Source organism: Microtus oregoni, unplaced genomic scaffold (genome assembly GCF_018167655.1).
Source record: "Microtus oregoni isolate MIOR12 unplaced genomic scaffold, Mior012 000021F_ref0000039, whole genome shotgun sequence".
In the NCBI taxonomy this organism is placed as follows: domain Eukaryota; kingdom Metazoa; phylum Chordata; class Mammalia; order Rodentia; family Cricetidae; genus Microtus; species Microtus oregoni.
This window is the reverse complement of record NW_024543080.1, coordinates 22646856-22768751: the sequence shown is the minus strand read 5'-3', so window position 1 is coordinate 22768751 and position 121896 is coordinate 22646856. Positions and strand designations below refer to the sequence as shown.

The 121896-nt window shown below is 44.6% G+C and overlaps 1 protein-coding gene across 3 annotated transcripts; it reads right to left on the bottom strand.

Annotated features, from left to right (window-relative positions):
* Positions 1–1617: 1617 nt before the first annotated feature.
* Positions 1618–107658, bottom strand: Tec (tec protein tyrosine kinase). 3 transcript variants are annotated; one of them, XM_041671293.1, is made up of 19 exons: positions 107593–107658; positions 68742–68820; positions 66551–66736; positions 34651–34755; positions 31756–31837; positions 31052–31180; positions 29068–29108; positions 27942–28114; positions 25281–25346; positions 19336–19390; positions 16969–17048; positions 14572–14705; positions 11023–11097; positions 9757–9928; positions 9150–9366; positions 6322–6386; positions 3564–3682; positions 3324–3481; positions 1618–2275 (listed from the first exon to the last, which is right to left on the bottom strand). In XM_041671293.1, exons 3-19 carry the CDS (start codon positions 66686–66688, stop codon positions 2192–2194), a joined length of 1893 nt encoding a protein of 630 aa, XP_041527227.1. In that variant the 5' UTR covers positions 66689–66736; positions 68742–68820; positions 107593–107658; the 3' UTR covers positions 1618–2191. The 3 variants fall into 3 exon arrangements, with proteins under 3 accessions (XP_041527227.1, XP_041527226.1, XP_041527225.1); XM_041671292.1 differs by lacking the exon at positions 107593–107658 and adding an exon at positions 107416–107442; XM_041671291.1 differs by lacking the exon at positions 107593–107658 and adding an exon at positions 107007–107031.
* Between the last annotated feature and the right edge of the window lie 14238 nt (positions 107659–121896).

The window sequence follows — 121896 nt, the reverse complement described above, 5'->3', positions numbered from 1 at the left end:
CCAAGTGAGCCAGCTCCGAGTTCAGCTGAGAGGTTCTGTCTGACTACATAAGGGAAAAAACAATCAAAGAAGACATGTCACATCGGCCTCTCCCCTCTGTGCTCGCACACACACACACAGTGTGTGCGCACACACGCACACATGGGCCCCACCCCGAGACATACACATGGTAAAAAGCAGAAAAAGCATTTGAGACTGTTCACACGGGAGCTCCACCTTCTTTACACTCTCCTCTGCTCCAGCGATTTCCCCTCACAGCTCATCCAGGTGAAGGGAGAACATGGCAGCATGTGTGTATGCGTGTGCGCGCGTGCGTGTTCATGTGTGTGTTCATGTGTGTGTTCATGTGTGTGTTCATGTGTGTGCGTGTTCATGTGTGTGCATGTTCATGTGTGTGTTCATGTGTGTGCGCGTGTTCATGTGTGTGCGTGAGTGTTCATGTGTGTGTGCGTGCACGCGTGTGCGTGTTCATGTGCGTGCATGTTCATGCGTGTGTGTGTGTGCGTGTTCATGTGCGTGTGTGTGTGGTGGGCAGCAGTAGAAAGGTGGACCCCACATGACCAGCTCCTTGAAGGAGGTACAAACCAGTTAAAAGGTGTATATGGCGTTCTGATGTGGAGAGGTAGAAGGAACGCGGCAGATTATGACAAGAATATTTTGCTTTCCTTCATTATTAACGGCACAAGAAAGAACCCTGAACAGAGAGGTGCCCCTCTGAAGTCAGAGGGAAGAGGGTTCTCGGGGAAACCAGTTCCTGCCTGTGTGTTCACCAAATGCTCTACCCTGGGAGACGTCACAGTAGCTCCCAGGGGACATTGACTAGTGAAGGAACAGCCCTTACCTTCCTCAGCTTTGGGCACTCACAAATCCCCAGAACAGTGTGCTCAGTAGTAAATGGGTCCTAATGATGGCAGCTTGGTTGGTTTATTTTCCCTGAAGCTCATGGGGGAAAAAGGAAACTGTGAGTGAGAAACCCACTCACAAAAGCTGGACAGTGGGGTGCAATGCAAGGCTGGGATGACAGTCTCACTAATCCAGGGACCCAAGTCCAACCAGGCTTCTTGAAAACCCTACGACAGCTCAGAACATCTCCCTAGTTCCCTTGGCAGCATGCTGGATCACCACAGGCGAGCCACTCTGGGGAGTGATGGGTACCACTTTGTTATAACACCTCTGGTCCAGAGCCCAGCACCTCAATCAGAGCATTCACAATGCCCTAGGAACATTCTTAAGACTTTCGAGGTAACTAATTCTGTTATTAAAAGTTCCACCTAACTCTAACCTGCTCTGGCCACCACCATCAGGGTCAAATAGCTCATCAAAGGCTGTGGTTCAAGCGGGGCCGACATGTGTACTTGTATGTGAGTCTACCTGTGAATCAAGCATCTAACAACCGAAGGACCCAGGCGCTTTCTTCTCTTCAGAAAGCAATATTCGAACCCTCGGGGAGACAGAATTGACAGTTGTTAGAATTAGGACTAGACATTCTCAAATCCTAAGAACTTCAATTATAGGCCGATCTCTGTAAGTTTTATGATCGCCTAGTCTACATAGTGAGACCCTGTCCTACAAATCAACAACAAAAATTTCAATTAAAGAGGCAAACTCATGTTTCTTATAAATATATAACTTTATATATTATGCGTATTTACAATATGTACAGTATACAGATTTTTAAACGTAATAATAAGAACAGGTTCAGAAAGAGATGTTTTCAAAACAGAGGATTGCTACTTATTCAGGTGGGTTCCTGTTTGGCCCAGGTTTATGTAGAAGCCAAAGGGCATGGAAGAGTTGCTGGGACGTGGCTTTCCCCTCTGGAACACCTTGGCTTTCTACTAGCACCAGCTAACACAGCCCTATGTTCATCTCTAAGATGGGCAAACCCTGAGCCCGGGGCTCAGTGCCTGGTTCACTGTTGGCATGGCAAACCCTAAGGCCAGGGCTCAGTGCCTGGTGCATGGTTGGCACTCAAGCTCTTGGAGTAATGAAGTGAGATCTTCAAGTCACCAGCTCTAAGACACCATCTCCGCAGCCTACAAAGCAGCCACAGAGCTCGGGCTGGACCAGAAGCAAAGGCTTTGGAGTCCCCACATTGTAAGCAGAACCGTCAATGCTCCCAGGTGCCAACTGAATTACGTTCCCACCGCATGCTATTTCTTCCTCTTGCCTTGGAAATCGAAGCCACCGTTTATCTTCCAAAAGTTTCTTCACATTCAACTAGTTCATCTATCGTACGTAGCAAATCTTCAAACGAAGGCCTTCCCTCTGGCTTCTACAAAAAGTCCAGGAGAAGCTGTGAGCCTCAGAATCCATTCCCAAGAAAACTCTCCCTGCTCAAATCCCATGGAACACCACATAGGCAAGACTCAGGGATTGGGGAAATACAGGCTGGCCCTTCTATGCCCCAACTATCCCCATGGCTGCTAGATCCCTGCTGTCATTGTACCTGCTCAGGGACCTACTAAGGCTCCACAGTGCCTAAGAAATCAAGTCTTACTCATCTGGAAAGCCCTCTGCGACCTGCCCCTCCGCCATCACCTTGCCACCTAACCTCATTTCCCACAGAGAGCCTCATTCTGGCTCTTTGTTAAATCAGACTAAGCTCCACCCTCGGGTACACACACCATGTTTACAGCCAAATCCTCGCCTTTGTTCCTGTTGCTCTCTCTGGTACCGCTTCCTGCCCAACCAGCCTCTGCCCACCCCAAACAGTGCATGTGGGAGGCATCACAACAAGTGACAGGGAGCCTCAGCTCTGGTGCCCCATGGAGTTCTGATGCTCTGTGGGCAACTGGTCCTGGACAAGAATCACGGTCCCCTATCAAATGGTCACAGTCCACGTGTCTATCTCTCAAAGGGTTACTCTGAAAAACTCCATACACAATATATGTGAACGCCTGTCTGCCAAGGGTCTCTCTGGTGTTTAATCTCTTTATGGAGGTGACATTTCAATGCTTCCAGAGATTGGGTAAGATAACTGGAGACACTGAGATCAAAGAAGAACCCTTCTCTTCAAATCCACGGCTGTTGCACGGGAGAGCGACTTCTCCAGGCTTTCCCAAGCCCCTGTCTGTGGAGGGGCTCCCATCTGGGAGTGAGGCATCAGCCTGAGTATACTAAGCTAACTTTTAGCCTTCTCCATTTCTTCAGATTCTTTTCAATACTTAGAATGGAGACAAAGATTTGACTTCCTGTTGGAGTCTGAACTCCCTGTGCAGGAGGCGTGGCCTCACTAGGCTGTGAGGACTGGACCTTCCCCCACCACTGGACCAACTGCTGGATGCTTTACAGATCACAAGACAACACAAAGAAGTAGATACCTCCTGCCAACACCTCAGCATCACCTCATACAAATATTTGGATGCCAACTTTGGCCGGTGGAGTCGGTGGCCTCGAGTAACCATGGTTACCACTTCGTAATTGGTGTTCTTCTCGAAGGGCATCCTGCCTTCTGTGAATACTTCCCACATTAGGACACCTACAGAATGATAAGGTTACTCAATGATGTGTCTGCTTCCTCCTCAGAGGGGAGGAGAGGAAGAACACATTATGGACCTTACCAAACGACCAGACGTCTGACTTGCTGCTAAATCGGCTGTAATTAAACACTTCCGGGGGACACCACTTGACAGGGAACTTGGCACCGGAGGAACTTGTGTACTGGTCGTCCAGAACATACCTAGGGTGGGACACACTGTGGGTTACACCTCTGCATGTCAGACACAACAAAACAAGCCGGCAACTGAAGTCTACCGCGCGCCTGGCTGAAGCCAAACACTCAGCTCGTGGCTGTGCCCCGCGGTGTCTACCTCCTGAGCCTACGCAAGGACCCGAGAGGAGAACCTCACAACCCTAGTGTGCACTCCTTTGTTGTTCTGCTCTTCATCTTTCTTTTTTTATGAGGCAACAGAGGCAGGATATCAGACAACTGTTGCAAACTTTTGGGTCTGTGATCTTGTTCTCTGAACAAACTTTCACCCAGAGGCCCTGTGAGCAAAAGATCTAAAACAGAGTTGCTAAAAGGAAGTGGTAATGAGAGACTAGAGACCCCCCTCCCTTCCCCCGCCCTGAGCCCCGCAGCTCCAGAGTGCGATCTAAAACTACAGCATGTGAAAACAAGCGAGCAAAAAACAGCAGAGGCAAAAAGAATAAAAAGATGGTAAATCTATTTATAAACCATAGCACCATCCATCCACACACATCCTCAATGTCTTATTCCTTTTCTGTGGGAACATACATAGGTCCATCTAGAAGGAAACACGGAAACTGTAACACTGACCACTCCCTGGGACAATCCTTGATAGTGGATGACTGTGAGGACCTCAGCACAGATTTATCAGAGGGATTGGGAGCACATTATATATTTATATAAAGTCAGTTCTAAAGCTGCCGTGTGAGAAGGTTCAATGGAGTACACAAACTTCCTCTTTTGGGTGGTACAGATAAAGATGGTATCAGGCAGACAACATCACCTTGGGCTGGATCAAATACATGTCAGTCGGGTGAGTGTGAATTTAGTGCATAAAGAGTAATTTTACAAGGACTGTTATAAAAGTACCAACTTTCTGAAAGTCAAATATAGGAAGAGTGGCTATAAGAAAGCGGAGGGCCGTCTGTCAGGAGCTAATTGTCTTTACATACGGCAGGTAGAGAGGACTGGGTGATAGGCCTTCGAGACTCAGAAGCTGCCAGGGACAGCGTTCTGGCCTCCCTAGGCCACATTTTCTTGGGAGCAGGTCTTGGGAGCAGAGGACCCAAGGGTTCGCTGCCTTCGTAACTGTTCTCAGATCTGCCTCTGGACCACTGCCTGGGCCCTCTTCTGGCTCCCTAGGCAGGTGAGAGTAGTCCCAGACTTCAGGCGCTACCGGTCTCGCTTCTTCTATTTTGTGTCCATTTCCTGTGGTGTCCGCTCAATGTCCCCATGGGAGAAAAGTCTTTCTGGTCGGTCACCAGATCGCCAGTGGCTATGGCCACTCCCCAATCCCAAGTTATCAATTTCAGAGAAGATAGCAGGCTTTTGCTGAGAAAGATCAGATGATACAGAGAGGATTTCAGATTCTACAGGACTCACAGTCACTGTGACAGCTTAAGGTTTTGCTTCTGCAATATAAAAGTGGCCAGAGACGGCCATCAACAATTGGTCAAGTCAGTGTGTCTTGATAACGCTACTTGTTTTAGTGGACAATGACTCAAACATCAGATAATTTTCAGGTGTCCTGATATACTTTCAGCTTCCTTTTCACTATTTTTTTTTTTTAAAGAAAAGCCCACCATTGACTCACAGGATAGACAGAAAGACACAGACTGGACGGACAGGCCACCATTTGCTGGCCAACCCCTGGCTCTGTTACAGTCATGCACTCCAGGTCTGTGTATCTCCTTCCTCTGGCCTTTAAGCTGCATGTGGGCAGGCCCTCCAGCCTAGTCTCCACTGCAGTCCACAGGGTTAGACTTCTCGCACGGTATGCACCTGCCCTTATATATCCATGACTCAATGAACAGAGGACACACAAAACGCTTCTTACGTAGCAATATTAAAGTTACAAAAATCAAGAGATTAAAAAAATACAAACGTGGCTATACTGAGTACTGGATCACCAAACACATTCCAGAAGATTCTAAGAATCTAATTAGCGAGCGAGTGAGCGAGCAAGAGAGAGAGAGAGAGAGAGAGAGATTGAATAGGCTCTAGTACCATCTAGTGGAGAGAATGACTAGCAGCACAATATAGAGTTAGTATCATTAACCTCAGGACAGTTGAAGAGATTTCCCTTTTGTTTTATTGCTGCAAGTTATTCCCATGTTCATTTTTAATAGCATGGACTCATGTAGCCCAGGCTAGCCTCAAATCTGCTATATAGCCCAGAGTGACTTTGCAATCTTGATTCTCCGGCCTCTGCCTCCAAGCACTGGATTATAAGCAAGGACCACTACAGCCAGAGTCCCAGCTTTTGCTGCAGTTCTAGAGTAGGGGAAGCTTGTAGGGGTATGGGTGCTTACGGAGAACAGAGGACAACCTTGGGGAGCATGGCCAGGAACACGGTCCACCTACTTTCAGACAGGTTCTCTCAATGGCTTGGAGTTCAGCAATTAATCTAGTGTGGCTAGGCAGAGATCCCTGTAATCCTCCCAGTTCTGGGATTACAAGCATGAGCTACCACTCCCAGGATTTTTTTTCTTGGGTTCTGGTCAGACTCAGGTTCTCATGTTTAGGGTGCAAGCAGTTTACCCACCAAGCTATCTCCCAAGACCTTCCCATGTTTATCAGTTATTCAAAATAATGCGACCAGCACTGAAGCACACAGCACTCAACCATACCTGGCCATTCCAAAGTCAGAGACTTTCACAACTCCAGCTTCATTCACCAGACAATTTCTGGCAGCCTGGAAAACAACATTATGACATGACATTTATTAGAAAGCCCTGCCATAAAGGGGAAACAGAAGTCCGTTTTCTAGTAAATATAACAAAGTCAACATCAGAGAAGCTGTAAATGTGTTGTGGAATATTAGTTTAAGGTGTGTTACATCTGTTTATGCTGTGGGTTATTTGTTAAATGATGGAAAGATGCATTGCATTCTCTTCTGTTGCATTTGTTTAACTCTGTGAAGCTGTGTTACTTTGCCTGTCTAAAACACCTGACTGGTCTAACAAACAGGTGAATGGCCAATAGCTAGGCAGGAGAGATAAATAGGAGGGGAAATCTAGGGAACAGAGAAAAGAGCAAGAAAAGGAGGATGCCAGGGGCCAGCCACCCACTCACACAGCCAACTACAGAGTAAGAAGGAAATAAAGATATATAGAATAAAGAAAGGTAAAAAGCCCAGGGGCAAAACATTGTTAAAGAGAAACAGGACAAGTTAAGTTAGAAAAGCTGGCGAGAAACAAGCCAGCTAGGGCCAGACATGAGTAAGAATAAGTTCTCATGCATTTATTCCAGAGCTGGGTGGCAGAAAAGAGAGAGAGAACCGACTACAACCAACGCCATAAATGTGTCCAGATAAATTGTTTACATCCCAATGACGGTACCTCCAACGTGAATCTGAAACAACCTGGAGAAATAAAGATCAGAGATGCCACAAGGTATCACAATGCATAATTAACATCACCCTTAATGAGGACCAGTGGACCTGCTAACCTTCCTCCCTGACCAGGCATATTCTTAATAGGCTGTGTGATTTCTCTCACCAACAGCGACAGCACGCCTAGTCTGTAATCTAGATTAACGGTGAATTATCTCCAGGTGACAGCAGAAACACACAATCATCAAAGTGACAGGCCATCGGAGAGCCTTCACCTCGACAGTCAACAGAAAGGCTCCTGTGCACACAGGGTTTGCTTTATCATGTATTAGGTTTCTAATGTATGACGATGTAATGTACTCAGCTGGTAAAACACAAACAAGTGTTTTTTTTTTTTTTTGGTTTTTGCTCTATTATTCAAAGTTCTGTGATTCAGTAAACTAATTTGGTGGAATGGCACAGTACTCCTCAGAAGCAAGTGTGATATTTTTTTTGGGGGGGGTTAACGCCACAACCCAAGGGATGAGGTGTAGTTTTCTCCCTGCTTCTTGAGCCGCTTATTCTTTTCTGTGTGGCAGCTCCCCTTACACCAGCTTCCTCCTTCTGAGCACATTTATGAGCCTCTGCCTGAATTATCTGCACCGTCCCACGAGGACAGCCACAGCGCTGTCAGTCGCAACCCATGAAATTACTTTCCCCAGGGGACAGGCACAGCAGACTTTTCCTTTAAAGTGTGGTAAAAACCTGCCAGAGTTTAATATCAGTATCACAGGCCCGAAAGACATCAAAATTCGTTTTCAAGAAAACAAATTGTACATAGACAAGTGCAAGAGTCATGAAGGTGTTCATGCTGTATCCGTTTTGTAAGAACAAAAACAAGGACGATGCTTCATTCGTGAGTTTCAATATGACAATTAGCCTTTGTCACAGCTACACACACTCATCAAAACTAACGACATATGTCACGTCTGCTTTACAAAACCCTTTGACTCAATTATAGGTTATATTAGTGTAATGACAAAACAATGATGTGTAAATTGCAAATCCAATTCACAGAATGCATATGGTACTAGCCTCTAACACACCTAGGAGACCAAGTCTTCTGTTGCCAAATCCTTAATTCTTTATTCTGTTTTTAAGTCTAGAGGATAACATAGCCGTTAGAGCACTGATCCTGGAGACAAACTCTCTGGGTTCAAATCCTGCCTCCACCATTTCCCTGACTGCTGAATATAGTTTAACCAGTTTCACTCATTCCCTTTGTCTGTAAGATGGAAATAGGAATAGCATTACAATGATCGTACGAGTTTGTGTCTGTATGGTACGAAAACTATGCCTGTGTGAGGTGATGTTAAAACACAACACCTTGCTCTTGCTCTGAAAAAATGGACCCAGACTCCATCACAAGGAAGCTAAAACTAAAGCGGGGAGGGGGCGATGCAAACGCTCTCAGTTCTGATGGAAGAACTCAAGGACGAGGGGCTGCGCTACTTCATTCTGAAAATGGTGGGAAAGAAAACAGAGGGAGAGAAGAAAGGAGGGGAAAGGAGGGAACTGAGAAGTGTGTCCACCACAGTCACGTAGAACAGGGGTTTTGTTTTCTTAGTATTTTCAGAAACAATGAAAAGTCCCGGAATTCCCTCGCAGTTCACAGATAAAGGACGTGAGCTCGGGATTTCTCCGGTAGTTTCTGTTCACAGTGTGTGTGGTGGGACAGAGCCTGAGAGCTGGTCAGAAGGTCAGCGCTAAGCCTAACTTCCCCATTTCTCACAATGGGCAAGCCACGTTCACTTCTCCAAAGGTACCATCCTTATCTGTAACACAATGACACGAATAAATCTGCTATGACTACCTATCTCCTGGGAATCTTCCCCCGAGCTCAAATAATTAATTCACAGAAACTTGCCTGAAGATATTAGTCTGTAAGTTATTGGATTTAATAGAGGTCTTTTCCTTGAAAACTATCAAGCGATTGAAATTTACCATGTTTTAAATGGTTGAAATTTTGCTAAGGACAAAAGCAGGGGACTAATGCAACACAGCTCACTGGCTAAGGCAGTGTGACAAAGAATTCAGCCAGTGAGTGGGACTCCGCGGGGAGTGGGAGGCAGGGGGCGTGGTTACCAGGTCTCTGTGGATGAAGCTGTTTCTCTCCAGGTACTCCATCCCTTCGCACACGTCCTGGCACATGCTCAGCAGCACATCTCTGCTGAAATGGCCTTGTCTCTGCCTGAGGAAGTTCAGAAGGCAGCCCCGTTCCATGAACTCGGTGACAATGTAGATGGGTTTCTGCTGGGTGCATACACCATAGAGCTGTACCAGCTTGGGGTGCGTTAGCTTCCTGGGAACGAGGACAGACATATAGAGAGTTACCACAGGAAAAGAAACCAGCAGGCGTATGTGCTGGGTGGGGCCAATTGTTCATACAAAAGGGGAGACCTGGTAGAAGCTAGAAACTTACACCATGGGGACTAGAGAGATGGTTCGGTGGCTAAGAGCACTGGTTACTCTTCCAGAGGACCTGAGTTCAAGTCCCAGCACCCACATGATGGCTAATAATCATCTATAACACCAGGTGGATCTGATGCCCACTCTGGCCTCTGCAGACACTGCATACATACAATACACAGGCACACATGCAGGCAAAACGCTCATACACATAAAAGTAATAATAATAATAATATGATATTAATAATAATAAGAGTGGTGATAATAGTAGAAAGAAAGTTACATCATGACTTTAGCTTCTTCTATAAAATCCTCCTCGCACATGGCACCTTCCCGAATAGCTTTGATGGCTACTTTGTACTGGGCTCGCCACTTGCCAAGCCGCACCACTCCAAACAGTCCACTCCCCAGCTCTCTCATAAAGGTCAGCTCGGATGGGTTGATCTCCCACTTCTCTGTAAGACAGATGAGAGAAGGAGATCTTTAAGAAGAAGAGCAGTGTAAGTCTGTGGGGAAAAGAGATGTTCTAAGCAAGACCAACGCCACAGTCCTGGACAATACAGTAGTAATGACCAGAAGACAGAGCGGCCAGGGAGAACCATGGCAGCAACGGTCTTAGCAGTGACATACTTAGCTTTTACCCATGGAAAGATTAAAAAATCTAGTTTTACTATAAAGTATCTAAAAGCCCATTCTATCAAGGCAATACAAACAATTATATAACTTGCACCCAGAGAATCCTTGGTTAAAACCACAGGTTCCTCGCGTGGGCCTACAGGGTGACTCAAGCAGGGATAAAGCCTGGTGTCTCTGCCTTTGTCTGTGTCTGTCTCATTTATACACACATGTGTGAGGAGCACCTGTCTAAAGCCTGGAGACTGCAAATGTACTTTCTCCCCTTCATGGATGGGGATGCAAAGGCAAGAGGAACAGAAGCATCTTACAGATTTTACAACATCCTATCTGGATGCCCAAAAGACACTCAAGGTCTCCAGGAGTTGTCTGAAACCTACAGTTATTCCAGGAATAGCAGGGCCTCTCAGGGCAGACTGCCTATCCAGTCCAGGTACAGTCAGTTGTTCCCGATGGCAAGGTTGCACCCTGGAGCAGGAGCAACCAGCCAGCTCCTGAGAACCAGCTTCAAGCAATAAAGACTTCTTCAGACTACGTTGTGGGACCAGATTTGAGATAATTATCAACCAGACCACACTTGACTGCTCTCTACCCTGACCCGGTTCTTTCTCTGTTACAGCCTTGAATGTGAGTATCCAGAAGACACCTTCAGTTCCTCTTCCCAGTACACGGTGTCAAACCTCCTCTCTGCTTTTCACCACCCCTCATCTTTGGCTAACATTGTGAGACAGGTTGTCAAGCCCAGGCTGTTGGGGCCGCCAGGGCCTGGGCATTCGCTCTAGAATTGTGGTTATAGCCACCACTTCCCCGGATGGTAGTGGTGGGGTTTTGATTCTGCACATCTACAGAATTATAATTGTAAAGATGGATTCTTTCCAAGGGAAACTTGCCAACGCAACTACAAAATGATAGTTACCATAGCTGAAGCCTGCCGTGGTTGGTGCGTTCTTCCCCTTCGTACTAACTGGGTACCGCAGCCTGGTGACAAGCCCTGAAACGTGAAGAAACTATTGCAGGTGAACTTTATCTCACCCAAGCGACTTAGTCCAACGCTAAACAAGACGCACGTAGGAAAAACTCATTCTCCTGTTATTGAAACCCCGTCTTCACGTACACACGGCACCACAGAGCATGCGTTCAGTCATGCCAACATATTTCCTTTCAAATGCAGGCCAGCTCTCTCTCTCCTCTAACACTGCAAAGGATATTAAAAGATTGCCAGCGTTTATTATCAGGGACATCATGATCTTTTCTAATATGAGAGCTGAACTATGGAAGATTATTTTATTAGTCCCCTGCTATACCTCAGTGTTTGTGACAGCAGCATGGAAATCACGAGCTGGAGTGCTAGCAGTGAGGACTGTCAACCACTGGAAACCCACCCTTTCTGCCATTTAGAGCCCCAGAGGAGAAACCGGAGGCCCTCTTCCAGGAACGCCCACATAGGTCTGCAGTTCCCATACATGGCACACCTCATCATAATTTAAAACCATATGTGCATCTTCATTGATGACTGTCGCATGTCTGCCATGCTCTCCTCAAAGGCTGGGTTGCTTTCTTTCATGAAGTAGGCACTAAACCCATGCCAGTTAAGTAAATTACGGCAGTGGTAAAAACAAAACAAAACATATAAGAGCACAAAAGTAGAAAAAGAAATATAATAAAAACAAGAGAATAACAGAACAAAGTTATAAAAAAAATTTGGAAGGAGAAAACAGATAAGAATTAGTTCCTCAGCCGGGCATTGGTGGCACACGCCTTTAATCCCAGCACTCGGGAGGCAGAGGCAGGCGAATCTCTGTGAGTTCGAGGCCAGCCTGGTCTACAAGAGCTAGTTCCAGGACAGGAACCAAAAGCTACGGAGAAACCCTGTCTCGAAAAATCAAAAAAAAAAAAAAAAAAAAAAAAAGAATTAGTTCCTCAAGTTGGTTCTTTTGGTTTGTTTGTTCATTAGTCTGTTTTGTTTTATTTTGTTGGTTTTTCAAGACAGGGTTCTCTGTGTAGCCGTGGCTTTCCTGGAACTTAATCTATAGACCAGTTGCCTCCAATTTAGAGATTCTTTCAGCCTCTGCCTGCCAAGTGCTGGGATTAAAGGCATATGCCACCACGCCTGTCTTAATTGCTCAATTATTGGACATGGAATTACAGAACAACCTAACACCCACTTGTTGACAAGCACCTCAAAGAAACAGAACTCTGTTTCCATGCAAACACATAAATCCAACTATCAAGTCATTGTTAGTCATGAAATTCAAGATGTGGAAACAACCCAAATGTCCACACAATGGACTGTAATATGTCAATAAAAGGGAGTAGACACCTTCTCTGGCAGACTGACTGTTTTGGGATTTCAACTTCCTTGGGATTTCCTTCCTGGGACAGGTCAGACTTGAGCAGAACCCACAAAGCAATCTCTAAGAATATGTTCGGTCAATGCATCATAGAAGAAAACAAAACACACAAAGAAAAATAAAGAACCCTGGGGATTCACAGTGTCCAGAATCCCCATTAGCCCCCTTTTCCCTAGTCATCACGCCTGGCTGCGTCTTCGTTTCCACAAGCAGACAAAGCAGAAATTTTGTCAAGGTAGATGTGTTAAGATAGTTTTCAAGACTGGGAGTTAGAGGGATTGTCTACCTTGCCATTTAGCAATATTACCCTCACATTGGAAGTAATTTAAGAATTAAACACAGACTTATAACTGCACTGGGAACCTAACAATTGTGCAAATATTATGCAAGGTTCTGCATAATAATTCATCCAGCATACTGGACAATTCCCATATGTCAGGCCTTGATCATTTTTTTGCCTGTTTTGATTATTTCAAAAAGGAATACACAAAACAACATGGACACATGTAAAAATGTTACAACGCACCAAAACAAAACCAAAAATACCTGTCACAGTATAAATGTATGAGTCTATTTCTATGAACTCTTCAAAACAGGCGAATCTACTAAGACAGAAAGTGGATTAGTGGTTGCTTGGGGCTGGGCTGGAGAGGGCTGGGCATGAGTAGCTGCTAACGGGTACAAGATCTCTCTGGGAGATGATGACAGTGTTCAAAACATTAGATTACAGTGATGTGATTGATGGCACACTGTAAATATTCTAAAAGCCATTGAACCCTGTATTTTAAATGTATGGATGCCGTGGTGTGTAAATTATTTACTTCTCAGTAATTCTTTCTGTCATCTTATGAATAGTAAATCACCTCACAAAACAGCAACACACTTTGTGAAGAGGGCCTCTGATTAACTCGCAAGTCAAATTACACAGGTGGAATTCAGCAGCTGGCTACTGGACACCCTACTTATTTGTCCCTTTAAAGTAAAAACTGCTGGAAACCCAATGTGGGCACCTTATTTTCCGCTGTTTGTTTGGTGTTGGGTGTAACACAGACTCAAGCTGTTGAAACAAACCTGTGTGCCATGATCCCGGATCTTCTGCAGCCTTCAGTGGTTCAGTTTACAGTTTCTCAGTGTTAGCAAGGTGCCAAAGCAACATGTGTTCTGAGAAAAGCATCCTTTTGGAATCTAGACTTTTTCTGAGGACAGTGAATTTTCTTTGCTCCTGGACTAGTATTGGAAGACAGCATGCCTTGCAGCTGTGTAGCTGTAATGAACTTCACTCCCAGCTAAACATGTGACCATGATGTACTCTATGGAATGCCACTTAGGATGTTCAGTAGATTAGCTGTACTAAATAGACTTTCTACTTAGGGTATTTTCAACTTCTGAAGGCTTTATCACACATAATCCCACTATATGTTGAGGGGACTACACTCTGATCCTTGGAAAGTTTCCATGTGAACAGAAACCCTGGCTCATCTGAAGGCTTCTATGACCACGCTACACACATCGTATTTGTTTGTTGAGGTGAGGAACTTCCTTATGTAAGCCAGACTGGCCTTGAACTCTCTGACTCAAGTGATCCTCCAACCTCAGCCTCCTAGGTTGCTCTTTCTTGTTTGTTTGTTTGTTTGTTTGTTGTTTTGTTTTTCGAGACAGGGTTGCTTGGTAGCTTTGGAGCCTGTCCTGGAACTAGCTCTTGTAGACCAGGCTGGGCTTGAACTCACAGAGATCTGCCTGCCTCTGCCTCCCAAGTGCTGCGCCACCACCGCCTGGCTCCTAGGTTGCTCTTAAAGTAGGCACATCTCTGAATTTTCATTTAGTGCCAAGGCTATGAGGTGTGAATATCCACATACATTAGAGACACTCACTCCTGTGATGGAAAAAAAGTATTTCTATGAAAACTGATACAATTTCTGATTTTTCTTTAGATCTAGAATAATCTTAATATGCAATATTTTTACACCAATCATACTTGACACCTATCTTCTGAAGAATTCATCACCGTACCTGACAGTGTAGTCACTAATGCTCGTGGGTCTTCACCACTCACTCACCTAAGAATTCATCACAGTGTCTGATCACATGATCGCCAATGCTCATAGCTCACTCACCTGCTGCGTTGTGCTTATGATACTCAATGATCTCAGGGATTGACCCAAACGCATGTTTTTCCGCAAGGTAATACTTCTTTGGAGATGTTGCTGTTTCCTTTATGTGATAATGTCTGAAACCTGATGAACCTTCCCTATTAAAAAGACAAAACAAAATGCTGTATTGTACCAGATTGCGATTCTGGAACGTCACTCGCCGACACTCTCTGCAGGGCAACCTCACTAGGATCTCTTCCTACTTGTTCCTTCTCTTCCCGACACAAATATGAGTTTTCCCATGCTCTTAGCTTGTCGAAGTCTTGAAAGTGATAATAATAAAAAATAATAAAGTCAGCCGCTTGCATGGGAACGAAACAAGAACATATACCATCTCCAGCCAGCAGCAGTAGAATTTTAATTTACTGTTAGCTTCTGCCCACAGAAACACAGACCTGCAATGCCTAGAACAGCCTCCCTTGCAAAGGGAATGGACCAGATTTAAGAATGTCTACATTCTACTGTAGATATCGCTCTAGAATATAGATCATCTCTAGTCATCTCATGCTTTAAATTCGGGATGATTCATAATTGCTCTTGGGGTAAAGCCTGGGTTCCTTGGCCCTTATGTGATCCGGAGTCTGCTTCCACATCTCGGGTGCCTCTCCCTCCCTTGTTTCGGCTATCTCTGTCATTCCACATCCACTACAGACATTCCCTATGCTTCCCTGACCTCACCATGGCTTCTCTTGCTGCTCAGTTAGCAACTCTCTGTCCCTTCTCCCAGGTTTTTCCTGTCTTGCTGTAAGGTCTCAACTTAGATGTCACTTAAGAATAATTGAAATGCAGGATGAGTGGGATAAAGGAAGGCTGGATAGGGGAGCATGGAAGCACAATTTTTAGTTAAGGGAGCCACCTTAGGGCTGGCAAGAGACTTCAACCTAGAGTGGCTCCCAGGAGCCCAAGGCGATGTCCCCAGTTAGTTCCTTGGGCAGATGAGGATAGGGAACCTGAAACGACCCTATCCTACAGCAATACTGACGAATATCTTGCATATCACCATAGAACCTTCATCTGGTGATGGATGGAGATAGAGACAGAGACCCACACTGGAGCACTGGACTGAGTTCCCAAGGTCCCAAATGAGGAGCGGAAGGAGGGAGAAGATGAGCAAGGAAGTCAGGACCACGAGGGGTGCACCCACCCACTGAGACAGTGGGGCTGATCTATTGGGAGCTCACCAAGGCCAGCTGGACTGTGACTGAAAAAGCATGGGATAAAACCGGACTCTCTGAACATGGCGACCAATGAGGGCTGATGAGAAGCCAAGGACAATGGCACGGGGTTTTGATCCTACTTCATGTTCTGGCTTTGTGGGAGCCTAGCCAGTTTGGATGTTCACCTTCCTAGACATGGACGGAGGGGGGAGGACCTTGGACTTTCCACAGGGCAGGGAACCCTGACTGCTCTTTGGACAGGAGAGGGAGGGGGAGAGGAGTGGGGGAGGGGGAGAAGGGTGGGAGGAGGGGGAGGGAAATGGGAGGCTGGGAGGAGGGGGAAACGTTTTTTTTTTTTTCCTTTTCTCAATAAAAAAAAAAGAATAATTGAAATGTGTCTCGGCAATATAACATTCTAACTGTTCCCTTCCTTATTTTCATGGTACCATGGCTGCCTATAGGCCTGTCTGCGGCCCTCAATAAACTACTTAAGCCTACTCTACTCAATGTAGATTCTTTTGTGCATAGCTCAGAGCGTAGTAGTTATCCAATGAATGTTACTAAATCTCCCAAAGTTATTCTCAACAAGCATGTATGTGTGCACACACAAACATAGATATGAGAAAATACAGGGAAATTTTCTGAAAAAAAAAACATAAGTACAAAATATAGCCAGGTTTTAGAAATGAAGATTAGATTTTTTTTTCCTCCTAATGCTGACATGGAGCATCTTACTTTGAAACTTAGAAACACATTCAAGCAACATAGGGAGTTCATAAAAAACTCTGAATTAAAAGAAAAATATGGGGCTTAAGTAGATAGCTCAGCAGATAAAATGCCTGCTATGAAAGTATAAGGTCATGAGTTCGGATCCCCAGCACACCTATAAAAGCTAGATGTGCTGGCATATGCTTGTAACTGCAGTGTTGGCACAGAATTGAGGGGTGGGGAGAGACTGACTGATCCCAAGAGCTCGCTAGCCAGCTAATCTAGCCAGTTGGTGAGCTAGTCAGAAAATACAATAAAATAGATGGGTAGAGACAGCAGTGAGGGAAATGCCTGCAAGTCCATTTCTAGTCTCCACGTGTACAACAGACACCGGTGCACCCACACATTCATAACACGCACATGCCACACACCCACATACTCCACACATAAAACGAATAAGACAGCAACCGCTTAAAACTAGAGCATAACAACTTACCCCCCAAACTTTGTGTACAGCGACACCGTGTACAAGCCTGGTTGACTGGAGTCTCTCACCATAAAGCCACCCTCTTTATCCTAAAATCCAAATTAAAACAGTCCTTTTTAAAATTCCAGTTAGTAAGGATGTGGCAAAGATTCAAGAGCTCAATCTTATCGTTTTATTATCATCCTCTGTGTACCAAATCTGTGCTGTCAACAAGAGCAACCTAACAATAGAGCCTCTTGAGTCTGTCCACCCACATGACTTTCTGCCTCACACTCCGGGGTTCGGAGATGACAGGGGCACACTCACTTTGTCCCAACTACAGTTTCTCAGGCAGACTGAAGTGGGCCTGAAGCTAGCATGCCTTAGGGCCTTGGCAGAGCCACCAGGCCGGTACCACTATGCTGTAAGCCCTGGGCTTGTGAAAACCAATCATTGAGACTCTCTTTCTGGATTCCCAGTTCATAGCATTCTGCTGTGTGGTAGGAGTTTTCAGCTCCTCTCAGTATCAGTTCCTAGCCACATAGCCTTTCTCCTGCAAATACCTCATGCTTTACAAGAATGTGTTAACCCTGGAGTCCCCGGCAGCTCAGTGTCAAGTATCACAATATAGAAAAGACGAGTAACTTCAGCAGAGATTCAAACATGCCAGCAATGTTGAGTGAGTAATGGTTAAATTCTCATCTGATTCCCAGTTGAAGGGCAAGAAATGGAAGATACACATTTTAAAGACTTCCCTGCCAATGGCATCATATCTTATCTTTAGTTTTTACATTGTTTTAAGATGAACAATGAGTTTCATAGTTGAAAAGTAACTTTTGTTCTTATTCATAAGAAAGACAGTGGAATTAAGTAAGGCCCCACAAGCCTATCTGATAACAATTAAAAACAGCAATCATGATCACTTCATTGGTTAAAAAAATTAACAAGAGCCACCATTTTGAAACCCGATTCTTTTTTTAAAAAAAAAATAATTTTATTTAACTTTATTTCATGTGAGTTGGTGTAAAGGTGTCAGATTCCCTGGGACTGGAGTTACAGACAGTTGTGAGCTGCCTTGTGGGTGCTGGGAATTGAACCCGGATCCTCTGAAAGAGGAGCCAGTGCTCTTAACCTCTGAGCCATCTCTCCAGCCCCAAAACCGATTCTTTTTAAATGTGTCCTCATATACAAATGTATTTAATACTCAGACAGTCATCTGAATAACAGTCTTGTTTTTCTTCTTTTATCTTAAGATAAGGAAAGGGGACACAAAAAGATGAGACAACTTTCCCTAGGTCACCTGGTAATCAGTAGCAAACAGGAATTTGAAGGCCAGGCTGCCAAGGTACTCGGCACCCCCTCTAGCTATCTCAGGGTGTGTGGTCTCTGGGAAGCCAGTCAGGATCCTGGGGAGTGAGGATGAGCCCTGTCACATAAACTATACTCAGTACTCAGCCAAGCCTTGGTGTTGGCACCCAGAAGAGGCCTTGAGCTATCACTAAGTAAAACAACTAGACCGCAAATGTGGGAGCTGTGAACCTTGGCTTCTTTCCTACTTTACAGACTGAAAACAACGACTAAAACCATCCCAGAGTCAGCACTCTCTCAGCTCAGTGTAACTTCCTCTTTGCATGCATTGTCTTCTCCTCTAATTTCACTGTAAGGTGGGAGAAATCATTGTGACTATTACAATAGGTGGTTACAGGTTATTAATTTACAAAATACGTCACAAAATATTAATGAAAGCTATTCTAAAACAAATGATTTCAAGCAAAAGAAAATACACTGAAGTATAAAATAAAAGCAGCAAATGATAAATCAGCAAGGAACTGTGCTCTTTCACAGTGCAGATCTCAGGGTACCCCGCTGCACCCTGATGCACTCCAGAGAGCCGAGTCCTAAGCTTCAGAATGTGAGCGCACTCTGGCATAAGGGTTCACACAGGACATTAGATTAAAGTGAAGTCATCAAGGCGGCCCTAGGTCAGTATGACTGGTACCATTACCTAAAGAGAAGATGCAGACAAAGACAGAAGTACGTGCATGGAGGAAGACAAAAATATGGGGGAGAAGAGCCATCTCCAAGGCAAGGAGAGGGACCTAGGCCCTCCCCCACAGCTCCCGGAAGCAAGCTATCCTACTGACTATGACTTTGGATTACAAGTCTCCAAAACTATGAAGTGATGAACTTCTGATGTTTGAGCCACTCAGTTTGTGGCTCTTCGTTACAGCACACTAACGCTCCAATCCCCTCTTTTAAGGGATGCAAAAAATACAGCTTGCATTTAGATCACAGCCCCTTCAGGCTTTAGGAATAAGTATATGGAGCCACTCACGAAGGATTCAGTAAAATCAATCGATGCTGAAGTACAACGTGAAAAATGAAGGAAGCACTTACTTCCGTCCTGAGGAGCTGCTCGGCTTTGCTTCTGTTGGTATTTCTGCAATACCACCTGATCAGAAAGAGATCTTCATCAGATTTCAAAAATTATATTTTATTCTTGGTCTTATTAACAAGCTAATACAGCTTATCAATAACAAATGTAATAAACACAACCACGGTAAGACAGCATTCACATTCTCAACAGCAATAACATGTTTTCATGCATATGTCTCCAGACTTTTCCTACCCACATTCTCAGGAAGACATCCCACATGGGTTAAATGGAATCAAAGGCTACTTGTTTGGCATAACCTGGATTTGTCACAGGACAGCTTTGAAAATCAACACTATGCATAGAGGCATGGAGGTACCAGATTTCATCAGCTCTTGTCATTCAACATAACAAATCATTCCCAATGACTAGATGCATAGCAGGAAGGAATTTTACTCCAATGATTAATACATGCAGAAAATGCCACTTTACATTACTGTCTTTAATTCAAACTAAATCATATTCCAGCCCCCATCTCATCAGCTTGGCAGATCATCAGGTCACTGTGGTATCTGTTCACTGAATTTCATAGAGATCTCAAGTGTCACGAAGGACCAACACTACAGAACAGCCACCGAGGTGTTCCAGACTTTCTGATGTTCAGCACACCTAGACCCTTGTGGTCACCTAGTCACTTTGGTTCTGTGCTTTGTCTGAGCACCCACCCTACCTCCCCACCTGGTCCATACCCAGAGGCCCTGCAGATCTGCCCCTTCTGGGCCTTTGGGAAGACTCCCTCTGTGTATTGCTGGTTCCTTCTTCACCCCAGAGACAGTCTTGCCTTTGAGTTCCCCAGGATCATCCCTCCATTGACTATAAGCAAATGGGCCCCAAAGAGTTTGAATAAGAGTCTTCTCTGGACTTCAATTTTAAATTTGTTTTGTTGGACTGTCAAATACCTACAACTTAAAAGTCCCCAGGGCCTCTTTGGGCATCTGAATTCCCCACTGTAGTCTCAGCCTATTCATATAAGGCCCTAGTGTGTAGCACTTTTTTCTGAGATTAAAACGTTCCATCCTGCAGGAAGCTCCTTTACACAGAAGGTAAACAAGTATAAATAGCTTCAGGAAGTTCCTGAAATGGAGCAGTTTCACTAGCCCCGGCCTCCCCAAGAATAAACAGTAAAGATTGCTGAGAGTCCTCCTCAGACAAAACAAGCTGCAAAGAAGACTGTCAGGTAAGTTGCCCAATTGCCTGGAAAAAGCTGAAAACAACCAGGCTGACTGGAAGAGATCAACAGAGGCACCTGGAACGGACACTTTTCAACCTGCTGAGAGGTCTGCACACTGTACAGTGTGCTCCAGGTTCCCAGCTCTTGTGAGCTGCCACCAGTGCTGGGGTGGGCCTTGGTGATGCAGCTGTCTTTGAGTCATTCCTGTTCCTGTAAGCAACCCCTCACCCATACTCCTGCAAGTAACAGCAGTAAAACTCACTGATTCACCAAGCTGGACTTTGGTCTGTTGTTAACTGAGATGTGCGTGCGTGTGTATGTGTGTTGCTTCTCCCCAGGAAAAGTCTGTCACTCAACAGGCCTCTGGTCCCTGACACGCTGGACAAGAAAATACAAAGGCTCATTCTAATTGAGAAAAGCAAAATCACAATAAGTAAAACAAGACAAGAAGATGTTTATCATCATCTGAATGTTTTAGAAAGCAGCTGTATGCCCAGTGAAGTTGCCATACACTGCATTGATGTCAGAGCCTGCAATGATGAACCAGGCCTGGGGATGAACAGTGTGTCCATCACACTTCATGAAATGAGGCATGTTCAACCAAACTGCCATTGTGATCAATCCATTCCATCATGATCCATCCATTTCTTTTTTTTTTAAGATTTATTTATTTATTATGTATACAACATTCCTTCCATGTATGCTTGCATGCCAGAAGAGGACACCAGATCTCATTACAGATGGTTGTGAGCCATCATGTGGCTGCTGGAAATTGAACTCAGGACCTCTGGAAGAGCAGTCAGTGATCTTAACCTCTGAGCCATCTCTCCAGCCCCCAATCCATCCATTTCTGAATGCAATTGAAATACAGTGATAAATTAGAAGAGATTCTTTCTGTCTCTAAAGCTTTTCTATTAGTATAAGAAATATTTATCAGAACCCAAAACTCTCATAAAAGTTACTCAAGAAACTATGAACTAGCACATTGCTCGAGGTTTAAAATTTTGATTTGTCAACAAAACAGAAGATCCAATTTCACATCTTCCAAGTGAGGGCAAGAGAAGGAGGGTTCAGGTGCAGAAAACAGGGAGAGCTGCCCTGTGGCTTTAAAATGATAATAAGATACCCTGAAAACCAAAGAGGCCCGTTCCTCACAGTATGAATTCCAGACCCTGGGAAAGGATGCAGGAAACCAGAGAGTTAAGGACTCTACTACAAGAAGCAGCTCCTTGAAGGCCGGGCAGTGGTGGTGCACGCCTTTAATCCCAGCACTTGGGAGGCAGAGGCAGGCGGATCTCTGGGAGTTCGAGGCCAGCCTGGTCTACAAGAGCTAGTTCTGGGACGGGCACCAAAGCTACAGAGAAACCCTGTCTCGAAAAACCAAAAAAAAAAGAAAGAAAGAAGCAGCTCCTTGAAACCGGTTCTAATGAGTTGTTCTCTCAGCGTCTGCAGTTTCCAGCAGAGATCTTTCCACCCTGGGGACATGCCACAGCTTCTTCCCACAGTGTGGGCCGAGGCCTGTGTGTTAGCAGCTTGGAGACCAGAGTGGCACTCCTGGGCGGCTGTGAAACCTTTCGTCATTAGGGCCTTACAGGAAGGTGTGTCACCAGAACACACCTCTGAAGGGGAGCAGAGCATCCCTGAGCCTTCCTCTCAGCTTTCCGGTTATGATGAAAGCAGGTTTGTTCTAGGGTATGCTCCCATCGTGACTTCTTTTCTCACAACAGTGCTAAGACAATTGCATCAATATATCATGGAGCAGAAACTCCAAAATTGCGAGCCAAATAAACATGTTCTTGTTAGGAGCTATTTTCTTACAGTGATATGATGCAAAATAAGATAAGATACAAACCCAGACCCTGCAGGGCCTAGTGAGTAGTAAACAAATAGATGAATTAACTGTTGATAGCTATTTTGTAGCAGCTCTTCTGAGTCTTTCTCCATCTGTCTCATTTCCCTGTCCCCAGGCAGAGGGAAAAGAACCACTGACGAATTCATTCTGTCAAGAGGAGCACACATGTGAAGAATGTGAAGGAGCCTGCAGGGCATAAGGAGACAGAGATGCCAGGGCACAAACCTCCCCATAAGGTGTGGCGATGCCTCGTTAGAGTTTAATACCTTTTGCTGAAGGAAAGCTACATTTAGAAACAACGCCCAAGATTTATGGGCAATTTGTCATCCTTTTCTCAGGCATCAAATACTCCAGAATGAGTTAGATTTTCACATTGGCTAGCTACCCCACAACCTTCCAGAGGAATGGAACCTTATCGGCAGTGTCTGAAGGAGAGGGAAGAGGCGGGGTTTGAGAACACCCTGTCTTCTGCAACCGATGTAGTTCTGTCAAACTACGACCAAGTTTCTTGGGGAGGATGAGTAAGAGTAATGTAAGTAAAAAAGGCATGAAGGGAAAACACAAGCAAGCAACCATGTGTACGTCTTTGGCTTCTCTCTATTCCGTTCCTGCCTCCTCCACCCATTCAGAGCCGTTCCTACAAATTCTGTTCCTGCCATTTCATTTTGGCTACCTTATTCTTTTAATATTGTTCATCAAGAACACCTCCCTCTGAACATCCTAATGAGATTCTCCCCTTTTTTCCTTATGGGAACCTTTAGACGGTTCTGAGCCTTTAAAATCCAAACTGTTGGCAGAGTCTAAGGTCAAACTAGGTTACTGACAGTGCTGGTAGTCCTTGGGTCTGACCAGGGACAGCAGTGGCCTGGAATTCCTGGTTAGCCCCAAAAACCAGAAAAACAGTTGATTCAATGTCTATGAGGCCATGGAAGATACGTTAGTAATGAGCTGTGCTAACACCCCCCAACTTTACACCCCCCCCCCAAAAAAAACCTGAACAGAACATAGGGAGGAGAGAAGCAGAAGAAGACCCTGCCTGCCTACTTTGAGGACAATCTTTAGCCTCACCACCTTGTCCCTGGCACAGAATGCTGAGGGGGCTCCCACACCGAAGTCATGGAGAGGAGAAAGATTCTTCAGAGAGATTAAATTTCCAAGTGACAAAACAACCAAAACACTCGCGTCCTAGTTACAAAACCACGGGGCTGAAAACCCTTCTGTGAAATCCCGTGAGTCACGAGGAAGCTTCATAGTTACACCAGGATTATCTGGTTTCCATGAACGGAATTATCAGTTCATTCTTGGTCCCATCATTTCTAATCAGTGTAAGTTTGAGCCTTTGGCCATCTTCCCTGTTTCTAAGGATTTTATTATATTTTCCTAAGATATATTTAAGAGCCAAACCATTGTACTTTACACAATTATCTATCACAATAAGGAGCTCTCAGAGGAATACACAGTCAGGCAACTGTCTCTGAGGAACCCTCACAGAGCACACTTAAGAGACCTAACCCACTCTGACCCTGGTAGCAAATATAATCTACATCCCAGCCCAACCCCCAGACCACAAGAAGCAGGCAACCGTTCTAGAGCACTATGCTATAAACCTGTACCGCATGTCACTGCACAAACGGTATGGACACCACAGCACAATGGTAAGCATTTATGTATCCACATGCACAGAAAAATATTAGACAATAGGAGTGCTCCAGCTCAATCACGGTCCCAGGGGGAGATTGTCAGGCACACAGTATGTTTTGGTAAAAGTGCTATATGGTACATAATTGTACACCATCTATATTTCCACTTCTACTGTCACTTTAAGGGATGATGCCACCGATGCTGGGACCTTTAGACTCTGTTGGTCTTCTTTCAGATTTTGAGGTATGCTCATGCAGTCACAGTGAGATGGTAGAGCAACAGCTTGTTGCTTTAAGGAAGTGAATGTCTATTCACATCCTACCTCAGGAGGACCACAAAGGGATTGACACCCATGGGTCATGCATTAAAATCCGGCCACACACTGCCCGTGGGCACAGAAAGTACAGCTTTTCTGTAAAGGGGTCAGACAGCATGCATCGGGAGACTCAACAAAGTTCACACATGCATACTTTTGAGAGATGATTGAAGACAGCAAGGAGAGGCTACCACAGTTACTTTACTATTGCATGGATACCTGAAATAACCCAATAATTCCCAAATAATAAAACAATCATGTTAATTATTATGACCCCATATACTGGTTGTAGCCTTTGGGCCTCACCCAACACTAGGACAATGCTAAGAACTCAGCAAATGTTTTATACATTTATGATTGAATGAGCTATACTGCAGCTATGAAAATATTTTCAAAGACCATTTAATGGCAGGAAGAAAAATGAACACATAATGCACTCATTGGTTGGTGGAAAAAGAAAAGAAAAATATCACTAATGTTGACAGAGGTCAACTCTTGTTCATAATATTTTCTTAATAATATTATTTCCTATTTTCAAAGTTTTAAAAAGCTATAATCATAATAGACTGTTGTTTTCATCTGAAAAAAAGAAACAATGAAACATTTTTAAAGGCTCCTCTGGGAAATGTTGTTCCGTTACCTTGAATGAATGGACAATGATATTTATTTCAAATTCAGCTGAGCTGTGATTGTTCAAATCCAGTTCAGCTGTGTTTGCTTATATAATGGCATTCACACACAATATATTCAAGGAAAAGGCCATGTTGCGATGAGTCTCGAGTTTTCACTAAGTCAGACAGCAGAATTAAGGCTATGCTGGCACCTTCTAAAGACATTAATGCTATTCTGTAATCATCAAAACGTCTTACATAATTAGAAAAACAATAGTTTCTGGCCATGCGCACTTACAAAGCAAATGACTACTTACTCATATTGATCTAAGTTGTTTGATTTCTTTCCTGTGACATAATTACTTGGGATATATCCTTCACTCCTAGAATTAAGATGAGAAAACAGAAATTACTTTAATTTTTGTATAAGGAAAGGTAACTGATTTTCTAAAGTACATTACCTAAATTTATATAAAAACCCAGCTATCCCAACAAGTCAATATATCTATATTGTACGATTCCTTATAATGTAAGTCCATATTTGATTATCACAAAGATTATAGCTGTACAGACATCGTTATACCCATTTTCTCGTGGGGGGAAACCAAAACCTAGATTAAGATGCTCTCTCATGGCCTGCAAACTCAGTCAGCATCAGGTGTGAATTTGAACTCTAGGTCTTTCGAATATTCGATGATGCTGATCAAGACTTTATCATTTCTGGGGATGTCTTAAAGAAACTCCTGCATCACAAAAGCCTGTGTTGGATGAGTCACCCGCTGCTCTACTACCTCAGCAAGCTCTGCAGTACACCATCACAAGGGGTGGTCCACGCCCTCTGCATTGGCACCATGAGGAACTTGTTAAAAGGAAAATTCTTCAGCGATCCTGAGTTGAGATACAAAGTTGTGGTACAAAGGAACCACAACTTTTTCTCCCCGGTGACTCCTATGCACACTACACTATGGTTTAAGAAACATCTCTATGTTGGTAGGAGCCACAATGCCCATGTAGAATTTTCTTTAAAAAAAACAAACTAGATACTTTATAATCTTTTATTTGGTACCAAACCTTTAGTAAAAGCTCATCATACACATGTGTGCAACCATTCTCGCCCACCTACTCACATACACACATCATACACACGCATGCATGCATGCCCACACCCGTGTGCTTTCCTCAGCAATGACAATACACCAACAAATAGAATCCCAGAAATCCACCTGTTATCTGTAAAACACTACTCACATACACACATCATACACATGCATGCATGCCCACACCTGTGTGCTTTCCTCAGCAATGACAATACACCAACAAATAGAATCCCAGAATTCCACCTGTTATCTGTAAAACACTGTTTCTGACAGAAAAGAGGCAGAATTCCTTAGACAAAATGTCAAGATGCAAGTCTGATGAGGAAAAATACAAGGTGAACTTGGATTATCTTACTGAACCAGAAAGCAAAGAAGCATCACTCGGGTCCTCAACTCAAGCAAACAGAATGATGTCTCCTTTGGATTGAAACCTAACACAAAAGCATTCACAACACTAAGGAAAACCACCGGTTACCACTGTAACCATCACAGGAAGTTCAGTCAGCAACTCATTCTGAAAAATGGCGAGCGTTTAGGATTAGTTGTAGCAGCCTTTCATGGAAGAACTACATGCACTCAATTAGGAGGCGGTTCCTTAGAGAATTAACAGCTGTGTGTGATGGCAAAGTTAGAAAAGGCACCGCTTTGTAATTGCTAAGGCAAGAATGGGTCTAAGTAGCAACCACTCGCGGATGCTAATGTCAAGATGGGACACAACATGGGAACTTTATGATGTGTCAGTAAGGACAGCTCCTGAACCCCGAGTATCCTTGGCACCATTTACAACATGGCAGCTGGAGATCCTCTTTCCCGTGATCAAGTGTCTAGCTCCAACCACTAGATTACAAAAAATAAGATGACACGGAGGTATGCCAGACATTCCAAGATGGGAAGAGTATACTTAATATAGATGATGGTTCACTTTATAAGGAAAATAAGGTGATCTCGTCAGATCAAAAATGAAGAGGAAAGGACTGTTGTAAAACAAAACAAAGAAGACCCAGGAGACATATCCAAGTCAGGTGTGGAGGCACACACCAAGGTCGCTTCCCTTAAGCCCTAAATTATCTGTACAAATAATGCTTGCTATATATATATATGTGTGTGTGTGTGTGTGTGTGTGTGTGTGTGTGTTTTATACACTTATGTACACATTTACAAAGAGAATGAAAAATTCAAATAAGAAGTTGCTCCATTATACTGTGAGTAAACAGAGAAAGAGAGAGAGAGAGAGAGAGAGAGAGAGAGAGAGAGAGAGAGAGAGAGAGAGAGAGATCTTGGAAGGAGAAGAGAGGAAGAAGGAAGAAAAGAAGGGAGAAAAGGAAAGGAAGGGAGGAAAGGAAGAGAAGGAGGGAAAAACAGAAGATGGAATGGATTTTTACTGCAGACAAAATATAAAAAGTCATTTCTGCCAAAGTTAAATGATCAGCATATGAGAACTAAGTATAATGTATTCTAACCCCTGGAAGGAAGTAACTGATTAATTCACACTTCTTGAATGGTCAGTGAGGATACACTTCAGGGTTGGGGAGATGGTTCTGTGGGGAAAGGCAAAAGCCACACAAACAACCTGACCTTGATCCCCAAAACCCATGTAAAGGTTGACGGAGAGAACTGGCTCCACAGTTACTCTCCGACCCCATCTCGGCAGACAGGAGTGCACACACACGGGCACACACGCACGCGCTCACGCACATGTACGCCACCAATAACAAAAATAAATTCAAACACTTTAAAATATGTCACACGGTGCTTCATTCCCAGTTTACTTGAATTTGTGGCCGACTGGGCTAGTCCGCCTTAGTCCGTGACAGTGCACACACGCATCACTCAGACCGCCACTCACATCCACCGAGAGTCACGCACAACGGAAACACTCACCCATACTTATCTCTTGCTCTCCACCAATGGGGGTCATTCTTTTCCAGTATGATATACTCTTGGCCTCTCTCTAGCCTGAGGTCATGTGCTTCGGTTGCTTGGAAATCATACATCGCTACAACAATTTCTTCGGCATTTTCTTCTTCTGGGGGAATTGGTGGAGGAGGCCTTCTCTGTGCAGAGAAGATAACATTGGCAAGTTCAGTTTCTATTTGACATTGGCCACGAGGCACAGCAGTAAAATCCTAAGGGACTCCCACGTCACCGTAGAGTAAAGCTTCACATCTAGTCTAACCACCTAGTGAAACCTGGGAGCCCTCCCATGACAATGTTCGTGGTGCTGGATGTTTTTTTAAGAGTTTGAGAGTCAAGGGAGGGGCAAGGCCTGCCTTGAGTGTTACAAGGGTTTTGTTTGAGAATTGCTTGTGTGTTGTCAGGTCAGGGACAGTTTTCCAGAGGAGGAGGCAATGACAGCCCGTGAGTAGGTACTCGGTAGACTAAAGGACTACGGGTGTTGGAGAACAGTGCATCATGGAGCCTTCAATGGTCTCCCACTCAGAGCCATGTCCACTGCTTTATGCCTTCAGTGCAGAAAGCACACGCTTAGGACCTAACATGCTTCCTCATTTATTCTTAACAACGCTACCACGAAGTATAGTATTTACTATATAGTAAGTCCTAAACTACCGCTGAACTAACCCACCCAAAGCTCAGTAACCTACCCACAGGTCTTACTGGCTAAGATGCTGAAGGGGTCTGAATTACATGTTATTCCACAGTAGTCCACTCCACGGGTATATCACTAAATCACTAAATCCACTGCATCACTGTGCCATGTTCTTAAGACAGAAACAGTCCTTTAAAAGGTCACACCTCTCAAATGACTCCTGAAGCTAAATATCAGACGGTAACAGGGCCTCAACTAGAAAAGCTAAAGAAGTAAACGGATAGTCTGACATCAAGAACTACTCAGATGAGCTCTAACACATCTGCTTCTAAGGCGGGAGCAGGAGGAAGCAGGATTGCACGGCTGCACAATCAACCAACCACAAACCCTCCTAAAGCCCACAGGCTTGAAAGAGCAGGGAACTTAGAGACTTGACCTATGAAGGCGGAGACCACTCACCTTCTTTGTTTCTGGTGCTGGGGGCAGGGCTTTTCTTATACCTGAAAACCAATAAATGTCGATCACTACAGTATCCCACAACAATTGATGGAGAAGATACTGGTGGTGGAGAATGAGCACCGGGCCGGGGACCACTGCGCCCAACTCCCAACATACACTAACATCATAATCTCATCATAACACACTGCATCGTCCTGGCTCTTCCTTGTTCTTAGGATCAAAATCTAAACTGGAGCCGGGGTCTGGTGAGTGCTTAACAGTGGGAGGCCCTGGGTTCCATCTTTACCATCACAGAAAGACAGAACAAACACATACATTAGGTAACAGTAGCGCGCTCCCTTCTCTACGGCTTCACTTCCCACAATCTGAGCTGTACCCGTGAACCACAGTGTGAAAATATCAAATGGAGCAATTCACCAGCTGTCATTTGTATACACTTCCGGGAACTGATAAAAATCTCTGGTTGTCTGCCTTACACCCTCCCAGGAGGAGTCATCCCTTTGTGCAGCATGTCCAAACTGCACCCACTATCCCAGCCAGTCACTTTACGATCTCAGCTCTCACATCAATTCTGGTAGTTATCACAGCACATCAACCGTTTTTAACTGAGTGGCGACCCCACTGCAAGAATAGCAATGCCGTCACTCGGATGCACCAAAGAGAAGCTGAAAAGTGGACACTTGATCTGAAAAGCTGATAGGTCTCAACTTAATAAGGAAAGAAAAAAAACAACAAGAATACGCTGATGTTGTTAAAATCTGCAACACAATAAGAAACTGTGCATACTCACTCTTACATGTTATTAGAGTCATTTTATTTCATTGGTAGGTGTTACAGCCAATCTCTTACTGTGTCAAATTATAAATTATATTTTATGGTGGTACATCTGTATATATGTATCGGGAAACAGTATATACAAGGTGCAGAATGGCCTATATCCTGGGGGTCTTGGACAGATCCTCTGAGGATAAGGTGAGCACTGAGAAATACATCAGTCTGTCAGTCTTTCCCCCTACAGATGTTGAGTTTGGTGCGATACATGGTCACCCAGCTGGTGGACACGGATGATGTCCTAATCAAAGGAGTGGGCCATTTTTAGACCCTGACCCTATTTAAAAAACAAACAAACAAACAAACAAAACCCCCCAAACTTTCTGTGGGCAGTCTGGATCCTTCCCCCACTCGATTGCTAAAGGAGCAAGAGTGGCGGCAGAGCTAGAATCCGAGCCTCTACAGCCACCTGCAGCGCCATTGCGGAGCCCCGCCTGCCATCTCTTGCCTCCGTCTGACTACATGAGATACAAACAAATTACTAGCTTTAACTAACTGTAACTTCTCAGCCATTTCTCCAGCAAGTCAGGGTGGGCTTTACGCAGGTAAGCTCTAACAGCAGCCTGGAAGCTGGGGTCTTGCTTGCTAAGGGCTAAGTTAAAGTCAGGATGACTACCCCGGAAGGTTCAGAGTGGAGGAACTCAGAATCAGAACTGACCCTGCCCACGGCAACAGCCCTGACAGATGGCCATTCTCCCTGCCCCCAGAAGTTGCACTGATGCTGATTCACATGGTAGTCACAATGCAGGGTGACAGCATGGGAGGTCCTATCCTCCTCAGCACTCATAGCTTTTGGTGTCTGGTTTTCACTCATGACTAGGGTTTATAAGGGTCCTGGGTAAGGGATTAACCTCCTGCCCTGAATCTGAGTCTGGGATTACAGGCGTGCACTGCTACCTGTGGCCCATACTTTCAACAGATTCATTTTAACAGGCCTCCCTGTTGTGATCAGAGCTCCCCAGAGAGACCTCGCCTACATAAGGCCCCCTGCTAAGAAACACCCTTACTCTAAGATGCTGCACTTACCTTGCATTTGCACTTTTCTAGGCAGTGTGCTCTACTTGGTCAGAATCCACACCCCATCACTTCTCCCAACACCAGAAGGATGCTCATTCTGAGTACACCACAACTAAAGAACCAGACAAATACTTACTGCTCTCAAAAAGATTGTATTTTTCACATCCGGGTGCTAGTTTTTCTGTTTGTCTGCAACACTGGTAACTTCCGTCTGCCCAAAATTTAGGATGATATTTAATCATAATATTGTTGTTGTTCTTTATTTCTGTAATGCACAGACACATGAACGGTTAGTGAAGTAACAAACTAAAGGCCTCTGAGTAACTAACTGTCCGTCTTACTTCTTCCTTGACCAACACGTATGTTATGAGAATGCCATTGTGATCTTACATATTCAGCATTCAGAAAAGCGAGGTGGCTTTCTCTCTCTGTCCCTTTTTACTGGTGAAACACTCATGTGAGGAGAAGTCAATCACTACTACTCCACGGTGGACCAAAGCTACTACCACTGTGTCCCATCAAAGAAAAGGGCATTGGGCGGAACAAACCGTCCATTTAAGTCTTCACCATGAAACCTCAATTATTATAAAAGCCCATGCTCTATCACCTTCAACCACACTGTGTGACAAATGGAAGTATGCTTTTACTAGAGAAAAAGCATTCAACTAGAAGGAAATATGATCTTAAAAAGGGAAACTGTCTTCAATGTGTTACCACTTAGCATGCCTGACTGTCCTTGGAGAGACACTCATTATCATTAATTACAATACAAGAGCTAGATTAACAATATGTCTGATTTTTGTAATTTCCTCAAATTATATAGAATGCATGGGTTTTTACCTTCTTTTAACTTCTTCACCCATCGGTCCCTGCTTTGTGGACTAGGTGCAAAAATATAAAGTGTGTTAGCATCATGAACAACCTGGAATAAAAGAAAAATATAAAGTGTGTTAGCATCATGAACAACCTAGAATAAAAGAAAAATATAAAGTGTGTTAGCATCATGAACAACCTGGAATAAAAGAAAAATATAAAGTGTGTTAGCATCATGAACAACCTAGAATAAAAGAAAAATATAAAGTGTGTTAGCATCATGAACAACCTAGAATAAAAGAAAAATATAAAGTGTGTTAGCATCATGAACAACCTGGAATAAAAGAGAAGATGAGACCAGTGACAATACTTAGACACAGCACTGTTGCAGTTTCTTCTGAGTTCTGCATCCAGAACAGCTTTAAGGCTGCTGGCTGAGATGATCCGGCCTCACAGAACACTCCAGTCAGGACTTGACCATAATCCTAAATTTCACTCCCAATCAGCAGAAAGTAGCCTAGAAAACTACACCCACATTCCCAAAAAAATGGGTTATGGATGTTTGTCTTCAGTGTGTTGGTTACAGGTTGTTATGGATAATGGTCAGGAAAAAAGCTAAACAAAGGAGATTAGATTCAGGGTCTTGTTTTGAAAAGAAAAAAGGGAAATGCTGTAGGATAATGAACACTGTAAAGATTTGTTATTCGTATTGGTTTAATAAAATGCTGATTGGCCAGTAGCCAGGCAGGAAGTATAGAAAGGGCAACCAGACTAGGAGAATTCTGGGAAAAGGAAAGGTGGAGACACAGTCACCAGGCGGAAACAGAGGAAGCAAGATAAGAATGCCTTACTAAGAAAAGGTACCAAAAGCCACATGGCTAAACACATTTAAGGATTATGGGTTGATTTAACTTATAAAAGCTAGTTAATAACAAGCCTGAACTAACAGGCCAAATAGTTTATAATTAATATAAGCCTCTGTGTGTTTCCTTGGGACTGAACGGCTGCGAGCCCAGGCGGGACAGAAACTTCCATCTACACAGCACTTCCGTCTAGCAGAGCCTTGATACTGTAGGCATCAATACATAACTCCTGAATGGCTGAAAACAAACCCATTCCTTCAGAAATCTAGTTTCCTTACTTACAAAAGCATGTATAATTCTTAATTTCAACATCAAGTGGGGTGTGTGTTTTACAAAGGATTGTGGGATTTGTGTGTGTGTGTGTGTGTGTGTGTTTTATGTCTAAAAGCCACTTATGAGTGAATACATATTAAATTTGTCTTTCTGGGTCTGGGTTACCTTATTCAATTTGTTTTTTTTTCTAGATCAATCCATTTGCCTGCAAATTTCCAGATGTCCTTATTTTGTATTTTTATATTAATAATGAGCCTTGGAAATTAACCTAGGACTCCTGCCACTGCTCTCAGACATTATCCTTAACGGTCAGTCACAAGGCAGAAGCACCCTGACTAAAACATAATGTCTCCTATCGTAAACCTCCCTTTACCAGGCTAGTACCCATTGGGCTGAAAAAGTAAACCTCTACCTTATTGGTCACAGCTGTCCCTGGCCAAGTTTAATAGGTAAACCCTTCCCAATTCATTTCAACACCTACATTTTGGTGCAACTATCCAGGACACAAAATGCATTAAACATGAGCCTACTTCGAAGATGCAGGTAGAGATGTATTATAAGACAGGACGTGAGAGGCCGTACCAAAGATACGTGCTAACAGAGACGTGAAGAGATGTTTTCTCATTCGCTCCATGGTTTTCACACCTCCACCAGCTGTGTCTGCTTCCCGCTCTGAACTAAATAATGAATTTTAGCACACCAGGAAAGTTATCCTGAATTAGCAGACATATCTGCAAAGAAAAGCTTCGGCCTGACCACCTCAAAATCTACACTGTTGTTATAATAATAATTTGTTTAATGTATTAATTTATTGACTCCCTAATTTGCTTTAAACACTTTACAGATGCCTTCTGGCTTAATATGTATTGTACAGATTAACTTTATTTTGTATTTGTACAAAGAATTCTAAACATACTGCCCTTAATCTGAATAATAAACATCTAATTTTGACATGTCAGGCAGTTTGGGTGTCTGGGGGAGATTCTAGGGTACCAGTCTCCTTCCGCCTATAAACCACAATTCACACCATGCCTGCCCCATGAAAACCTTTAAGAGTCAGATATCCACTTTGTTATGTAGAACTGCAAAGTCTCTCTTTCTCTCTCCCTTCAGGGCACCATCACCAAGGCCTACAGCGCCCATCCTCGCTCTCCCATCAAGCCCCAACCATGTTCTCCTGTTTTTCCACATAAGAGCTGTAGCCTGTACCTCTCCTAGTTTATCTGAGACTCATTTCCTGTCCACTTCTTTCCACGAACTCCTTTTTTTTCTTCCTAAAAAGCACACATCCTTGGATGTTTTCTCACTTACAAATGTGGTCCTGAAGGAGCCACTGATGATCAGTGGGCGCCACTTTCCTTGGTCATAAGTGAGCAGAGTAGTACACGGGATTGCCGTGTAGTTTTAGTAACATACACTGCTGCTACTACCTTTTTCCTCAAAAGAAGCCCTTTCGTCGCTTTTCTGTTTGAAAGTAAATCGTTCTTGCTACCTTCCAACTGCTCAAGTTCACAGGACTTTGTTGAGCTGCAGAGTTCACTCCTCGATGCTCTGCAGTTCAAATGACCCACAGGAAAGAGCTGGGGTTTGGTGACTCAGGACGGATGACAGCCAGCAGCAGCCAAAACAAAAACAAAGACTCAAGCGGTTAACGAAGAGAGGCAACGACTACGAAGATGACAAAGGAGACCAAAAATCAGCCGCCAAACCCAGGACAGGAACCTGTAGTGTCAAATGGGAACAGGACAGAGGCGGACACCAAGCGGCTATAAGAATTCCAACTCACCTGGAATGGGTATTTATTTGGACAAGGAATGACACCATCGTCGTTCTTCACTATTTCCACACACTTGATTTTTGAAACATCAACGGATCCCTTCCTGTATTTTTTCTGTGAAAAGAGAAAAAGAGATGTGTCACAACCACAGGACATAAGAGAGCTATTTAATAATTCTATCTGATGATGAGATTACTGATTCAGAAGACTTACAGCTTCAGAGCAGGCATGATTACACAAAGACAGCCCGGCTGGTAAAGTGCTTGCCTTACAAGCACAAGGACTTGAGCTCGATGCCCCAGAAACTATGTGGAAATAGCCAGCCACAGGCAGATGCTGGTAGACCCAACACTAAGGAGGCAGATCCCCGAGGTGCAGGGGGCAGACAGCCTACCCTGACTGCCAATGGGAAGAAAAAAAAAAGGTGGACAGTTACTGAGAAACGAGGCTATCGTCAGACCCCCCCCACACACACACGCACACACACCCCTGCACGCAACACAATTCCCTTAACAATTATATAAATCACATTTTCCTTACCTGTTAAAAATTATTCAAAATATTAACACTGTGACAGCCATAATAAACACCATTAGAGCCTTTCATTTCTAATGATGAACTTGTTCTGTCCTTGCTTAAAAAAAAATCGAAACCAAAAACCTCTGAGGCAGAGACCTAGACTCCCTTTCATTGCTGCCTTCCCCACTAGATATAGCTTTTGTTCATCCTCTTGACGATAGTGCTCATTTAAAAAAAAAAAAAAAAAAAAAAAAGAACAGGCAAAATTAACAGCCAAACCATAGAACTCCGTTTACTGAGTCACTAACACACATTCTAACCAACTGCACTTCCTCCTGTGTTCATCCTGGATGGAGCCCGCCCCCCTCCTTGGGAGCAGCACAGAGTTCAGGCTCATCGATGGGAAGTGAACTACCACACACACATAAAAACTCAGCCTAGACCCTAGTGTGGGAAGCTGGGCTTCCTTATCAACTTCCCAGTCTCCCTGCTCACGGCAGGCCGGCCAGTAGTCTGTCAGGACCCACCCACTCCCTGGAGCACATTAACCTCATCCCTGGAAATTCATTCCAGGGAAGAATTTTAAAAAAAAATGTGTCAAGATCCAGGAATGTGGTGCATGAAAAACTAACAATAAACACAGTATCCAGATAAAAAACATCTCCCAAACATACAACTGAAGCACAGTACACAAGAAGTCTTCTGAAGACTAAGGTTACTTTTTCTGGATAAAGAGAAAGAAAGAACACAACTGGATACCCCTGGATTCAGCCACTGAAAATTATTTTCTTTAATATGGACATAATGGCGCAGGCCTGTATTCTAGCTACTCAGATCGCTGAGGCAGGAGGATCAAAAGTTCAAGGACCTGCTGGGGCTATACAGAAAGTTAATGGCTAGTCCGAGCAACTAAGAGTAACCTATCTTCAAAAACGCGAAAGGAAAAGGCAGGGAGAGGGCCAGGGTAGCCCAGCAGAGCCCTTGCCCGGCCTGTGCTAGGCCCGAGGTTCAATCCACAGTACATAAGTGAAAACTAAAAAGTCAGAGAGAAAAATATTTCATCCGACACTCTGCAGTCTCTCCTCTGGCCACAGCTGTGTTCTGTCCTCTCTACACTGTGCCCAAGAACCTACACAACATACTCAATGATAAGACTTCACAATCCGGACACAGTGGCCCTGGCCTTTAATCCCAGCACTTGGGAAGTTCAAGGCCAGCCTGGTCTACAGGGTGAGTTCCAGGACAGCTAGGGCTACATAGTGTGTGTGGGGGGGAGAGGGTCCACAGCTGCCTAACCCTTTTTTTAAAAAATATTTTTTATGGTTTATTTAATTTTATTTTATGTGCATTGGTGTGAAGGTGTCAGATCCCCTGCAACTGGATCTTCAGACAGTTGTGAGCTGCCATGTGGGTACTGGGAATTGAACCCAGGTCCCCTGGAAGAGCAGTCAGTACTCTTAACCACTGAGCCATCTCTCCAGCCCCCTGCTTAGCCCTTTTATTATTCATAATTCTGAACTGGTGTGGAACTATTTTGTGACTTCCGTCGTCACACTAGAACATATTTTCTGTCAGTGGTTCACTATTTACCCCAACTTCCCTTCTTAGCTCTTTTTTCCTCTCTCTCCCTCCCCCATCCTTCCCTCTCTCCCTCACCTCCAGACACTCTAACCAGTCTTCGGTTCGATCCCTGTTTCCTTGAAATTGGGCTGCAGCTCGCCTGCCCTCTCCACACCTAGCTGGGCCCTCAGTGCCGCTCTCGGGTCCTGTGCATCTATTCCAGAGGCCACCAGCCCTACCAGGAGGGCCTTCCCCCTGCCTTGCCTTTCCCTGTGGGGACAAGCTTTCATGAGAGGTGCACAGCCACTCAGGGCAGGCCCTCAGCCCCTCCGTCCTGCATCTCAGTGCCCACTATCTCTCCTAACCCTGTTTCACGGCTGCCGAAAGACTGAAGCTGGCATTTCACAGATGCACTTCAGCCCTGTCTCATGGCATCCCATGGGGTAGGTAGGTCTAGTCTCCTCACCCGACGGGTGATGGGGCCATAGCTCACTCAAGCTGAACACAGTCCCTTTGGACCTCTACAGCTGCCAAAGCCCTCTGGCCCCAGGATGCCCCAGCTGCAAGGGGTGGAAGGTTCGTGGAGTCAAGTCCCAGAGTGGACAGTGGGGATGTTGAGCAGGGAGTTCCCTAAGGGTTCAAGTTCAAAGTCAGCCTACTCTACACAGCTAGTTTCAGGACAGCCAGGGCTACCCGGAGAACAAGCTGCCGGGCTGTTCTCCTCCAGGCACTTGCTTCTGCCTCTGGACAGCTAAAACAGCACCTGCCTTGGCCAGCCTATCACTTCATTCTTCCCCTTCCTTCTTGCAGAACTACTGAATGCTCAACCTACGCTTCCTTCCCACCCACTCCCCTGACCACTTGCAACCTGCAACCCCTACAGTTGCCTAGGGGCAACCACAAGAAATGTCAGTGATGACCAAAGCTTAGCGGACTTGCTAGTCTTCCTCTATTCTCTGACCATGGGAGCGTCAACATTCTCTTCTTCTTTGGTTGGCTCTGTCTTTGGGCCATCCTGGTTTTCCTTCCCTCTTTTCCCCTTGGTTTCTCAATCCACATCTGCCCTGTGTCAATAATGGTGTCAAGAACAACGACAAACCAACAAACAAAAATCACAAACTAAGAAAGGCTCGCCAGGAGTCTTCAAGCCTCACAGTTGCCCTGCATGGTAAGACCCATTTTACAGATAACAAAACTAAGTAGCACACTCCAGCTTCCCTGTGGGAGAGACTGGCACACAAGTCACCGTACAATGCACTAAGGGCTACATATAAAAAAAGATGCTTAAAGGCCAGGTAAGGTGGCTCATGTCTTTAATCCCAGCACTTGGGAAACAGAGGCAGGCGGATCTCCATGAGTTCAAGGCCAGCTGGTCTGTAGAGTGAGTTTTGAGACAGCCAGGGCTACACAGATTAACCCTGTCTCAGAACAATAGAAAGATGCTCTTTTAAAACACTGTGACACCTAGGTCAGACATGGGATAGCAGGAAGAGAAAGCAGAATGAACAAGTAATGCAAAGAAGATCACATCCTGCATGGCGCTCCCATCTGTAAAAAGGGAATAACAGCAGTGCTGATTCCCATAGGCTCGGTGTGAGAGTTCAATGAGCTAATGTTGCAGATGTACTTAAGAGAATATCTGGCTCAAAGCAACATACTCAGGATTATTTGCTAAATAAAAAAGCAAAAGCAAACCAGAGTGACTGAGGACAGCATAAGGCAGGACGGAAAGGTGACTAGGGACCTTGTAAATAATCTGCTACACGTTGTCTTGTCAGGCAGGGTTACCCATCCTGCTCCTAGGTACTCTATTCACTAACAGGTAGAAGTTGCAAGAGCATCATCCTGCTAACTTAGAAATATCAGAAAGTTCCATGATCCCTCATCCCTAACCCCTGGAGGCAACACCACTGTCCTCGGGAGACCGGGAGACTGAGACCATTCAGCCAGCTCACAAGCCTTGCAGGAGGGTGTGTTCTGCCTCCAAAATGCCTATCTCCAACCACATCATCAACCTTGGGCTACTGCCAGCCAGTGTCAGAGGTAGGTCACTATCAACAGAAAACTGGGGATGACTTTGATAGTGAACTAATTTTTACACACATGGTCTATGAAGATCTCCTAACATGCTAATTAATATTTGGGCTTTTGGATCTAAAGATCTTCCAGTAACTGTCTGGTAGTGGAGAGACACCGATCAACACAGACACTGGGAGCCCGAGGACCTGTATTCAGGTAAAATCAGCTCTCTGATTCCATCTCAGAAAAGAATTTTAGATGAGCAAGGATGAATCAAAGGTAACAAGTTCAAAAAGCGGAAATAAATGGTACCCCAACTTTAAGAGATGATATGCGTGTATGCTTTAACCATGAAGAGTCAGGGAGGAAGAGGAGGGAGAACACGAAAGCATGTGTCTGCTTAGGAAGGTTCCACTCTGGTTTCTAGCAGGGATACAGACTCTTCCATAGCCTTGCCGAAGAATTGCTCTCTTCTGATCTGTCCCTTCCCCATGGCATGCAGCTACTGAGGAGCTGGAGGCAAACGAAGGGTCGGGGAGGCAGGAGACAGCCAGATACGGCTGGCAAGAAGAACAGCCTCACATCAGGCTTTGTGGCTCACTCACACTGCTCAAAGGAGATGACTTACAGGGTTCAAAGACAAAATGAAGTTAAAAGCCAGGCAGTGGTGGCACAGGCCTTTGATCCCAGCACTCCTGAGGCAGATGCAGGTTGAGTTTGAGGCCAGCCTGGTCTACAGAGTGAGTTCCAGGACAGCCAGGGTTATACAGAGAAATCCTGTCTTGAAAAAAGTTTTAAATTAAAAGGTTTTTTTTTTCCTTTAAAAAGCAAAAGTCATATGAGCTCATGATCTGCTCTATTCAGTCCTCCTAATGAGTTTCCTTTTATCAATGAAGCGGTTTTATGGGAAATGCACTACTTATATCTTAGGGATGAGAGAGGAGTGCTAATGAGGTCAGCTCAAGGTCAAAGACATTCTCACCCTAAGTGAATGAAGTTCATCCTTGTTTTGAACATCCCTGCACGAATGGCCGTTAGGAGGACATTATCTTGGCAGACAATCTTGACCTTACCCCCTTGTGCTGAAATTTCTTGAACTCTCAGTTAGCAGGAAATTATCATAAAATAAGGGGCTTAATTCTCTTTTCAGGACCCCCATTTCCCCCATTTTTCTATTCTGTCTCCCCACTGGAAGTCTGAGGGGCTGTAGCAATGGCTCAAGAAGGCATTGTTCTAGAAGGGGGCAGTGCTCTGCTTCAGAGCATCCCAGCCTAGGAGTCATTAAAGCCTTCTAATGAAGATCAGAAAATAGGTATAGAAATTATTAAAAGAACACTCAAAATTCCCACGATGACTATTGCTAAGAATGCAGGTGTTGAGGGTCTTTGATAGAAAATTCTGTAGAGTTTCTCAGAAGTTGGTTATGATGCTATGCTCGGAGAATTTCTGAACATGGTGGAAAACGGAATCATTGATACAGCAAAGGTCGAAAGAACTGCTTTACTGGATACTGCTGGGGTGGCCTCCTTGCTAACAACAGCAGAAGCTGTAGTGACTGAAATTCCTAAAGAAGAGAAGGACCCTGGAATGGGCATGATGGGGGGAATGGGAGGCAGAATGGGAGTGGCACGTTCTAATTCCTAGAATAGCGCTTTTCCCTTGTCAATGAACTGTGACAGGAAGCTCAAAGCAGGCTCCTCACAGGGAACTTCAGAGAAGTCCCCTGAAGAGAATGAAGAGAAGGCTGGCTGGTCACTATAACCTTGAGTTACTGGTTTCCACTGACAATATATAATGGTTTACTCTCGTCATTGTCCATGCCTACAGATAATTTATTCTGTATTTTTGAATAAAGACATTTGCACATTCCTGATACTGGGTGCAAGAGCCATGTATACCAGTGTCCTGCTTTCAGCTTGAGTGACCGAGGGCAGTCCTGTTCTGTCACAGTCAGGACTGTGGCCCTCGTGCCACCAGACGAGAGGTCAGAGGCAGCCTTTCCGTGGAGCGAGAGTAACTGTACAAAGGAAAGAAGTATCCAACTATGTGACAACCTTTGTGTAATAAAATTTTGTTTAAAGTTAAAAAAAAAAAAAAAAAAGACTGCTTGCTGATCTTCCAGAGTATCCAAGTGTGGTTCCCAGCACCTTCAGTGGGCAGCTCCCAACAGTCTGTCACTCCAGCTTCAGGAGGACGTGGTGTTCTCTTCTGGCCTCTAGGGAAAACTGCACTCACATGGACATACTTTAGAGTTGTTCCTTCATTGCCTCATTCTGCCAGCTCCGGGGCTGTGTGCTGAAGTCTCAGAGGTAGGGTAGAGAGCAGAGGGTTTCTACAAGACTTCACCGAACACCATTGGTGAAAGAGGGGATGATTCCTAATCTGAGAATGAGAAAGCCTGGAGGTGGGTGGGGGTGAGGCTAGAGAAGTTGGGGTTTTTAAGGAAGTGGCATTCAGACCTGGTTTTCAAAGGATAAAGAGCAGCTTCTCGGCAGAGAAAACAAAGAAGGTTTCAGGTTGCAAAAAAAAAAAAAACACAAAAGAACTCTGAGTGTCTGGGGAACTGAAAGATATGCACAATGGCTGAATCAGAAGTGTAGGAAATGACCCAAAAAAAGGCTATTTGAGACCAAATTAGGCAATGCTCACATACAAGGCTGAGGATTTGGGGTCTATCCTGCTTGAGTCTCAACTGGTAACAAGGAGTGCTAGATAACCAGGCATATTCTCAAAAAAGTAATTATTGTTGGGGACATACCATACTCAAAGCCATTGACCACTCGCTCACCATATTCTCAGTGCTCACAAGCTCGGAGGACTCTTGCTCCGAAGCTCTCTCGGGCTAATAATTAGCTGTTCTTGCCACACTGGGGATTCAATACAGAATTCAACAGTGCATGAACAGTGGGAAGCACAGCTTGGAATTTGAGTTGATACAATGAGCCATGACAGAGAAAAGCAAAGGACAATCAGGTTGGAGAGTGGAACACTGGGAAGGACTTGAGTAACTATTAAATAAGCTGCTGCAGATGTTTGGAAGCAGCTGGAAATGCTTATGGCCACCCTCAGTGTAGATAAATGTTTCCGCTCTTCACAGCACTTCTGCGGTAGGCACAGCAGGGTCTGGTGTCGCCACATCTCAAGGTACTCCTGGCAGGTCAGGCAGCTCAGAGGGTAAGAAGGCCTGCCATGCTAAGCTACTCACAGGGCACCCAGAGTTACCATCAAGAGTCATGTGTTCGTTGTACGTCTGGTTCCATGTAACTCTTGGAACTCTTGTCCCCCCTTGTAACTCTTGGTGTGTCAGCTTTTCAAAACCACCCAGGAACCTTGGAGAAGCCAGGGGCCTTGGAAAAGTACTATCAGAAACAAGAAGGGTTTTCTCTCTGTGTAGATAGACAGATAGATCGATGATAGACAGATAGATGATAGATAGATAGATAGATAGATAGATAGATAGATAGATGATAGATAGATGATGATAGATGATAGATAGATGATAGACAGACAGACAGACAGATAGATAGATAGCTCTTTAACATTTCTTCCAGTAAGACAATTAATTCATTATTGCTATACTCTACTCCATGTTTTTGTGAACACTGGGGCCTGGGGAGACATAACCAACATCACTACCTTTTTTCATGTAAATTTTACTTATGCAGCCTTTTTTTTACCCCTGCCCACAAAACTTAAAATGAAGGGGAAGTGAGACTGCCTCACACTCATTTTAGAATATGCCAAGCTAAAAAGGCTGCCTCAGACTTAGATGTTGACTCAACAGCTAATACACAAAGAACCGTGGCAGTAATGTTTTCCTACGCTGGGGCATAGTGTTCTCTCATGCACAGCCTCTGAGCTTTTCAAAGCTTTAAGTCCCCTGTACACCATCCCAAAGCACTGCCAGCTTCAGCGAGGAAGGTAGATGCCGAGATAAAACAGACCTTGCCTAAAGCCACACGTTACTGAGTGGCAGAAGGAGCTGGAAGCAGGGCGCTGTATCTGAGATAGGCTCACTGGCTGTTATGGTTTGAAAGGTCAAGGTGACAGCACTCCAGGGAAAATATGGAACCTTTGGGAGGTGGAGTCCAATGAGAAGAAGCGGAGGGGCAGAACTTGGGTAGCCTGGCTCCTCTTTCTGTCGCATTAGTTTGGGAAGAGTCGAGAAAGTAGACTCACGTTCTTGCTCCCACAGACCCGAGCCCTTCTAGCTGTCGGGACTTCCCCGTGATAGACTATATCCTTAACACATGAGCCACGAAACATCTTCCCTTCTTTAGGTCACTTCCTGCCCAGTGTTTGGTCAAAACCTACGAGCATATCTGTGAAGGGTTATCTGGATTAGCTAACTGAAGCACAAAGACACTGCCTAAATGTAGGAGACACCATTCTATGGGCTCGGATCCCAGACCGAATGAAAAAAGCAAAGGGGGCTAAGTACTGGATTCCATCACTTTCTGCAATGTGACCAGCTGCCTCAACCTCCTGACACCATGATGGATGCATGCGAGCTATAAGCCAAATAAGCCTTTGCTTCCTTCAGTTGCTTTTGTTAGGTATTTTCATAAGAAAGAGAAAAGTAACCAGCCAGTGTACTCTGCTCTTAAGTGGGAAACCCATCTGTTGTAACCCCAAACATCAGTTGGCTAATGGCTAATGTCACACCCTCCTCCCCATCTTTAGGTCTCAATCTTCTGGCTACGGATTGAAAAGTTCCACCACTGGTTCTTATGAGTCTCAAACTTTGTGATTTGTCCCAAACTATCACTGGCTTTGGAATCTCTAGACTGCACATGGCAGACTGTGGCACTTCTCAATTCCATGGTCACAGAAGCTTGTTTTTATAATCAATCTTATATATAAGCTGTCAGCAGCTTCTTTGGCATTGTCTGAGATATATATATATATATATATATATATATATATATATATATATCTTAACAAATTCCCTACCTATATGTGCATATACACATATGCATAACACACACACACACACACACACACACACACACACACTTTACCTTACTGGTTCTGTTGCTCTGGAGAGCCCTCACTAACATAAATTATAGTTTACAAATACTCTGGGAAGCCGCCAGGAAACAATGTCTGAGGGGTTATGAGGCTGACTGAATATCACAAGACGCTGAGCAAAACCATTTTTACCTAAAACACTTGTTAAAGAAGCCACCGGGTCTCTCGAGCTTGAGCACTTACGGACTCTTACGGAAGAGTAATCACAGTGCGCTCATCACTCACGTTCAGTCGCTGTGGGCCAGCTACCACGTCAGCCCTGCACACAGAGGACTTCAGGAAGTCCTCACATTTTACAGACAGAGAAACCAAGCCATGGAGAATGCAATTCATTAACCCAAAGTCACAATCTTCCCTGAATCCGAGCTCAGTCCTAAATTCTTCAGTGCTATATGAATTTAATTCATTTGCTATCACTTGGTTATGTGTGGACAGAGCACAGAATAGAAGTGTCTTGTGCTTATATCACTGTGCAGTTATGAGGCCAAAACAAGTTAACAAGCTAAATATGAACAAAAGGTGAACAAAGGGGGCGGGGAAAAGCTGACTATGTATTTGGGTGTGATAAAAATGGTGCTTGTTGGAGCCGAATCCCTCTCTGTAAGAATTCTCCGGGTGTGCACACGCTCGCTTGACTCTGCGCCGTGTACGCTCTCCCACCCTTTCTCCCAGCTCCAGCTGTGAGGAACCTGTCGGTACACTCACCACTGTCCTACCAGGGGGTCCCTCAGTGCCACCGCACAATTTCAGATCCCGTCAGCCTCGTTCCTAGTCAGTGTGCTAAAACAGACAATGCCAAAGAAGCTGCTGACACAGCAGGTCCACGACAGACGCATCCAGAGAATGCCGACCAAAGAAACTAAAAACATATAATAATGTATGTGAAATATAATCACAAAAGAGTAAGATATGGATCGCCAACAAAAAAGACGAAATTTACAACTCCTAGAACCTGCGGTCCTCAACCCGCATAAAGCCCCAAAGCTTGTGCTGGCATCCACTGCGCTTCATCTGTGTCTACTTCAATCCGCAAGCTTGCCTTGATCCCGCCTTCACTTAGTCGCGTTCAGACTACTGACTTCTGCAAAATCACGGACACAAAGTATCGCGACAGAGGTCAAAGCAGAGACGATTCATTGACCTTGGAAATCTTACAAGCACATGCTTGCTCAGGTTAAGAAGAAAAGTGTTTGTTATGAAAGTTCAAGTTCAATACGGGAAGGGATACAGAGGTCCCACCTGCTTGTTCACAGAAAAGGGGGCACATCCTACTGAAAGTCTCAAATAAGCCCCAAAGGCCTATCTATTCAGAAGATAACTCTTTCCTCTTCCACTGGGTGCAGAATTCAAAGAACAAGTCCCAAGCAGGTGCCATTAATCAGGGAGAGTCAGGGAAGTGCGGGGGGGGGGGGGGGGGGGGGGGGGCAATGGCAGTTTCTTGTGTCCAGTGAAAATAAGTTGAGACAGACCCTTCCAGGATCAGAAAAAGCAGAAGAAATAAAACCTAAAGGCTTTTCTAATTTCGTGGTTGATTAATTGTCTTCTTTTAATAAGGATGAGATCTAGTGGAGAGCAAAAACACCACAACCTACCATAGAAGCGGGGGGGGGGGGAAGGTTTTACATTAACAAGCTAGTGGTTACACAGAAGAGAGGCTTAATTGTGAAGATTAAGCCTTTAAAAGTAATATTCCTATTGCTGTCCAGGCTCTTGCCTAAAACCAAGGACTATAAGTAATATACAGAATAAAAACAGGACGTGAAAAACTCAAGGCAAAACTTTCATTTCCATTCCTTAAATCGAGAATAATATTCAAATATTCATGTAAGACTGTACCAATGCAGGCAATAACAATTCCTAGGGACACATTTCGCTGTACCTACCTGCTGTGGAACAATCCTTTTCTACACTACGAACATGTATTACTCTCATTGGCTAATAAAAGCTGACAGGCAGGTAGCTACTAACACTCTCAAAACCACAGGAGGCCTAGCAAGTGTGAAAGCATAAGACACGAGACTTTAAGGAAAGTCTCTTATACCTACCTTCAGGACCCCAATAAGGCACATGGGAGGACTGGTGCCAAAGCTTGGCAAATAAAATACCAAATAAAATGGGATGAGAACCTGGTTTGGGATGTGATGAAGTAGGAAGATCGCTAAGGTTTTAAGAGAACAACAGAAATGACCACTGCCCGCCACATTTATTCTTTTCTTTTCTTTTCTGACACAGGATCTTGCTCTGAAGTCCTGACTGCCCCGTTAATATGCAGAGGGACTGGACTTGAACTTGCGGCCATCCTCCTACATTCGCTTCCCAAGTTCTGGGATGACAGGCTCAGGCCACCATGGCTGGCTTTAACATCTGTTGCTCTCTGTAAAGCAGCTTACCTTGACTTCCTCAGGTTTTGCAAATCTTGTCAAAAAGGATGACTGGCGCCTCATGTGACTGGGCTATTTTTACCCTTCGAGGCTATTTCAGCTCTGTCACACTGACAGCACGGAACCAAAACCAGGACTGATTCATCCAGTGAAGTGAGCACTTCCCGGCCTTTAGTGCACAAGAGCTGGGGACACGTTGGCCAAATGCTTCTCTTCCTTAAGTTAAGCAGTTCAAAGGCAAGTGGATACCAGTCAGGCAAGCGTTAGCGACGGTCTCAGATGCTGGCAAATAGCAACATTAATCCATGTTGGACTCCTATGTAAATACATAGTTTGGCCAGTCAAAAGCGATCAGAGACTTATATAGGGGTGGCATGGTGTCGTGGCTCTGAGTTTTGGGATCACCCTGCCTGTGCTCGGTTCTTGACTCTGCAACACATTCTGGGACTCTGGGCAGGTTCTTTGACTTCTCTGTTCCTCAGTTTCCTCTTCTGTTAAAGGAATGAGTGTACTTGCCTCACAGTCATGAGAATAAAGTCAGTACTGACTTACAGAGCACATTGCCACGGTGAGCACTTCGGAAAGGAGGCACTACCCCCAGTAGACGACCAAGGGATGTGACTATTTTCCATTAAAAGTACCGTGAAAATAGTGGGTACAGGGAAAGTGCACCAGCCAGCCTTCTTCCTGAAGTCCCCTGGTGGGGAGGGAGCAGGGCTCTCCACAGCTTGGACAAGGAGCTGACAGAGATCCATGCGTGTGGTTTGAGTGGGAAATGTCCTCTAAGGTGTATGTTTAGATATTGGGCTGGGCTGTGTTGAAAGGCTGTAGAGCACTGGTTCTCCACCTTCTTAACGCTACAACCCTTTAATACAGATCCTCAGGTTGTGGTGACTCCCAGCCATACCATTATTTTCATATGAAGTACTGTTATGAATCATAATATAAACATCCAAAATGCGACCCCTACCCCTCTTCATGGGGCTCACGACCCACAAGTTGAGAACACTACTGCAGATAAACAGTCGGGTCCTGTTGGTGATGGGAGGTCACAGGAGCCAGGTCTTGGGTCACAGCCTGGCCCTGCTTCAGGTACTGCTCTGTTTCCAGGTCTGTCTCCCACACACTCCCACTGCCACGATGGACTGAAACTATGGGCCAAAGCAAATCCTTCCTCTCGTCAGCTTCTGTGTCGGGAATTCTGCACAACACAAAAACAGTTGCCACACTGTCTGAGCCCTGTGCAGGCCACCTGTGCCTTCTTTGATTTTTGTGCTAGCCGAGGCTGTCAGCCAGGAACACGAGTTTTCAGCTCTGCGCCATCTCTTTGCATCTTCCTTCTCCACGTGAAGGTGCCCACGCACTTGGAAGAAGTACTGGATTTCTCCTGTTTATCTTCTGATAGTCTAATTTTTAGGGCCTCTGCCAGAAAAACTAAAATCAGCAGAGAAGAAGAGGGGTTTCCCCCTCCTCTCCATGCTGTATAAGTATTTGTTTAAAAAAAAAAAAACTAAAAAAAGGCTTCAAAGCCCTTCTGTTCCTAAGCCAGGAGCCAATCTTGCTTTTCCACTGTGCAAAGTATCTATCATCGAGGAAGTGATGAGGGAATTGTACTCCATCTCTGCTCCTGCCATCTCCCTGTCTTCTAAGCCACATTGACAGAGAAGTCTGGAATATTCCGCCAGGCGAGGACGTACATACAGTCTTGTGGAGAGGGTGTTTGCTCCGCTGACATGTGAGGGAACCGAGACTCTGAGTTTGCTCCAATGTCCACTGTCACAGCTGGAGAGTGAGAGCAGCTGCTGGCTCCAAAGCCCACAGAGTGTGCACCTGGGAAGCCAGCTCCCTTTAGGATGAGCAGCATCGTGTGAGCTTGGTGGGATGGCTCCAGACGCCACTCCGAGCCCTGCTCTGTACTCTGGCTGCCTGGCAAGACAGCTCTCTCCCGTTCTCCTTTCCTGAGATGGAACACAAAAGCAGTCTGCCACAGGCCCCCTCAGTCCTGGATCCTACATTCACCAGAGAAAGAGGGTAATACAATTTTGCTGATAATAAACTAAAATCAACTCACGTTAAAGCAGAGACAAATAATTAAAAAGTAAATGTGGAAAATGCCATTGCATAGAGAAGTACATAGATTGGGTGTTGAGTTGCTATCTGGGGTGGTGCCTAAGGATTGACCCTAGGGGCCACAGCATGCTGGGCACTTCCACTGCACTGAGCAGTGTCCCGTGTCCACACGGGGAAATCTATCCTAATCAGGAACAGTGCAGTGGAACTAGGGGAAGATGTGATTACTGAGCTGGGGCTGAAAAGGACAGGACTGAGTCAGTCAATGGAGGGAGACGTGCTATAGAAAGAGAACACAGCCAATGCTTAGAGTCCATGTCGGGATGTCTTCAAGGACCAGAACTCAGGAGAGCAGAGGGAAGTGAAGAGGAGAAGGGATGCAGATACTTGAGAGCCGGCAGGCAGTGGCTACCCATCTGGGGTGTGTGGAGGGATAATGTGACATTCCTAACAAGTCGCAGGGAAGCACATGGTTATGTTTGTCTCGTTATCACTGTGTACAGCAGACTGGAGGAGAAGGGAAACAGGAGTCCTTCTGTCTATCTGTTGCTTTTATTAGTTAATGAATAAAGAACTGCTTTGAGCCTATGGCAGGGAAGAACAAAACTAGGCAGAGAAAGCTAGGCTGTATGCTGGGAGAAAGAAGGGGAGAGTCAGAGAGAAGCCATGGAGCTGCTGCCAGAGTCAGACATGGTGAAACTTTGCCGGTAAGCCACTGCCACATGGCGATACACAGATTAATAGAAATGGGTTAGATTAATGTCTAAGAGTTAGCCAATAAGAAGCTAGAGCCAAGCAGTGATTTAATTAATACAGTTTCTGTGTAATTATTTTGGGTCTGAGCAGCCGGAAATGAACAAGGGGCCTCCTCTAACAATGCACAGGGATTGCTAGCTGTCTACCACAATACCCATTCTCTATTAATGACACCTACTCTGAGGTTGGTATGCTGTTGTCCAGAACAAAGGAGTCTGTACCTAGATCTGACCATGTGGCTAAGTTCTGACCAGTAAGAATGATGGAAAGTCTTTGTGAGAAGCACAAGGGAAGATTGCTAAAGGCGGTTCTGGTGGGAGAGGTACCCTCCTGCCTCTGCGTCTCTTGCCTCTTTCAGCTTCCATTCAGATAAGATGGCATAGAGTGTCAGTGGCCATCATGGGCCACAGTAAAAGACCTAAGCTAGGCAAGAAAGGCAAGAATCAAGATTTCTAGTTTGTATCCAGCCCTATGAGTTCTGAACAGTTGCCTCCAGGCTTTACTTCCAACATCCACATTGAGAGAGGAAAAACAGTTTCTACATTTGAAGCCAGTATGGCACCAGGTAACTGAGCTCTCATACAGACTGGTGTTACTATATTCACCTAAGAAGCAGCGCTGGCTTGGATTAAGGTGGTGGTGGAAATAAAGGGAAAATGGCAGGGTTGAGCTATATATAGGTAGAATTATAGAACCAAGTGAGTCCAGATTTCAGTATACATGTGGTTGAAGAACAGGGAAAATTGTCAAGAAAAGACACTAACAGAAGCCATGGAAAGACAGTGTCTCCTAAGGCAAATGCCAACTGGGAAGAAACAGTGAGTAATGACCACATCTGGGAAGCCGGCCAGGAAAGGACAGCCTTTGAGGGGTACAAGAAGCCACCAGAACAAGAGCCATGGAACTGACATAGGCAGACACTGCCAATCACTCACTGAACAAAGAGCCAGGACCATCGAGAAGGCCCAGGAATATTTCTTCCAATTGTGCTCAAAGTGGCAGAGGTAACAGGACCCAACAGAGCCTCGCAGCAGCTGAAAAAGGTGAATGAAGGGATGGCGGTCGTGCGTGGTGACACGTGGCTTTAATAGCAGCACTTGGGAAGCAGCAGCAGGTAGAGTCTGAGGTAAGCCTGGCCTACATACAGGGTTCCAGGCCAGCCAGGGATACACAGTAAGACCCTGTCCACCCACTGTCCCCCAAAAGGGGATGAGGGGAGTAGGAAGTTCAATTCTCTGATTCGAGGGACGGTTTTGGGGGTGTTGTGTATATGTTTTCTATGGGTTTGAGAGTTATTAAGTAAAGAATTAGCAGACAATATGCAAAGATACAGTTCTTAGGAGCAAAGGTTTTGAGTCAGGCATGGTGACACACACTTACATTCCTAGCCCTCTGAAGGCTGAGGCAAGAGAATCACAGGTTTGAGGCCAGCCTAGGCACAAACAAGAGTGAAAATTTGACTCAAACAACAACAACAACAAAAATTAAGGCTTTTGTATACCACATGACAGGAAGACCTACTACATTTTTCTAAGTATCAAGAAGGTAACAGAATTGAAGCCTGTGGCTAAAATTTCCATTTCTACAACATAAACTCGAGCTGAGTAAGTATAAATAAGAAGCAGGCCCACAGTGATGACACAGAAATCTTTTTAGAGGACCCAGGAATGCATCTGATATAGGTGAGCCTTCTGTCTATGTGTTATTTTCATTGGTTAATAAAGAGACTGCCTTGGCCTTTTAATAGGGCAGAAAATTAGGTGGGTGGAGTAGACAGAACAGAATGCTGGGAAGAAGGGAAGTGAGTCAGTCGCCATGAAGCTCCATTCCAAGATGGACGTAGGTTAGAATCTTCCCGGTAAGCCTCGTGGTGCTATACACATTAATAGAAACCAAGATGTGAGAATTAGCCAGTAAGAGGCTAGAGCTAATGGGCCAAGCAGTGTTTAAATGAATACAATTTGTGTGTTATTTTGGCTGTAAAGCTAACCATGCGGGAGTCAGGTGGGATGAAAAGCAGGCCTGCTCGCCTCTTCACTACGTGCATCCACATTCAGGTTCATAATTACGGCTCTACCTGCAGAGACAAGCTGGGGGCAGACTGTGGATGGTCCCCCTTCCCCCCAACAGGAGAAGCAGGGAAGTTATTCATGTGTATCTGACCCCTGGAGCCAAGCCAGCAGGAACTATGAACAGAGCCCCAGAACACACTAGCTCACTGAAGGTAGACAAACTGCCCCTCCCCACCCCCCACAACACACACCCTGGAAGTTCCCTCAAATGATAATCTTAAAATGTCCATTACTGGTTAAAAGAGCTACACAATGGCTGGGCGGCAGTGGCTCACGCCTTTAATCCCAGCACTGGGGAGGCAGAGACAGCAGATCTTTGTGAGTTCAAGGCCAGCCTGGTCTACAGAGCAAGCTCCAGGACAAGCCCCAAAACTACAAAGAAACCCTGTCTCGAAACCAATTTCAGTTAGGCATCCTTTAAGTTTTAAAGAAATGTAAGGTAGAGGGCAAGGCATTTTGTCCTCTCAAATCTAAACAAGTGCTCAAAACTAGAATAGGTCCAGGTACCCTGAGCGTTCACAACAGCAACATCACTGACTTCCCTCCGAGGCTCACTCGAGCCAGGCTTTGCTCCAAACTTATTTAGTGTCCCTTTGAGAGGCATTGCTTACCTGAGGGCATGCTACCCCTATAAGGCTGTAATTGTCATCATCTCTGTTTCACAGCTGAGGACACTGATGCTCGGTGTCACGGGAACTAGTGAGTGGGAGGGAGGACCACAGGATGTCAAGACCAGGGCTTTGTAAGTCAGTCAAAAACCCTGTTCTGGCTGGAGAGATGGCTCAGCGGTTAAGAGCACTGGCTGCTCTTCCAAAGGTCCGGAGTTCAATTCCCAGCAATCATATGGTGGCTCACAACCATCTGTAACAAGATCTGGCGCCCTCTTCTGGCTTGCGGGCATACATGGAGGCAGAATGTTGTATACATAATAAATAAATCTTAAAAAAAAAAAAAAAAAAAAAAAACCCTGTTCTGACCAACTCTCCCAGCCTTCTCGTCTTCACACCAGAGGAGCGGAAACAATAAAAGACAGCAGGAGAAGAAGTCTTCCCTGGACCTGAGAGCTGAGAGGCAAGTGAGCTGCCCATACCTCCTTACTCTGTGCTGGAAACTCAGAAGTGGGAGGGGCCTCTCAGGACAATGGCTGGCTCCTCCCCAGAACAGCTCCCCCCACAGAAGAGTCCCAGGAATGTGCCCAGACAACTGGACACCCACAATGAACTCGGTCACCTCCACATGTGACCCAGACACAAAGGAAGCCAGGCGGAGGAAAAGACTTCACCAGTGTAGAAAGTAAATCCGAGGAGAAAGCGTGTCTGGGGTTCTGGAACACAAACTGCAGAGCTCAGCTGTTCTGGAGAAAGCCTTGCATGGGGAAAAAGTCACCAAGAATTCAGTCAGGCTTGGGAAGTCACTCAGGGACATCTGCTTAGGCAGTCGGAATTCATCCCCCTTGGGAGGAACACCACAGAAACTTCCAAGCCCTGGGGGGGGGGGGGGGGGGGGCAGTCACATACAAGACAAAGGCGCTAAACATGTGTGCACATCTGTTCAACTAGGCAGGCAAGCTTAGGAAGCCATGCTCCATCCAGTTCCCTACAGATCATAACAGACAGGCTGGCTCCCTCCTCCTGCCACTTCTCCCCTTCTGCCTCTGGTCCCTGCGCAGAAAACAGCACACCGAGGTGGACAACTAGTCTTCGGAAGGCTTGGGGACGCTGTCACTGTTCCCAGCTCTGAGTGACTCACTGGCCTGAAACAGTTTATAAAAACAAACAGTTTCTCTGAGCGAGTGCTTTCACTCTGGAAGTCTGGAGTCAGGGGCACACAAGAAAGAAGGCATTGAGTGAGTTTCAGTCCCTGCTGGGTTTAATTGAGCATGTCTGAGGTCACTGCCCGGAAGTGGACTTTTGGAAGCTCACACCAGGGTCCCTTGCAGACTTTACTAATTGAGCCTTCCCCACTTCTTCATCTGGCTCTGCATAGTCTCACCTAACAAATGACAGACCTGAACACAGCAATGTACTAAATCTTGAATCTGCAAAGCACCAAGCCTGGGGTAGGTTAGGGAAACTCTAACCCATAATACTTAATGAGCAGAAGAGCGCTCTGCTATAACGAAGACCCAGGCTACATCAATCCTCACTTTGACTCTAATTAGCTGGGAGCCAGCAGCTGATTATTTAAGTCTCCTCAGCTTAGGATTTCTTTAAGACAGTACAGCCTGCCTCAAAGACAGTGTTTAAAGAGCCAGGGGTGGATAATAATTACTCAATCCTTTTCTCCCCAGACTAACACGTGAATGGCACAGTGGCTTTGCAGGGCCCTGCATGCAGTGTCAGGCAGCCTCAATGGAGCTCCCTTCACGCTCTCCTCCCCTCTGTTGTGCTGGAGCCACTGAGAGCATCCTTACCTAGTTCTGTCCTCAACATCATGCTGGACATCAGATGGCAGACACAGTGGAAATATACCACAGAACTTGACAAAGCTAAAAACCAGGTCCCCGGGGTACTAGACATTGATTAGTGCATCCGTGGGGGCTGGAAGTGTCATTCCTGCCAGATGAGCTATAGCCTATAGCCATTTTTTTCTAATTAAGGTACGTGAAGACACTCAACAGTGTCTGTCTAAGGCAAAACAACAGCGAGGCACCGCTTCACGGAAGGACGCGAGTACACAGGAGAAACAAGAGCGGTGGACGATTTGCTGAACACAGGCGTGATGGATGTCACATACCTGTAAGGCACACTCTCAAGATGCAGAGAGAGGAGGACCACAAGTTCAAAGCCAGCCTAACACCAATAAACAAAATAAAAAAAAATCAAGAGAAAACATAGTTTCTCAAAGGCGGAGCAATTCAACTTCTATAGAGAAGAGAAATGAAAGCCTAGGTCTACACAGAAATATGAATATTCACAGCAGCTGTTTACAACAGCCAAAATATAACAGTAATCGAAATAGTTATTTATACAAATCAACAGAATACGGCACACCAATACAACAGAGTATTATGTAGCCAGAAAAAGGGATGACATAAAAAGACATATTACAGCATGAATGATGCTAGACACCATCAAGCTTAGTGAAAGCGGTCATGAACAAGAGAATACTTATCATGTAATCCTATCTCTGTAACAATCCAGTCCAGAGACAGAAGGCAAGCTGATGGTTGGTAGGAGCTGAAAGGAGTGGGGAATTGAGGCTTTTGAGTTTTCTTTTTTTTTAATGGAGATAATTTCTACTTGGATTGATGGAACTGAATTTTTGTGGCTTTTATACAACAGTAAGGTCATTGACTTGTTCCTTTAAATGGTTACAATAGTAAATTTAGGTTATGCCTATTTTATCACAATAAGAGGAAATATATACGTGAACACATACACACACAAAAGTAACTGGACAAGGGATTGGTTAGATGTCTGAACCCAAGAGGACACTGCCTCCAAGCCAGATGACCTGAGTTCAATCCCCAGAACCCATTGTAGAGGGAAAACCAACTCCTGAAAGTTATTCTCTGACCTCCACACAGGCGACACGGCGCATGTGTACACACATACACCAATAAATTCAAAATTGTAATTTAATTTTAGAACAAGAGAGCTAGACAAGCCACAAACCACAAACACAAGTATAAAGCACATACAGACAATGGCTTGACTTAGAATATATATTCTATATCTTGTAAAAAGTAAATGAAAGCAGACAGCCTAAGAGAAAAAGGCCCAAGTGGACACTTCAATTGCGAGTAAATGCAAATGGACCTTGGACTCTAATTGTCTTAAATCATAAGGTACCCACCACTTTCCACAGTGAAGTCTCCCTTAACAAACATAGCGCGTGGTCTTTCTTAAGGAAGAAGCAGGGGTAAGTGGACTGGCAAAGGGTGCCCTTTTCAAGGCCTAATACAGAGAGCCAGAGGAAGGGAAAAGGAAGGAAGTACACACACCAAGGTGGCCAGAGAAGATGTCTAAGGAAGTCCCCCTGGGTGGAAAGTAGCACCGTGTGGTTTAACAGTCACTGTGCTAGCCAGAGAGATAAGACAGCTTGAGGCACCTTGCCAAATGGGAGTGCACCTGACTTGGCTGTCCCTGGGGTCTTCACTTGTGAGTCAGTGTGATGAAGCTGTGGATAACTTACAGGCTTCATTTATGGGAAGGCTGCGCAGATAGAGCCGCATGGGTATGTATGCAGAGCCTCTATGCCTCCAAGGATCTCTGTATCAAGTTTTTGCATAGAAAGGATCCTGGAACCCCTCCATAGGCACAATGGCACCATCGCACATCTGGAAAGCCGAGAGTCCAGGGTAATCAGAAAGCCACAGCGTCCGCAAACAACCCTGCCCATGAAGATGAGGAACAAGAAGTACAGGTGGGGAAGCCAGGCTGATTTCCCCGCAGAGCCCAGGCAGTATGAGAAACTCGCAAGACCCCACAGAGGTAAAACTGGGGTCCCATCAGACTGAGCTGAACTGGCCCCAGGATCATTCTCTCCATTATCCCTGCTTCTCCCATTCTGTCACAACTAACTGGTCCCCCACCACGCCCAGGCAGATGAGCTGAACCCCATATTACAAAGGAAAGCACATGACTCCAGTAGGTTACACCCCAACCCTCCAGGAGGATCAAAACATGCGTGCTGCAGTCTCATCAGGAAGGAATGGGGCCCGTTCATGTGCCTTCCTCAATACCATAGAATAATAACGGGAAAGGCCTTCCTCACAACAGACTATGGAGCACTAGCAGTTTGTTAAGCTTCTTACTTACATTTTTACTGAATAAACAGCTATATTGTCACATTTTGAACAATTTTTCTTTTGGGAAATTTACCAATGCATTTGCTAATCTTAGAGACTGTTTTCTAAAATGAGAAAAAAGAAAGTTAAGCCACGAACAGCATTTTGTGCCTATAATCCAGTCTTGGGGGGTGGGCAGTTCAAGGCCAGTCTAGGCTCCGTAGTGAGTCTAAGACATCCCTGGACTATATAAGAAGAAAAAAAATTAAAAATTAAAAACAAAAAAAGACAAACATAAAGTTGGGTTAAGAAATAGCTAACAGTCTCACTGGTAATCATTAAACCTCAACAGGTATCTTGGAGGTCCAGCCTGTTCACAGAGTCCTAAGCTAACAGTGTCAGGATACAAAACTATTCATTCCATTGTGTTCACTGGTGAGTGGCGCATGCGCCTATAAGTCCCCTTCTGCCTGTGCTTTGCTACCTTTTCGAAACAACTCAAAATGTAATTTCACTTTTTCAAATCGTCTTGCGACGTCTTCCGGTGGCTGTTCATATACGGTAATGTCTGCTTTTCACTCTGGGAGAGACTAACATCAGTAAATACTTTAAAACACACACACACAACAGCCTGCTTCTAAATTTACATGATGGATGTCCTCTAAACAACAAAAAGATACTGGGCAAGAGTGGCAGCCACCGTGGCAGCGTCTAAAGCTGTTTCTGCCTTCCCTGCACGCTTTCTGCTCACAGCACAGGCTCACCAGAAGCAGAAACTCGCTGGGGTTAGCAGGTGTGAAGCACAGGCTCCCCAACAGCAGAAGCTCACTGGGGTTAGCAGGTGTGAAGCACAGGCTCCCCAACAGCAGAAGCTCGCTGGGGTTAACAGGTGTGAAGCACAGGCTCCCCAACAGCAGAAGCTCGCTGGGGTTAACAGGTGTGAAGCACAGGCTCCCCAACAGCAGAAGCTCGCTGGGGTTAACAGGTGTGAAGCACAAGCTCCCCAACAGCAGAAGCTCGCTGGGGTTAACAGGTGTGAAGCACAGGCTCCCCAACAGCAGAAGCTCACTGGGGTTAGCAGGTGTGAAGCACAGGCTCCCCAAGAGCAGAAGCTCGCTGGGGTTAGCAGGTGTGAAGCACAGGCTCCCCAACAGCAGAAACTCGCTGGAGTTAACAGGTGTGAAGTACTGGCACGCTTAAATTATTAAACAATTTGGGGTCTCGGGGAAATTATTAGGTGTTGATATTGGTCAGGGAAAACGGGAGCACAGATATCACAGGAATGAATGTGCAGACATTCAGAAAGAGTGAGGTGTTTACCCAGGGAATGTCCAAAAGATGAGAGAGAAGGGGCTATGGTGCTTACTTCACAGGGACGAGGTTCTTAAGCTAAAGTCTCTGGGCAATTATCAATCAGACTATCCCCTGTTCATGCCCTCTTCCCTTGGAACTGGTATTGAACCCAGGGCCTCAGGAGTCACTGGCTCTCCCACAGGGCTCCATGCTCATCCTGCTGGGATCTGCTACAACTTCACGCCACCGCGTTATCTGATAAGGCAGAGTGCCCTAACTTGTTTGCACAACTTACTTCAGTTTCCAGAACTCAAGTGGTGTAATCAGAAAGCGAGCACTTGGTCTCTCAGTTACTTGCCTATCAGTTACTGGGTGACTGGAAGCAAATCACTTCCTTAGCCTGAGTTTCCAAAACTGGACAGTCTGGAGGTCGTTCTTCAAAGTCTCTTTGGCTCTGAAAATGTCTAATTCTCCAACACGACAACCAATCAATCACCCCTTTGTATGAGTATGTATGTATGTATGTATTTAGTATACACATAGGTCTAGGAGTATAAAAGCTCCAGACTCGCCAAGTCCAACTTTACCCTCGGTGCCTTTGCGCATGTCCCCTTTGCATGAAATGACTTCTCTCTGCCTATCCTTTCTTGTGTTCCTGCTCTTGGAAGACGATCTGAAAACCCTTACAACACCTCCCAACCAATCAAAGAAAAAAAATCACAACAGTTTCTATGTTATATTCTAAGTATATTCCATTCCAAAAACAGTGTCCCAAGGTAAGTCCAATCATCCCTATTCTGTGTGTGTGCATGTGTGTGTGGTGTGTTAGTGAGGTAGGGTGTGTGTGTGTGTTAGGGGTTAGGGTATGTATTGTGTTGGGAGTAGGGTGTTTGTGTGTCTTGGGGGTAGAATGTGTATCTGTGTTAGTAGGGTAAGGTGTGAGTGTATGTGTTAGGGGTAGGGTTTGTGTGTGTGTTAGAGGGGTTGGGTGTGTGTGTTAGTGAGGTAGGGCATGTGTGTATTAGGGGACAGGGTGCATATATATGTGTTGGGGGGTAGGGTGTGTGTTTGTGTTAAGTGGGTAAGAGTGTGTGTGCGTGCGTGCGTGCAGGCACGCCTCTGGTGTCAGTCCGCCCCATCCCTTCTCTTATCAGTCAACACTTAGAAGAAACTGGGGATCCCAAGGAAGCAGCTCCAGGCTCTCAGAATCTGTAGCCCTGCAGTTCCTGAAACAAAATGCCTGTTAACATTAACTGACAGCAGAGTACTTTGAAAGGGACGTGTACAGGAAGTTGCCACAGTTGTGACAAAGACAAGGCAGTCACTGTACGGCAGGCAAACGGGAAGAGAGAGGTGGAGAGAACCAGCTGGGTTCAACTGTGCTACTTCCCAAACTTTCTGGAAGCCGGATTTTCCATAATTGCCTTTGGTCCCTTCAGCGGTCTTTTGAATATATTCAGTGGGGAAAAGAGAGCTAAATAAAACTTCGATGCAAACTTGACTTTTGGTTATCACTAAAAATTGCCGAGAGCTAGGACTTGTGAAAATTCAACAAAGGAAACTTGGTGGGAACCATTTTGTTGATTTTTGCTGCTCAGAGCTACACAGTATAAATAAATTAAACCAGACAATACCACTTACACGAGAAAATGTTGATTTTTTTTCCTTTTCTTTTTTGGGTTTTTGAGACAGGGTTTTTCTGTGTAGCTTTGGAGCCTGTTCTGGAACTCTCTCTGTAGACCAGGCTGGCCTTGAACTCAGAGATCCGCCTAGCTCTACCCCCACACCAAGTGGATTGAGAATGGAGGAGGAAGAGACAACAAAGGGTAAAACTTAGAGGCACTTGAAGGAGATGTGGCTCCAGCGTCAACTCCAGGGTTTGGATATTGATATGGCTAGTGTCCACGTGGGGCTGGAGAGACGGCTCTGTTTAAAAGCACTTGTTCTTGCAGAGGACCCAGGTTTGACTCCCAGCACCCAAGTGGTGGTTCACAGACACCCTTAACTGCAGTTCTAGGGGAACTAACACCATCTTCTGACCTCAATGCATGTAAAACATTCATATAATAAAAAGAAATCTTTTAAAAGATTTTTTTGAAAGATATCAGCTTCCTAAGGGGACAAAAAGTTTAATATTATCCAGGGAAAATAATTAATTTAGCAAATTAATGTAGGGTCAGACCTTTAGACTTCCGATCTGGCATCTTGGTGTTTTTAAATGAGGCAGAAGGTCGGGTACCAAGGAGAAGACAACCAATAAAAGTCAAAATTGAAAGAGGAGACATAAGAAAGGGAAGCAAAATATAAATGAAAAGCTGGTATAATACTGCTTTATTTCAGAAACAGAGAGTTTCAAATGCTAATAAAATGATTTTTCATGTAATGATACAGTTGATTCTGAGAGCGTGAAAAATATCGTATTGGACTTGGAGGCAGAGGCAGGTGGTTCTCTCTGAGTTTGAGGCCAAGCTGGTCTATAGAGAGAGTTCTAGGACAGCCAGAGTTACACAAAGACACCTTGCCTCAAAAAAAAATTAATAATGATATTACACTAACCACTGTATTAACCATGAAATACAAAAATTTTTGCTCATCCATGGTCTTGCTTCCTAAAGTTTGACTACCTGAAATCAATCATGGTCCAAAATTATTAAATGGAAAATTTCAGAACCAAACAATTAATTTTTTCATTTATTTTAGCTTATGTGCATTGGTGTTTTGCCTTCATGTATGTCTGGGTGAGGGTGTCAGGTCCCTTGGAACTGGAGTTACAGAAAGTTGTGAGCTTTCATGTGTGTGCTGGGAATTGAACCCAGGTCCTCTGGAAGCGCAGTCAGTGCTCTTAACCTCTAAGCCATCTCTCCAGCTCCAAGAACTAAACAATTTATAAGTTTTAAATTTAATGCCATTTTGAGTGGTATGATAATATTTTAGGATATCTAAGTCCATCCCACCTGGGACATGAACAACCCATCATCCAATGTATTTATACTGTATATATCACAAATTAGCAGCCAACTCAGGTATCAGACCAATTGTAGTAATACTAAAATATTTATATTCCAGTAGCAATTTTGCTATAAAAATGATTCTTCTGTTTGCTCTTAAATATTAGTAACTCTTTCTATATATAAAATTTTCATTAAGCCTTATCAGAGATACATATGCATAGGAGAAAACTAAGGCATGGTTCTATTCATGGTTCCAGGTGCACCCTCCCAGTGTTTGCTACAAGCCTGGGATGAGGGGTGGGCTATGACATCTGGAGCAGTAACTCTTCAGTGTGATACAAATGCTTTCAGAGGGTCTACAGCAAACGGGGTTATTTTCCCATGCCATACCGACGTGCTCCAAGATACGAACTTTCAGAAAGGGACTAGAAAGCCCATATACCCGAGGGTTCCACTTGGGGATGAACTAATTTACAATGAAAGAAACATTCATCTTGGTGTCTCTCATCTCTGTATTACTAAGAACTTCTAGGTTTCCAAGCCTAGTTAAGAGAACACTCCTCATATAGCCCAGGACACCCTCCAGAACACAAGAGTTTTCCAAGGCATGCAGCAGTCTGTGACATCATAACTGTAACTGATGGCTTCCATTTTCCTGTCAGGGAATCCCAGTGAATCAAACATCTGGTGGTCACGGATAAACCTGATTCTAGAGTAACAGTCTCCCTAGCTCACCTGAATCCATTCAACTATGTATGACAAACTGAGTGTCCACCCTGTACCAAAGTCTCAGAAATACAAAGATGGGCAAGCTATGATCCCTGCCACAGCCTTTGGGAAGCTGAAAAAGAGAAAAAAGTCTTTCTTTTTCATTATCCTACAATTTAACTCAGCTCTAAAACTGCACAAGCTAATACATACTCATGGGCAAAGGGTTCCGTCCTGTTTACTTTAGAACTTTTAGAATGGGTCTCCAGGTTACTAGGAACTTCTGTTTGACTTCATTCCAAACCACAACTTCCCACAACCACTTCTTCAAGCTCGAGAATTTTCTAGAATTTACCAAGCAACCCTGTTACTACTGACATAATAAATGAACAAGCAAACAGAGTGACAGATACATAGGGCAGGGGCCAGAGAGGGGCCAATCCCAGGAGTTCCTGTCTCCACGTAGCTTGCGTGATGTGGCATCATCGTCCTGGCACAGAGGCCTCTCTGGAACGACCACATCAGATGTGTGCTCGTGTCAAAATGGAGATGAAAATGAAGCTAGGCGTATAAAAAGATACAATCTACATAAAATCATTTTAAACTCCATACACAAATTGAAAATGTTATTTTAGAGCATCCAATTAGAGGCAGACTAGAGAAAAAAACTGTTCAGTGTGAATGTTTTTCTCAATACAAAAAAAATTCAAAACAGTTTTAACTGGAAATAGTAAAATATCCTCTACAGTAAAATTTTATCTGTATTACAGAGAACGCAGTAATGGTTCTCTTTCTTTTCTTTCTTTCCTTTTTTTTTTTTCTCTTACCCTAATTTTTCCTGGAGCAGGAAAGTGATTTCAAAGACAGGCTTTGAAGAAACAGCCCTGCAGTTTCTTGCAAGAATGTGCAACTTCTAGTATGGTATGGCACACCCTATGCAAGGTTCTTATCTTTCTTTGCCTTGGTTCCTCATTCTGAAAGGAAACCGAATAAGCCACGTGCGTGAAACAAACATACTCAGCATTGCGGCCAGCACATACCGTGTTCCAAAAGTCACACCGAGAACACTAGGCTAAGAAGGACCTGCTTGCAGAGTCGGCCACTGGTTAGTGTCTGGCAACTTTGACATTTCTAAAGCTGGTCAGGGTGGTTCGCTGTACCTCAACCAACCACGAGTATGACTTGTGCTAAACAGCTGCTATCCTTCCAGCATGTGTAATTTTGGTATCTCCTAAGACACACACGATGGGTACTGAATCTATAACAATCGTCCCTCACAGACATGCTCACTGTCACAGTACGAGAGGATCATGCACATCCTTTATTGTTAGTACCTCACCTGGTGCCTGGAAACTTTGCTTTTGTTTTGCGTTCTCCCACTGTGATAACTCACAGCTGAACTGTGAGCAAGCGCTGTCTTAGTTGGTGTCTTAATTAGGATACCACTATGATGACCAAAAGCAAGTTGGGAAGGAAAGGGTTTCTTTGACTTACACTTCCACATTGTAATCCATCATTTAAGGAAGTCAAGGCAGGAGCTCAAACAAGCAGGGAGCCTGGAGGCAGGAGCTGATGCAGAGGCTATGGAGGAATGTGCTTGCTTGCTTGCTTGCTTGCTTGCTTCATGACTTTCTCAGCCTGCCTTCTTATAGAACTCAAGATCACCAACCCAGGGGTAGCACCCACCCACAATGGGCTGGGCCCTCCTCCATCAATCACTAATTAAGAAATGTCCTACGGGCTTGCCTACAGCCTGATTTTATGGAAGCATTTTCTTAATTGGAATTCCCTCCTTTCAAATGACTTTAAGCTTGTGTCAAGTTGACTTAAAATTATCCAGCACTGTTAGGAAGCCCTCATTGTGACTCTAAGCACGGAGGTGGAGCAGGGGACATTGGGGAATATTTGTATACACTGTAAAGATGTGTCTTTGCCAAAGGCGCCTTCTGATTGGCTTAATAAAGAGCTGAATGGCCAATGGTTAGGCAGGAGGGGACAGCTGGGATTTCCAAGGAGAAAGAGGAAGAAGAAGAGGAATCTAGTTGTGTGATTTTAACCAGCAGACTCGGACCAAGTTGAGCATGCAGTACAGAGAGGAAGTGACTTAGCTGCGTGGCAGAATGTAGACTGAAAAAAAAAGGTTAATTAAGCTGTAAGAGCTAGTTGAAAATAAACCTAAGCTAAAGGCCAAGCTTTCATAATTAATGATAAGTCTCCAAGTCGTTATGTGGGGGTTGGCAATCCAAAGACAGTCTGACAAAGAAGCTTTCTCAGGGGCCCTGCCACACTGTTGAAGCCCCTCCGACCTCACAGTCTCTTTGTAGTGTCATGCTGCCCACCACAGTATTGCAGGCAGCAAACCAGCCACAGAGCACCAGGGCCCAATCTAAAGTGGCCTGCTTCCTTAGCTAACAACTGTTGCAAAATTCGCATACCATGTGGTTCCTTTTATTCAACACCTCACCATTTTCTCTTGTCAGTATCCAGTAGGCATTTTTCTTGAACAAACTCCAGTCTTGCACTTCCCTGACTCCCATCCCCATGTCACATGGAGCCTCCCCAGGAAGGGCAAGCAGCCTAGTCCATCTGTCATCTAGTTCCCTGGGTAGAAAGCAGCATCGCTCACGAACCTCCACGGTCTGTGGTACCGGAAGATGGTGTACCATAAACTGTCATGATCTCTGCTTCCCAGTTCACTGGAACATGCCCAGGCGTCAACGAATTAACCACCAAAAGAGAGAAAAAAAGGCATACTGAAAAAAATCAACAGCCCAAGGTAACCTGAAACACTAGTTCCTCAATATGAGACTTCCAGGAGATATTTTAACTGGGTTTCTGATGATCTGTCTAAAACAGAATCTCTCGAGAACTGTGAAAAGCCCCGTAAGTGAAGTCAGCAGGAACCGTCTCAGGAAAGGCTTTTGCCGTCGTGTTGCTGGGGTCGGGTGCAGAGACTGAAGGAAGGGTGGACATCATGATTAACTCCGAGTTCTAACAAAGCATCCAACGGCCATGAGGGGGCCAAGAATGGGGATACTGAAGCAACAGACAGTCTCTTCACCAGCTTTCGTGTGAAGACGGAAGAGCTATAGAAAATTTAAATGTCTCAGTGATTCCAGTGGTTTTCACAGCCCAGCTCTAGAATCTTACTTTCTAACTCAACAGTCTCGTGGGTTCCCTGCCTCACTCTGCTTTTGAATAGTGATTCGAAGAACAGAAACAAAAAAGCAGAAGGTTCATCCACTGCAAACGGGCACCGACACATGCCCCCCAGACAGGGCAGTGATGCCGGGGTGAACCGTCTCTAGGATTTTCTAGAAGATGGGCTGAGAGGTGCCCCTCGGAAGTCTTCCTAGTATTGTTAGTAGTTACTTCATTCTTCATTCTTATCAGAATCTAGTCAATGTTTAGGGATGGGGATCTAGTCAATGGTTTGGAACATGCTAAGCACACATTTGATCTAGCACCTGGCTACATCCCTACCCCCAACAGTCAATAGCTCTGTGACCAGTCACTAAGGAATGACAGCCCATCCATGACAGCAGAAATCATGAGAAGTTAAAAATGCCACCCCCACACATTAGAGGAGCTGGGGGGGGGGGCGGGAATCAGGAAAGAAACTCAGCTAGTGGCTGGGGTCATAGGGCCAGTGAGTCAGAAAAGACACAGACTCTGAATAAGGGTTAGAAGAGGGACTTCTACATGTGGGACAACCACCTCAATCTGCCCTGTACGGTTCTCACCATGACTGAAGCCACCCGACATTCAGAAAGAGACTGGGATCTGAAATAAGAAGGGATCCCTGTGTTTTCATTCTGCTTAAACAGTCAGGGTACTTTTAACTTCGCACAGTTAGCCTTGCAGATCTATAGGTTCTGAGTCCACAGTCAATTAACCCTGGAAAATATTTGAAAGGGAAAAATGCATCTGTTTGAACATACACAGACTTTTCTCATGCTATTATTTCCTAAGGAATATAGGATGAGTATTTTTATAGCATCAGTATTGTATCTGGTATTATAAACAATGTACAGGTCATTTAAAATACACAAGCGGATGTGCACAGGTTATGTGCAAATGCTGCACTATTTTATTGAATAGATCTGAGCATATGAGATGGTGGTGAGAGGAACCACCCCCTCACAGACATCCAGGACCAACTACAGACTAAACATCCTCAGAGTGAGCTGACCACGTGCTGTACTTTCTCTTTCTGGGTACGGTGTATTGCCCATATGTATATCTGTGCATCTCATACATGCCTGGCTCCCACAGAAGCCAGAACAGGCCATCAGAACCTCTGGAACTAGAGGTAACAGCTGGCTGTGAAAATACATGTGGATGCAGAGAATCAAACACAGGTTCTCTGAAGGAACTGTCAGCGCTTTTAACCACCGAGCCATCTCCCGGCCCTTTCTGTGTTGAACTTCAACAGTATCAGTATATATTTCTAAGTTGACAATGCAGGCTTCTGCAGGTTTGGGGTTAGTAAAGTGCTGCCTTTTACCACTGTCGCTGCTGTGTTTCTATTCCTCTCCTGGAATAACTACATTAAATCCAAGTTATAACAAATCATTGCCATACATCAAAAGCTTATTCTTTCCCTCCAAATCTGCTTGCAATTTTAAGATAATCCCTATTTCTGGTAATTCTTATCTAAAACTCTATTGGATTTATGAACTTCTTGGATAACAAAAAGAAATTTAGCATACATATCATGAAATATGACACTTCTCAGTAGGACTAAGGTAGTCGACATAACCAGTCATATTTATGGTTCTAGGCACACCTATGTATGTGTTCACAGTGAACAGGATGAAGAGTGAGCATGGTCTCACCTCAGCTCTAGTTTTACAGTAAAAGTTTTGAAGCTTTGGTTTGCAAGATTTGGGGGTTTTTTAGTTAAGGGAATCTGGTTCTGTGGGGTGTGAGTCTGAAGAATAGCACAGGTCACGGTGGTACGCCACAGCAGAAATGGCGGAGCTGAGATTGTCCAGGAAAAGCAATGCCATTCTGTACGAATGAAGGGAACCAAAACACGGAATAAGAAAACAATGAAACAAGCAAAGCAACATCTGAGAGAAACGCCCAGACTGAGCCCAAACACCAGGCCCACCAGACATTCGCCATCGTCATCTGTGCTGAAGCATGCTGTCAAGAGAAATCTAGTTCCCAGTCATTCTCTACACCCCAAAGGAATTTCTAGAACAGAAGACTATGGCAGTAGCAAAAAGACCACGTCCGCCATGGCAAGATTTTACATTGGCCCAGAGAGAGCCACTCATTCACATTCCTTGTGGAAAGCTAGAAGCTGCCTAGCCTAAGCCTCACTGTATCGCAACACCCCACATCAGGAGCTCACGAGACACCGCTTCTCTGCTCTCCCTGCCCCAGCAAAGATCACTGCAGGAGATGCTCAGCATCAAGAGTTGAAGAATTCCTCTGCAATCAACTTCAATAAATGGTTCACCTAAGCTTCAAGTAATGAAGAAACGTTCACACAAAGCAGCTTGGGCTCTGAGACATAATATGACGGGTTGTGGGGAAAAGCCTAATAGATTCAATAAGGACCTACAACAAACAGGAAAAGCAGGAATGTATTTTCTCTGTCAGATTAATATTAGTTCTGACACCAAATGCATAGCCATATATCTTAACCTATAACGACAGACTTGTGCCAAATTCTAGCACATGCTAAATCTCACCTTTCAAGTCCAAATAACAACAAACCATCACCTCAAGTCCACTAACTCAGTGGAGAGCATCACCTGCTCAATGGTACCGACGCTGAATGCAGCAGAATAGACTGTCTCCTACCTCCGCTCGACCCTCGTAGTAGGTTAACACGGACTTGGTAAGTACAAAAAGTCTCTCTTTGTAGTTTAGCGGGGATGTCTTCTTTTTCTGCTGGGACCGTTTAATAAGAATCTCTTCTAGGATAGTGTTAAAATTCATCTCGGTCTTCTGGTCGCTCTTTCTCCTGCCATTGAAGATCCCGGGATTCTAAAGTAAGAAAATAAACAGTGAGGATACGGTGCTAATTTTCTAATGCTACTGCAATTTTAAATTACGAATAGAGGCCCTCCTCACCCTCCAGCTAGGAGGGTCTTAAGTGTCCAGATTGGGTTGTGCAAGGCCCAAAGGACTTCCTCTCTTAGTTCAACCTCCATCCTGCCCAGCCATTTCCTAGGAAATGCTAATCAAGATTTTCCATGATGATGATGGTGATGTATGCCTTTGTCTCTCCTGGTATCCCTCAGCTCTCTAACACACTCTGCTATTTGACTTTAGAGAACAAATATCTCAGACGGCAAAGGGCATTCCACTGCCTGTATTGTTGGTTTAGGCTTCAAGATCATGGGATCTGAAACACATGCCAGAACACACAGCATTGTTGTAAAAGGAGTGGTGGGCTGCGTTCCCGGCAGCCGCCCAGCTAGTTTACACCCAAAATAATTACACCATAGCGTAAGTGATCTGAGCATGGTAGTGGGTACAATCCACACTAACTGAGGAAGGATGTCATCGGGACCTGGCATCGGAGCGGCGTCAAAGGGGAGCTACAGGCATGGCCCTATCCATCTCTATTACTCCATTACTATATAGTAATTATATAGTATCTCCATTACTATGCTCCATGTATGGCTCCTATCCAGACCTCGAGAGAAAAGAAGCCCACCCAGTCAGAGCTAACCCTCCTCAGGACGACCCACCTGGGTACAAAGATCAGTAGTCCTGTACCTAGAGCCTTGAAACTTAAACAAGAGCTGGCGAGGTGACTCAATTGGTAAAGGTGCTTTCCTCCAAACCTAATGACCTGAGCTCAGTCACCAGAACTCCCCATGGCATGCAGAAAGAAAGGGAGGGAGAAAGAAAGAGGAGGGAAGGGAGGGGAGGGGAGAGAAAGAAGAGAGGAGTAAAGGGGGGAAAAGAGGAGGGGAGAGAAGGGAAGGGGAGGGGAGGAGAAGAGGAGAGGGGAGAAGAAAGGAGGAGAGAGGAGGAGAGAGGAGGGCAGAAGAGGATAGAAGAAGCTTGAGGAAGGAAGGAAGGAAGGAAGGAAGAAAGGAAGGAAGGAAGGAAGGAAGGAAGGAAATTAAATTCTCAACCATTTTAGAACCCAAAGGTTCTCAGAAGAGACCTGCAGACACTTCCCTGAGACAAGCTGAATTAAGGGCAACTATCCCTTTCCTTGCCTTCTCCATGTCCTTTCAAGAAGTAATTGCATATCAAACTACAGAAACAAAAGGAGTCTCTTGAAGCACATGCAACAGTTACTTGACAGGGTGGCCAGAGACTGGATACTGAGCTACTAAGGAATTCTATCATACCTTCTTCCAACCTGATAACTTTAGTGTCCTACCGCAACTACACTCTCTTACTCATGACCATCAACCACTTGGGCTCCTCCGATGTCTATGAGGGTTTCTCCAACAGCATAGCCTGTAAACATCCACCCCTTTATTCAGAAGGTATGGCGGGGTCAGAGTGAGGTTTAAATGAGATATAGATAATAAACTTACTGTGAAAATGCTATACAAGTGTCTATTATGGTTATTGTGGTGGTTTAAATAGAAATGGCCCTCATAAGTTCATGGAGAGTGGCACTATCAGGAGGCATGACCTTGTTGAAATAGGTGTGGTGTTGATGGAAAAAGTCTGTCTCAGTTCATGTCCTGCTGCCTGTCAATCTGTATGTGGAACTCTCAGCTCCTTCTTCAGTACCATGTATGCCAGCACGCTGCCATGCTTCCCGCCATGATGATAATGGACTAAACCTCTGAAACTGTAAGCCAGGCCCAATTAAATGCTTTGCTTTAGAAGAAAGGAGGTGTTGTGGCCATGGTGTCCTCGTCACAGCAACAAAACCCTAACGAAGACAGCCATATTTACCTCCACCATAATTTCCCCAGCTCAGAGCATCCTCAGCTCACAGCTAGACAACAGCAGCACCTTCCCAACTGGGCTTCCATTACCAACACTCATGCCTCATTTAATTCTAACTACATACCCCTTCTTCTTGCTGAATCAGTCTCCAAAGTTCCAGCAGGTCATTTCATTCAGCAGACATCCTTAGGGTCACCCAACTCCTGCAGGATAAAGTCAACACTTAGTCTGACTCTGAAGAGGTTCACAGTGCGGTTGCAATCTGACATCTGATTTTCTTTTTGACTCTTCCCCAGTCACTCCAAATACAAATATGGCAGGGCCACCCCTCGCAGTATCCATTCCCTGGTCTACAGTACTCTCCCCACTCCTCCCTCTCCATCTATGACAACTCCATCAACTCAGAACTCACCACCCCCACAATGTAGTCCTTTTCCATGTCTCTAGATAATGGCAATCTTCCGATATCTGTACCCATAATCTCATTCATGACAAAGGTAATCATATTCTTCCATATCTGTAACAATGAATAAAGCTTAACTTCTCACCTAGTTATTAATATACTAACATGTACATTGGAATCCTCAGAATAAATTTTGAATACAGATATCTAGGTTCTGTTTTCATTTTCCTTTAATATTTTTTAGATCTGAAGTGGGGCCTGGACATTATAATTCTATGGGCAGGTAGAACTGTGAGCCGCCATCTTAAAGGAAGAGCCTGAAGCTTTGTGCTTCTTTTTACCACTCTTGGTGCTTATAGCAGACGGTAAGACGGTACGCGAACTGGGAACTTGGCTGGAAACTTTACACACAGAAAGACAGACAGAGACACGGGACACAGGTCGTCCTTGAAACAAGAACGCCAACTTTATTGTGCTCAGGTGCAGCTTATAGAGGGCTCTGGCCATGCCCCAGCTCTCAGGATCTCTCAGTCACAGGCCCACCAGACACCACTCTCCTGCCATCAGGGTCTCGTGCTCAGAGCAGTTGCAGGCACAGGTAAACAGGTTGTTTTGCTCAGTTCACTCCAGCAGGCAAAGGGTATGAGGCAGGCAAAGAGAGTCAAGGGGCCAGAGGTCTGCAGCCCACAACTCTTGATAAATAATTACAACCTGGACCCATTAATCCATGTGCATGTTAACTGGGAAATCAAAGGCAAACCATTCTTTTCGCATCTAAGTTGGTCCTCTTGCTATATTGCAATTTTGTCCTGTTCATTTGGGTGTATATTGTGAATAACAACACTCAAGAGGTTGAGGCAAGAAGATTGTAAGACTCAAACCAAACCTAGCCTACATAATAAGGTTCTGTCTCAAAAATATAGAGATAGATAGAGATGAGATAGAAATAGATATTTGGGGGAGATAGAGGTGCTCTCTTTTGTTTTCCTGAGAAACTATTGGTATGCAAATTCCACTTCTTTAGAAATCTTTTTATGTTTCCAGGAAGGGAAAAAATGGCTCCTTAGGGAAGATTACCAGAGGAGAAACAAGTTAGGCTCTAGACACGCATGTGTTGTTCCGATCCAAAGAGCAACTCCTCTGCTACCCAACGGTGCACAGATTCTCGGAAGGCACCGGAGGACAGCTAGAGCTTAACTGTGGTTCTCGAAGCAAAAGATCCCAACACCAGAGATAAGAGAAACGGCTGTTTAATGACTTCACGGTGAGGAGGGAACCAGGTAATCTGATTTATTGAGAGACTCATGGTCATACAGAATCATACCATGTGAGCTGAAAGAGATCTCACACATCACCCCCTTTGCCTCACAAATTAGAAAACTAACATTCAATTAGGCGTATTGCCCAAAGTATCACAGACCAAGATCAAGAAAAATAAATAAATCTCTCCTGGTTCCAAATGAAGGACTCTTCGTACTATTCCACACCACACAAATTCACTGCCTGGTAATAATTCATAGGTCAATGGAAAATTCTGGCCAGCAAAAGCCATTGTCCTTTGTAGGGTGGAAAGGAAGTATATCTCTACTCACGGAAATGTCCAGTTAAAGAGGCTGAACATACCCACTGCCATCCTGGAAGACCATCAAAAACAGCTATTGTATTTACTTGTTGTTATTAAGAAATTAACACTCTGATGGACTGAAGAGATAGCTTAGTGGTTAAGAACTTGTGCTATTCTTGAGGATGACCCAGGTTTGGTTCCCAGCACCCGTTTTGTGGTTCTAGGGAACCCAACACCCTTTCTGATCTCCACAGCCACCTGCATTCACACATACATATCCTGCCCCCTACACAAACACATAAATTAAAAAAACAAAAAAAAATAAGTTTAGAAATAAATAAAAAAATTTTAAAAGAAATTAACACTCAAAAGTAGAAGCCAGAAAAAGATACTAAATAAATAAATAAATAAATAAATTTCAGAAACTAGAAGACAAGTACATGCTAGATCTAACCAAGGGAGGCACAGAGAGGCACCTGGAAACAAATAATTTTATACCTGAAAACCTCTAGATAGTATAAAAACTAAGTCACCAAGTCCAGAAGCTCTAGAAGTAGTGGTAAAGAAGAAACTGAAGCATGTGTGCGTGTGTGCATGCATATGTGTGTGTGTGTAAGAGAGAGAGAGAGAGAGAGAGAGAGAGAGAGAGAGAGAATGTGTGCATATAAGGATGAGGGTACAACAGAGGCCAGCGATTAACATGTTACCTTTACCAATTGATTTCTACCTTACTTTTTGAACAGTGTCTCTCATAGGACCTGGAGCTCACTGACACACTAGCCAACAAGCTTCAGAGAGCTGCCTGTCTCTGTCTCCCCAGCTTTGGGTAGCAGGCATGCGCTTCTATACTTTCTCTGTGGATTCTGGTGAACAGAACTCAGGCCCTGATACTTTCACGGCAAAGACTTTACCAACTGAGCTACTTCCCAAACTCTCTAAAGAAAGGAACTAATTTTTCAGGGGAAGGGGGTCAGACAGGCTCTCACTATGTGGTTCTGGTTGGCCTGGAACTCTCGATGTAAGTCATGTAGACCTCAAACTCACAAAGCACCTCCACGCTCAGCCCCAAGAGAATTTTTTGCAGGTCTATTTAAGATATAAAACATATTCACTCCTCTGTGTTAAGAGTCTAGGTAGATAGCCATCTCAATTCTAGGGTTTGAATTGGTCTCAATTTGGGGGGGGGGGGTTGTTATTTTTTTTCTTCATGAAACTTAAGACAGAAGCTCTATCCTGAGAGAAATGAAGACCTGAGGCAGGGGTACCATGGGAACTAAGGTCAAAGGGTCGAAGCAGAGGCAGGGGTACCATGGGAACTAAGGTCAAAGGGTCGAAGCACATACAAGTGAATTTTGACCACCCAGCTCTTTCATACCATGTGGTCCAGAACACTGGATTCAATACAGACCAACTAGCACCATCGAAACCAGGCACAAGAGTGTTCCTCCCCGAGAAAACACAAATACATCATCTTATAGTCAGGCCCAGTGCCAACAAGGCCCAACTCCAAACACAAAATGGAAGAAAGCTTAGGATCACCAAAGAATTCCAGAAAGATCTTAACATGGAACACAGTTGAGACAAGGTGGGGACATAGCCAGAGTAAGCCATGAAGTGCCGAGGGGTGGGATGGGACACTGGGCATCAAGAGCGCAGACATTAAAAACTCAGAAGAGTTAAAATACAAGAAATAAAACAGAAAACCAAGCAGACAATGAACTGGGAAGAAAACACAACTGCATTAGAGAGCCCACCCAGAAGCCCAGAGTGTGAAACTTAGAGTTCTAGAATAAAACAATAGGAAGAGGAAAATTATTTATTTATTTATTTATTTATTTATTTATTTATTATATATACAATAGTCTGTCTACATGTATGCCTTCAGGCCAGAAGAGGGCACCAGACCTCATTATAGATGGTTGTGAGCCACCATGTGGTTGCTGGGAATTGAACTCAGGAGCTTTGGAAGAGCAGGCAATGCTCTTAACCACTGAGCCATCTCTCCAGCCCCTGAGAAAAATTTTTTAAAAATTTAAGAGTTTTGCCAAAATAAAAGTTATATCCAGATTAAAATATGACCAAGTCAAGCTACATCTTATAAAATTTCAAAATTATGGAAATAAACAGAAGACTCAAAAAGCTTAAAAGTGGGTAATAATAGGAAAGATGAGAATCCAGAGTGGTGATCACCACAAGCAATCCTGGCAGCTCAGAAACAGAGGGTTTCTACTTAGAAGAAACTGGAAACTGAGAAAATGGGAGAAGCATCATCAGAAGACAATGGATTCCTAACTTAAACTCTATACTCAGCAGACTACCAATAACAGTATAGGATCATAAATAGTATAACATTCATCTACGCAAGGTTCTGAGTTGTTTGCCTCCTCTTTACTCTTCTGGAAAACTACCTGATAATGTGTTCTACCAAAATAAGGCAATAAACACACAGAGAGTTCTGGAATCAAAGATTCTAACACGAGAAAGGGCAAGAAGACCTCCCGATCTCTCATCACGATGAAGGGAAATTCCCAGGTGGAATGAAATGACATTTCAAGATGACAAAGAGCAGCAAGCAAAGGGACCATCCTGTCCAAAGGATCAAGTTAGCAGGCTCCTTGGAAGAATTCTTCTAGAAGATGAAACCGAAATAAGTTAGCTAGAAGGGGAGAGAGGAGGAAGGAAGAGGAATGGGGAAACAAATATAAACTGGGCGGTGGTGGCGCATGCCTTTAATCCCAGCACTTGGGAGGCAGATGCAGGCAGATCTCTGTGAGTTCAAGGCCAGCCTGATCTTCAAGAGCTAGTTCCAGGACAGGCACCAAAGCTACAGAGAAACCTTGTCTCAAAAACAAACAAACAAATAAACAAACAAAATTTATAGCACATTCCTATCCAAACAATTAAAATGAGAAGGATTTAAAAAAAAAAGTTAGCTAGGCATAATCAATGTAAGAAATAAAACTAACTAATGCCAGGGAAAAATTTTTAAGAAATCATACAGAAAAGGCATACAGAAGCAACCACAGTACATCCCAAGCCTGGCTATATAGATCATACCCATGGCATCACAATAATGTAAATAATAAGTAATATTCTTGCTGCAATTATAAATGTTTGCGGAGGGCAGGAAGTGTGTTTCCGTGTGGGTGGGAGGGCAGGTTGTGCAAGAGAGCCACTTTCTCTTCAGTAGTGACAGAGGTGGAAGAGGAAGTAGAGTAGAACATAAACTTGAAATATCGAGTAACACGGGGTGCCACCCATTATCAAGAGGTTACCAAGAGATAAAGTTATATAGATCAATTTGGCTTTCTATGAAACTGCTGAGTGGGGCAAACTCTGTTCCGTGAAATAGGGCGAGAGCTCCCTCAGGAAATTGTAGAAGGATGGACTTAGATCAGCAGGACACGGAAGCCAATCAACAGATTTAAAACTAAAAAGGCTGACAAAATAAACATGATCATCTCTGACAGTCAGAAAAGGTTAGAAAAGAGTGGAGTAACAGATGTGTGTTCTCTCTTCTCCAGAGGCAGGAAAAAAAAAGTCTACAAAAACACCTAAAGACAAACTGTGATACTTGTATCTGTCAAGTGCTATGGAATCTAGATCAACATAGGAAAGGAAGCTCAAGACAAATTTCCCCAGAAATAGCTGTCTGTGTCCTGATACCTGTGAAATACAGAAAGGTGAGCAAACCACGAAGAATGGTCCTTTACACAGAAAATGTATTAAAATCATAAACTTCATGATTAACTTTTACCTGTTTTGTGATATAAGTCCCCCCTATATTGCCTAGTTAGTCCCAGGCCTCAAGAGAGCCTCCCGACTCAGCCTCCTGCGTGACTGGCACTAAGGGCATATCGCACCAGCCTAGGCATGGTTTGTGCTTTCTTTTACTATTTTGCTCTATGTTGACACTGTCCAATCTACCAGGTATTTCATAAGCATCACATCAATCCCCTTCTGTCGACAGTTTTCTAAAGCATCTCACAAACTGAGAACAAGAGCTGGGCTTTAATCCCAGGAGAGCAGCTACAGCTCCAGTCCTCTTCACGACCCCAATCCTCCTCACGACCCCAGTCCTGCTCACGGCCCCAATCCTCCTCACGACCCCAGTCCTGCTCACGACCCCAGTCCTGCTCACGACCCCAGTCCTGCTCACGGCCCCAGTCCTGCTCACGACCCCAGTCCTGCTCACGGCCCCAATCCTCCTCACGACCCCAGTCCTGCTCTCGGCCCCAGTCCTGCTAGCGGCGCCAGTCCTACTCAGAGCCCCGGTCCTGCTCAGGCGGCACCGGCCCTACTCATGGAACTCTTCAGGAAAGGAAGGCAGAGGGGAAGGAAAGGCTACTGAGCTCTGAGCCGCCTCGGTCAACAAGATTATGGAAAGCAACTGGATTCATCTTCAGATGGCCACAGAGACACCCTTTGAGTAAGGAGGAACCTGACGATCCCCAAAATTCAAGGGAGCGGTCTCCTCTCAGCCAGGAACAAATAGCGCAGATTTCCTGTGCGCTTTCTGTGCGCTTTGTCCACCCTCGTGGGTTTCCCAGGTGCCAGGACACAGGTGACTATGTCTAGGGAAATCTGTCTTCGGCTTCCTTCCTTGTGTTGGTCTAGATTCCACATCCTTTGATGGGAATATCATAGTTTGTAGTTGGGGAGGTTTTGATGAAGGTAAGAATATCCTCAAATGCTCCCGTTCATCTCTCAAATAATATAGAACTCGGTTACAAATACATTTTTTAGTTTCACTAGGGGACAGGGTTTCAGCATGTTGTCCAGGCTGGCCTGGAATTCATGGTTCTTCTGCCTTTGCCACATAAATGTTGGGTCTTCAGGCATGTGCCACCATGCCTGGCTACAAAGAGCTTCTTTGCATAAAACTAAACGGCCAGAAGAAGTCCCCTTTGTCTTTGTCTCCCTGCGGCTAAAGATAACTTTACCATTTACCTTGGCTGCTATTAAAAGCTTAAAACAGATCTTACCAGACTTTGAACACTAATATTCTGAAGAAGACAACGGAAAAAGAATGTCACCTTCTCACCAGTGACAGACTTAAGCCACCAAAGTTATATCCCTGGTCAGTGTTGCAGATAGTCTGAGGATGTGGCAGCTGCAGCCAACAGATCTTAGAACTCCATTCATCATCAAAGCTCTGTCTGAGAATGGTAAGTTTTAAGAAAATAAGTGGTTACTAGAGCAGCCCATGAAATCAATACAATCTTTCATAGCACTCGTCATCAAAGGAGCAGACGCGCTGAATCTCCCTCGGTCAAAGACGCTTCTGTTTGCGGTGGGCAATGATTAATGTGGGCTCCTGGCTACTCAAAGTGCTGAGGACAAGTGACCTGGCAGCAGATAACCAGGGCACACTGGCTGGTCTTGGTCAAGCCATTCTCAATTTGCTTATCTTGAAACCCCTGCCAATTCCCATCCTTCTTCAGGTGCTCCTTCTTCCCTCGTCCACCATTCCTCCATGCTCAACTCATGAGCAAATCTGTTGGCAGGAATGATTTCAGACATGAGTATAACCGCTCATTCTGACATGTACTGCATATCCAGGATGCATGACGAGCCACTCATGAGGCATGCAGGTGGTCGCAAAAATGAACAAGACATGATCTGTGCAAATAGACTTAGAAAGAAGGAAGGGTACTAAAATCTATGGGAGCTATAAGAGTGAATTACATGAAATATATTGGAATTATTGTTAACCCCAAATGTTCTCCAGGCTGGGGTAACCAAAGAGTACATCAATACCCCCTTTCAGAGTCTAATGAATCACTTCAGTAAGGAAACAGCATATTAGCAGAATGCTGACAGGAGGTTAGAGACAGCGAACACATAAAGAAAACAGGTGTCAATCTTGATGGCCACATCCTGACATATAAGTTTCTTCTAAAGTTTATCAAGTGTCAACCGGAACCACACATAGAAAAGGCAGGCTTTACAGGCTTTACACATGCTTTTAATCCCAGCACACGGAAGGCAGAGGCAGGTGGATCTCTGTGAGTTCAAGGCCAGCCTGGTCTACAAAGTGAGTTCCAGGTCAGCCAGGGCTACACAGAGAAACCCTGGCTGTTTTCAAATGTTTTGTAGTAGTTTTTTAGTTTTAATATTGGATACTTAATACTTAAACTCTGGGATGAGTTTTCATTTTTTAGTATTTTGTTACTATACGAATGAAGCTAAACAGAGAAGCAAGGGTCTTAGCTAAAGAATAGTGACTTTTAGCCAAGCAGTGGTGGCATACACCTTTAATTCCAACACTTGGGAGGCAGAGGCAGGCGTATCTCTGTGAGTTTGAGGCCAGTCTGGCCTACAAGAGCTAGTTCCAGGACAGCTAAGACTGTAATTCAGAGAAACCCTGTCTCAAAAAACAAAACAAAAAAAAAGTGACTTTTAATTCCACATATTCTTCACTTTTTAAAGCAGAGGCAGCCCAAGCGTGTGGCTGAAATGAAAAGAGACTGACTAGAAGCGTTTTTCCACTTGGATTTAATTCTAGGATCCAAATGCATTCCTGTGGAGAAAAAATTATTCAGACACACGAGACAAATGCTGAGAGAGAAACAAACCCGGGACAGTCGAGATATTACAGAACGGAGGAGGATCCACGGAACCTCCAGGATCGGGGAAAGGCCTGAATAGTTATCACATGACTTTCCATTTACCACCGCCCCAGTACTTCTACTGCCATCCCCCAAATCAAATATCCTCCAAATCAAAAACATCTTGTCACGCATAAATTCTGCTAATATACAAAAGTCCTTAAACTGGGCATTTTCCCATTTGTATATTACCTGACCTAAATCTCTGTATCACGTTCTGCCACTATAGTCTAAAATTCCATGATTCGAGAATCCACCACCTAGTCCATAAAATAAATCGGTGCCCAATTTTTTTCTAGCACACTATGAAATTCTTATAAGCAAACTGTTTCCTCTTGCAGTAGATGGAAATTAACAGAGAGACCCACAACTGGAAAATGTGCAGCGAGTGAGAGACCCTGGGACAGTCAGACCTAAATGCAGTCTCTTTATGCTCACAAGGCTCATGGATCTCTCACCAAGAGCCATAGATGGTAGATGATGTCACGGAAATCAGACTAACACGGATTAGAGTGTGGCCGCATGCATAAGGTCTGCAGAGGTTCAAGCCAGATGAGGTCCTGTAACTGAGAGGGGAAGTGGGCAGGAGCTCCCATCCCTGAGCAAGAAGCTCTCTCCATTTGACATCCACTTGCGAAGGAAAATTTTGTTTTCTCTAAGGAAGTCTCACTGTGGTGTATATAAACCACACTTAAAGGCAAGCCCTGCACCCAGCAGAAGATAACTAACACAAAAATGAGCACAGTGTATTTCTGTAGACTTCCTATCTTGTATGGCTTGCTTTTTTGAGTATTTTTGGGTCTTGAGTGGGGAGGATTACTGATCTTTTGCTTGTATATATGGTTTCCAATTTTTGTGTTTTTATGATATGTGTGTTTGTCTGTGTTTTTTGTTTCTTGTGTTTTTCTTTAGTTTTTGTTGTTTTGCTTTGTTTTTAATTTCGGTTTGTTTGGTCTTTTTCTTTGCCTGTTTCTAAAGAGAGAGAGAAAGGAATGCTATGGAGTTGGGCAGGTCGGGGTGGGGAGGATCTGCACAAATCAGGGGAAGGAAACGGATGGGATATGTAAGTTTTCATTCTGTCTCACACCAATTTCTCAAAAATGTGTTTTCAAGTCTGACTACTTGTTCTCACATAAATTAAGCAAAAGAATATACGTTTAGCATGACCTGGTAGTCAGAACCTTGCCTGGAATAAAGTAGGCATTTAGCAATTATATATGGCCTTCGTGTATTACTTCAGAACCAGAATCACAGAGATAACAAAAGTATATGCTTTAGAGCCTTCACTCTTTTTGTGTCTCTTGCTGTCACTGGAGAGACACAAAGGAAAACTCTTTTTTATGAAGTTAAAGGTCACATGACCCTCACCATCAGCTGGCAGTCTTTGTATTGCAAACACCCACCCGCATTTTCAGTGAGCATCTAGGAATTCTAACTGACAGCAGACTGTGTCTTCTCTGAGATGCTCCTGGGAGCTAGGTCTATGCTGTGCAGAGCCTTTAAACGGAGCATCCTGTGCCCGGCGCTGTTCTGAAAGGCCCTTTAACATAAGGCGGTGGCTTATGGTGAGAGAAGCCCCCTCTGTCCTAGATAAACAAGAACACTGAAGGCAAAACTCACAGATTCTGGGGCCTCTTTGATACTCTTTGGAAGATGTACAGGCTGAAGCTGATGATCTCGAGCATTGTTCTAATTATTCTAGCTCAATATGCTAGACACCTACTGGCTCCCAAGAGAGCTGCTGATTTAAACAGGGAATCACCACGTCAGAGGTGAGCATGTATCTTTTCATATATTGAAAGACCAAAAAGGTTCTTTTTTTTTAAGTTAGGTAGCAATTCTCCTGTCTCAGCCTGGGACTATGGATATGTAGCACCATGACTGGATTTCTAAGAGAACCAACTGTTGATGAGGCAATGGTTCTCTGAACACTATCCTGAAGATGCTTGTCCTGGTATCACCCTCCACTTCCTCATTCCGCCAGTTACTCACAGTGAACTTACCTAAGGACAAGAATTAGTGGAAGCACCTGGAACGGCTGAGCTGATGAACATGACTCAGACCTTAGCTTCACAGAACTTCGTGTACTCCTTATTTGCTATCTTACCACTCGTGAGAATAATGAGGATGGTGGTACCAACCTCAAAGGACTTTCGTAGGAACAACAAGGCGATGCACACCTTAGACATGAGCAAACGGCTGGGCAACCCTTGCTAAGTTGGCTCTTGCCGTATGTTTACTGTGAACTGGTTCACATTTATACACTCAGCAACTGTTAACTGTGCACTGGTTGAGTGCGAGCTATGTTCTCAGGCTCTGGAAGACAAAATAAAACATTAGACAGAGCCATTAGATGAAGCCACTCACAGCCTAGTCAAAAGAGCAGATAACACAAAAGCTAGCGATTTATTTACCCTGTGCTAGACCACAGACAGCTTCTGCTGAGGCAGAAAGTCAGGAGTAAAGGGAATTCCAGGGAGCTGGGAGTGGTGATGTACATTTGTATCCTAGCATTGTAGAGGTGGAGGCAGGAGGATTGACAAGAGTTCAGGACCAGCCTGGGCTACACAGTGAGTTTCAGGCCAGTATGGATTTCTGACAAGTTTCTTTCTCAAAAAATAAACGAAACAAAACAAAACAAAAAAGGTGGTAACCTGGGCTAGGCATGAAAACCCAGTAAGTTGTCACCCATGGAATACAGTGGAACAGGGCACTGTCAGGCTGAGGCCCCAGCACTGAGATATGCACAGGGCTTGAAGAAGCACAAGCAGAAAAAAAAAAAAAAAGCTTGTATTAGTTTAAATACTCCATCTCCTCCATTCTTACTCAAGTACAAAGAGTCCTAAGGGGGAGAAAACTATTTCTACTATTGAAAACAAAACCCAAACGAGTCCTTTATAACTGTGTTTATTTGTTCCCTTGTGTTTCAGTAAACACTCTGCTGCAACTGCACTCTGTATCAGGCACTGGAACAGACACAAAAACGCACACCGGAAGGCCTCCTCTTCACTGGGCTTACAGTCCCGTGGGTTTTGATGCGATGCCATAAAGGGCTCCCCTGCACCCCGCTTATGTGCTGCTACCACGTGTGACAGTGAGGCATGGTACCCCAACATGGATTGTAAGGCCCAGCCACGCCAAACCAGAAATCACCAGATCCAGCTTCTCTACTGAGAGACATTAAAGCCCAAACAAACTTGGCAAACACCAGCCCCTCCCTTTGCTCATGCATGCTATTACTAACATCACAGTCACTTTGGCACTCATTCTGGCGTGTCCCAGTTGTACAGAATGATGGGCTATACTGGGACATTGTCATGAGTACCTAATCTGTTTTCTCACATTCATTCCCATTCTTATTCCCCCCCCCCCCCCCTTGGTTTTTTTCGAGATGGGATTTCTCTGTGTAGCTTTGAAGACCAACCTGGAACTCCCTCTGTAGACCAGGCTGGGATTGAACTCACAGAGATCAGCCTGCCTCTGCCTCCCAAGTGCTGGGATTAAAGGCATGCGCCACCACCACCCAGTTCATTCCTGTTCTTATCCCTCTCCCACTGTGATAGTCGCTCTTCCCAAATAGTCCTACTTCTACATTTATGTATCTAGGATATTACATATCATATTGCCATATATATTATACTTTATATATGGTAATATATATTTATTAACATGGATTACATGTGAAGAAAAGGAAACATACTATCTATAATAATTTTGGGAATCAAAGGCTAATATTAATAAGTATCTCCCCAAAATAATTCTTAAGAAAAAGGAAACTTTCAAACACATACACATGTAACCCTAAAGCTATACCATATTCGGTGTTCAGATTTATTAACAGAGCTAATAAATGTAAAACACTAAGAACAATAGTCAGCATGTATGTGCCATGGAAGTACTGGCAGTTAGTGTCACTTCTGTGTCTCAATTGCTGTAGCATTACTACAGTCACTGAAATATGCGGGGAGACTCTAATGTGAATAAACACGAGCAAAGAGAATAAACTAACATTATACTATCAATACCACTATATATTCTTAATAATTAAAAATAAGGGTACAGAAGAAAAACTTACCTATGGCCAATTGATTTTTTACTAGTGTCAATGAAGAAAGAATAATCTTTTTAATAAATAGTATAGAAACAGTTGGATAAAAATGAAGTTGAATCCCTACTCCACATAAGAAATGAAAGCCATAAAACTGCAAAACTCTTAAAAGAAGCATAGGTATAAATTTCCATTACCTCAAACTAAACACAGGTTTTTTATTTGGTTGGTTGATTTGGTTTTGGGGGGTTTGTTGGTTCATTTGTCTGATTTTTTTTTCTGAGACACAGTTTCTCAGTGTAGCCCTGGCTGTCCTGGAACTCTCTCTGTAGACCAGGCTGGCCTCAAATTCAAGAGATCCACCTGCCTCAGCCTCCCAACTCAGCCTACAAAACTCAGTGAGAGTCTCTCTCTCTCTCTCTCTCTCTCTCTCTCTCTCTCTCTCTCTTACACACACACACACACACACACACACACACACACACATTGCTGAGAAAAAGTGACTATTGATTGCTCAGCCCTATATGAGATATATACATCAACCCCCCTCCCCAGCCCCACCTTATACCAAGGCTCAGGGAACAGAAGAGTATATGAATTAAGCTGAAAAGGAGCACTGTGATGTGCTGTCTTCGAGACATGGCCTGGCCATAGTGCTCCTAAGTCATTGAAGCTACAGTCATCTGCACAAGAATCAAGTAAACAAGATCAGTCATTATTCCAGCAGGAAGCACTAACTGGACTCCAAGGGAGGGAGAGGAGGAAGTCAGCACCAAATAAATAAATAAAAGATATTCTAAATTAATAATTAAATATTCGTAGCACAGGTGTACAGTATAGCATGCGCACAGCCTAGGCTTCAAGCCTTAGAAGCAAAGTAAAAGAAAGGGGGAGAGGGAGAAAAAGAAGGAAGGAGGGGGAAGGAAAGGGAAAGAAAAGAAAAGCCAAACAACCCAATTTGTGAGTAATGAAGTCAAGTACAGTAGCACACACCAAGCATCCTAGCATACGGCAGGTAGAGACAGGAGGAAGATGCTGGAGCCAAGAGCTCAAGGCTGTCCTGGGCAAAGCAATGTGACCCTGTCTCAAAGCAAGCAAATGCATTACAGTGGGCTACAGTCTTGAGCAGACATTTCTCCAAAAATTCCACACAGATGACCAATAAGCCATGAAATGATATTCAGCATCATTTGCCGGCAGGGAAATGCAAATCAACGTCCCGAAAATTCCCACTTCATACATATCACGGTGGCTAAAAACAGAAAGAACATAGAAACGGGGAGAATCTATACAAACACGGAGAAGTCAGAATCCCCCACACTGCTGCTGGAATGTAAAGGAGCCCGGACGCTGTGGAAGACCTGGCGCAGTTCCTCAAATGTGAAGTGCGGAGTTACCATATGACTCAGATATCTACTTAAGAGACTTGAAACATTTTCATACAAAACCTGCACGTGAATGCTCAGATTAGCACTGCCAACAATAGCCCCAAAGCGGGAACACCCCAGAGGGCTATCAACGGATGAAGAGACAAGCGAAACACTATACAGCCATGTGATGGACTCGTACCTGACCACGAGAGGGAATGAAAAACTGGAACGTGGTAACAGTTCGTATCTTGAAAGCATTATACAATAGAAGTGAGACACGAAGGACTACGGAGTGTGCCGCTTCTGTGTAGATAAAATGTCCAGAAAGAATAAATGCACACCAGCTGAAAGCAGACTACTAATTGGAAGGGAAGAGGGGAAATGTGAGGGTGAGAGGCAGCTTTGGGGAGGGGGTAACATCTGTCTCGACAGCTTGGATAGTAGTGAAGACTGCCTATCCTGGAGAGACTCAAAGCCACTGGCCTGCACCCTTCTGAAGGATGCAAATGGTGTATTGCATATGCAACTGAATTTATTCTCTAGGAAAGAATGTTAAGATAAAGAAGCACATGTATAGCGTGCAAACAACAGACTGAGAAGAATTAAAAGTAAAAGAGTTAGAGATAAATTGCCAAGAGGAAAATCGAGTGGAACATGGTAGCTTATTTTTCTGCACTCATGGTAAAACAGAATGCAGTAACGAGCTTTGTCTGCTTCCCCTGGAGGCACAGGCCACAGTGAAGACAGATGTTCCGTCTCTGGATTAAGCACCCCGCATGGGCAGAACTGTCCAGAAGTTACTGGAAATTCTACCCGCTTTTGGTAAGAGCAAAAACAAAGAGCCATACCCATAGACATGTGCTTTGTCCTCAGCCTGGGTCCAAAAGGGTTCTTTTTGTTTTGAGGGTGTCAGCCAATAAAGAGTCTTAACAATTGGTCAACAACTGAGAAAAAGTGACTGCTGAGTGTTTAAACCCTAAACAAGATTTACATAACTGCTTCCAAGGACGAGGAGACATCACAGAGAAGGTGGTGGAAAGACTGTAGGGACTGGAGGATGGAGACACTGTGAAATGCTGTCTTCTGGGTATGACGTGACCATTGAAATAATAAAAAAAAAAAAAACCACAGTGTATGATGGGGGTTAGAAGAAGGAACAAAACCACAGTGTATGATGGGGGTTAGAAGAAGGACTATTTGGGGAAAAGAGGAAGGCCAGTAAGAGTGGAAGAAGACAGGGTAACGGGGACTAATACAATCTCAACACATTCTGTACATGTATGCAGTAAGACTGGAAGAAGACAGGGTAACGGGGACTAATACAATCTCAACAACACATTCTGTACATGTATGCAGTTGTCAAAAATAAAGTGTTAAAAACATGGGACTGCCTTTAATCCCAGCACTCGGGAGGCAGAGGCAGGCGGATCTCTGTGAGTTCGAGACCAGCCTGGTCTACAAGAGCTAGTTCCAGGACAAGCTCCAAAACCACAGAGAAACCCTGTCTTGAAATACCAAAAAAAAAAAAACCAAAAAAAAAACATGGGACTGGCAAGATGGCTCAGTAGGTAAAGGCTTTTCTCCTAAGCCCCATGACCTGAGTTCCATCCCTGGGACCCACAAAGTAAGAGAGAACCAACTCCCTCAAATTGTCCTCTGACCTTTACAACAACACTGTGGCCCCCCCACACCCCACCCACATGCACACCATCAATTAATAAATTTGATAAGTAAATAAAAATACTCTACAAGTCGCATTAGCATCAAACTGTATGGACAAGCAGTCCTGGCTGGGCACCTGAAGGCTGGTAGCCGGAACATGCTGGGACCTGTGGGCTTCTTCATATGGGTCTCAAACTACAAGAGACCAAGGCACACACATCCACGCCTCTGAGATTTTCCATGCACTCCTGCGCCACTGGTCAAAACCAGATTAATGGCCCAACTGAGTCATGAAGGGAGGTGAGAGCCCAGGGGCAGAAGGATGGTGGGAGAAATGGGGGACCTGGGTTTATTTCTTTAAACCAGGTAGCCCAGAGGAAATCACAGGTCTGTTTTCTTGGTTTCGACCTTACAGTAGTTACTGCACTAGGCTCAGGAGGCGGTCTTCATGAAAAGGCATTTGCCTTTAACCACGATAGCCACACCTGGCATCAGCAGCTACTGCTGAGAAGCCCTGCCAACCGAGACGGGGAGTGGCAGGTCGGGGGAGGGCCAGGGGAGTGCTCTCACGCTCTAGGGCATTCGCTCGCTCATTCGCTCGCTCAGCCACAGGGAACAGAACGGTGAATGGAACCACCGTCACTCTTTTGATCGATATTTTCCTCTCTGTCTTTTCTTGGCTGGCCCACAGAGTTGAATTCCCTCTGCTCCCATTCACACACGGGCAACAATTCTGCTCCACCCTGATAGCCAGAACTCAGAACTGTGATTGTTGAAACTGGAACTTCCCCAAATCTGGGGGGGGGGGGGGAGGGGAGAAACAGCCGTGCGCCTCAGAAAATTGTGATCTTTTTTATGATACCAATTTATCAAAAGAAAAACTTCCCATTACTGAATTCCAAGGGGAAATCTGATGATGGGGACTTTAACAGAAATGAAAGCTGCTGCCCGATATTTTCAACAGGATTTGGCCAAAAATAACAAAAGCGTTCCCCAGCAGACTACTTCAGATATTAACGCTTGATAATGGCTTAGTTAGTGACGCCTTGGAATTGGCATTTTTTATGTCGGCTGAGCAAGACAGCTTACTTTCTGGTTAACTCAGAAGTGGCAATAAAACAAAAAATAGATAGCAGGTAATATGATCTTTGGTATAGATATGCTAGGTGTTATCCCAATTTTATTCTTGACAAAAGCTGGAAGGAGAGACATTCATGGTTTTCTTTCTATGGGACAGGAAATTAAATCAAACATTGAAAATAATAAAACATAGTGTCGTTGAAACATATCTGTCAATTTGGAAAAGGTTAATATGTGCTTCTCTGATGGTCTGGGTCTGTTATAATGTGCCTAGATGAGATAATATGCCTAGATGAGTGTCTCAATGTAAGAGAGAAGGCCCCCAGTCGCAGAGAACCAGAGCCCCCCAGTGAAGTACTCACACATCCCAACACCACCTAATCGGTTGCCTGCGGTGCTGGTGACCAAACCTCACACGAGGCAAGCATTCCACCACTGTAAGGTACGTGCTCCGGTCTCTTTTGAAGCTTTTCATTTTGAGGGAGGGTTTCACTATTTTGTCCAGGCTGACTCTGAACTTAGACTGTAGCCCAGGCAAGTCTCAAACCTCAACTCCTCCTGCCTCAGCCTCATAAGTAGGGTTTACAGGCCTGAAGCACCTAGCCTGGGAAAAACTGCATCTGATCCAAGTCCTGTTTCTTAGCTTCATTTGTGCTCCTCTTAACTAACAGTAAGCTAGGAAATCTCTGATTATTAGGGGTTAGAATCCTAAGACCCTGACAGGTAGGTGTTCTTTTCAGTGTTACTTCCAGCAAATCAGAAAGCTCAGAGGAGCTGGAAGGATGTTTCTACAGAGGACCCAGGTTTGATTCCACATGATGGCTCACAACTACCCATGACTCCAGTTCCAGGGGAGCTAATGCTTTCTTCTGACCTCCAAAGGCATTGAGCACACACATGGTACACGTACATACATGCAGACAGAACACTCATACACGTAAAATAAACATTTAAAATTACAAAAAAAGCAAGGAAGCAAGCAAGCTCTGAGCAGACGGGCAAAGGTGTGACTTTTCAGTCCATACTATAAGACACGAGTGTTTTCAGTTCACACTATAAGGCACGAGTGTTTTAAAATAGTGAAACAATAAAGTGGAGTTGAGGCCATGGAACAAAGCCTCTCCAAGGTCATTACTAAACCCTGACAAGGCACCTCATCTCTCTACACGCCCTCACCAGCCCACCTGGCACACTCTGCGTGTACACTCCCAGAGGGCTAATTAAAACAGATCCTCGAGAATGCTGACTATCTGCTTGTCCTCAGCCAAAACACACTTCAGATCTCCAGTGTGTGATACGTTGGCTGTATACTTTTTAAAATCTCTGAGTGTGGGGAGGATGTGTGTGAGTGTGGGCCCCACATGCCATGGCACACACGTGGAGATCAGAGGACAACCTCAAATGTTGGTCTGCACTGTCCACCTTGTTGGCGACAGCCTCTCCTGTAGCTTTGTTGTTATGTAAGCTAGCTGGTCCATGAACTTCTGGGGATTCTCTGTCTACCCTCCATTGTGCCATTATGACATGGGCTACCACTTTTTACATGGGTTCTAGAGACTCAAACTCAGATCCCACACTTCTGTTCCAAGCACTCTTACCCATGAGCCATTTCTCCAGTGCCTACTTTACACTTCAAAAGTACAGTGGCTTAAAAAACTCTAAAAGGAAGTCGGGCTCAGCTGGAACTCCAGAATGCAAGCTTCTCTGGGATCCTGAGTTGTCAGCTACGATCATTAGTCTATGAATCAATGGGAATCTGCATTACCAGATGCCATCGGTTCTTCGTATCAGTCAAAAAGCAAAAGCAAATGATGCTGGTCTAAGAGCCTGAATGAGAAGGTAGCGCATTAATTCATATTCCCTTCCTAGCTCAGACTGGGATCTGCCAAACTTGTAAACCACATCAAAACCTAAGGCTGAATTTACCAACATCAGTATTCAGTGCAAGACACAGAGAGCATGTCCTACAGAGATGCCTTAGTTAGGGCTGGTTACTACTGCTGTGAAGAGACACCGTGACAAAGGTAACCTAGAAGAGGAAGCGTTTAATTGGGGGCTTGTTTAGAGTTTGTGAGTTTCGTGATGAGACGTACAATGGCAGGCAGACGGGCATGGCACGGAGACAGTGGCTGAGAGGGTACATCTGATCCACGGGCAGGAGGGAGGAGAGGGACACAGAGACACATGCCTGGCCTCCTCCGACAAGGCCACACCTACTTCAACAGGACTGCACCTCCTAATCCCTCCTAAACAGTGCACCAACTGGGAACACACTCAAACATATGAGCCTGGAGGGGGCCGCTCCTGTGCAAACCAATGCAGGAGACTGTTCCAAAAAGGGCTTTGCTCTGTAGTGGTTGAATAAAAAAAAGAAAGGAGCACAGTGGTGGAGTATTTTTTCTGAATTTGATCCCCAGCACTGGAGAAGGAAAAAAAAGAAAGGAAAAAAAAAAAGAAAAAGTACATGTGAGTACATATGTGAAACTGTGTATCTGTGTGTATGTATGGTTTGTGTGTGTGAGTGTGTGTGTGGTTTGTGCGTGTGTGTGAGTGTGTGTGCATGTGTGTGTGAGTGTGTGTGTGTGGTTTGTGTGTGTGAGTGTGTGTGTGGTTTGTGTGAGTGTGGTTTGTGTGTGTGAGTGTGTGTGTGCATGCATGTGTGTGTGCATGCATGTGTGTGTGCATGCATGTGTGTATGTGAATGTGTGTGTGAGTGTGTGTGTGCATGCATGTGTGAGTGTGTCAGCTGAGCCTACTGCACAGGCACCAAACCTGCCCAGAAGGACAAGAGAACTCATGCACCCTCCACCCAGGTTGACATCAGAAACTGTTCCAACAGAGGGCATACATACACTTTTACTCCTAATTGACCATAAAACATGGAGTGGGAATACCCCTCTTCTCTGGCATCTTGATCAAGTAGTCCTCTGTCCTCAGCGCACCCCACCTTCCCTGGCATGGTACATCATTTACAATCCCCCAAAGGAACCACTCACTTGACCTGCCTGCACCTCTGAGTACCAAGCTATTTCTGAAACGTCCTTGACAAATGAGATTGTCTTTTCTGCCAGCCTGTCTCCCCTCACATGCTTCCCTCAAACTCTTCCCACTAGGCTCTGTCTGTCAGTCTACCTAGACTGTACCTGTCCGTCACTAAGGATATCCCCATGGCCAGACCTGGTGCTCACTTCTTAATTCACCTCCTAGCTGCATTCAACACATGTAGGTGCTCAGCCTCTCCCGGCCTCTATTTCTTTGGTCTTAGAAGCTGCACTTTCTCAATCATATTTATTTGCAGGCTTGGTCCCCAGTCGGTGAATTATTTGAGAAGAATTAGGAAACATGGTCTTATTGAAGTGGGTGTAGTTTTGTTGGAGAAAATGCATCACTGGGGGTGGGCTTAGAGGTTTCAAAAGCCTATGCTAGGCCCAGTGTCTGCTGGCTGTCTCTGTGTATGTAAGTCTCTCTCCTCTTCCCCCCCCCTCCGCATGCGATCTATACATCAAGATGCAAAGCTCTCAGTTACTGCTCTTGCACAATGCCTGTCTATGACACCAGGCTCCCCACCATGATAATAATGGATTAAACCTCTGAAACCGTAGGCATTTCTTTTATAGGAGTAGTCTTGGGCGTGTTGTCTCTTCACAGCGATAGAACACTGACTGAATCAGCCCCTCTTTGCTGGATTTCACTTTTCCGTGTATGCCAGACTCCTTCTTGGGCCTGCTTTGCTTCCATACCTAGATACTCTTTCTGGCTGGTCTCATGTCATGGCTTCAGGCGCTACTGATGCCTCTGAAATCCACTTGCTCGTCCCTGAGTTCCTCGGGGATGATCTTCATCTCTACATCCAACCACAATCTTGACATCTTTCTCTCAGAACCTGCCAGGTATCTCAGATCTCTAGGCACCCCAAAGCCTGCTTCTGACCCAGTCTTGGCTATCTGAGGAAATGCCTCATTGGCTCCCTAGCCACTTGGCTCAAATCCAGGAGCTTTCTTTGATTCCCCCCCACAACCCCACCCTCATATCTTAAATCTAATTTTTCAGCATGTTCTTCAAGCTGTAGATAGGAAGTATTTTCTAAGTCTATTCAACTCTCTCCTCCACTTTCCTCCATTAGCATTCACACCCATCACCCCAAATTCTTGTGTTCTCCTCTCACCTCAGGGACTGCCAGCTGCCCACACCCTGCCACACTGACTATGGAGGCCTTCAAATAACCTGCTTTGACTTAGGGTAGAAGCAAACTAAACCAAAGGTACGATTTTAAGATGCCTTTGCCTGTTTGTACCTCCAGTCTCTGTTCTATACCACAGCCCTTAAAAATGATGCTGACCTTTTTGTCCCCATAGCCTGCCTGCAGCAAGCAGGGTGGGCCCTTTGTTTGCGAGCTAACCAAGCAGCACGGAGTTTCAATCTGGGCACCGAGTGAAATATCATTGCGAACCTTCATCTGGTGATGGATGGAGATAGAGACAGAGACCCACACTGGAGCACTGGACTGAGCTCCCAAGGTCCCAATGAGGAGCAGAAGGAGGGAGAACATGAGCAAAGATGTCGGGACCACGAGGGGTGCACCTACCCACTGAGACAGTGGAGCTGATCTACTGGGAGCTGGACTGTGACCGAAAAAGCATGGGGATAAAACTGGACTCTCTGAACACGGCGAACAATGAGGGCTGATGAGACGCCAAGGACAATGGCAAGGGGATTTGATCCTACTTAATGTGCTGGCTTTGTGGGAGCCTAGCCAGTTTGGATGTTCACCTTCCTAGATATGGACGGAGGGGGGAGGACCTAGGACTTACCATAGGACAGGGAACCCTGACTGCTCTTTGGACTGGAGAGGGAGGGGGAGAGGAGTGGGGGGAGGGGAAGAAGGGTGGGAGGAGGGGGAGGGAAATGGGAGGCTGGGAGGAGGTGGAAACTTGTTTTTTTTTTCTCCTTTTCTCAATTAAAAAAAATAAAAATAAATAAAAATAAATGATGCTGAGAAGAAGGCCAAGCTAGGCTCTCAGAAGGGTATAGTGGACTTATGGGAAAGAACTGAGCTACCCCAGCAAAGTCCTCCTAAAGCAGTTGACATTCGGTACTCCCAACCCCAAACAGTTAAAAACCCAGGCAGTATGGCAAAACTACTCAGCTGACCCGCAGTTACTACAGGCACACAGCACGGGCTAGCTTAGTCAAGACCAACAGAGCCTGGCTCAGATCAGGAAAACGACATAACCATTCCATAATCTCCTGCACAGCAATGAATCATTGTTCCTGTATGCTCTTGAGTTTATATGGGGATGTGTTATACAGCATGACTGTGGTGATAACTGATAAAACTATAGCCACCATCATAACCTTATCAAAACTACTGCAATGTCCCCCGCTGGGTTCTCCTTATCTCCTTGTAATAGCTTCTCCATTCGCCAGTCAGCGCAGTCTTTTAAAAGCATGAATCATGTCCATGTTGTTATTCCTGCTTATAAAGTGGCGTACACTAAGAGCCACTTTAACTTAGCGTACCTCCTACTCCAACTGTATTTAGGACCACCCTCACCCTGACCCACCATGACTTAAACATACTACCATCCTTCTTGTTCTTGCAGCTGAGAAATCCATCCTTTGTACGTGATGGGCCTTCTGCCTAAGGATGTTTCTTATCTACCTATCTCTGTACCTCTTCCTTCCCCTTCCTTTCCCCACTCCACCTACTCCTTCTAATTTGAATTTTATCTTACATGTCATTTTCACAAAAAAAGGCATTGCTCTCACTACCTGCTATAGTTAATATTAACCGATCATTTGACAGAATCTCCACTCACCTAGGAGACAAGTTCCTGTCCACGCCTGTGAGGAATGATCTAGATTAGGTTGAACTGAGGTGTGAAGACCCAGCATGTCTGTGGGTTACACCACCCGCCTGGCTAGAGCCCTGGGCTGAACAAGATGATGCTAATGAGCTAGGCACTAGCAAGCATCACCTCTTCTCTGCCTCCTGACTGTGGATGTAATGGGACCAGTCCTCCAGCTCCTGCCACCAGAGCTCTGGGCTGTGATGGACTGGACCTGCAAACTGTGAACCAAAACAAACCCTTCCTTAAGCTGCTATTATCACAGCAACAAGAAAGATAACTGATGCATCCCAGATCTAAACCAGACAGACTAGCTGGACGCAAGCCTGCAGTCCCAGTACTGGGGAAACAAGGGGGTTGCAAGGTCAAGTCCAGCCAGGGTTATTCAGTAAGAGCCTATTTCAGAAAAAAAAAATCAATCAGTGAAGGCTGGAGCGATGGCTCAGGGGTTAAGAGCAGAGGTCCTAGGTTCAATTCCTGGGACCCACATGGTGGTTCCCAACTATTCTTAACTCCACTTTCAGGAGATCCAATACTCCACCAGGCATTCATATGGTGCATATAGCTGCACCAAAACACCCATACACATAAAATAAATACTAAATAAATAAGTAAAACAAAAAACTAATAACTGAAAAAAATAAAACGTCTCGTCCATTATATTCTGTTTAATTCCCATTCTTAGCATTCTAGTAATCGCTGTAAATTTTTCTTAATTCTGTGTACTTTTGCTGTATGTTTTTGCCATTAATTGTTAAGTTGCATGTACATTCCAACCATCCCTAGATGGTTCTTTCACACCGTTTAGGTTCTCATTAAATGTTGTGCGGGAGCTTCCTAGCTGAGTTCGTCAGTGAGTGGACCAGATCCTTTTTGAGAGAAGGGTTATTTTGTATGTTTTAGTTGAGAGAGAGTGTGTGTGTGTGGTCTGTCTTTTTGCTTGTTTTATGGTTGGTTTTGTTTTGTTTTGCTGAGACCAGTCTCACTAAGGAGCTCTGACTAGCCCTGAACTTGCAGTGTTTCTTTTGACTCAGCCTTCTGAGAACTGGCTGAAATTCGGTTTTCACAAAGGTGGCAAGATAACATGGAAAGAGGAAAAGACACACTGGCTCTGCCAGTTTGAACATAAAAACCGTAACACCTCACACGGGATGGGCTCAAAACAGCCGAGAATAGAAGTGTGGCTCTAGCCTCACAAACTGTGCAAAATGGATACTACGCTCACTCTCCGCGTTTCCTTCCTCATTTATGAAACAAGGTAGTAATTACTACTTCACAGGGCTGTGAAATGAAAGAAATGCACAGGAAGTACCTGGCCCGGCACACGGTCACCTCGTCACTCAGCAGGAAGGATGGTGATGGAGACCCGTGTTACACTGGTCAAACTACCATCGTCCACAGGGTCTCACTCAACCTACTGAGTCTACTTAAAGTTCTGGGTTTTTCCATATTTAAGCATTTCAAGTTGCCCCTTCTGATCAAGAACGCAATGAGCACAGAACTTAGAACCAGTTGGGTTAGGTTCTGGCTCTTCTTCGGCAACTAGCTGGGTAACCTCGGGCGAGTCACTGACTTCCCAGACCTGAAAGTTTCCTTGCCATGTACTCCGTCCAAGCAGAGCAGGTGGGACAGGAAGATCTCTGTGAAGAGGCGGAGAGGCTGATGCAAGACAGAGGCACGAGGCCAGAGGGACAGGCAGATAGGCAGTCATTCTACATCGCTCCACGCTGGAGTACAAGCAGGGATGTTTCAACAACCTTTGCATGGGCTTTGCCACACCAAGCACCTCCCAACACCTCCCAACCTGTCAGACAACAACAAGTACTTATGCCCAACCAGAATCTCACAAGGGCAGGGGCATGCCAACATTCTCTACAGCAGGGCACGGTGGCTAGCAATGCCATAATAGTGTGTGCTTTCTACATGTTTATTGTATGTTATAGCAATGCCATTATAGTGTGTGCTTCCTACATGTTTAATGGACAGAGGAATGAATGACCAAGTTCATTTATTTGGAAAAACCTGACCTAAACAACATCAAGCCTGTTTCTTGCATGCATTTCTGAGAGCACTTAATATGTGATCATGCTCTATGAATCACATCAAATACAGTGTTTCCCAACTTTATTTGGTCATAGAACTCATTCTATCTCCCTTGAACCTTATTAACATCTCTCGGAGTTGTAGTATTCTATAAAACATGCTTTGAGAGACATCATAAGCTTATATAGTGTACGTCATTTTTACTATCATGAAGGAAGTTATCTGACTTTTAATGCCCAGGGTAATTAAAGGACTGAGAACTTTGATTCCTAGCTAGTATACAGCCACTGTCTCCTAGCATCCCAGAATGTAAACCTCCCATCACCAGGTAGGGCCTGGTGCTCCTAGGCAGCAGAATGGCCAATACAATTATGCCTCATGGAACTGGGTTCTCTCTTCCCTTCCTACCATTAGTACCCCAGCAAGCCTTTTCGTATCTCTAGGTTCTCCACAAGTTGTTCCCTTTGCCTGGACAGCTCCTCAACTGTTGAGCTACCTACAGCAATCCTATTTGTTTCTCAAGGTCTGGCTTACAGGTAATCTCTCATAAAGTCCCCCTTTGTCACAACCAGCCACTCCCATTACAGACCCCCACAGACAAGCAACCATATACACCGCTACAGCAAACAGAAAGTTAGCTGCACACATGAAGATGGGGGCGGGTGGAGAGGCAGAGCTGGGAAAAAGGAACAGAAGTCATCAAACCAGAATGACTAACAGGCTGGTAGGAGGCGAAGCCAGGAGGGTATGTGCAAGAATGGCTTGAACTCTAAAGGAGAAGGGCAGAAAGAGATGCCCTGGGCGTAGCAGAGGTAACCCTCTCTGAGGGCTACAGGGAAGGGAGTGTTCGGGCTGTGTGTGGGAGAACTGATTCACAGCGGAACCAAGGTCTCCCTCTCGGAGGGCTGCAGGAAGGAAGCCAGTGGAAGGATGGAGTATAGAATCACAGCCGGGGTGAAAGGCCACAGGCAAACAGCAGACCGGAGAGGCGGAAAAGTCAAAGCAAATAGGGCCGAGAAGGAGGCTTTGGTCCAAGCTGGGCTGGGATCCCAGAGAGGGCTGGGAGCCACATGGGCTGCGTCCTCAGCTGTCTTTGATCAGCATTCAAAGAGTAGGATGGTGATTACTCCCTAATGTCCATGAAGAACAGATTTCTCTACTATTCTATTCAAGGATCAACGTTCACCCCGCCCATACCCATGTGTGTGGGCGACCCCTGGGGAAGGGGAGGGTGCTACGGGAGGGTTGGGTGTGGTGTCTCCTTTCACTGGGGAAAGGAGTGACACCTAGGAGGGAAGCACAAAGGTTGATAGGACCCAAAGTCTGCAGGGATCAAAGACATCTGGGTCCTGAGGAGACAGCAAGGCCCAAGAATGCCTATGCTCCCCTGGAGACGGACCATGGCAATCGGGAAGCTAAGGCTGCATTTTCAGAATTGAAGAAGATTTAGTCAACTGTAAATAATTAGATTTAAGTAAACAACAACACAAACGTACTGGCTCACAGAAGTCTAAAGCCCTGGATGCATGAGCACAGCAGAACCCTGAGCTTCAAAGGCGGCTGTCTCCATTCTCCCCACAGCTCACTGCCACGTCCCCCTGGGTGACAACTCACTCTCTCCTAGGAGCCAGAGAAAACCTCCTTGCTTAAAGAAAGCAGAAGGGGAGCAGGGAGGCAGCCAGAATTAAGTACCAGCTCCCGAGCCATTCACACGGTCTGATGCAGGGACTCCTTAGACTGAGTTCTACCCAAACCACCTGAACTCCAGTCCCCAAAGACAAGAAGCCAGGGCCAAAAAACAGTGAGCCTACTATGGTGGGGCTCCTGTTCCTAAGGACTCAGGGACCACAGACAGTAGCTCAACCCCAGTAATAACAATCCAATCCAGAAGAGCTTCCAAGTCAGGGGGCTGACCCTCATCAGCTATATGACCTCAGGTAAAATACTTCATTTCTCAATGCCTCCAGTTCCTTATTAGACGATGGGATATAATACCTGCCTCCTGGAGATGTTTACAAGGGTTAAATTAAATAAATTAAATAACACACATGAACAGCTCAGCACAATGCCTGCCAGGAAGCAAGCCAGAGCCCATCACTATTATTAGAAACCACCACGATGACATTGTCATGAGAAGGCCTGTACCACATGAAGGGTGAGCGGGGACTCCATGAAGGAGAGCCACGTCAGCACTTCCATCGGTGAGTCTGGGGTCAAAGAGCATTAGAGCAACTAAGGACACAAGCCAAAGGCCCAGGAACTAAAGCCAGGTGACAATGCAAATCAAGAAATGTGTTGTGCACCTGGGAATGAAATCACCAAGAAGACACAGACGGCTCCAAAGTAAAACAGTGTGGAGGGTAACGTGCCTCTGGGCACACTCTCAGCAGGAGGAGAGGCTGACTGGAGCTGCTTTCCGGCAAGGGTGGATAAAACCCTGCTCATCGGAAGGAGTCATGGTAATAATAATAATACAGTTATGCTCACTCAGACGCAGAGATGACGGCTACTCATTCTCTCCCCGAAATGCCTGTGCACAACTTAGGAGGCCCAACACCTTCCTTTAAAAGCATTGCCTTTATCTCTCTAAAATCTGTAGCAGAAAAGAAGCTGACCACCAAGTCTCTGATGCAAATGACAGCCCACGGTTTTGCAAGAACCCGCACAGCTATGTCTGGTAGCCTGAGAGACAGGCAGGTAAATAAGATGGGGGCGGTCAAGTGGGTCTTCTGGAGCCAGGGGAACTGTCTGCTCTGCAACTGTGCTGGCATCAACGTGGCTGTGACCACACAAAGCTTCTCCGCACTGCAGACAACACAGCCTTCCCACTGCAGGCACTTTGATCTAAAACTGAGCAGTGTAAAACATCTCCCCATGAACGGCAACTCTGTTACTTCGCGAACTGCCCTACACAGGACACGGGACTGAATCACACTGCATTCTGTTGCGCTGCGTTTATTATCTCGTGTTGTTCCTAGCTGCTTCTCAACAATCATTTACGATATGGTTATACAGGGAAATCAGAGTATTGAAGCTTCCCTCTACGGATTTATGTCTAGAGATCCACCCCGAGGCCTTGCGAGGCCTACCCCTGAGCCACATCCACAGCCCTGTTAGCAGAATGTCCGAGTCAGCGTGGCTCACGGAGTATCTCCATCTGCTGCCATAAAGTGCACTCGGGCTCTCTTCAGGGCTGAGGGTTTGGGGCCACACCTGAAGAAAATAACTGCTTTCATTTTATGAGGGGCAGATCTTCGTATTTGACCCCAGGCTTTCAAATATGTTGAGTAGGTGAGAAAGGGGCCCAGCAGAACACAAAGGAGAGAGCTCCAGGCTCAGAAAATACTTAGAAGTATAGCAAAACCTCACTGAACCTCAGGCCCTTAGTCTACAAAATGCCAAAAATAATCTTACTCATTTGAGAGTTTAAATTTAGAGAGTGAAATGTGTTGAGCCATGAGTAGACCTTAGCAGAGGTCCTGACACATTATACAGACCCAATAAACATGTGAAATGTTTACTACTGGGGTAAAGGAGCACTCAGGTGAATATGGTTGTAGTTAGGGTTTCTAGTGCTTTGATGAAACACCATGACCAAAAGCAACCTGGGGAGAAAAGGGTTTATTTCACAGATAACAGTTCCTCACTGAGGGAAGTCAGGACAGGAACTCAAGCAGGGCAGGAACCTGAAGGCAAGAGCTGACGCAGGGGTCATGGAGGGGTGCTGCTTACTTGCTTGCTCATCATGGCTTGCTCAGCACACTTTCTTACGGAACCCAGGACCACCAGTTCAGGGATGGTGGCACACATCCTGATGATGTGATGAATGAACCCCACAATAGGCTGGGCCTGCCCCATCAATCACTGACTAAGAAAATTGCCCCATAGCCTGATCTTAGGGAGGCATGTTCTCATTTATCCTTTCAGAAGACTCTAGCTTGTGTCAAGTTGACAGAAGAGTAGTCAGCACAAATGGCTTCCCTGGCACTAGCTAGCTCGGTGTCTGAGATGCAAAGGTGGCACCCTGGCCACCTGTCTCCTCGCTGATCCTTCTAAAGAGCAGAGCACTTTGGGAATATTTTGCTCAGTCTTCTACTCCCCAGATGAACCTATTTCTCTAAGCCCACTATGTTTTCAAGAAATATCAATAAAAACTTGGGAAACTATCACAGGAAAAAAAAAATGAGTGAAATTACTTATGGTTCACTAACCACCTATTATGATTGAATCCAAAATGTCCCCAACGGCTAGTGTTTTGAACATCTGGTTCCAAGCCAGTGGAGTTATTTTGAAGGCAGGGAGCTTCTAGGAGGTGGGGCTGGCAGAACCAGGTCACTGGGAGGGTGCCTTTGAAGCCTACACTCACTTCTGTGTCCAGTCTAGCTCTCCCTTTTCTGTCTGCCACCATGGGAACATGCTACAGCCTCAGGCTCCCATCACCATGGATGCGGCTGACATGACAGATTGCGCTGTCATGACAGACATCACAGACAGGAACAGTAGAGAAGTGAGCCTTAAAGGAGTGCTTTCTTGCTGGAGACCAGAGGATAAATTTAACTCCATATCCATGGAATTTCCCTCAGACCTGATAGAACAAATGGAATATAAAATTCTCTCCCCGTCCCTCCATGTGTGTGTCTACATTTCCTATCTATGATGAGACTCACTCTTTCTGCTATGGTGGACTGAAATCTCTCTAAAACCATGAGCTGAGATAAATTTTTCTTCCTTTTAAGTTGCTTCCATTCGATATCTGGTCACGGTGCTGTGACAGCACCTGCCTCTTCTGGATCAACTGTTTTTAAAATGATCATCAGACGAGTCCACTCACCTGAATCCTAAGAAATGCCTCGTCCTTTGACATTTCCATTCTCTTGAGTATTCATTCTTAAAAACACTTCTCCCCAGCACCCACTGATTCCCAGGTAATAGTTTTGTGTAGAACAGTTCCAAGATCACCTTGAAAGGCACACTTTTCCCCCTGAATTCCTTCATTTTCTAAAATTCTTTAAGAAAACTAATGAGGCGCAAGTGTTAAGAGTATTGCAGAGGAGCTGGGTTCAGTTCCCAGCACCCACATCAGGAAGCTCATATCTGTCTATAACTCCAGCTTTGGAGATCCGATGCCTTCATGCCTTTGTGGGCACCTACATGCACATAGTGCATTTAAATTCACACAGATATATACAAAACTAATAAACCTTTTTTAAAAAGAAAGAAAGGCAGGCAGAAAGGAAGGAAAAAAGGAAGGAAGTTAATGGACTTCTCAAGCAATTCTTTTAAAATGAGGGGATCCTAATGAAGTTAATAAAGTAGGAGCATGTTCTTCAAATGCTGCATTTGGTTAAAGCAGTATAATCATGCTACTTAAGCATGCGTTACACACACACACACACACACACAGATGGACGGACGGACAGATGGATGGATGGACAGATGGGGAAGTTTATATTTCATTGTTCTAACAAGTCTGAGAAAAACTCCAGAGACAACTATGCTAAATTTACCCTCTGATCCTCAGCAAGACACCGCCTCCTCTTAGGCTCACTTTTCCTGTCTATAAAATGGGCACAATACAGGTGTTCTTTGCCAAATAGAGAAGCCATCTCATTGTTCACGCATGTGTATAAAACACCCTCAGAAAAGCTCAAAGTTTTTTACAAGCATTCGGCTGTGTACCTTTCTGAAGTGGGCTATTAATTATGTGTCATTACGCTTTGTTTAATAGATGGAAATAGCTGAAGCATGGGAGCATAATTCCAGTTAATAGCTGACTTAGAAATACAACTGAGGCTTAAAGCATGGGAACAAGATAGCAGGAAAGATGTCTGGAGAGCCAGATCTAAGCAGGAATTTGCTCCGCCCTCACTCTTTTATGGTAAATGTCTCAGCCGCCCCTGATGGCCAGCACACTTTCCTGAACCCTGCTTGCTTGCCCGGTAGAGGAATGGGGGAGGAGGGCTTGGAGTTTCCCAAGTACCTCAGATGCCTTCACAGGAAGATTGGTAAACCCTGACCCAGTACAAAGGACAAAGAGAGTTAGAGTCACCATCAAAACCTCTCCACCTTTTGTTATTGACCCTTGGAGACTTCCTACCAAAAGTCTAAAGAAACAATATGTCCAAGAAGAACAAGGCCCTAGACATGGGCCTGTCACCTGCTACTGCCTTTTTTTTTTTTTTTTTGAGATAGGGTCTCACTGTGGAGCCCTCACTGTCCTGAAACTCGCTCTGTAGACCAGGCTGGCCTCGAACTCATGGAGATCCTCTTACCTCTGCTTCCCAAGAACTGGGATTAAAGGCGTGCGACACCACACAGCTCTGCCAGGTTCTTCTGACTGTTACATCTGACTTACAGCCCAACAACTGCACACACAGCCTCAAGCCATCTGTGCCTAAACCTACTCTTCCTACACGCATGTCATGATGTCAATCTCAGAGGACCAAGAGGGGGAAACTGGAAGTCTGGGATGCCCTCACATGGCTGGTGCCCCTTTCATGGTGATTATATGTGTGATTCTATAGCAGTAGTTAATAGAGACTGAAGCCCTTCATCCCGGGAGGGAGTAGGAAGAAAAATTGTCCCCCAAAGCGGAAAAAAAGCATAAGACCCTAAAATCATCCCTGTATGGGAAAAGAAAAAAGAAACAAGATTCAGTCCGTTTTTGGTCCGGTTCATGTGGAGATGTCATAGGCCGTAGCTGAAATCTAATAGTGGTGGCCACATGAGGAAGCGGGGGTCTCTAAGGAAAAATCAGAGTCCCGGATAGATCTGTGTACAGGATAAAAGGGAAGGGGTAAAGGTGCTGGCCACTGAATCGGGGTAGAAGGAGAAGGACATCCAACAGAAATCTGTGGGATTCACATCTCACACCATGGATGGGGACTTGAAGCCTGTGAGAAGGAGTTAGCTAGTTACAAGAGTAAAATATATACATACTGCTGGAATCCAAAGGTCTCCCCCCTTCATCAGAGACCATCTTACCACATGTACTTCTCTCTCTCTCTCTCTCTCCCTCTCTCTCTCTCTCTCTCTCTCTCTCTCACACACACACACACACACACACACACACACATACGTTGTTCATCTTTACCACAAAAGCCAAGGTAATGTCTGGCACTATGTTAAGGAAAAGCATAGACAGAAAATATGAACAACAACACATGTTTCTGTGAAGAATATTTCTAACAAATATGAGAAACAATACACCCAGAAAAATACACAAAGATTCTATGTCTCCTTCTATACGGGCAAAGAAAAACTCAAGTCAGGAACACACCTAATTTAGACAAGACAGAAGATGCTTAATTATGACAAGATCTTTTTTAACTGCAAAGTGTCTACTAGTATCTGGGAAAAGTCATTCAAGTATGTATTTATTTATTTGTTTGGTTGGTTGGTTGGTTGGTTTTGGTTTTTCGAGACAGGCTTTCTCTGTGGTTTTGGAGCCTGTCCTGGAACTAGCTCTTGTAGACCAGGCTGGTCTCGAACTCACAGAGATCCGCCTGCCTCTGCCTCCCAAGTGCTGGGATTAAAGGCGTGCGCCACCACCGCCCGGCCTCAAGTATTTTTTTTTAATACTGTGCTTTCTCTAGAATAGTATCTACAATACAGGTGGGAAAACAAAACCAGTTCATGTGAAATGTGTAAGCCAAAGGGGGCTTTGACAGCTTCAAACCTTTCTAAGTATGAGAGTCAGCTGTGTCTAAGTCTAACCTAGGCTACACTGGGTGTGGATGAGTATAACCTAGGCTACACTAGGTGTGTACGGGTCTAACAGGAAGACCATGTCTCACTCTGAAAAAAAGAGCCCAGTGTGATGATGCACACCGTTAATCCCAGCACTGGGGACAAAAAGACTAAAGGGTCTCTGTGAGTTCAAGGCCAGCCCCGTCTACATGGTGAGTTCCAGGTTAGCCAGGGCTATGTAGAGATACCCCATCTCAAAACAAAAGTTAGATGATAAATGGATGAATGGACAGACGGACAGATAGACAGACAAATAGATACACACAAGTATTCCCTTTGGAAAAAAGGCCCAGTAGACATAATGGTACACTCTTGTAATTTCAACTCCTCTAAGGCTACATTGGGAGGACCATAAGTTCAAGGCCAACCTGGGCTACATAGAGAGAACCAATCATGAAGACAAAATAAAATAACAACAACAACAACAATAATAATAATAATAATAATAAAACCAATGTGTTTAGGCTTCTCCTAGTCTAAGCCTGGTTTACACATGGACTTGGCTTCCTACAGTTTTGCTCAACTAGTAGAGGACTAGAGAGAACTGAAGCGATCTGTGGGCACCCACTGGGGAACAGCAACATGGCTCTTTTCTGATGTCTGTCCTTGTCTCTCAGCCACCACGGATGGTCAAGTCAAAGCTGGCTGTTTTGCAGTCATGCCCACTGCTCACACTCCTCCCCATCCCTGGGCACACCTGCCTTCCAAGAGTCCAACGCTCTGCCTGCCTGCAGGTAAAATGCTTAGGGAAAAATGCTCTTCCTGCTTCTGTGGAGGCTGATGCCTGGGGGCAGTCCTCTGTGTGTCACCACTGAGAATGCTGAGGCCGTGAGGCTCCTGGAAAAAAATGTTGAAGGTCACAATTCAAGAAGAGAGACTGAGCGATGACTCAGCTGGTAAGCTGGGGCCGGGAAAGTTGCTAAGGGCAGGCTAAGTCAGTATCCCTGTTCTGCCAGCCAGAAACAGGAACTCGGTACACATTCCAAGAAGGGCAAGCACTTGAGAACAGGAAGAGAGGATTCTGGGAAGGCAGCTGGCCTCCAGAGAAACCATATCTGCCAGTCCTGAGGCCACACGGTCACCAACAACGCATGGACCATCCTTCAAATTACCCTCACACAAGACATGTGGTGGCCCAAGCAACCACTAAGAGTCTTCAAAGACAACCCAGAGGGGAGAAAGAGGACCAGGACCCATACACCAGTGAGCTCCCTCTAGAGTGAGGAGCTCCCTTTAGTGAGCTCCTGTGCACAGGGCTAAGCCTGGTTCACACACGGACTTGGCTTCCTACAAGTAGTAGTGGACTAGAGAGAACTGAAGCCATCTGAGGTCCATCCAGTGAGACTCTCTGCAGCAGACTGGCTAGAAAGCATGTACTTTTGATACAGGCAGGGACACAGACAGCACACCACTCACACCCAGCTGCTGGAGTCTGGGTACCGGCTGCTGAGGAAATCTACATCTCTGCACTAAAGGCAGGAGGATCAAAAGCATCTCCTTAACAACCCCACATCCCCACCTGATGGAGGAAGGTCATTGGCTAATAAAGAAACTGCTTGGCCTCATAGGTTAGAACAGAGATGGGTGGAGTAAACAGAACAGAATGCTGGGAGGAAGAGGAAGGGAGTTAAGACGCCATTTCCTCTCCTCTCTGTGGCAGACGCGATGAAGCTCCGACCCAAGATGGATGTAGGCTAGAATCTTCCCAGTAAGCACACCTTGGGGTGCTACATACTTTAATAGAAATGGGCCAAGCAGAGTTTATATGAATACAGTTTGTGTATTGTTATTTTGGGGCATAAGCTAGCCAGGCGGCTGGGAGCCGGGCGGCAGGAATGCTACCCGCAGCTCCTACTACACCCACCCCTCACTGAAATCCCAATAAAATCAATTGAGAGAGAAAAGTATTTTTCCATTGATGTATAAATCAGAAAAGAGAGAGAGAACACAACACTAGACACATTTGTAAGGTGAGGAGAAGACAACAATTGAACACATACTCTTAGATGAAGGAGCTAAAAGGCAAGGGGATTAACTAGACTCTATTCAGAAAGCTTAGTTCTGTGAGGATGAGGGAGCATCTAACGTGCTCAAGGTTCTGGGTTCCATTCCCAACACTACAAAAAGAAAAAAGTCAGCTGGACCTTCCAACATCCCTTCACCAACGTGGAGAAGTTAAGTGGAGGCTCTTCTCTACCTTCAGGTCAAGTTTGGACAAGCAGCACGAAAGGATTCTGAGACTCCACATCCAGCCTCGTCGCAACTGTGAGAGCTAGGCACTCCTTCAGCCCTGAGAAGACCAGAAGAGCCCTCTGGTCCCTCGCACCAGACCAGCAATGATATCGGAGATCGCCCTGATCTGACCACAAGGACAACACAACAGTCCAAGGCCAGAGAGTTACCAGAAAAATAGCACCTTGGACACTCGTGTCACATACATTGCCCATCTCCAGGAAAAACGTAAATGTCACACCCACACATCAAAAAGAACTAGAAAAGGCCCAGTCACGGCACCACAGACTTTGCACCTGGCCCAGCCCAGCCTGCCTTGGGAGGTCCAGTTGAATCAGCTTAAGAAGAAACTAAAGCCAACAAGCTAACCCACATCTTCAGCTTGCTGGGTAACCCAGGGCAACCAGACCAGAAGGAACACCCCAACACACTGCCTGTTTTCACTACACTTTTGCAAACCCCAGGACTGTGGGGTAGGGAAGGCACACTTCTAGACCAAAAGTCAAAAGTCAATCGGTTCCCCAGAGATAAGATCCTAAAAGCAAAAAATAAAAAGAAGTGTATACACACACACACACACACACACACACACACACACACACACAGAGTGCCCAACTGTACCTACTTGGAGAACAACAACAAAAAAAAACTTTTAAATTCAAAATGCTAAAAGCATTATTAGAACCAGATACGGTGACACACCTGTAATTCCAGCCCTTGTGAGGTTAAGGCAGGAGGAGAATGGCCTTTGAGCCAGCCTAGGCTGGCATGAACTACATAGCAAGTGAATTTTAGGCTGGCATAAACTACATAGCAACAATAATAATAATAATACAAGAGTAACAATGTTAAAGACATTGAAAAACTCAATGTTAGAATGGATACTAATATTGAGAAAAATCTTCTCAAAAGATTTTGGAAATAACAAGACATAAATTACGTAAGGTACAAACTAAGAGGATTGATCTAAAATACCTAACGTAAAACAACAAATAGGAGAAACAGGAAAAAAAAATCACCAATGAAATAATTCAAGAATGTTTCCCAAACTAAAAATTCCCAGACTCAAAGGCCCGGGACATGAGATGAAAACAAAGGCAGATCAAGGCACAGCACCAGGAAACTCAGAGAAGATGGTGGAGAACAAGAAAATATGTCAGAGCCCACAGAAGAGCACAGCAGGGCTAGGGCCTCTACTCAGGCTGGGCATAAAGATTAAGGACCCAGAAGGTCACAATTTAGAAGATCCTGGATAATACCCACCCTCTGAAATTTCCACCCCAGAATTCTACACTCAGCCAATCTACAAATTTTGAGGGGGAAACAGGTATCTTCAGTCATTTTTAGTCCCAGAAAGATTCGACATCCCATGCATCCTTTTCCAGAAAGTTCTGAAGAGTCCACCAAAATAAAGAAAGTTGCATGGATACCAGGAGATGGACCACAGGGAAGAGGGAATGGGAGAGTCCCAGGATTCTCAGTGACAGGACAGCCTCAGGGTGAGAGCTGTCCCCATAAATGGAAGTCCACCTCTCCAGAGTACTGTAAGCCAGGAAGTTCAGGTTCAGCTTCCTGGGAAAAATGAAATTAGCAGAAGACCTGATTCCTTTAAGGGAAGGCTTAGAAAACTAACTAGTCAAGGGTTGTGGATTAAATTAATGAGAAGTACACACACACACACACACACACAAGTCAAACAGTTATTAATTCCAAGGAACACAAAAATCTGTGTTTGGTTTAGCTGTGACTATCGACCTACCATTAACACTGTGGCCTACCCTGACCTAGCCGTCCACAAGCCCACATTCTGGGCCTACATATATTTACACTTACATGTGTTTGCTTCCCCAATGGTAACCTAGTTGTTTGTGGGGTTCGGTTTGGTTTTGTTGTTTTTAATTCCTTCCTTTTATCTCTCAAAAGAAAAAAAAAACTGTAACTTTCAACCTCTGTTTCATGGTAACTTAGGTCATCTGAGCTCTATAGAGTAAAACACAGAGTGGAAATTAATAGTTACACACCAACCCAAGGAAGGACTGGCTGACCCAGGCAGAGATAAAAAGGCAGACCTTGGTGGAAGCAAGCATGGATGGAAAAATATCCTCTAAACCCTCTCCTCTAGGTGGCTTGTGGTTGTTTTTTTTCCCAACAGAGCTCTTCTAATAGCATAATCACACTGAGCAAGATAAGCTTCCCACTGCTAATGATCACAGGTCAATTTCATTCCTTTTTTACAGACCTGGATGTTCCACTGAGGACCCTAACTGAACCAATACTGCTGTCTCCCAAAACTGTTGGTACGTATTCAACTTGAAAGACTTTGTTTCACCTGCTGTACACTGGTCAAGACGAGAGAGCATCTTACGAGGGCCCTAAACAGGGGCAATGCCATCAACAGACACTTCCCGAGCATCCACAGGGGAGCCAGTACCACGCTGGGTATCAGTGCTCTTACTAATGCTGTAGACAACAAATGATCTCCCTCAGATGGGAGTCAAGACCCAGGGAGGAATGAAGTGGATGCCAAAATCTAGAAGAACAGAGGCAGGGCAAGGAAGGGAGGCACCAACCAGAGCAGCCTGGAGAACCTGTAGGCAGAGGTGTGTGTAGAGGCCCAAAGACTAATCAATCTCCCAGCACCCTAGGCGCCTGGAGGAAGGCAAGAAGGCTAGTCATTCTTCTTGAAGAATACAAACAGACCAGTAATTGTCCACAGTCTCTCCAATCTTCTTTAACGATCAACTGTAAGGGAGAAGGTGACCATCTACTGATCATTACAGGTTTCATAAAAACATAGCCCCTGCCCTGCTCTGAACAACTTAATGCAGACTAAAGTAAGGAAACTTTACAGTTTGGCAACGCTAAAACATACATCCATACTTTAGATTCTTTCCTACTTGGGAAGAGAGGAAAATTCTAGGCCAAAGATCCATGTAGGGCAAAGGTATTGCCAACTAGAGCATAGCATTGATTTGCATGTGTTTACAATACTTGTCCCACACAGTTCCACAAGCCAGAAAGCACACACCCTTGTGGGAAGAATGGGGGCCATTAACATAAACACAGCACAGAAAGCACCCTGAGTTGTCAAAGACAGGAATAGCGATCTGATTAGTAAGAGCCTAGTGAAAGGACAAGCCTTTCCTAAACAATGAAAACATAACTGAACAAAAAGAATGCTTCTAAATACTTTATGTATAAGTTTAGCCACGTTTCTATCCACCTCTCCCCAGAGAAACCAAGCTATTCCACATTACATTTGAGTCCTGCAGACCAAAGAGCGACCAGTGTCGTTAACTAATCTATTAAACCCCACAATATGCTTGGGAGGCTTGCTGATACGTTGGTGCTTCCTCCTACCACTCCCTAGCTCTGTAAAAGAGAATTATCTGGGGAGGGGATAGATTGTCAGAGTTTCCTAAGAGGAAAATGGGAACTCACTGGAAAAATGTTAAGGCATAGCTTAAAGCACACAACTATGCTGGTGAGCCTCCAAACCCACTTACCCATCAGCCACCCTGTTGTTCCAACTTAACACTGAGATCCACTCGTCTAATCAAATATTCCAGTTCCCAAAGACTGGCCCAACATGGGACCCGGTACATAAACGCATAACTGTTATTTGCCAATGACAGGAAAAAGTTAAGAAATTTAAGATCCAGCGAAGATTGCACCGTCCTGGGACAAGGTCCACATAGTTTCTTCCGACCCTGTTTATCAAGATCCAAATACCACTTCCCAGAGGGTGGAAAAATAAATAATAAATAAATAAGTGCACCTGACGGGGTGACGCACTCGGCACAGGCAACTGTGGACCCATCTTCGTGAATTCTAACTTTCCCGCGGGACAAGCAGAGGAGAAAAGCAGCCTGCTGCTCTACTGGGGAGGAAACTCAACAGCGAGTGGTTTCACCTCAGAAACCAAGTCCAAAGGAGCTCACATCGGGCGCCCGGAGAGAGGCTGCAGCCACAGGGAAGGCGCGGCCATCAGGGGAGCGCACTGGTCCCTTCTTCCAGGCCGAAGAGGACGGGTCACTCACCTGAGGCGGAGAGCCCACTCTCACCTCTACACAAAAGACAGAAGATTCTTCCCAATCCCACTAAAGTCAGCCTCCAGCAGGTGGATGCCACCTCCATGGGCGCGCACCCCGTCCGGTCCACCCCGCCAGGAGTCCCTGAGTCCTTACCTAGACAGAGCGCGGGCTGAGCCAAGCCGGGACCGGGCGACGTCCAGACTGCGGAGCCTCGAGCCGGGCGCGCGTTGACCGTGCGCACCGACACGCCCATCGTCTAGCTCCGCCCCTGGACCCGCCCCTCGCCGCGCCTCCCCTGCCCTCTGTGGTCCACAACCACGAGTCCCCCACCTTCCTTCCGTGAGTTCAAGGAAGCCGTGCGGCCGGGGCTCCAGTGTCCTTTATCCACACAGCCGCGGCGTGGGCTTCCCGACTTCCCTTCCCGAGAGAACAATCCAGAAAAGGCTCGTCTGTCCCCGACTGGGAGAGCCCGGAGCAGTGACACCTGTAGGTGGCTGAGCGCCCTGTCGGAACTAGGAACCGACCTCCACTTCCGCTTAGCTCCTGCGGGCGAACCGGTTGACACTGTGCCCTGGGGTGATAAAAGAATGGGTCATTTACATTGTACCAAAGTTAAACTGTATTGAACTATTTAAAAAAAAAAAAAAAAGAATGGGTCATTTGGCAAGCTCGAAGCAGCAAAGCATAGCATAGGGTCACGTTCATTATTAGTATATTAACAGTTAACTCATTGAAGAGTAGAAAACAACCTTCCAGTTATTCTCTGTATTAAATACTGTGCCGGACTTAGACACCTGGGAAAGAACTTGCCCATTGTCAACTAGCTAATTGAGAAACTGGCGTTGAAAGGCTGGGACTGTAGCTTAGGGGCACAATGTTTGCTTAACAGGAACAGAGTCCTGGGTTTGATCTCTGCCTTGACGTCTAAGCTGTCTTTGCTCTTAGCATCTGTAATCTGGACTGATCGATACTGTACTGTGTGACAGGCATGGTCACCCATACCTTTAATTCCAGCACTTGGGAGGCAAAGGCTTCCCATTTCTATGCATTCAAGGCCAGTCTGCTCTACAAGTGGTTACATGTCAGCCAGGGTTGGGGCATGAGGATCAGAGGGAGAGGGACACAGATAGGACTGTAACGTCTGTGAATTGTCCCCAGGAATACAAGAAGGAGCTCTGCCCCCTAAAAGCTTTTGAGATAGAGAGACAGATTAATTTGTAAAATGCTTGCTATGTAAACACAGGTTGATCACCAACCCCCCCCCCCAAAAAAAAAGCAAACAAACAAAACTGAAAAACAAAACAAAACCCTGTTCTTCACCTGCAATCCAGAGCTGGAGGCAGAAACAGCATATCTGGGCATTTGCTGGCCAACCAGTCTAACCCAGCTCCAGATTCTGGTCCAGGTTCAACGAGAGACCATCTCAAATAATATGGTAGCGAGCAATTGAGAAAGACCTCTATCTACCTCTAGCCTCCACAATAGCCTCTCTCCTCTGTAAAGGGAGAAAAAAACAATAAACAGGTTAGCAAAGAAACCATTAAACCATTTCACATGTGAGGTATCTTGACCGAAACACACTGGGGTGAAGAGAGTGATGGGAAGGGCGACTTCTCAAACAAGGAGACCATGCAGATGAGACCTGAATCAGGCAGCCAACCTGACGATGTAACTGGGGTGGGGTGATGGTGACGAATGCAATAAGACCTGACACTGGCTGGGGATTTCAAGTTGCTGCCTTCTGGTGCTATTTCTGCTGTGATCATCGGAATGACCTGAGAAATCATGTGACAAGATTCCTTTTTAAGGAAAGAACTAAGGACTGTGTAAAGGACTCCCCTAAAGTCATAGGATTAGGAAGCGGGGTGGGGATGGAAGGAGAACACAGATTTGTAACTAAATCCTCTCCTCTGGGGAGGACCCTAAAGCAGAACGAGCCAGGCTCTGAGGGAGCCAACCCTTCTCTCTCCTGTTTCCTAGGCCCTGCCTGTGCTCATTTTTCATTTTCATTTTTCCTGCCATGCAGATGTGCTTGGGAATGGGAGGACTGGATCCTGTATGCAAAAAAATAGTGGAGCATGTATGTTCAGAGACAGCAGCTATGGTACTGCAGTGTGTGTGTGTGTGTGTGTGTGTGTGTACACTTGGGAGCTTATCATATTGACTACCTTGGAAAAGATAAGCACTATTGCCTTTAAAGGACGCCACCATCTGGTACTACGAGGCTTAGAATTAATTTCCTGTCCTGTGGGCTGCTGCCCCTGGGTGACCCTTGTGTCTCATATTCTCAACTAAATGGAAATGAGACTTTTGGTAGCTGTGAATTTTAAATAACAGACTTTCTGATGTCTCGTTCATAAAGGTTAAAATTAAGAGGGAAAAATACTTTACTGCTCTCCTTTAATTCCAAGGAAAACCAGAGAGGACTTAGCTGTCAGCAGAACACCTAGGTCCAAATAGCTTGACAATGATTGGGGTGGTTTCCTGAAGAAAGCATTCGCTCTGCTGTCAATCAAACAGCTTGAGAAGGTGTTGCCACCTCGTTCCCTCCACAAATCGTGCAGGAGAGAGAGGAGCACTATTCTTACCAAGTGGAAAGGAGAAAGAAAGAGACAGAGAGACCAGCGGAGACTTCAGGTGCATCAGTGGAAAAGTGAAAGCTGAAGACAGAATGTGCCTGGTGTTTAGTGTGGCAGCTGGGGAAATGGCTCGGCATTGAAAGCATTATGGTGGAAGTTTGATGACCCTAGTTAGGTCCCACGCATAAGCTGGACACAGTTACACAGTTATCTGCAATGCCAGCGTTCCAGTGACAACATAGGAGACAGAGACAGGAGAATCTCTAGAATTCAAGAGGTAACTGATGCACATGATTGTACATATTACGTACACAATAAGAGACCCTGTCTCAAGGGGAAAGGCAGAGACTGTAACCCAAAGTTGTCTTCTGACATCATACAGAAAGTGGCCCATACACTTAAACACGACACATATTCCATCTCATGTCTTGACTGTGTATATGTAAATAAATATAATTATTATTAATTATTATCTTCTATCTTACATGAAAAGAGAATATAAATATTCGGCTTCCATAACTCTAACAAAAAGTCACTGATTTAAGATTTCTCCCCTTAATACTGAGTGTGATAGCACATGCCTTTAATCCTCCCTCCCCTCCCCCTCCAGCTAGAGAGGCAGAGGCAGGTGGGTCTCTGTGAGTTCAAGGCCAGCCTGGTCTATAAAGTGAGTTCCAGGACAGCCAGGACTGTTACACAGAGAAACCCTGTCTCAAAAAAATGAAAATAAGATTTCTCTCCTTGCCTCTAAAGTCAAATCAATTACCATGACATTACTGCCTTCTTAATAGAGCACAAAGCAGGCGTTTTTATAAATTTTTTGAAGCCCATGATCTCCCTTCTTGTAGGGCATTGCTATAACATCTATAAAACTTTGTATATTTAAATGCTAAATATTAGGTTGACATAATTTCTGTCTCTTGAGAGAGAGAAAAAAAATACCTCATTTAACCCATATGTGAATTCCAGATGGTGCATAAGAAACATACAAAATCCACTTGAAAGGTTTGTAGATAAACCAGCATCCGGCACTCCTGTTTGAAAGTCCCTGTCTCTCTTTTATGGCCTTTCACCTATCCAAGGAATCTGCCCATAACCTGGCCATGTGTTCATTGAGTGAATAAATGATACCAATGATGATGATAACACAGATCATATTAGTCTTGTACAGAGAGTCCCTTTCTGTGTGAAGAGGACTTCATTCGGATTATGGGACATGTCTGCCTCTTTCCATTGTGTATGAAAAGCAGTGACATCTTTGGAACTCAATAGAAGGAAGGAAAGAATGTTGGATGTTGGACCCAAAGTTATTAATCACACTACCAAGAGCAGTTGTTCAGTTGGAGAAATGGCTCTGTAGTTAAGAGCACTGGATGCTCTTCCAGAGGACTCAGATTTGAGTCTCAGCATGCACACGGTGGCTCACAACCATCTCTAGCTCCAGTTCCAAAAGGTCTGATGCCCTCTTCTGGCCTCTGAAGGTACTAGATGCATGTAGCACACAGACATCTATGCAAGCAAAACAGTGGTATAAACAAAAGTTTGCCGGGCGTGAAGGTACACACCTAAAAACATATTTTTAAAGCATCATAATTGCTAAATAAATAATTCAAAATAAATAAATAGTGCATACACAAAGTATGTTTATGAAAGCATCACCTAACTGAGTGTGGTAGTACACACCTATAACCCCAACACCTGGAAAGCAGAATCAGGAGAGTCATGAGTTTCAAGTCAGCCTGGGCTACCTAGTAAGCTGTGTTTCAAGAAACAAGGTTTGGAGGGACTGGTGAAGTGGCTCACCAAGTAAAGGCAGTTATTTCCAAGGCTCAGAGATGACCTGAGTTGCATTCCCAGGATCTACAAAGTAGGAGAGAACTGATTCCTGCCTGTTGTCCTCTGACCTCCACACACGTCATGGCATGTATGCCCACGCATAAATAAATGTATTTCTTTTAAGGACTGAAGATGTAGCTCAGTGGCAGAATATTAGCCTAGCATGCGCAAGACGTTGAGTTCAATACCCAGTACAGATAGATAGATTAGATAGATAGATAGATAGATAGATAGATAGATAGAGATAGATAGAGACAGATATAGATAGATAGATAGATAGATAGATAGATACAGATATAGATAGATAGATAGATAGATATAGAGACAGATATAGATAGATAGATAGATACAGATATAGATAGATAGATAGATAGATAGATAGATAGATAGATATAGATAGATAGAGACAGATATAGATAGATAGATAGATAGATAGATAGATAGATAGATAGATAGATAGAGACAGATATAGATAGATAGATAGATAGATAGATAGATAGATAGATAGATAGATAGATACAGATATAGATAGATTAGATAGATAGATAGATAGATAGATAGATAGATAGATGATAGATAGATAGATAGATAGATAGATAGATAGATAGATAGATAGATAGATAGATACAGACAGACAGACAGACAGACAGACAGACAGAATAGAGGCTGGGTGGTGAAAATAAATAACAGATGTAGAGGGGCTGAGTTGGAAGGATGCTTGCTTAGCTGGCATAAAGCCTTCATTTTCAATTCCCAGTACTGCATAAACTTGGTGGCACATGTTTGTAACTCCAGCAATTGGAGATGGATGGAGGTAGAAGGAGAATTGGAGACCAGTTATGAATATATGAGAACATGGTTCCAAAAACGAAGAACTCACTCCAGATGTGTGGAGGCCTGGAAATGTGAGCCTATTTCCACGTTGACCAAAGGTCAGAGAGCTCGAACTTACCTCTAGCTCCTTCAAGGTTATTGTGCTGCTACCTCAAAGGCACCACCTAGCTGTTGACCAGAGATTTCTGCTATCTCAAGGTTATAGTCAACAGGTGTGGCTAACAGCCAGAACTTGTGCTCCAGGAATAGAAAAGTAGGTATTTCTTACCTCAAACAATAGTCTAGGGATCCAACTAAATTCCAGTTCCCTTTATGGGGATAACTTGGGATTCCACCCAGGGAGTAGTTTGCCTACAGTATGTTTTGGGGTTTTTTTTTTATATTTTTAAATTTATTTATTTATTTATTAAAGATTTCTGCCTCCTCCCTGCCACCGCCTCCCATTTCCCTCCCCCTCCCCCGATCAAGTCCCCCTCTCTCATCAGCTCGAAGAGCAATCAGGGTTCCCTGACGTGGGTTTTTGATCCTACTGCACGTACTGGCTTTGGGAGAGCCTAGGCAGTTTGGATGCTCACCTTACAGAATGTTTTGGTCTAGGGTGTGAGTGTGACTTGTTTTGTTCTAGCAAGAGAATGTTTAACTATGAATGTAGCCCATGACCTTCAATTAGTTTATTTCCTTGTATCATGTTAATACTGTCTTTGTGTTGCTCTTACCTTTGGGGGTCAGGGTATTTTAAGTAGTTGGAAATTAAACGCAGGTGAATTTTCAGTACTCACTGGAATTTCGTTCTGATACTATCCTATATGTTTCTCCATTTAATTATTTTCATTCATGTCTTCATATGAAACACTGTTAAGTCTGGAGCATAGCCCCAGCCCATGGCATCTGTCACAGACCAATAAGAGTTGCATTGGTCTAAACTCCAAATCCCAGCATGCTAGGTCCTGATCCCTCCAGGAGGGGTCAGGACCACCCCCACAGGGTATTTAAGTGGGCTCCCATTAGAGAAACACATGGTTCTGGGTTGGCATGTGCTCCCCGCTTTCCTGTCTCCCTGCCATGCACTTGGCCACCCGAGAGAACCGTATTTAATAAAATGATGGGCATTTTAATTTGGTTTGATCTGACCTAATTGGATTTCTTTGTGCCAGCAGAGCTGCCCATCTTAGGATTTTTTCCTAACAGACAGGTGACATATACGCTGATCCCTCTACATGGGAACAGTTCTGAGAGTGATGAGACATGATAAATCTTGTTGACTACAGAGTCCTCATGTCTTATTATTACATGCTATCCTTTCATATGGTATGGATGGAGATTTATATTACAGTTTGGATATACAGTCCAAATGGACTTGTACAGTTGACAGGTGTTTTTACCTGCTCAAATATAGAGCAGGGAATCATCGTTAGCTGATTTGTGCACACCACACATTACATACTGTGTTAATACAGATATGTATGTTGCCTTTAAAAGTTTGTGTGTTTTCAAAACAAAAGAACCAGACACCAATGAAGACAAGTAGCCCAAGTGACCCAGTCTCTCAGAATAACTATATTGCAGTTTCTTCAAAAATCTGCATTCAGAACAATTTCAAACCAGCTATCTCACAGACTATTCCAGCCAGGACTTCAGATAAGCCCTTGTAGCTTCCCATCACACAAAAACTGGACAACAAATGATACTGCTAGTCTCCAGGACTTGACCATTATCCCAATTTTCTCAGGGTCCCCTAAAGATGCCATCATTCCCAGACAACATAAAAACATAATGCCCACATTCCCAAAAGGTGGGGTAGGTAAGTTTTTGGGCGTTTGGTGAGTTATGGACATTTGTCACAGTTTAGAGGAGCTAGTTGCAAGTTATTAGTGGTCATGGTCAGGGAGGAAACTAAGCAAAGGAGGTTAGGTTAACGGGTTTTTTTCTTTCTTTTCTCTATCCTTCTGTCTCTTCTATCTAATAAAAAAGGGAGTACAAATGATAAGATAAAGAGTAGATTGTTAAATCTACTTTTAAGCTAAAAAGCAACCACTGATCTCAAAATATTTTACGTCAGTGTGGATTTTTATATATTGGTACAAATTTAAGGTTATTTTGTTAAAACACTGTGTGTGTGTGTGTGTGTGTGCGCGCGCGCGTGCACACACGTGCACGTGGCATGCTTACTCTTGTTTAAGGTATTATTCCTATGCAGTTCATTCAGAAATGTAACATAAAGATCTAGACCTTGAGAGCTATTTTTACAAACTGTTTAGGATTATTTTAAAGGGCTGGAGAGATGGCTCAGCAATTAAAGGCTAGGTTTACAACCAGAAATATAGGATTATTTTTAAATGCAAGCTAGTAGGTAGTCGTCTACAAAAATCAAATTTGTAGTCAAGTTAGATATTTTTGCAGTTAGACATATGCTTGTGGCAAATAGCCTAGGACAGAGAAAGGGAGCGAAGGAAGGATGGAGGAAAGAATGAGGAAGAAAGAAGAAAAGGAAAAGTGAGTCCAAGTAAAGAAGTAGAATATATGTAGACGAGGAGGGGGAGGCAGCAAGCAAAAATGTTGGCGCTAATAATGCAGTAACCCAACTGAAACTCCATGAATACATTAGTGTGGGGGAACCAATGAACTGCTTGTTTCTGGAGCCATAGTAGTTACCTAATCTGAGAAACAGTGATGGATGGGGGTGGACAAAAAAGAATGAGTAAAAGAAGGAAGGGAGAAAAGTCATTATTAGTGCTACCAGACTACGACAAATGCTTTACTGTTTGCAACATCAGAGTCTCCTAAGAGGAAGAGGACAGAGCTGACACAGCGTTCAAAGAAATAATGGCTGAAATTTTCCACATTTGGCAAATGATGTAAAGCTGTAGAGTAGGAAGTTGAGCAAATCTCATACCGGGTAGATTCAGAGAAACACCACAGCTGAGCTTTGTAATGTTAAAGAGAAAAAGACTCTGAAAGCAAAGAAGTGTGACCCTGACCATAGACAAGGAAACAACCCCAAGGAGAGCTGACTTTCATGGGAAACCTGGCGGAGGGAAATGGGAGAGATTTCCTGAGAGCTGAAAGAAAATAACTGCCAACCAGTTCAGAATTCTACAGCTAGCCAAATTGGCCTTCATAAATGAAGGATAACACAGCCAGGTGGTTGTAGCACGATCCTAATTAGTCTTATCTATAAAAACACACAGTCAGATAACAAGGTAAAAGCTGAAAGATCAAAGAAGCAGAGCAACCAGCCACTAGAGTCCTTACCTCTACTAATTCTCAGACCAAGAGGGTCTCCTATCTCTACAAATCCTCAGAATGAATAGGTCTGAGATTTTATCTCCACCTGCCTTGTATACCTGTCTCCACCTCCCTAGTGCTGGGATTAAGTGTGCACCACCACCAACTGGCTTCTATGGTTAACTAGTGCCCAGTTCCACCCTCTGATCTTCAGGCACTCTTTATTTGTTAGATCACAATATATATATATATATATATATATATATATATATATATATATATATATCACCATGGATGGTGATGATACTCACCTTTAATCCCAGCACTTGAGAGACAGGCAGATCTCAATGAATTTGAAGCCAGCGTGATCTACAGAACAAGTTCCAGGACAGCCAAGACTACACAAATAAACCCTGCCCCCCCCCCAAAAAAAAAGAAGGAAGAGGAAGAATAGGAGGAGAAAGAAGAGAATGCAAAGTATTCTTGGACAAAAGAAAATTAAGAACATTTATCATCATCTGATCTACCCTGAAAAAATGACAAAATAAATATCTAAAAACAGAAACGAATCAGTCAAGGAAGAAATCCTGGAATACTAGGAAAGAACAAAGAACATAGGGAGCACAAATATGAGCAGATAAAATAATTCTCCATTCCTTCATGTTCTTTCTAAACTGCAGTGGTAGGCTGAGACAAAGATTGTAATATGCAGTTGTTGGAAATGGATCCCAGGAAATACTTAGGACAGTTATACATGGGTAAGGGTAAATGTAGTAAGAGGGCCGCTTGTTTGTTTCCTGGCTGCCCAACAGCTCAGACCCAAAATAATCACACAGAAACTATATTATTTAAAATATTGCTTGGCCTATTAGCTCTAGCTTCTTATTGGCTAACACTTATATCTTAATTTAACCCATTTCTAGTAACCTGTGTATTGCCACGTGCCTGTGATTTACCCGGTAAAGTTCCCAGCATCTGTCTCTGGTGGGGCTACATGGTTTCTTTCTAACTCCTTCTTTCTCCCAGAATTCAGTTTAGTTTTCCCTGCCTACCTCTATTCCCTGTGCAGGCCCAAGACAGTTTCTTTATACATTAATGGTAATCACAGTATACAGAGGGGAATCCCACATCACCTCCCTTTTCTGTTTAAGTAAAAAAAGGAAGGTTTTTAACTTTTACATAATAAAATTACACAAAACAAGAGAAATCAAGTAAGAATTATAGTTACTATATTTATATCTACTTTATCTTTTATCATAACTAAGGAAAACTATAACTATCAATTCTTCAATTCCATCAAAAACGCCAGAAGGATATAATATTACCTAAGTTAACAATAAGTTCATTGTAAGCAACTTCCAAAACTCTAAAATTGACAGAGACATCTTACTGCCTGGACAGTCACCCAAAGTTCTTCTGTACCATTGGGAAATACATCTTCAGCCTACAGGCCCATAATATCCAGCAGTCTTTTCCACAAAGTAGGAAATTTTAAAGACAGCTCTGCCTATAGTGGCAATTTGTCAGTCCCTTTCTTCTGTATCATGCAGACTCTTCCATGAAGCAGGAACCCTGAAGAACTATCTCACCTTTAGGCAAGTTCAGCAGTCATTTCTCTGTGGGTCCTGCATGTTAAGCAGTCCAGGCAAGAGTAGTTTTTTGCCAAAATGACTAAACAACTCCAAAAGGAGCCTCTTCAATGCCCATCATTCTTTTGAAGTAAATTGGTGCTGCCAGGAGAAGATATGTCTCACTATTATTAAAAGTCCTAAATTCTGGCTGGGCGGTGGTGGCGCACGCCTTTAATACCAGCACTCGGGAGGCAGAGGCAGGAGGATCTCTGTGAGTTCGAGACCAGCCTGGTCTACAAGAGCTAGTTCCAGGACAGGCTCCAAAACCATAGAGAAACCCTGTCTCGAAAAACAAAAAACAACAACAAAAAAAAAAATCCTAAGTTCTTAAAGAATTTTAAATGCCATATTCTACAAACTCCAAAAGGCAGTCAAAGTATCAGAGATATGCTCAGCCTGGACTAACGGCAGACTTGTCCATGTTAGCTAAAAGCAGGCATTCCTCAGGGGCTTATGAAGCTGTCTCCAGCAAAAGGGATTATGGCTACCTCTGGTGCCTTTTAGCATAGCAAAACTCACTCTGGCCTCCAGCCTCCCTCAGTAACACAAGTACACGCCTTACATATTTCCAAGTCTTCGCTAACATTCTAGTCCTCCCCTACCCTATCCTAAGCTCCCTCCGGGTCATTGGCTTCCCGCCTTCTTACCCCTCCCACCTATTCTCCTTAGAACCCTCCCATTCTCCACACAGGCTCTGTCTCTGCTCTACTCCTGCTTCTCTCACTGTGCTTCATACTCTGTCCCATGCCATTCCCTGCCCTGCAGATAGCCCTGGCCATTGCAGTCTGGTGACCACTCTCCCAGATGCCGCTGGCTATTCTCTCTCTCTCTCTCTCTCCTCCCCCTCTTCTCTCTCAGAAAACCTTTAGCTTAACCATACCATAGAGTGGCTATTTTAGTTATGGTTTCTATTACTCTGAAGAGACACCATGACCAGTCAACTCCTTTTGTTTGTTTGTTTGTTTTATTTTTCGAGACAGGGTTTCTCTGTAGCTTTGGAGATGTCCTGGAACTAGCTCTTGTAGACCAGGCTGGTCTCAAACTCACAGAGATTTGCTTGCCTCTGCCTCCTAAGTGCTGGGTGGAATTAAATATGTGTGCCACCACCGCCCACCTGACCAGTCAACTCTTATAAAGGAAAACATTTAATTGTGGTTAGCTTACAGTTTCAGAGGTTTAGTTCATTATTTTCATGGTAGGAAGCATGGCATTGTGCAGGTAGACATGGTTCTAGAGAAGGAGCTGAGGGTTCTACAGGTTGATCTGCAGGCAGTTGAAGCAGACTGTGTACCACACTGGGTGTAGCTTGAGCATATGAGACCTCAAAGTCCACCCCCACAGTAACACACTTCCTCCAACAAGGCCACACTACTCCAGCAAGGCCACACTTCCTAATAGTGCCACTCCCTAAGTGCCACTCATTCTAACACACGAGACTATAGGGGCCATAGCTATTCAAACCACCAGAGTAGTGATGTCATCAGTTTATATATAACCATCCCCAAAGTTCATGGCGTACACAAGGGTGCAATGAAAATACCAAACTAGACCATTCTGTAGGTAGAAAGAAAGGTTTATTTGGTAATTCAAATTACCAAAATAAAGGTAAAATAAAATTAAGGGGGGGGGGAGTACAGAGCAAAGGGAATAATAGAAGGCAGGAAAGCCTTGCCAGTTTTCAGGGGGTGTGTTGCCATGGAATGAGGCATTATAAACTAGAGGATCCCAGGAACTAAAGAAGTAAAAGGGGAAGGCTCATGGGCTACAACAACCTGGGAGATAGTATGGGAACTTTGGTCTGTTTTAGGCCTGTTTGAGTTAATATGGAGCTAGAGGCCCCATTACCGGAGACAGAATGGGAAATTTCCTGATGAACAGAAACCCACTTCTCAAGGTTTCTGAGATGCTGCTTATCTGCTAGCAATCTGTCAGAGTCCAGCCTGTGCTGAGCCCAGACTGCCATCAGGACACTGTCAACAATGCTGCCACTTTGGGGGTCAACTTTGGACCTAACATCTGGGACTAAGCAAACCTGTGATTATTGCTTGATTTCAAGGAAGTGGGTAGTCAAATGTAATTTCTTACCAGACTATTGGATGAGAACTTAAAGCTAATTTTGTTTAGCTTCAAAACATCAGAAATATAATACATCGTATACTCTGGTGTTATAAACTGGCTACATGTGACTGTATAAAACCTCAGAGCCATGCACACATGTTTGTTTGTTTTTTTTTTTCAGGGGCCTCCACCCAGAGGTACTCGGCCAAATAAATTCTAAATTACCAATATTTTGTGTTATGTGTTGAAGTGAAAGAACATTTTGCTTGTTCTAATTAATCCCTTTCCTCCATGACTAATTTTCTGTTTTGTTTTTTGGGACAGGATTTTTTTCTGTGTAATCTTCCTGTTTATCCTGGAGTTCACTTTTCAGACCAGACTGGCCTCGAACTCACTGAGATCTGCCTGCCTCTTTCTCCAGAGTGCTGGGATTAAAGGTGTACACCACTACCTCCTGGCTGCCCCCAGGACTAATTTCAGCATAACAGCTATGAAGGTGTTAGGGAAAGCTCTTCCTGTGCTTTCTCTGTAGTCCCGGTAGATTCCCTATCACTACCCAGCACAATGGATGGCCCATGGCAAGTGAAGTGTCCCCATTCAACTTTTTTCTTGGCTTCTCATGTTGGGAACAAAGCCCTTTGGGAAGTTTGGCCAGCCAGGCACACTGATCTGATTATTAAGAAATAGGCTCCCACTGGATCCTGTTCAAGAGGTAAATCTCCTTTTCTCTTAGTTTCTTTCCCCTACTTGCCCATTGTGTCTATATTTTGAACTTTTGAGACAAATACTATAAATTGTCTTCTCTGAGATATCTTCTTCTACATGCCTGGTTTTGTGATGTCAGCACCCACGGGGTAAGTTCACCTTACACCCTGTCAGGAGCTGCTCACTTGATGGAGGAAGGTCATTGGTCATTAGCTAATAAAGGAACTGCCTTGGCCCATTTTATTGGTTAGAGGATAGGTGGGAGGAGTAAACAGAACAGAACGCTGGGAGGAAGAGGAAGTGAGCTCAGTCTAGACAGCTCTCCTCTCTGGAGCAGATGCCTGAGAGAGACGCCATGCCCCGCTCCGGGATGAAGCTCCGACCCAGGATGGACATAGGCTAGAATCTTCCTGGTAAACGCACCTTGGGGTGCCATACACAGATGATTGGAAATGGGCTAAATTAATATGTGAGAATTAGCCTAGAAGAGAATGGGCCAAGCAGTGTTTAAAAGAATACAGTGTCCGTGTAATTATTTCGGGGCATAAGCTAGCCGGGCAGGCGGCTGTTGGGGACACAGCCCTGCCGCTCTTATTACTACACTCACTGAATTGTTAATTAGGTGAACAAATTAATAAATTTCTCATTGTGGAAGAATACTGGCTGATGAATTCAATTCTATCTTAAAAAAAAAAAAATCCATTCATCCTGCACTGCTGATCCTGCTCAGGGCACTGTATAAGTTTCTTCATTAACTTTAAAAGAAGGGGGGGGAAGAAGGGGAAAAATTTAAAACTGTCTAGCCAGAAAGTTCTAGAACATCTTTCCATAGTAATGAAACTTGGGTCTTCTGAGACTGACAGAGACTCCAAGAGGCCATCTCGGGATGTTAGCTCTTCATGGATCCCAAGGGGTGGCACTCTGATCACCAGTTGGAGGATGGGTAAGAATGTGGATGCAGGAGAGGACAGAGGGGAGGGGGGAGCGATGGAGGGGAGTGAAGAAAAATACACAGCTCAATAAAAAAACAATTTAGAAAAAAAGAATGTGAGTGTAATAACACAGCTCTCACCTTAGAGGTAACAAGAAACAATTTATTCTGGAGCCATTTCAAGTGGCCATGGCCCAGGAACACAGATCTAGGTTACCCCAAATTCCATGTTCCATCGTGGAAGCAGTTCCATAGTTTACTTTGGAAAGTCATAAATCTAGGAAAGTTTAAAATACATTGGTGAGTTCATCAGAGTGTGGTGGTTGCAGCAAGAAGGAGGAAGCTTTTCTGCGGGCCTCAGGTGCTATCTGATGACATTCTTAGCTTTCTGGTTGGTGGGAGCCAGTAGTCTATTAAGTTAATAGATTTCAAAGGTGCTTTATCTGTTAGTTCTGGCACAGAGGTGGGCAAGGAATGGCTATTAGGGGGTTAAAGCTAGCCTGAGGTAAGGCAGTTAGCCTCTGGACAGGCAACATTCCAACCTCTTCACCTCACTTCAGTTTTAATCAGTCAATCAGTCTTTACAGATAGAATCCTTCCAGGAATTGTCATTCACAGGAACATGACAGCTGCGTGTCTGGCTGCCTTCAGAGAAGACACCGTGTGGGACAGAGAAGTTAGCATCTCCTCTTCCTTGAATGACCCTTGGCTAGGTATTTCCTGATGCCTAATGTGATAAGAGTGGAGAGAGAGAGAGAGAGAGAGAGAGAGAGAGAGAGAGAGAAGAGAGAGCTCTCTTTCTCTCTGTTATATCTAGATATTTATTTATCTATTT

Bases quoted from the DNA above. Each gene is read 5' to 3' on its own strand.
- Tec (XM_041671293.1), bottom strand. From the start codon at position 66,688: ATGAATTTTAACACTATCCTAGAAGAGATTCTTATTAAACGGTCCCAG. The intron at 31,838-34,650 runs GTGAGTTGGAAT...CTTTTATTCCAG, and splicing joins CAAATAAATACCCATTCCAG to GTTGTTCATGATGCTAACAC. The intron at 31,181-31,755 runs GTAAAAACCCAT...TGTGCATTACAG, and splicing joins GGTGAAGAAGTTAAAAGAAG to AAATAAAGAACAACAACAAT.